Source organism: Eptesicus fuscus, chromosome 14, assembly GCF_027574615.1.
Source record: "Eptesicus fuscus isolate TK198812 chromosome 14, DD_ASM_mEF_20220401, whole genome shotgun sequence".
NCBI classification, from domain to species: Eukaryota; Metazoa; Chordata; class Mammalia; order Chiroptera; family Vespertilionidae; genus Eptesicus; species Eptesicus fuscus.
The window spans coordinates 36,521,839-36,666,017 of NC_072486.1; the positions used below are offsets into that span (position 1 = coordinate 36,521,839).

At 38.8% G+C, this 144,179-nt stretch overlaps 1 protein-coding gene across 2 annotated transcripts; it reads right to left on the bottom strand.

The window, feature by feature from the left end:
* Positions 1-15,572: 15,572 nt before the first annotated feature.
* Positions 15,573-98,277, bottom strand: GNAI1 (G protein subunit alpha i1). Of its 2 annotated transcripts, XM_008149617.3 has the most exons (8): positions 97,894-98,277; positions 44,093-44,135; positions 43,854-43,995; positions 32,248-32,405; positions 29,117-29,245; positions 24,836-24,965; positions 23,570-23,723; positions 15,573-17,603 (listed from the first exon to the last, which is right to left on the bottom strand). In XM_008149617.3, the coding sequence occupies exons 1-8, from the start codon at positions 98,009-98,011 to the stop codon at positions 17,413-17,415; spliced, it is 1,065 nt and encodes a 354-aa protein (XP_008147839.1). In that variant the 5' UTR covers positions 98,012-98,277; the 3' UTR covers positions 15,573-17,412. The 2 variants fall into 2 exon arrangements, with proteins under 2 accessions (XP_008147839.1, XP_054582304.1); XM_054726329.1 differs by lacking the exons at positions 43,854-43,995; positions 44,093-44,135 and having other exon boundaries at positions 97,894-97,994.
* Positions 98,278-144,179: the final 45,902 nt, after the last annotated feature.

Sequence of the window (144,179 nt, forward strand, 5' to 3'; positions counted from 1 at the left end):
AAAACATAAAGAACACAAAGTACCTGTCTGAAGTTATATTTGATGTGACTGAACTATGCACAGTTAAAAAAAGTATATTTCATTTTAACAAGAACTTTGGAAAGATTTGTGTGCATTTGAGAAACATGTCAGGCTTGACTATAAAATCAAATTTTCTTGGTAATGTTTTGCTTGAAGAAAAGGGGTCTTGTGTAAACTAATCAAGGTTCCTAGAGAACGAAAAAAACAATAATGCCACATGAAGAATAACGAACTAGCATGGTCAGAGTAAGATGTACTTGATTCTGACTCAGTTATGAGACAGCCAGTCAACCCAGGTACTGGGGTTTGTCATAGTTGTGGACTCATTTCAGACAGACACATAGGTTGGACATACCACTGTGATGGTTATGGTGGACAACATTTTCTAAATCATGAACAGTAGTAAACCTTCAGGTTATTCTATACTGTCACATTGTATATGCCCTGTTCTAAAAACATAGGTGTCCTTTCTTATTTGAATCAGAATAACATTTTTAAAAAGCAGAAGAATCAGCATAGAAAGTATTTTGAGAATATTCTTCAAGTCTGTATTTACTTCTCACATCTATAATTTTTTAAAAAGCATACTGTAGTTTCTTAGTCATTGTTTTCATTTTGGTGTTTTTTCAGTACACAAGATGTGAAACTAAAAGGACTTCATATAGCTAAATTAATAAAAGAATAAAATGAGAGAAGTTAGTTACTCCAGGAAAAAAAAAAAAGTTTTTATTCTCATTTCCAAGATGATTCATTGCCTTAGACATTGGTGCTTAAAGTCTGGTCTTTGGACCAGAAGCAGCATCACCTTGGTACTTGTTAGAGATGAAAATCTCAGGTTTCACTCAGACCTACTGAATCAGAAACTCTGGGAGTGGAGCCCATCAATCCGAGTTTGACAAGCTCCCCATGCGATTCTAATGCCTAGTAAAGTTTGAGAACTATCTTAGACTATGGAACATAAATTAACCAAACTAAAGTATATGGGTCAAGTTGTAACCCACCAAGTTATGACTACTTGTTCCATAAGTCAACCACATGCTCCATCTTCTGTTGTCTTTGGTCCTGCCTTCTTCCTTTCCTGGTGACCCCATTAGCTGAAGCTGCAGAGAGCCAAAGAGAGCACGGATCCGCTGCCAGAGTATCTTATATGCGTTGCTCTAATTTGGGAAACTTCTGCATTCAATTTTAAAAAACATCCCTTGGGTTATTAAACAGATACCACTACTGATCTCCTTGCTCTGGTCTTATTGCCTTTTAATCCATTCTCCACATTGTAGTCAGCGTTATCTTTCTAAAGTGCATATCTGATCATATCCAAACTCTTAAAAATGGCTTGCAAGGCCTAATTGCTCCTGCTTCATCTATCCACATTTTTTATCTCCCCAAACTCCTTCTATGCCAGTGATTTTCAACCTTTTTCATCTCAAGGCACACATAAACTAATTACTAAAATCCTGCATTAAATGCATATAATATGCAACATGTAAGTATAAGATCTTGATCATTCTTAACTACATACTCCTGTTGATATTGCATAGATATTCTGAATTGTAGACCACAAATGAATAACAGTTCAGAGAAAGAGTGTACCAATGTTGGCTGACGTAGAACAAAGAAAAGATAACATACAGGAGGGACCTGAATGGGCCCTGAGGGAAAATAATATGGGACCTTTTGGTAATTTTAGAACTTGGGGTTCAGAATACATTTAATGAGGCACCATTCATTTCCAAAGTTAGACTTTGGGTGTCAGCGGTGGGGTTAGTGGGCACCTCTGCTCTATGTACACATTTGCATTAGGAACCTCCTAAGAGAAAAGGAACCAACATCTTAATCACTGTGACTTAGAGGCATAAAAGCCCATCTGATTGATCAGAGGGAAAGTGTGTGAGGGGAGCTTGCTGTTCTTAAGCTTGAGTTCCTCCAAAAGAAAGTCACCTCAACAGGGGAAGCTGAACCAGTGCCAAGGTCTAAGTTATCTGAGCAAAGTGACATTAGACATGTTGTGCCCTTAATTCAGAACCTCTTGAAGCAGACGTTTTGGCACTGAGGGAAAATTTAGAAAATGACGGTTTTAACAGGCTTGCTCCATAAGAAAGAACCTATTTGCCAGTGACATATCTGATAAGTGTTTAATTTCAAAAATATATAAAGAAATACAACTCAACACCAGGATGACAAAGAATCCAATTAAAAAATTGGCAGATAGATATTTCTCCAAAGAGGACATACAGATGGCCAATAGACATATAAAAAATGCTCAATGTCACTAATCATCAGAGAAATGCAAATTAAAACTACAATGAGTATCACCTCACGCCTGCCAGAATGGTTACTATCAATAAATCAAACAAGTGCTGGCGAGATGTAGAGAAAAGAGAAACTTAGTGCACTGCTGGTGGGAATGCAGACTGGTACAGCCACTGTGGAGTTGCCTAAAAAAAACTAAAAATGGAATTGTCTTTTGACTCATCAATCCCACTTCAGGGAATATATTCTAAGAATCCTGAAACACCAATCAGAAAGAATATATGCACCCCCATGTTCATAGCAGAATTATTTATAATAGCTAAGATCTGGAAACAGCTCAAGTGTCCAACAGTAGATGAGTAGATAAAAAAGATATGGTACATTTACACAATGGAATACTATGCAGCTATAAAAAATTAGGAGCTCTTTCCTTTTCAACAACAATAGATCGACCTGAAAATTATTATGCTAAATGAAATCAGCCAGTCAGAGAAAGACGAGTATCACATGAGCTCACTTATATATGGAATCTAATGAACAAAATAAAATGATGAACAAAATAGGTCCAGAGGCATGGATGTATGGAACAGACTGACAGATTTCAGAGGGGAAGTGGGGTAGGAGGGACAGGAGGACATTAGCCACAGGACATATATACATATATGCATAGCCCATGGACACAGACAATAATGTGGTGAATGCCTGCGATGGGGTGGGGACTATGTGGAGAAGGGCCAGCGAGGGGCAAAATGGGTGGACATGCAACCCAAGCAGACCTATCTTAGTCCTTTGTGAGATTAGGCTCTCTTTCTTTTGGTTCATAAGTTATGGAGAGATTGACCTGAGGTTGACATCAGTCATTTTTTCTACCATTTGGGAAAACTTGCATAAGAATGAAGTCATCACATAGAGGGAAGCAGAGCCCAGAGGTAGAGAAACTGAGCCTGACAACTTTGTTAGAGACCCATGGATCAAAATTTGCTCAAAGTCTTTGTCATACTTAGACTTCACAGTTGTTATGAGTCAATATTTATTTAGTTACCTTATTTGCTTAATTACTTAAGCCAGCCTCAATTTGTCTTGGACTTCTTTTAGAGAGAGCCTGTACTAATGAGTAGACAATCCTTATTTCACAGGAGAAGACAGGAATGGATGAGGCCACTGTCAGAAGTTTTCATTAGGATCTTGAGGAACATGGCACTAGGGATTTAGGAAGAGGTGATGCATGTTTACGTGAGCCACACACTTGAAGAGTTGTTAGTGCTTCCAGCAGAGTTAGTAGTGACATTTTTATGTCCAGTTGCACCACTGGGAAGAACAGCAATAAATCCCTGGCAATGCCACATGGGACATGGTCAACTGGTGGAAGAAAGGGGTTTGGAAATGGAGTTTGACCTGTACGAGCATTATCTAAGGTATTGCTTCCTTGGAGTCTGACAAATATTTTATAATTCACCACAAACAAATGTTGGAAATTTCTAGAAAAGGGAAGTCCTTATAAAACCTGGAATTTCTTCTAGCAAGGTTGGTATAGGTTGTAGCTAATGTGATTTAAAGTGCAGTTTTAAGTGTAATCTCAGATTACATATATTGAGAAAGAAGTGAAGAGAGGTCATTCCAGAGAAAGGGAAATAATGACAATGAAGTCCTCTCCTATTCAAAAGGCTTTGAGAACACCAGACTGACAAGATCGGATAAAATTTTGGAGGAGATTATAAAAACTAAGATTGGCTAGTTACAACAAAGCTGGGTTAGGGTGCAGATTGTCAGAGAAGTTAAAATTAGGTTTAATATGAAATAGGAGGCAGGAGGAGGGTTTTTATGTCACCAAATAATATGAATTTGGCATCACCTGTTTAACTTGCTTCTAACATAAATACAATCACAGGTCAGGTCTTATTTTCAGTTAGTTGTTTGAGTTTTCAAGTTTTCTTGCAGTACATAAGGCCCTCAATTTCCTTTTTCAGATATGCTGCTATCCTCCTGCCCCAGTGCCACACTGAATTGTCCCAGAATCAAGGGGCTTGCTTACTCAAGGAGTACAAGGAGATTAGTTCTGCCTCCAAACACCAGGCAGAAAGAGAGGACTGTAAAGTCAGATTAACCTCCGTCCTCCACTGGTTTGGTCAGGGCATCTCGCACAGTCAGAGGATGCCCGTCCCTCCTGCAGGACTAGAATGGAATGGTGAATAACTTTCCGCTTAAGGATAGAGATTTTAGGTAAATATTTATTTTCTCGGACATTATGTCCTGAAATAGGACACTATACCACAGTGGCTGGGTCTGAACTCATGCTGACTTACAAGGAAGCAAGAGCACAGAGATGTTCTTAGAGGGTAAACTCAAAATTCCACACGCTCTGCCTCCCAGCAGCTGATCATAGAGTAAACTTTGCTGCCCTGCTGCAAATTGCCTAAAAGTTTAACAAAACCAAGTGTTCTTGAGGATGTGAATAAACTGCAAGGTTTATAAAATGCTGTAGGAGTGCAAATAGTTACACCTTCCCTGAGAAACTATTTCACATCAAGATGTGAATATGCTTGTACTCAGTACTTCTACTCCTTAAGTATATGCTCAAGATGAGAGTATGCATGGCAGCATTGGCAAAAGAAAGGGAAATGATCGCCGAAACCGGTTTGGCTCAGTGGATAGAGCGTCAGCCTGCGGACTGAAAGGTCCCGGGTTCGATTCCGGTCAAGGGCATGTACCTTGGTTGCGGGCATATCCCCGGTAGGGGTTGTGCAAGAGGCAGCTGATCGATGTTTCTCTATCATTGATGTTTCTAACTCTCTATCCCTCTCTCTTCCTCTCTGTAAAAAATCAATAAAATATAAAAAAAAAAAAGGGAAATGATTGAGATGCTCAGCAATGGAGCATGACTACATAAATTATGTCATACAATGGATTAAAATTCATCAGTGAAAATAAATGAACAAGAACTACACATGTCAACATGAATAAATCTCATAATATTAAATAACAACAAAAGAAAGTCATAGAAAAACACAGTTTGAAGCTGTGACAGTAGGTAGGTATTAACAAAGAAAGGGAACAAGTGGAATTAGATATTAAGCCTCATTAAGTCGGGAAGCTTCCAGATACTCCGGGGATAGCCCCATTGCCCTGCTGAGGGGATTAACATCTTTCCCTCCCAAGTAGAGAGCAAGACTGGCTTCCCAATCTCCACAGGAAACAAGTGGCTCCTTCCCATAGACTACCAGGGGGAGGGAGGACCAATAAAGGGGAAATTCCTTTGCTGGGCACAAGCACAGTAGAAGTCAAGATGATGTAGGAGGACGTCCTTCTACTTTGAGGCACGAGCAGTAGGAGCCAAAATGGCAACACAAAGGGAGGAGTCTAGCCTGGGAAAATGTGGGAAAGAATCAGATAGGATAAGGGTACAAAAACCCAGAAGATCTAGGAAATGGATTGGTTTGGGGGAGGGCTCAGCACAAGCCCTTGAAGAATTAGAAGATTGGTTAGTTTGAAAGAAAGCTTAGCCCTTCCCAAACCCAAGGAGATAAAATCAAATTTTAACAAAGGCCTGGGGCTTGCTTGTTTACATGCTTACTCTCCCTATCAGCCACGCAGGCCCAAGCACCATTGGGCCTTCCGTAGACATACAGATGGGGAAATGAGATACAGAGAAGTGCTGTATCTCTGGGTGTTGGCCCTCCTGGACCTGACAAGCACAGGTGTGGGTCTGAGGCCCCAGTTGCTGGACTTCTTCTGCAGCAAGATGGAGCTGAGCCACCTGCTTGTGGATGAGACATCAGCACGTGGGGGCAGTCCTTTGTTTTTGCTCCAATAAATCTTGCCAGTATTGCTCACATTCTCCTATGTAAATTAACAAAGGATCCTGGTTAGCTATGGAGGGGAGGAGAGCTATGTGATCAGAGACAGGCATATTGGGGGGAGGGGTGCCCCAAAGATCTATATATATATAAAAGCCTAAGTGACAGTTCGCCTGTTCGACTGGTAGTGCACTGACCACCAGAGGGCAGATGCTCAATGCACAGGCATAGAAACATGGAACAGACTGATGAATCTCAGAGGGAAGTGGGGGCAGGTGGGAAGAGATTAACCAAAGATCTTATATACATACTAGAGGCCCGGTGCATGGATTCATGCACCAGTGGGGGTCCCTTGGCCTGGCCTGTGGGGATTGGGCCAAAACCCGAGGGGTCCCAGATTGTGAGAGGGTGCAGGCCAGGCTGAAGGACCCCATCGGTGCACAAATTTGTTTTGTTATATCGAAGATATATATTACAGAGAAACATGCTTGTTTTATTCTTTAAACCAGACATATGTTTTGTGCATACCCATCTACATTCTCACACACATATATTTTCATGATTAAATTACTTTAAAGAATCATTTAAGTGGGCTCTGTAGTTATATAAGAGCAAGTCTAGTCAGTAGATTATGACTCTCTCTTGCCTCTTAGAAAAATTCTAGAAAAATGAAGAATTATTTACATAACAATCTCAGGGGATTTCTGAGAGAGGATAGGCCAAAATACCAGCTCCTCCCTAGATTTTCACAGCCAACAATCAGAGACAATTGTGATTTTTAGTCCCAAATTATTTTTTCCCAAATTATTAAAATTTGTCATGGAGAATACAGGATTTAATGCAATTAGTAAAAATGATAAAAAATCCCATAAAGAAATGAAGATCTATCAGAATAAAATTGTTAATAAAATTGCCTTGGCCATTGTGGCTCAGTTGGCTATAGCATCCTCCTGTGTACCAGAAGGTCGCAGGTTCAAATTCCCAGTCAAGGCACAAACCTAGGTTGCCCTTTGATCCCCAGTCAGGGCGTATGGAAGGCAACTGATCTATGTATCTCTCTCACATTGACATATCTTTCTCTCCTCTCTCTCTCTCTCTCTCTCTCTCTCTCTCTCTCTCTCTCTCGTCTCCTTCCTCCCTCTCTAAAATCCTATCTAATAAAAGAGTAATATGCAAATTGACTGTACCTCCACTACACCCACAAGCCACGCCCACCAGCCAATCAGGAGCGAATATGCAAATTAATCAAACCAAGATGGCTGTGGCCACAGAGCGAACAGGAGGCTTGGGTTTCCCTGGAAATGAAGGAAGCCAAGCTTCCTGCACACCCTGGCCAGCCCAGGCCTCTGCTTAAGGCTACAAAGTTTCAATTATAGAAGATAAATAAATCCCAGATACCAGGACCTCTGCTTGGGTCGCCGGGGGCGTGGCTGGCCTGTAAACCACCACAGGCCCCTCGCCCAGGCTGCCGCATGCCCCAAGTGAACCCCCACCCTGATCTGGGACACTCTTCAGGGCAAACCAGCTGGCCCCCACCCATGCAGCAGGCCTCTATCCTATCTAATAAAAGAGTAATATGCAAATTGACCATCACTCCAACACACAAGATGGCTGCCCCGATGTGGACACAAGTTGGCTGTCACAAGATGGCCAGCAGGGGAGGGAAGTTGGGAGGGATCAGGCCAGCAGGGGAGGGCAGTTGGGAGGGACCAGGACTGCAAGGGAGGGCAGTTGGGGGGATCAAGACTGCAGGGGAGGGCAATTAGGGGCAATCAGGCTGGCAGGGGAGCAGTTAGGCATCAATCAGGCTGGCAGGGGAGTGGTTAGGGGGTGATCAGGCTGGCAGGCAGAAGCGGTTAGGGGCAATCAGGCAGGCAGGCAGGCGAGCAGTTGGGAGCCAGCAGTCCTGGATTGTGAGAGGGATGTCCGACTGCCTGTTTAGGCCCGATCCTACTGGGATCGGGCCTAAATGGGCAGTCGGACATCCCACGAGGAGTCCCAGATTGGAGAGGGTGCAGGCTGGGCTGAGGGGGAACCCCCCCATGCACGAATTTCATGCAATGGGCCTCTAGTAATATATATATATATATATATATATATATATATATATATATAAAAATAAAAAGTGTTAACAAATAAATATAAGAATGATAATAGAAAGGATTATTCAGAAGTAAATCATTAAAATTTAGTTAAGATGGCAGAGTAGCTGGAAAAGACAAGGAAACATATTCTACCCTAGAGCCTCAGGTATGAAGGCTAACAAGCTGGCATGCAGCCCTGCAGACCAATTTTAGACTTCTGACCTCCAGAATTGTAAGAGAATATACTTGTGTTGCTATAAGTCACTACTTTTGTGGTGATTTGCTACAGCAGCAAGAGGAAACCAATATAGTCTTGTTTGGATGTTTCTACTAGTATTTTCTGCTCTGCTGAAAACTAAAGGATAACTTGGCTTTCACCCTTCCAGTTCCGTTTCAGGAGGAACTCGGCCAGGAAGAGAGAAATGGCGTAACCTTTCTTACCATTCCTTTTCGGGGTCAGTTTAAAAGTCTTCTTTCATGAGGCCTTACGTTCATCCCGGCTTCTTAGATGAGGTTGCTCTTATTTACAGGGACCATAGGTCAGTTCTGAAGATGCAATGGGATGACGTTAATAGCTAAGCTAGGAAAATGGGTAAACAGTATCTGTACTAGGATAGGTGGCCACCCTACTTATACTATTCTCTCTGCAGTACTCATTTTGTTTTTCTTATCAATTATAAGTAAATCCTTACTTCTCTGTCTCCCATAAAGCCTTCCTCCTTCTGACAGAGGTAAGAGAATTTTTCCTCTGTCTCTAGTCTCCATAATATATTTATCATCATCATTACCATCATCATCATCTTTACCATCACTCTCATGATTGTTTACAATAGTTAATCCATCTTCCTATGTATTGGGTACATCGTGCACATTATGCGTAATAACTGATTTAATCCTTGCAACACCTGGAGGGAAATAGCACTAATGTTATCATTTTATAGAGAAATCACTGAAGCATGGAGGCTAAATAACCTGCTCTAGTTCACACAATGGGAGTTGGCAGGACCAGAATCCAGCTTTAGTCAGTCCTGCTTCATTGTCACTATTGCCTCCCCAAATAGGACTTTTCACAGAGAAGGTGTAATTGGTCTTTTGAAAAGTTAAGGACACCTAGGTTCACACACTTATACCCCTAATTCTAAATACTAATGGGAAAAAAAGCTTTTAGAAAACAAACAATAATCTCAACATAGTAATTTGTGTTCTACTTAGACCTTTGTCTATAAAGAGGGACTGGCAGCTCTGTTTTCGTTAAGAGGTCAAATGCTTGCCTTTTATAATAACTCTGTCTTTTATAATAACTAAACAGAAAGGGCATTTTTGTCATAGGCTTAAGGAAAAGAGGGATAACATTTAATTACAAAAATATGGAACATTTATGTGGCTTATGAGGTAAACTCTTTTGCCCAATTTGAGGTAAGTCATGTTGAGAAGTAGCCCTGGGCTCGGCTGCCAGCCAACTATGTAACGTCTCCTGCTGCTTAGTAAACAGAATAACTATTGATTTTGATTATCGGCACACTTTTGCCAAGAAAAACCACAGGCCTAAAAGATAAAGTTGGAGTTTAAGAAATTAGGTAGCGAGATTGCTGCTGCTGCTGCTTCTTTATGGAAAATGACTGGTCCAGTGTGACCATGATGTAGTTAAGTAAAGGTAAGTGCGTTCTACTGATCTAGTGACATGAGGGTTTCACATCACCAGAGTGAAGATAGGACTTGTATTACTATAAGCATGATGATTTCATTTTTGAAAAACCGATTCCTTCAAACATTAGATTATTTGATATAAAAATTATGGGTATAAGTTTATGTGAATCTTTATGCCTTTATTGGACAGATTGTCATTAAATCAAGTGATAATTAAGTTGATATAAAACCTAGCCTTTTCTTCTTCCTAATTGTCAGAGCAACTAATAATTTAGGCTCTTCCAAACTTAAAAAAAACACATTAGACATATTTCTAAAATGTGTCTGGATAATTTCAACTAATTGTAAATGAAATTATAAACATATTTCAATTTGGTTAACTTTTATTTGGTGCATATTGTGCCAAGTAGAAAATTGTCATATTTCTCATAGAAAAAAAATATATGTATACTCTCATGAGAAGTATAGCTAAAATATGTACATATATAATCCCTTTCTCAGATTGATAATATTAAACTAATGAACTCAAATCCTGAGGGAAGTTTGAGAATCTATAAAGCTTAAATTATATAGATAAACAGATGTGATTTTAGTGAACTTTAAAAACAGATGTGATTATATTGCTGCTTTCTTTATCAAAAGCCAGAACATGAATCTAAGGCTTTGGAATATTTGATACCCTGTGCTGAATCCAGTCCCACGGAATGTGAAATTCCTGTCCTCCTCCACAGTTCCAGGGAGCTGCTCTTCCTGAAAAAGTTTGGAAGCTTTTTAATGCCTGACTGTGCTCAGCCAGTCCTGTGGGAGGTATGGAGGAAGAAAGGAATCTGGCTGGGGGAATTGTAACATATTAAAAACACAACACAACACAATAACAACACAAAACAAACAAAACAGCAACAACTAATCTTGTACTTAGGCTAAACAACATTAAAGTGATGGGTTAGTAGTTTTGTAGTACCCTCATGGGTCTACTCTTACTCTGTGCATTGGAACTAGAAATAATGATACAGCTAATTTAACCCTCATTTTTAGAGTACGTATTTTAAAAAGTATATGGTTCTCTCTCATTACAGCTGACATATTTGAAGTGTGAATGAAACTCCTTATCCCCACAGTAAATACCATATTATATCAAAACAGTACAGCATTTTAGAACTGGGTAGTTTTCAAATATTAACTTTTTATTCATGGTATCTCCTTCTCTAAGACTTGGGAACTTTTCCATTAAATACAAATAGAGTTATGCAAGACAAAAAAGGTATTTGGTTTTCAAATCGAAAATATCATGCAAGACGTTTGAGTGTTTTATAAATTCTAGTATCCAAAATGTAAGAAGACACAGGTGGAATTTAATTTATTTTATTATTTTTTATCTCCTCACCCAAGGCGGCGATGTTTATTGATTTTATAGAGCAGAGGGAAGGGGGGGGGGGATAGATAGAGAGAGAGAGAGAGAGAGAGAGAGAGAGAGAGAGAGAGAGAGAGAGAGAGACATTGATGTGAGAAACACAACCAGTTGCATTCCAAACACACCCTTTGTTGTTTCATGGGAAAGTAACCGAGGATAGAAGCAACCTAGGTATGTGCCCTGACTAGGAATTGAACCCACCACCTTTTGTTGTACCAGACAATGCTCCAACCAACTGAGCAGCCCAGCCAGGGTGACACAGGTGGAATTTAACAGATATATTTAGTTGAACCCACTATATCCAAAATATTAGTTTACCATGCACCTTCTTTGTATGTCTTTGAATTCCTGTGTGCATTTCACACTAGCAGTTCATCTCTATTTGGACTGGCTACATTTCAAGAGCTCCATAGTCACATGTAGGCCGTGGCTGCTGTGTCAGAGCAGTTCTAGTGTGTGTGAGGCCGTAGATGAACACATGCAGGCTTCTTGACTGCAGGGCTTTTCATAGCCATTGGCATGCCGATATACACCAGGCACACTCACCAACTTGGGCTTAGGCAATGCCATTTGGGACCTGCTGAGCTACACCATGTGGCACTTGGGCAAAACTTGTGTAAGCCACTGGATTTTGAAGACAGAGCTAACAAATGACTTACAGCCCTCGCTTTTACTCCCGTCTCTGCCACTAGTTGGTAGTAAACATTATTCCAGATATTTAGTGTTTCTTAATTTGTCGCCTCCTCTGAAAAATAAAACTTCTACTGATGTCTAAATGAGAGCATTAATAAAACACCATGAGGAGGGCCTGCACACAGTAGGCACTTAATAAGTGTATTACATATGCATTTTTCCACATATTTATGATATTAGAAGGGACATTATCTGTAATATATTTGAAACTATATGCGAGTTTATAGTTTTGAATGAAAAATTTCAGTAGGATTTTTCAAGGGACATATTTCTAAAATGTTTCAAGAGCACGTACCTGGTTTGCAGGCTAGATCCCCAGCCCTAGTTCGGACTCATGCAGGAGGAAACTGATAGATGTGTCTCAGATGTAGGTCTTAAAAGTTGGGGTGTCTGATGTGGAACTCAAATCCTTTGTTCCTCAGCAGATGCTCAGGGTTTGAGTTCTCTTGGGATTGTGGATCACTGGGTTTGGGGTGTGTTATGGTAAGATTGTGTCTCAGTTTCTCCTGCCCATGTCTATGTGGGTGCTCTTGTTCTTTCCTTATCCACTTGATGCGTAGAAGGCACTAAGCTAGTTTTAGGAGTTTTTACCAAAGAAATTGTTCCATATGCAGTTGTACCTGGGGTGCATGGGAAGAGGTGAGGTCAGAATCTTCCTACATTGCCATCTTAAACTGGAACCCAGCACTATTTACTAAAAATAAAGCCAGTGTTGTGGAAGTAACTTTGACTTCACTCGTTTTTTATCTTCAAAAGTAAGAAAAGGGTCAAAGGTGAAATTACTGTTACCGAACAGAAACAATTCATTTCCCTGGCACTAGTGGAGTCAAACACTAACCACAGGGAATGGCAGTGGAGAAATATTGGCTATTTTACTATGAATGGCACTGTTCAGGAGAATGGGAAGCTAATGCTCAAAAGCCTGAACTCCCCCATGGTGGGTAGATTACAGATTCTTCACGGCAAAATCACAGGGCACTGGGGCAGGGGTTTTGGGGTTGTGCTGGGAACTGATTGGTCTGAGGCGAGGTAAGGGTAAGAAAGCATTTCTTTAGGTCTCGAGGCCAGTTCAGACGTCGGTCCCAGGTCCCTCTGTCATTTCACGGGCAAGTAGCCAGGGGATCATTTATCTTAGAACTCAGGAGCTTAAACGTAACTTAGGTGAAGATGTTATGTTTAGCCTGCTAGAAGTCGAGATCTGGTGATCATTAGTCAGGTCTCTGCTACTGTCTTCTGCTGGCTCCAGGCTTGCTAATGGGTTATCAGTGAGAAAGACTAGGTATCTCAGGGGTTCAGACAGAAAAAGAGATGATTTCTAGAGTAGGATTTAAAGCTAAATTTAATTAAAAGCATAAGGACCTTTGGTTTCATTACTGTAAAGTTTTCACAGGAAATAATTAAAATTCAAGAATGCATAACAGAAAATTCCAGGTAATAGCCAATGTTTCAAGACCAACTTTACACTGAATTGTAAAAAACATCTGTCAATTTTTTTAAAATATATTTTTATTGATTTTAGAGAGCAAGGGAGAGGGAGCGAGAGAGAGAGAGAGAGAGAGAGAGAGAGGGGGGAGAGAGAGAGAGAGAGAGATAAGCATCAATGAGAGAGAATCACTGCTCGGCTGCCTCCTGCACAAACTCCACTGGGGATCAAGCCCACTACCCAGGCACGTGCCCTTGACCGGAACCGAACCCGGGACCCTTCAGTCCGCAGGTCGACACTCTATCCACTGAGCCAAATCAGCTAGAGCAACATCTGTCAATTTAGTAACAATAACTGCAAAATCGTAGATCAAAATTAATTTTTAAAATCCTAGTAAGGTAGAGAATACATATACAGCGTGTGCAGGAATAAAAAGAATTTTAAGAATCCCTTCATGAATACTGCAGTGCAAAAGGAATTTCTTTGGTCTTGATTCTTAGGTTCTCAAGAGTCCTTCTTCAGGTACTTCCTTTAGACGAAGCACTACGCAATTCAGGAGGAAACAGCACCTTCTTTTACTAACAGTGGCACTCTATCTATCACCTGCTAAAATAGTAGTGAAAACCTGCTTTGGTCTTCTATGCATGTTTTGCCCATCATATATTTTTTTTTTATCAATTACAATGCACTCTTTGTTTAAAGAACTACTTTGCAATGGCAGTGTCCAGTTCACTTTGTTGGTATGGAGAACCAGGGAGATGGCCAGTAAACAAAAAAGCTGGAAACATTTGAACTATTTATGGTGCTTGAGAAGGTTTATCCGATGGTAACTGTCCCAAGGCAGACCTCCTCAGCCCTCGTCTGCATGACTGCAGCACATTCATACTTGTGCATATTTGGGTGTTTCTGGACTTGTTGAAATGTGTTTCATAACTATTAAAGTAACTAGAAAATTGAAGTAAATAATAGAAATCACAACAGACACCAAAGCCAGGGGTTACGGGTTAAGAGAAAATCCCTGGGAAATAGGCCAATGGAGTTGTGAAATATAAAACTCTTCATATAAAGGCATTTTAACTAGGAAGATAGGATTTTAAAAAGAAACCACAAGAGAACTTCCAAAACAAGCTTGAAAATGACATAAACCTCCCATTCTCAGGTTCTTGATCCATATCCTTGTCAACACTTATTTCTTTTCATTTTTGTAATAGTCATTCTAACAAGTATGAGGTGATAGTTCACTGTGGTTTTCATTTACATTCCCCGGATGATTAGTGATGTTGAGTGTTGAGTACCTTCTCATGAACCTGTTGGCCTTTAGTATGTCTTTGAAAAAATGTCTATTCAGAACCTCTAACCATTTTAAAATCTCATTGTGTTTTCTTGCTATTGAATTTTATGAGTTCTTTACATATCTTATATATTAACCCCTTAGCAGATATATGGTTTGCAAATATTTTTTCCATTCTGTACGTTGCCTTTTCATTTAGTTGAAGATTTTTTTTTTTTTTTGTGCAGAAATCTTTGTTTGATGTAGTCCTGTTTATTTCTGCTTTTGTTGCCTTTTGGTGTCATTCTAAAAAAATCATCATGAAGACTGATGTCAAGGAGCTTATGACCTATGTTTTGTTCTAGTTTTATGGTTTCAGGTCTTATGTTTAAACTTTTAATTCATCTAAGTAAATTTTAAATCCTTTGAATTAATTTTTGTGTATGATGTAAGATAGTGGTCAAGTTTTTCCAACATTTATTGAAGAGGAATTCCTTCCCCTATTTTATATTGTTGGCTCCTTTGTCATAAATTAATTGACCATATACGGTATATGTCAGTTTATTTCTGGGTTATCTATTCTGTTCCATTGATTTATATGCCTGATTTTATGCCACTATCAGACTCTCTTGATTATTATAGCCTTGCAGTATAATTTGAAATTAGGGAGTTTGATACCTTCAGCTTCATTCTATCTTATTTTTACAGTTGACACTAAATAACATAATATGGGGGTTAGGGATATTGATCACCCACACTCTGTGCAGTCAAATGTCCACATATACATTTTCATCCTAAAAAAAAACTTTACTAAAATCCTACTGATGACCAGAAGTCTCATGAGAAAACTTGGGGCAGGGAAAAATCAATCTTCTGGGATAGATGAGATGATAAAAAGCTGGCAAAGATGAAGAAGAAATGAACATACTATCAACTGATACTTAAATCCTAATGCAAAAACATGTGTTTAGTCAATAGATTTATAAAATTTTAAAAATTTAAATTTATTAGGATTTATTAATAACAGTTACACAGAATAAAGTTCAGAAATTCATCAACTATGATCACCAATATGTGCTTCTTTGTGGCTTTTTAAACTATTTGTCATGATTCAAATTTATTCATTATAGTTGAAATTCATACATAGCTTCACAATATGGATATTACAGGTCTCCCATCAGTAAAATTAATGAAAACATATCTTTCATGATAAAGGCACATAAAGAATCTAAACTAACACATTTAAGAAATTTTGATAATTTTGAATTTCTTCACATTACAAAGAAGAAAAACAAATCCCCAAGATGAAACAGATATAAATGCAGTTTGTGGTTACCCACCCCCTCACACACATATTTCAACAAATATACTCCAACAAAATGACAGAAACAACTTACCCACAGCTTACTGAAAGGCTAACTCGTTCAAGATGAGAGAAAAAGACAAGTAGGGTGGGGAATGCTGTTCATTTTGATGAAACAAGGTCACAAGATACATCATGAGTAATCAAAAGAAAAATGACTATTGACATTCAACATCTAGCTGATATGTAACACTTGTTTGAACAGACATACAATCACTGACTTTATTAAATACTATTACTCATTTTCTAAGTGTAATTGCCTGCTTCATTCTCAGAAATAATAGTACAATTTAAAAAATAATATAGACTTAAGCAAGTGGAGGAAATTTGAATAATCTAAGGGAAAAAAGTAATTTTAGTCAAGTGTGATAATTAAATTTGAAACTAGTTACATATATGAATTAAAAGCTTGCATTATACCAGCAGCAGAATATTTAAAGATCTTTCTTGTTATCTTCCAAACAAGGAGCTATCAATATATGCTAGGTACAAGGGATTTCCCAAAGGAAATACACAAATGAATGTCACAAATTCATTATGCTGATATATTTTTTACCCAAAAATGCTCTCATCATCCACCTAAACTTAGTTATAAATAAAAAGGTAATTATTTAAAGTGTATAAAAATTAATTTGGCATCATCTTTAAGTCAATGCCTGAATATCATCCAAATATTAAAATTCAAAGTGAAAACAAACCAACTGAATAAAAATTAAGTATTTATAAGTCTAAGAATAGTAAAATATGCAATTTTAGTTCTTCAAACCAAATCTACTGTAGAAGATCAGCATGAAATCTTAAAAGAAAAAAAATGTGTACGATGTTTAAATAATTAATCCAAAGGAAGTTATATTCATCCTCTTTAAGAACATTTCAATAAAGCATTAAATTTAAAGAACAAATCATGTTATTAAAATAGTCTGTGCAATGTTTATACAAATGACATTTTTAGGATCACAAGATAATCAAGATAAGGGCTGCAATGTTTCCTAATATGAATTGCTATACTTAAAATTTACAGGGCATGAATATAAATAAAGCTGTTCAAAACTGGTTAACGTGGCAATAGTCTGGCACTGAGTATACAAAGTACTTAATATTTCTGTTACTTCCAAAGCAATCACACTAGAATTGTAAGTGGCGACTCTTAAAACCTAAAAGTAATGTGGAAAACTAAAGTTATAAATACATGTATACATACATTTGCATATTTACACTTACACAGAAATCATCACTACACTAGAGCCCAGCTTTAACACTGCCCTTAGGTTCACAATGCAGGACCACCTTTCACATTTTTACTCAGGTTATAAAACAGAACAGAACAACTTCGGTCAGGTCCAGATGTGTTTGCCGTATACTACATTCTGTGTTGCTGCAAGACCCTAGTCTAGAGAGATCCACATATAAGTACTCATTTGGTTTGAGAATGCATTTTAACCATTCACGGCAAAACTTAGAAGAGACCACAATCTTTTAGATTATTTTTTATGATGACATCTGTTACGGCATCAAAAACAAACTGCACATTCTTAGTATCTGTGGCACATGTGAAGTGGGTGTATATTTCCTTTGTGTCCTTTCTCTTATTGAGGTCTTCAAACTGACACTGAATGTATGCAGCTGCTTCTTCATATGTGTTCGAGCCTGAGATGGGAAAGGAAAAAGCATAAGGAGAAAAGTTAAAATGTGTATACAGCTAAGAAAATGGGCCTTAAATACTGAAATCAGTTATTTAAAACAGTTGGACTCCATAATTGTATTTTTTCCTTATAGAATAAGAGAAACTATTTATTCTAAATGAAAAACACCCCATGTTAACTATCTTTTAACGACTATGTTACCCTTTAAGGAAAACCCTGAAACAAAAAGCATTCCACATGATTTTTGTTCCTGCTTCAATCTCCAAATACCAGATCCCTCCTTTTTCTTATTCCTTATACTCTATAAATCCCAACACAGAACCACTCAGTTCCATGATGGTGGCATGTATGTCAGTTACAGCCTAGTGGCTGATCAAGAAATGGTGGCTGAATGCTGATGAATATTTTTATTCCCTTTCCTTATTAAAAACCTGTACAAGGGTCTACAATGTGGTTTATGTCTATCAGGTTAAAAAAAGGGAATGACACACTCCACCTTTCAGGTAACTGACTGACTAAAGACTTGTGAGTACAAACATGCCAGAAATTGTTTGGCAGTATCTAAAGATGGTCACATGCATAGTTTGTGACCCAATAATTCAGTTTCTAAATGTGCCCTTGACATAATTATATTCATATGTTCACCAGAAAACATATAAAGACTCTTAATAGCAGAACTTCTAGATTAAGAAACAACCCAGCTGCCGAAACCGGTTTGGCTCAGTGGATAGAGCGTCGGCCTGCGGACTGAAGGGTCCCAGGTTCGATTCCGGTCAAGGGCATGTACCTTGGTTGCGGGCACATCCCCAGTAGGGGTTGTGCAAGAGGCAGCTGATCGATGTTTCTCTCTCATCGATGTTTCTAACTCTCTATCCCTCTCTCTTCCTCTCTGTAAAAAATCAATAAAATATATTAAAAAAAAGAAAAAAGAAAAAAAAGAAACAACCCAGCTAATTCTGGTATATTCATAAAACAAGTTGCCATACAGAAATGAGAATGAAAGTACTACTGCTATCCACAATAACATGGATGCGTTTCATAAACATACTATTGATCAAGTAAGCCAGATACAAAAAGACTATATACTGTATGATTCAATTATGTTTAGAAAACAGTTAAAGAAGGTTGATACCTATTAAAATTAAGCAATGAGGATAAGTCATAATAATAGTTACTCTGTGTGTGTGTGTGTTGGCGGGGCGGGGCGAGCATGATGGGTCTTCTGGGAACCTGGAAATATTCTACCCCTTGACCTGAGTGATAAAACATCAGTATTTCTACTTTTAAAAATTCAATGAACTTCTCATTAAATGCTGAGTATTTGTGTATGTATATATTTTTACATGTACATAGTTAATACTTCAATCAAATGCTCATTTGAAAATAATTATTAAATCTCTCTCTTGCAGTAATAACACAACACTATTTGCCTGGCTTTCAAGGTCCTTTATACCCAGCCTGCTCTCTCCCACATTTGAGGTTCACTTCATGGCATAAGAACACAATATACAAACACCATCTGTGTTACTGCAGCTTTCACTGAGTGCCAAGCTCAATTTCCTGTATATATTCTGGGTAGCTAGTTATATTACTCAATCTGATTTTAGGTCTTACTAGTAAGAAAAGAATGGCTAGTGACTCTGAGCATGTTTTCATATGTCTCTGGGCCTTCTGTATGTCCTCTTTCGAAAAGTGTCTATTTAGATCCTTTGACCATTTTTTGATTGGATTGTTTATCTTCCTTTTGTTAAGTTGTATGAGTTCTCTGTAAATTTTGGAGATTAAACCCTTATCGGAAATATCATTGGCAAATATGTTCTCCCATGCAGTGGGCTTTCTTGTTATTTTGTTGATGGTTTCTTTTGCTGTGCAGAAGCTTTTTATTTTGATACTAGAGGCCCAGTGCATTATTGAATCATGCACGTGTAGGGTCCCCTACACGCTTTCGCTCCGGCGCAGCGGAGGCTTCTGAAAGGCCTGGTGCCTGAGCGGACAGGCACCCAGCTCCCACACTTTTGATGGTCCGCGGTGGGACGTGAGCTTGCTGCCCCAGAGGCCCCTTCTGTGCCGCAGCACAGCCATGGTGCAGACGCTGAGCTTGAGCTGCCGCTGGCGACGCGAGCTCAGCATCCTGCCGGCCCAATCGGCCACCCCGAGTCCCGCCCCCCACGCCTCCTGGCCAATCGCAGGCATAGCGAAGGTATGGTCAATTTGCATATTTGTCTATTATTAGGTAGGATAGTCCCATTTGTTTATTTTCTCTTTAGTCTCCATTACCCTAGGATCTGTTTCTATAAAGATATTGCACTGACATATGTCTGCTATTTTGCTGCCTATGGAGTCTTGTAGGATTTTTATGGTTTCCCATCTTACATGTAAGTTCTTTAGCCATTTTGAGTTTGTTTTTGTGTATGGTGTAAGTTGGTGATCTAGTTTCATTTTTTTTGCATGTATCTGGCCAAATTTCCCAACACCATTTATTAAAGAGACTGTTTTGACTCTATTGTATGCTCTTGCCTCCTTTGTCAAATATTAATTGAGCATAATGGCTTGGGTAAATTTCTGGGTTCTCTGTTCTGTTCCATTGGTCTATATGTCTGTTCTTGTGCCAGTACCAGGCAGTTTTGAGAACCGTGGCTTGGTAATATAGCTTAATATCTGGTAATGTGATCCCTCCAACTTTGTTCTTCTTTCTCAGGATTGCTGTGGCTATTCAGGGTCTTTTTTTATTCCAGATGAATTTTTGGAGAGTTTGTTCTAGATCTTTGAAATATGCCATTGGTATTTTAATAGGGATTGCATTGAATCTGTAGATTGCTTTGGGTAGTATGGACATTTTAATGATGTTGATTCTACCAATCCATGAACATGGTATGTTCTTTTATTTGTTTATGTCCTCCTCTATCTCTTTTTTCAAAGTATGGAGTTTCCTCAAAAAGTTGAAAATGGAACTCCCATTTGACCCAGCAATCCCACTTCTAGGACTATATCTCAAGAAACCAGAAACACCAATCAGAAAGGATATATGCACCCCTATGTTCATAGCAGCACAATTTACAATAGCTAAGATTTGGAAACAGCCTAAGTGCCCATCAGCAGATGAGTGGATTAAAAAACTGGGGTACATATACACAATGGAATACTATGCCGCTATAAAAAAGAAGGAACTTTCATCATTTGCAACAACATGGATGGAACTGGAGAGCATTATGCTAAGCGAAATAAGCCATTTGGAGAAAGATAAATATCACATGATCTCACTCATATGTGGGATGTAATGATCAACATAATTTGATGAACAAGAATAGATCGATCTAGAGACAAATGGTAGGGGAGAGGGGTTAGAGAGCAACCAAATGACTTGTATGCATGAATATTAGCATAACCAATGGACACAGACACTGGGGCAGTGGGGGCTTGCCTGGGGGGGGAATGGCTGAGGGGGGCGGTCAATTGGGGAAAAAGGAGACATATGTAAAACTTCAGACAATAAGAAAAATAATAATAAAATAAAATAAATTAAAAAAAAAAAAAAAAAAAAAAGAAAGAAAAGAATGGCAAGTATGGGGGTAGGAGAGAATGTGTTAGATATTTTCTAACATGTGATAGAAGTGTCCTAAACAAAGCTAAGTATAGATGATAACCTGGTTCAAAAATGGAGAATTGGGCCCTAGCTGGTTTGGCTCAGTGGATAGAGCACTGGCCTGCAAATTGAAGGGTCCCAGGTTCCAATTCCAGTCAAATGTATGTACCTCAGTTGCAGGCTCCTCCCCGGCCTGGGCCCTGGTCGGGGTGAGTGCAGGAGGCAACCAATCGATGCTCCTCTCAAATCGATATTTCTCTCTGTCTTTCCCTCTCTCTTAAAATCAATGGAAAAAATATCCTCAGGTGAGGATTAAAAAAAAAAATGAAGAATTGGGAGGTTTATGATATAATTCAAAGGGAGATAGAAATCTGAGAAAAACAAAATACACTGAGTTTAGTTTGAGTTTCAGGTGCTAAAAAACAAGACTGTGCTCAACAAGTAGTTGGAAATGCAAGCCCAAGGCTCCAGAGAGAAATTACAGTTGACAACAGAATTTCACCTGAGAATAAATAGGACCATGAAAGGATGGAGCGCTAAAAGATTAAAGGATGGCAGCTAGAATGTGGTGAACTGACAACATGTAGATTGAAAAGCAGAGGGGAAGATAGAAGCAACTGGAGATAGACATGAACTGAGTAGTTGAAGTCTACATAGGTTTCTTCTATAAAAAGCAATAGCCACAGGAATTGAGAGTTGAGGCTGAAGCAAGAGGCACCTAAGTCAATAATTAGGGCATGCAGTGAAGATTAAATTATTATATTAGCACTAGGAATGATAAAAAATTCTGAGATTAGGGATTCTTATTAACTTGACAACCTAAGGGAAATTCTTGTACATACTGTATACCTGGCAAAGAAAGAGCTAACAAGCATATTCCTTGTTGCTCTGAAATCCCTGTAGGTATGTGATTTCTATCAATGCATTTGGGTACTCTGGTAATATTAGTACAACATGGCTACTTCACAGTAGAAAATGACAAAAATAATCTAAAACACAGATGAAAGTAAGGGCAAAACTAAGCCACCTTGATTCTAGATAACTTCAATCTTGGAATTAGTACTATAAATAATTTTATTCATAATAAACACTAGAAGTGTTTCGTTATAAGGTGACTTAGGATACTATAACTTTCAAAAAGAAAATAAAAGTTTTAAAATAAGAAAATGTGTGAAATTATTTTGAATTGAAGTATAACTTTGCAGTATACAAAAAAGGGCTATAATAATTAGATGTGCTTATATGTACTAAAACACCCTCTGCCCCCGACCCCTGGTTCCAATGAGAATTTAATTAATGTTAGTCTGGTGGTTAATGATGCTGTAGACTTAGGTCTGGATTTGGACTCTGTTACTTCATTTAAGTCCTGGGAAGTAAGAGCACTGATACCACAGGGTTGTTTTAACATCACCTGTGAAAAGGCCGTGAATACTTACCATACAATTTCCTCAATACAAGACCAACTAAAGTTTTGTTTATAACCAAACAAATTCTTGAGACTTATTTTAAAACAGGAAGAATGGGGTGAAGGTAACTTGTATAAATTAGCTACCTTAACCAAACTCTTCAGAAATTTTAGATTTAGAGACCCTATAAACCAGTGATAGTCAAACTGTTTTTAAGGCACAGAATTCTCTTCATTAAAATATTATTCAGATGAAAGCCAAGTTACTCTGCTTTATTTCCCTTCCTTGCACCCACCCACTTTCAATAGCAGGAGTCCAGGTGTTCCAAAAATCAAACTAAACCATAACCAATGCTTTAGCCCACTTCTGATTGTAAAGACGGGGACTGAGAGCCAGCTACATTAACTGCTTTGTTCAAGATCAAAGAGCTCATTATGGAAAAGCCAGGACTGTCTCCCAGTCGCCTTTTCTCACTGCAGATCATTTTCTTGAGTCGTAAAAGTAAAATGCCATTGATTACCTCATTACCCAAGTTTTGGGTTGCACATGAAACCTTCCCTGACTCCTGCGTTGTTAACTCACAAATTCCTTCTTCATTTTTACCCCTTACATTTATTGTTCGTGTGCGTGGCCGCGTGCTGCACTGCTATTGTTTGTCTATCGTACATCTGTCTTTGAGATGAGACAAGAAGCAAGACATGTCAACTAGATGAAGAAATCCTTACTGTAAATGTATGAAGAACTGAAGTCAACACAAAAAAATGATTATACAGCTTTTCCATAAAATGAATATGTTAGTTTCAATAATCTAATCCACATCCCAAATAACTACTCGTGCTTGAATGTAGCATGGTAAGTAATTTCTTTTAAAGGAAAGAATTACTAAGCCAAGGGATTAAATCAACAATTGAAATCTTGTCTTAGGGGAACTTTCACTTGGATCTGTATGACTTGACAAGTTATTCACAGAAAGTAAAATACCTGCATATTCTGGGTAGCATATAGTGAGAGGGCTCTTTTTGATTTTTTCTTCGAAGAGATCCTTCTTGTTTAGAAAAAGTATAATGGATGTTTCTGTAAACCATTTGTTGTTACATATGGAATCGAACAACTTCATGCTTTCATGCATTCGATTCTGTAGTAAAAAGGATACAATCAGTTTGTCATAATGGCAAGAATTTTGAGAAATACTACTTTAAAAAAAATGACAGATGTTGTAACAAGATAGAACTTAGCTATAAAATAGATAACATACTCCAAAAATATTTTTCTGGCATTTAAGAACAAGCACTCTTTGATTTGGGGCGAGATGAGTATCTACCTCAGTCGTTAATTACTTTTGCATTCAACAGTACTCACTGGGTACCCGCCATGTGTCCCTGTGCCTGGGAACGCCCTGCCCCCCGGGGGGCCTTGCTATCTAGGGATGCCAAGTGCAAACATGTGAAAAGATCTGATAATTACAGAGTTAACTGAACTTTCCATTAAGAGATAAGTAAAGTCTTTGAAAGATTAGTAAATTAAACTGAATAAGCTGAACCACAATTAGCCTAATACCCTGACGATAAAGGTATGGTAGGGGAAGGAAACCTCATTCCCGTTTCCTGCCTCCCGGTATGTGCAGTTCCTAAAAGGGCACTGGTGTGTTTCATAGTGCCGCCGGAAAGAGGGAACTGCCTGTATGAGGCGCCCTGCACCCACTGCACTGTGACTGCGTACCCCTGATTTCAAACAACAGAAAACTGACATTTCTACCTTCTTTTTCCCAGTTTGTACTAAACTTAACTCTTTCGTTTAAAATTAAGTTTCTACTTGAGTTGATACTTAAAAAACACTTTCCCCAGATTAACAGTATACTGAAATACATCTGAAAATTACACAAAATATAACATGGATCAAAGATTACTGAGCTAGAACTGGCAGAGGTAATACGTTAAGGAAACTAAGCCTTGACTATTATGAAACAAAGTTTATTTTCATTCAGTGTGTACATACTGCCAGACAGAGGAAATGCAGGTAAGCACGGAGGGTTAAGGGAAGAGAAACTCTGTCTTTTCCTTTTTCTCATGGTCCACCTGTGTTTCTTTATTATAGTTCCCATTTAGGATGGAAACAGAAAAATTAGAGAAAGGAGCCCAAACTTTCAAATAATTCAGACATTCACAAGAATTTTTCTTAGAGAAATTCCTGCCAACGTCTTCAGCCTTTCCTATTTCATGCTCAATCTCCAACAGGGGTTGTACTTGCCATTTCTTCGTCTTCAGCTAGAACCAGGTCGTAGTCACTCAGTGCCACACAGAAAATGATGGCGGTCACTCCTTCAAAGCAGTGAATCCACTTCTTCCGCTCGGACCTCTGTCCTCCCACATCAAACATTCTGGAAGAGGAAAACAATGAGTTAGACATCACATTAAGTGTCCAAAAGCTCTGAGTTCTACAGTATCCACAAAGACTGCAGGGAGAACGTGGGATGGGGAGAAAGGAGGAAAGGACTTTATGGGAGGAAAAGAATGTCAGAAATGAAAAAAAGTATGATTTTTAAAAATTTTTGAGTCAAGAGAAACAAAACAACTCAACATACCTTCAAAATCAACATATTAACATATAAGAACACTTAGAAGAGAACATTAAAACAAATCCATATGAATGGGCTGCACTATGTGTAAACACTAAAAATTCATATGAAGCAACGAGGAAATGCAGAGAGAACAGAGTATATTCAATGTCACGAAAGATTAGAGGCAGAGGACACGGTCCCCTCCTCCCACCACAAAATGCTGTTTTCTCTCAGAGGCAAGAAGCAGCACTTTGACGTGAAGGAGAAACCATTCCAGGTAAGAAAAAGCTGAGCAAGCAAGTCATATTTAGAGTGGGGCCAACAGGTTGCCTCAATTAAAAAGTAAAATCAGGGGATAAAAGAAAAGGTGAGATGCAATCTGCAATAAATGGGCGGCCCTAATGAATAGTCCTAAAAATTGGAGTAAAAAAAAAAAATACACCATTTTTACATAATATATGACAGCAGACCATTGTAGGTTAGTGTACAGGGTAGCAACATAATTAAATAGTATAAAGACAGTGATTCTTTCCTCTTTTCCTTGTAGGAGTTTATTAAGTTAAGCAAAAGTTGAAATGCACATAGGGTATGTTATGCAACATAGCAATGACCACTTATATAATGGAAACACTATGCAAAATGGTACATTTCTAAAGCCTCCATTTATCTAGATGGTGAACTAATTAAAATGGTCCCTATTTAAATCTCAGGCAGCAAAAAGAATTTTCCCTGCAGAGCAGTATTGGCCTATAAACCAAATCTGAGTACATCAACCAGTCTTGTTTCTTTTATCATCATTTAAGGGGCCTGCATTCTATTGGTTTAGCTAATAAATTGTTGAGTTTAAGAATACTATATAAATATTATTCTATGATAAATGAAAATGAGTAAGATACAAAAAGAACAGCTGGTAATAAAGATCAAACAAGAACAAAATAAAATTAAGTAAAATGATTACACATTTGTTAAATTGCCAAGAAACACAATCTGAAAAGAACTTTACCAAAAAGTTAATATATTTTTAAAAACTTCTCTGATCAAATGTCACACATTTCCTGACCACTCAATACATACTAACAATCACTTATGTAATGGAAACACTATGCAAAACGGTACATTTTCACTATAGTAATTACCATCCCCTGAATATTAAGTATTTATATCACCTCCCCTAACAATGTAATTTTATTTTAAACTCTTTATATCCCCTACACTGAACACAGACAAGTACTTATTTGTTGAATAAATAAGTGAACTGTGTCTACAGAATATTTTTAAATGCTTTCAAATAATAATAGACTAGCTTTACCATGTTAAAGATCCAGATCTTCCAGTTATGCTGTGGGAATGTTCAATAAAAAAAAAGCTGTAACACGATAATTAGGACATGTCACAAGAAATATCTTCAATTTGTTTAAAGTAGAAGTGAATGAGGGTCACTCATATGCTGGTCATAAACAAAGATCCTTTACTCTAAGCCAGTGCTTCTCAAACTTCAGTGCTCAAATCGCCTGCTGTTGATCCCAGGACCCTGCTTTGAAAGCCACTTGCCTAATTCTCAAGCCAAGGAGAAAAATGACTAAAAGCTGATACTATAAGCGATAGGATGATGCAGAGAGCATTAGTCATTGTTTCACACATACATTAGAATTACCTTCAAATTCTAAACTTCTGTTATAAAAAATGTATAATACGTTCTTCATATGAAAAGATGAGGCCTCTGACAAGCATCAAATAGGGATGGAATCTGAATTTTCTTCCATGTGTTTTAGGAGAGGGGAGAGAGGGAAGGACCCTGGAGATCCTGAGAGGTGCCTGCCGGACTCCCTCAGACTCATCAGATACCATTATGACCGAGACTGGGTGCAGAGCTAGTGGGCCATACATGGATAGCAACCCTATAAATAGGACACTGCACTCCCAAAACCTATTACACATTCATATTACTATAAAAAATAGAAATTTGTCATATTATGATCATTTTATAATAGAAGGGATGCTTTAGTTCTATATTTGGCAAAAATATCCTTATATAATTAACAGTTAATATGCAAATTGACCCTCACAACCTCACATCACAAGATGGCTGCCCCCACTTTGTCTCAAGATGGCTGCCCCCATGTAATCACAAGATGGCCGCCCCACATCATCACAAGATTGCCACTCCCATATCATTACAAGATGGGCGTTCCACATCACAGGATGGGTGCCCCCATGTTGTTACAAGATGGGCGCCCCACATCGTCACAATATGGCCACCATCACATCATCACAAGATGGCTGCCACCATTTCATCACAAGATGGCCACCCCCACATTGTCACAAGATGGCTGGCAGGGGAGGGCAGTTGGGGGGGACCAGGCCTGCAGGGGAATGGTTAGGCATCAATCAGGCCAGCAGGGGAATGGTTAGGGGCAATCAGGCAGGCAGGCAAGTGGTTAGGAGCCAGCAGTCTCAAATTGTGAAAGGGATGTCCCAGAGTGAAGAGGGTGCAGGCTGGGCTGAGGGACACCCCCTGCCCCCCAGTGCATGAATTTCATGCACCGGGCCTCTAGTAGTAAAATAAACCTGTTGATTCCTTCAAACAAAATAATCCACGTATGCCTGCCTCATCACAGAGGTGGTAAGATAAATTCTTAAAGAATTATGTCTTAGTGCTTCATTTTTAAATTTAATTCCAATCATACCACAAAATAAGTGAAATTTAAATTTTACAACAGCTGTTAAAATCAGACAATGAATTACAACACAAACACACCCCACTCCCAGCCAGGTATCGAGCCTGCAACTGAGGTACGTGCCCTTGATTGGAATGAAACCTGGTTCCATTCAACCTGTGGGCCGACACTCTAGCCACTGAGCCAAACTGGACAGGGCAGATGCCCTAGTTTCCGTACCATGTGTTAAAGCACAAAGTTACATGATCAGATAAGCTAATTAGGATCTGTATCTTGGTTTAAGAAGCAGGGCAATGTTTGTTTTTTTGGAGGGAAGCTGCTATGGAAAGTTGAAATTAAATTTTAGTTTTCTGGAAAACTCAATTATGTGAACCACTGAATGTGGGATAAATTAGTGACAAATGATAATAACAAATGTATCTGAAATACTGAAGGAGGGACTCAAAGGTATAGCTGCAATATTAACTGTGCTGCCCACAGCTGCCAATGTCAGCTTCTTCAGGAGGTGAGCGGATGTTTATTTTTCTTTGACTTGGAACCCTCTAATAAGATGCTTTCAGAAATTCTGCTTTATCGTCATTACTGTTTCAGATCATTATAGTCACCTGAGGCAAAGTGCAGCAGTTTTTGACATTTTGAAAACTGTTACTGGAAAAAGAAAAACATAATTCTGTAAATCTGAATGTAATGTTTACCTGAACTTCCCTGAGCCTGTTTCATTATAAAATGAGAAAACTGGACAAAATGAATTTCAAGATCCCTCTATTTCCAAAAGCCACTGCAATTCAGTGCTTCCCTGCTCAGACCGCGGGACACTCTAAGTTAAATAAACATTTTTCATCACATCAGTTTGCATGAATAAAAACGTTCATGAAAATTTTTAAAAATGTACTCTTCTTTTGTAATATTTCCACAAATAAACATATATCCTACCAATAAAACTCTCTCTTTTCCTACCTAAAACTGGATGGCAGAACTTGCTCAAAATATACAGTATTAGAAAATATCTTCTATTCAGAAATAAGTGCCAAAAACTATTTTTATTTAAATCCCCGTGGAAAATATAGGCAAAAGGAATTTGCACAGCTATTTGTTCTCAAATAAATATATAAATATTCCTAAGAAGTTTTTTTGCCCTCTTTCACCCAAACATTCTTTTGTCCATTATCTGAGAACATTTTTTTTATAATTTCCAACTCTAAGTTTTTAAAAATTTTTATAATTATACTTTTTCCCCCTAAACAATGGGATTTATCTCTTAATTTATAAAACATATGCTTTGAAGCTACTCACTTAAAGTGAAGATCTTTGAAAGTAAAATGGGTTTCAACAATTCCTGTAGTTTTCACTCGAGTTCTGAGGACATCTTGTTGAGTTGGAATGTAATTTGGCTGTGCTATTCTGTCCAGGTCATTCAAGTAGCTGAAAACAAACAATAAAACAACATGCTAATAGTTAACATGGCCAATACAGATGTTTAAGTTTCTATCTTACACAACTCCCACTGAAATCGAAGTGTTTATACTTTTCCAGCCACAAAACTCTTCTACCGTTTTTTAAATGTCATATACTTTGTTTCTGAAGGACAGTACTTAGTAATTCTTGTTGAGAAAGAAACAGACTAATAATAACTTCTTAAAAATCATCCAGAATAACTGCACACCGTGTGTTTGTTTCTTAAAATTCTTTATTTCACTTTTTTTTTTTTTTTTGAGGCAGCAATGTTTAAGTTCCAGATGTTATTCTTTTGTTGAGATTTAGGAAGTTAGTTTTTAAGACGATAGTGAGAAAACCTGTGGCCAAAGGTGGAATTCGATGTTGTTCCCTTTCAACTAGCCTTCAGTTACACATAGGAAAACACTACATGTGACACTTTACTCTGAATTTTACTGGCTTTCTAAGTCAATTTTCACATCTTATTTCTTGCTGATTTTAACCACTCATTCAACACTCTTGGTCAATAATGCCAAATACATTGTGATATCAAAATGTGGTGGTGTCATACAATGCAATTATTTTGTATAATTTGTGTCAAATTATATGGTATAGTCCATGATGTTACAGAAAGTCCGTGTATGCAGACATTAATGTGATCCTGAGTAGTTAAAGAAGGATTCAAGGATAGTGAGGCATGTAGCTAGAAATCTGAACGATGGGACAGAAAAAAGGAAATGTCATTCACATCAGGACAAGCAGTACAACAGTATGGAGGCAGGATCCGGTTTCTCAGAAAGTAAGGTTGCTAATAGGCCATGCACAACCTAAATTGAGAATCTGGAATTAATCCTTCAGTCAGCTGAACGTGAGAGTGTCCCTGCAGTGCTCGGCAATAATTAGGGCACAATGTGAAGGATAATTTAGAAAATAAGTTCAGGTACAGGAGGCACCAACTATTTCAACTTTGATGCTATCCTCTGAAACTGTTCCTTAGCTATTGAGAATGGGTCTTGCAAACAAAAGAACTCAATAAATACTTGACTTGTTGCAGAATAAGCTGGAAAACAATCCAAACACTGAATTAGTGACCAAAAATGTTTTAGACATTTAGGTACATGTAGCTAGTGTTGACATACAAGAATACACAGAGATATAACAGCTTGAGTTATCTGTATTGTACTTACTTAAATTTAAAAGAATCTTGTTATCTATAATTACCCAGTACTTTATCTGTTTTTAATTTCACATACATAATGTTATACCTTATTGTAAATAATTGATTCAATAAACAAATCAAGCAGGCCATGGCAAAATTTTACTGTGCCTATAAAATACAAAGCTACTCTTATTTAAAATGTGCTCTGATGACTCATAAATACATTTCTTTGCTTAAAACTGCTATAATTCTAATAGTCAAAAAATAATGCACATTTATATTTCAACAAGATAATGAAGATAGAATGCAGGGCAAAAACAGACTTTGCTGCATTGCCAGTGTAGTGACAGAGAGAGAAAATAATCAAATACTCTCAATACAAGTAGAAATTAAATGAATTCAAAATAAATGTAAATCTGTGAGTGCTAGGAAAGAAAATATATCATAATATGACTACATAAAACAGGGAGGCAAGCTACTCACAGAGTCAAGGAATATTTATTTCCTAGTAGAAGTGATACCAGTTGGAGAGATGGGCTACATATTCAGTAAGAAATGTCATATATATATATATATGTATATATTTGTATATATACATATACATATACATATACATATACATATACATATACATATACATATAAGCTACATATGTAATAATATATATGGTTTACATACTTGCAAAATATTTAAAATACAGAGTAAGAAATACAGTGTTATAAAAATGCTAAGGGTTACACAGTAACATGTATCATTTATTCATTCACACTAAATCATTTGTGTAACACACACTGAATACTCTGAAGTGCAATAAATGACATGCTATACAATAAGCCTAGCCATGCTTTTCACTGTGGCAAAATGTATTCATCTAGACCAGCGGTCGGCAACCGGTGGTCCACGGACCACAGGCGATCCGTGAGGTCCTAAAGGTTGGCGACCGCTGATCTAGACTCTGGTTAGATTGCCAGTCACCTTCAATCTAACCTCACTTGTGTCCCTCAGAGCCCCTAGCTCTGTCAAAAAAAAATGGAACCAACTTGGAAAGTAAAGAAGGTGCACAGCACACAGTTTTAAGGCCAATTAATGTTACTCATATCATATCTGGCATTGCTGAGTATGTGTGCCAATTATGGAAACAAATACTTGACTTTTTATTCTCTGTAGATCACCAAGCAGAATGCTCCCCGATTAGCTCTTATCACAACTTGCTTTACAAACTTTCTGGGACACCATCTGGAAAATTAGGGCAGACTTTTCTTAAAAAAACGGACTTAGATATATGTAAGCAATGTCCAATGCAACAGGGCACATACAAGGACAATTTTCAAGCGCAGAGCGATGTTACTCAGAGAGAAGCTATCTTGGAATCACCATGCGCCCCTTCAAAGGGTGCATGTCATTCAGCTGTCTGACACTGGACAAGTCACTGTTGTCAGGCACTATTAGTATAATGGGAAAAACCCAAATAAGTCACCCTCCCCTTTGGCTAGTCTCAGGCAAACTAGAGAGACACCCACAATGAGAACAAGCTTCGGGAAGTTCCAATTACTTTCTTGGAAATATATTGGAAACCGTCCCATTTTACATGTTTCAATTTGAGTTACATAAGCATGAGTCTCTTGAAACACTTTTAAACACAAAGGAAATAACAATATTGCTATCTACAAACACACACAAAAGACAGAAAGTTTTCACACATTGTCATTCTGAGTATCCTGAGTTTTACACGAATGTGTTAGCCAATTCTGCAATAAAACTGACTTGGAGGTATACTTAATTTGCAAGTATTTACTCATGATAGTTTACTCCGGAAGTTATGATTACTTACTATGCTGCAGAATCGTTCAGCTGGTACTCTCGGGATCTGTTGAAACAGGCTTGCACACCACTATCTTTCCACAATCTCTTTATAACTCCGGCAAGTTCTGCAGTCATGAAACCTTCTTCAGCGGCTCCAGCAAGCACAAAGAGTTGGCGTGCATCATCCTGAACATTCAAAGACCGTATTTTTTTTAAAAAAGGAAAAAGAACACTTTGCAAATAAAAAGTACAAAGGGAACATCGTAGATGACTAAAAGTGCAACAGTGAATTTCCTTTCTGTTTTTTATTGGTTATAATAACTTTTATCTCTCTAAAGCACCACTTTAAAAAGTTGGTTCACTCAAAAGAGCATAATCTTGACTCATATGTCTATGTTTTGGGGGCTTTTTTTGTGATAGCTATCAAGGCACGAGGGAGCTGGAAGAAAGACTACACTCACAGCTCCTGAGGGGACATGGTAATCAACCTTCCACTGACAGTCTGTTGTACACCGAAGATTATCCATTTTGAGGAAACAAAGGGAGAATGTATGCCTTGCCACTTCTTCCCCAAAATGTGTCTAATCTAAGAAACACATGAACACTGCTAGAGATCATTTTAAAATAGAATTTAATTAAATGTTAGCTTTCTGATGTTCTATGTAGAAGCACATGAAGTTCAGAGAAGAGAGAAATCAATGTGGAAATAAGCAAGAATAATTTCACAGAATGATCTGAGACTTTCAGAAGATTTTGAGGGTGTATACAGTAGCCCCCCTTATCTGCAGTTATTTCTCTGCAGTTTCAGTTACCCAGGGTCAACTGAGACCCAAAAATATTAAACTTCTCCGTACACTGACACAGTGATTACTCCATGATCCAGGATCACCTGAAGCAGATGATCCTCCTTCTGAAATATCACCAGAAGGTCAGTAGTAGCCTAGCGCTAGATCACAGCGTCTACGCAATTCACCTCCCTCCATCTCAGCACATAGGCATTTTATCATCTCACGGCATCACAAGAAGGATGAGTGCAGTACCATCAGATTTTTGAGAGGCAGAGAGAGAGACACCACATTCACACAATTTTTACTATAGCATATTGTTATAATTGTTCTGTTTTATTATTAATTATTGCGTCAATCACTTACTGTGCCTAAATTCTAAGTTAAACTTCATCTCAGGTATGTGTACAGGAAAAACACAGAATGTAAATATATAAATACATGTAAATGATTCAATACTATTCCTGATTGCAGGTATCCACTGGGGGTCTTGGAACATAACCCCACAGATAAGGGGAGACCACTGCACATTAAAATCAATGGGTCAGGAGGCAGGGGCAGGTGTTTGCTAATGCAGCTATAGGAAACAAAATAAGGACAGCTTTGGAATAGAAAAAATCATGATGCATATAGAAGACAACATGGAAAAAATTTAAATAAAGGAATACTGTATGTAAACTTAATTAAATTTCCTTAGGTTCTAAGATTATAAATGTGTACCGTTATTTTTATCCACAGGTAATCAAGCACCATAGGCCAGTGCAATCCAAAAAAAAACCAAAAAAACTAACTTGAGCTGCTCATAAAATTCTAAGATTTCAAAATGTGATAAAGGTGAAATTAACTTGTCAATATATTTTATTTAACCTACATATAAAATATCACTTCAACATGCTGTCAAGACATTTCACAGTTTTTTTAAATATATGTCTAGTCTTCAAAATCTGTTTATTTTATACAGACAGCGCATCTCAATTCAGACTAGACACTTTTCAGATACTCAATAGCCACATGTGGGTTGTAGTTACAGTGCTGGATAACACAACACTAGTCTTTAGGTTTTAACACAGTTCACCAAAAATGGGGGAGATGGGAAGCTGCTATCTTCACAGAGATTCTCCTTAGCCTGAGACTTGTAGCTTGATGTTAGCTGGGTGGATAATCCCTACTTGTCTCAATGGGCATTTTTTTCAAAGTACTGTAGTAGATGTTTATAAAGTGATGGTACACATTATGACAAGGTGTACAGAAGAGAAGCGTTTGGTGACACAGACTAGCAGAGAGTACTAGCTATCAATATAAATTCATTCTGCTGCCAATTTGTGAAGCATTTTCAGATGGAGCCATCATGAAAAATAATTAAGTCTCTCAGCATGGGAACATATTAGTCAGCATATGTTTCCCTTTTTAGTAAATCACAAGAGAAATGCATGCAAGCAAGTAACACATGTACCATATCCTTAATACACCCCAACATAACATGGTTTCAAGTAATTCTTAGCACTAATTCTAGTAAATAATTATTCACTTTTCCTAATAATAACCTACATATATATGAGAAATTTCTAAATTTTGTCACTTTTATTAAACATCAAACAATGTTCACCATCCATTTTAGAAAAAGTACTTTTTACTTAGTGAGTTTTTTAAATGAGTTTTCATTATGACATATTTATTAAATTGCAATAAAATGTCTTAAGAGAAAAGACCAATATCTTTTAATATGGGTTATAAAATCACATTCTCTTCACACTTTCTAGGAAGAAGACTGAAGAAAAGACATGAGAAAATTTGGAAGCTATATTTATGAACTGTACTCTCTGTGACATTCAAAAATGTCTCTTCCTCATCAAATGTAAAATAGTCTCTTTCCCTTGAAAAAATAATTGGAATTATTCATTTCCATGTCATTAGCAGGGCATTCAGCTATCTGGAGATGAGGTGATAAATTTAAGCAGGAAGGTACTTTAGAAATTATTCTACATATTTTTTGGTTTTGTATAAAAAGAACTCAAGACATAGAGAGGTTAAACAACTTATTTAAAGTTCCACAGATAATTAGTCACCCAATTACACATATTAGTCAGTCAACAATGAGTAAATAGCCATGGCCTAAGACAGGATAAATTAAAAATAGCAAAATAATGACAATGATCCTATGTTTCTCAAGATTCGGGTAATGTTACTCAGAAATATTTATAAACAAGAGTAGCATGTACCCAAACAGTGTGACATAGGGTGGAAAAGGATAGTGACTATTGAAGTAAAGACTGGAATTTAGTCAGAAGGGCTACAGGTTGGTAGAGCTTTTAACAGGAACTCATTTGTGATGTTAAAAAGAAGTGTTATTTGCCAGGCAACTGTAAGTAGCAAGACAATTCTTTGGATTATAGCCAAGTTACTGTTTTCAGAACTAAATGAAAATAAGATGGTTTAGAAACTGTAAGTTCCAGTTCATGTAACTGCATGCTTTGATAACTCAGCAAAAGAACTAAAATGCTAGTGTGTCAAGAGACATGACATGGCCCCATTCCCCACTGGTGGTCAGGGAACACTTGACATGCTGCATTTATTGAGTGAGAGCACATTTTATTTGAAGCTGGCAGCCACTCTATGAGAACTCAGAAGAATCTATCCAGGATGGGGAAGGGAGATTTTGAGGGATCATGGTGGCTGTCCTCTGACATATTAAGTAAGGGTCATTAAAGGTAAGAAAGAGCCAATTTTGTATTTGGAAACAGTGCAGAAAAAGGAGAATTCTTAGGGTAGAAGATAACCAGATTTCAATTCCATAAGAAGAACACTTTTTATAATCAAAACTACCTAAAACAAAGACGAGGAATGAGATTGCAATTTTTATACACAGGCTAAATGATTCTTTACTGTGATAGAGCAGACAGATTTATTAATGAGATTAAGAGTTTAAGTAGAAAATACCAGAAAGCACTTCTACAATACAAACTAAAAAATATGATAAAGTCTTACAATATACTGATGTAATGATTGATATACGTATGTATGGAAATCTTTAGATTTAATGGTTGAACTCAATCATTTCATTAATAACTTTGCCAACAATCCTGGACAGCACATCTGAAAACTATTCATATATTTAATCCACCACAACTCTATAACACATAACAACTCCTGCAATTTGAAGATGGCTATGCGGCTTCCATCAGAGTTAGTGTGCCCCTAAGGAAATCCTGAGAACTTGAATGGGGTCACCATTTCATGGTAGCAATCCCAGACTTTAAAGAATTGCTCTGAATAAGAAAAACATAAATGTAAAACATTTTTCTCTAAAAATGCAAATGTAATCAAAGTAAAAATGACAGGAAAGGAGAAACCAAGATGGCGGCATAAGGTATACACACCTGTATGTGCTGCCTCTCACAACCACACCAAAACTAAAATTAAAAGACAAAACCATTATCACCCAGAACCATGGGAAAGCTGACTGAGTGGAAGTTCTACAACTAGAAGAAAAAAGCGCATTGAGACTGTGTAGGACGTGCAGAGCCATGGAAAAGCAAAGGTACAGAGGCGCGTGCAGAGAGGGCTGGCAACTGAGGACGCGGTTGTCTTTTTCAAGCAGGAGGGAGACACAAGCTCCCGACTGCTCTGAACTCCAGTTTCCGGCGAGACTCTGGGGACCCAGACTCCTACAAGGAGAAGCAGGACTGTCTGGCATGGGGTCAGAAAGTGAGAGTAGCTTTCTCGCAGAGATGCACGCAGGAATCGTTGCTTACTGCGCTGGGGTGTGGGACGCAGGGACTCGGAAACGTGGGGATGAAGAGAGGGCTGACTGGCAGCCATTGCTGTTTGCCACGCCCTAGTGATTCCCTAGACCCCACCCCACCCAATTTACAAACCCACCCAAACTCTGTGCAGCGGCTTTTGCATATGAATGGCCTGCCTTATAGCAGCTTAACCTAACAAACTGCAGCTGGGTCAGCTCCCAATTTTCCAAACCCCAAGCAAAGAGGAGAAATCTGCAGATCTTGCTGTAGCTCCCGCTGGGTGGTCTCAGACAGGAGCTGACTTGCACCTCCTTGGAGATCCAGGAGCCAGCATACCTAGTGGTCAGTGTGAGATGACATCAGATTTCAACTCTTCACATCCATAAGCGACACACTCAACAGGCAGACTCAGTGAGCACCAAAGCCCCACTGAAGCAAGTCCTGCCCCATAAGGGTGTCTCCAGCACAGCAGTTCTTCCATTATAGACACAGCTGATCCTCACAGCCAATTGGCCTGAAGGTCAATTCCTCCCAGTGTACCAACAGCAATCAAGGCTTAACTACATACAACAAGACTGTGCACCCAGCCCACAAAGGGATGCATCAAGAATGTCTACCTCAGGTGATTGGGAGGCTGAGCCACTGGGCCCTATAGATCACCTACCACACAAAGCCACTCCATCAACACAGTGAAGCAGCCAAAATGCGGAGACAAAGAAACATGTCACAAATGAAAGGAATGGAGGAAAACAAACTACTGGATATAGAGTTCAAAACCACAGTTAGAAGATTACACAAGAATCTTCAAGAAACTTAGTGAGACCTCCGAGGAACTTGTGAGACTTTCAATGATCTTAATGAGAATGCCAAATAAATGGAAAAGGACCAGTCAGAAATTAAGTATACACTGTCTGAATTAAAGAATAATATACAGAAATCCAACAGTAGACTAGAGGACCCCAAGAATCAAACCAAAGATTTGAAATATGATGAAGCAAAAAACACCCAACCAGAAAAACAAAAAGAAAAAATAATCAAAAAATATGAAGATAGCGTTAGGTGCCTCTGGAACAACTTCAAGCATATCAATATCAGAATTATGGGGTTACCAGAGAAGAGAGAGAGTAAGATATTGAAAACCTATTTGAAGAAATAATGACAGAAAACTTTCCCCACCTGGTGAAAGAAATAGACTTACAAGTCCAGGAAGCACAGAGAACCCCAAACAAAAGGAATCCAAAGAGGACCACACCAAGACACATCATAATTAAAATACCAAGGGCAAAAGACAAAGAGAGAATCTTGAAAGCAGCAAGAGAAAAACAGTTAGTTACCTACAAGGGAGTACCCCTACGACTGTCAGCTGATTTCTCAACAGAAGCTATGCAGGCCAGAAGGGAGTGGCAAGAAATATTCAAAGTGATGAATTGCAAGAACCTACAACCAAGATTACTCTACTCAACAAAGCTATCATTCAGAATTGAAGGACAGATAAAGAGCTTCACAGACAAGAAAAAGCTAAAAGAGTTCATCACCACCAAACCAGGATTATATGAAATGCTGAAGATTATTCTTTAAGAAGAGGAAGAAGAAGAAAAAGGTAAATACAAAAATTATGAACAACAAAGTGACAACAAATACATATCTATCAACAAGTGAATCTAAAAATCAAGTCAATAAAAAAAATCTGAGGAACAGAATAAACTGGTAAATATAATAGAATCAGGGGCATAGAAAGAAAGTGGACTGACAATTCTTGGGGGAAAGGGGGCATGAGGGGTACAGGAAGAGATTGGACAAAAACTTACACCTATGGATGAGGACAGTGGTGGGGGGGAGAGGGCATGGTGGGGGGGAATCAGGTGGAGGGGAGCTATGGGGAGAAAAAAGAGGAACATCTGTAATAATCTGAACAATAAATATTTATTTAAAAATAAAAATAAAAAAATCAAGGGAAATAAAAAAAATGACAGAAAAGGAAGTAATTTTTCTTTTTTTCCTAGAGCACTGCTTAAAAGGGGTAAAAAGCCTAAAATTAAAATAATCTAAGTTAATTTTAACTAAACAGCAATGGCAAAAATTCTTACTCAACTGAAGTGAGCATGCGCTTCATTGTGTCAGAAAGGGAGATTACAATAAATGTGTTATTCAAATACAACTTCTATGCATCTTATAAATTTTTATTTTCAAGTTAATAAAATAAAAAATGTTGAAGTGTTCTTTATATGGACAATAGAACCTTTTGCTAAAAGAGATATGGAAATATGATAATCGATCCATGAATTGGGGGAAATAGAAAAAGAGTGTGCTGGAGGCACATATTACATTTCCAATGAAGGTTAACATCCCTTTGCTATATACATCAATCAATATTTCTCAAAATCAAAAACAATATAATCCTATATAATCTAAGTTCTCAAACATAAGCCAGAATACAAAACCAAAGACTCCCTTGGAAAAATAACAAGTAAAAATAACTAGGAACATTTTGAAAAATACTGGGGAGAGTGGGCTAAAATGATCAGATATGAAAAGCCTGCAATGTGTATAACAATGGTGTTAATGTAGTTCAACAGGATAAAGAATCCTAAATCTGAACTTACTATATGATAGCTGGCAAGGTAAATTAGTAGGAAAGAATATGACTTTTCAAAAAAATTAATAAATAATTAAGATAGCCATCTGAAGAAAATAGTAATGTCAACCCTTACTCCATACATATGACCAAGTGAGTTTCAGAGGCATTAAAGAACAAACACAAGAAGCAAAGTTAAAATTGACTCCCCTAAAATACTTTTAAAATAGCATGAAAATCTATTTGGTTTAAAGATTTTTCTAAATGTAAACATAATGGAAGAAATAATAAGGAAAGATTTAAAAAAATAAAAACCATAGATTAAGGCAAGCAAAATGGGAGAGAATATACTATATATTAGTGGGCAAAGGGTTAATACAAATGTACAATACAAACAAGCAGATAACGGAAACACCAAGACTGCAATAAGTAAATGAATAAGGGATAAAATAGACCACTAACAGAGAAACAAATCAGTAATACTTTCAACAATAAGGATTTTTTAAAAATTAAATGCTTTAAGCCCTTAAAAAAAGTCAATAAAGATAATAAAACTATAAAATTGTACTAAAAATTGAAACTGTAAATGAAATTGAAAGAAAATTTAATAAATTACCCAGTAATTTTTCAGTGTAACACTCATAAATTTTTACTACTTAGAGTGCTAAGAAAAGGTCTTGTCCTAAACTGCTGCTAGGAAGGCAAATTGGTACAACCTTTCTTAAAAGCAATCTGCAAAACCTGGCAACCTGGCAGACAGACATAAATTAACTAAAGAAATGATTTACAAATGAGAGGAACGGAGAAGTAGCCATTGTGCAAGAGCGAGCTGAGGCATTAGGGAGAATGGGAGCTTGTTTAAGTCAACTCAAGGCAAGGTTTTCAGCTCCTTACAGCCCAAGTCATTCTGACTTAAGTACTTGTCAAACTATCTGTGATGAAGGCCGGTCTGTGTTTTGATTTGTTTTTATTTCCAAACTATTTCAGAACTAACACTATTAGAAAAATAAAATTTAAATGACAAAGTACTATATAAACCCATTTTCTTAAACTATCAGAGTTAATATATAAGTTAGTTACTCTACCAATGCTTAGAAATCTGTCTGAATGCTGACTCTTAATTCTGTACTCATCCTGTGCTTGTGGACAGAAACTGGTCCATGGGCCACTTAGAGCCACACTGTTTTAAGCAATGCAGTGTCTTGGACATGCTAATATGCCCATACATAATGCTTCCCTAGCTTCACACTACTAGAAGAATCTAATTTATCAATACATTATCATCCAGAGACTGAATACACGAATTCTGAGAGAGTTTTGAAAGGATATTAGGTACAAAATTTGATTGCTCTAAGTCACCCTTAAAAACAATTTTGTTTCCTCTCATTTTAAATAACTAATGTGTAATATGCTTTGCAAATCTAGTAGTTGCCAAAAATGAAGCAAACCACAGCAAATAAGTCAGCATCTCTTAAAATGTTCATTCTTCTTAGGCAATTTTCACCCAATTAACCTACATATTAAGATGTAATTCTAAACAAGATACCAACAGGCTTTTTGTTTCTTTTGTCTCAACAAGGATGTGGGGAAGCAGATTCTCAAGTTCAGAGACACATAATAACCTTGGTATTTTGGTAAAAGAACAACAATGGGATGCATGCTCTTAACCTACCAAATACCAATCCTATGAAGCAACAGAGACTAAAATAATGTGATTCTGACACGAATAATAATAGTGGTATAATAATTATAAATAATCACAATAGCAGCAGCAAACATCTATTGAGTATCTATTATGACCAAAGCATGTGGTAAACACTTGATGTTCATTATGTCATTACTGTTCACTACCTTCCGAAGTAGATGTTATTATTATTTCCATCTTATTATAATGAAATAATCTCAGAGAGGTTAAAAAATTTAAAAAGTGACTGACCTAAGAAAGAAAACAATATATCAGTGGGGAAAAAAGAATGCAGCCCAGAAACACAGATAATTTAATGCGAATGGTCACATTTTCAAGTCACTAAGAAATGGAGTATTTAATAAGTGGTTGTAAGGCAAGAGATGATCAGATTATAAAATACACTTAGATGGTACAATCTCACATTTCCAGGTGGGTGAAGATATAAATCTAAAGAAATAAAACTGAACATTCTAGAAAAATAAGAGTAGTTTTAAAGTAATTTTAAGTTGAAGAATATTTGTCTAACAAGACACAACATAGAAGTCAGAATCAATTGCAAAAACAAAATTAAGAGTTCTGTAATAAGAAAAATACTATTTAAAAAAAGGAAAATAAACATATTGAGAAAAATATCTGCAAAATATAAAAAGGGTTAATATCCTTGATATTTCAAGAGACACAATGTGAGTAGAACAAGTAATTTAACAGAATTGAGTGAAGAACATTAAGAGGAGTGCATGAAAGAAAAAAAGTAAGTTTCCTCACCTCACTAAAAATCAGGAAAACAAAAACTAAAAAAGAAAAAGAGAAATACTTTTCACTCATGAGATACTAAAAATTAAAATGCTTATAATATCTAAATTGGCCAGACTGTGGTAGACACTGATGCACAATTTCTAGAAAAGACTATTCACGTTGCTTTTCTACTAAAAGCAAATCTGTGGTACTTATCAAAATTAAAAATCTAGTTATCCTTCAACTCAACGATAATACTTCCAGGAATTAATTCTTTAGAAATAGAAATATATTCACCCTTTGAATATATTGTTTTATTTTATAAAATGCTCTTTCCCTATTTTTGTCTAGAAAATTTTCACACGTTTCATTACCAAGCTCCAAGGTCTCTTCCTCATGCCCAGACCATGTTTAATTCATCTCTGTATTTCTTAGCACACTTCCAAAAGCCTCGCAGTTATGTGTAAGCTTGTGTTGAAGCAAAGTCAACAGAAGACAGAGTGAACTGATCAAAACAAAGTGGAAGAATGAACACATTTGCATGAAGTGGTTAACAATAGTTATCGTAAACAGAGCAGGCTGAAGGTGAACAGTGACGACTAGGGTACAACTAGAGTCCAAAAGGAGTGGTGAGAGCAGTTACTCTCAGTCAGTCCTGAAACAAAGTCCAAGTTATATTGTTTTTTCTTCTAAAAAGGCAGAAAATGGCAACATTCTTTGAGAGAAAAATAAGAAATAAAAAGACTTCATAACTGCTTGCATTGAACTTTCATTACTTCCTGGAGGCCACAAAACCTTGCTCTCTAATCACATGTAAGATATGAATGCAGAATACTCTATATGAGAATTTGATAAAAGTTTTAAATTACCATAATCAGAATTAGTGTAAAGTACAATATATATAAATTCTTGACTTTTATCTAAGGGTAGTTCCCTTCTGTGTAAGACTAAGAGCTCAAAAAGCATTTGTTAAAAGTTACAGACTCAATGGACAGTAGATAAAGCAAAAAATGTCTGGATATGATCAAATCTTGTTTCAGAAATGACAATTTAGAAGAAAGTTATGAATTATTATTAAAAACAATCTTGAAAATATTAATTCATTACACTAAGCTTTTAAATTTTTGTTTAAAAGATGATTAGAAAATTAATATGGCCTAGTAACCTATAAAGAAATGTTAGGGTAACAAAAAAAACACAACACCGATTTTATAGATTTATCTAATGTATATTTTCTAAGGTTGCCTTCATTTTATAGATTTATCTAATGTATATTTTCTAAGGTTGCCTTCATTTTTCCCTATTAAGTATGAATAGCCTCTATACAAAAAAAATCTTCATACTATTTATTAGTAAAGAGGTGGCATACACACATTTGAATACATAAAAATACAAAGGAATTATAAAACTGTAGTCACAGCAATAATAATACATCTACTTTATACAAAAAAATTAAAAAATTAAGCTGAAGATTCAATTTATGTTTTCTAGGTAGGTCAAGTTGTATACCAGTTATTAAAAATATATATCAATGAAGAAAAAAACTATACTCAAAAAATGAAACTTGTCTCCTAAGGTCCTTGTCTGTAGCTCTGACATTCTGATATATGTTTCCTCATAGCCAGTTATTTTCCTATTCTAAAGACATGCAAGCTTTTATTCTGTTTTCATTATAAGAGATTAGATTGCTTTTTAGTCTGGGCATGAATACAAATAATTAGATCATTTCAGCATTCCAAATTATAAAAACAAATTTAGAAGAATGCCAGTGTAGGCAGTTTACTAAACTCAGCAGTAATGACTAAAATTTGTTATGGAGATAGGGAGGAACCCAATATCACATGATATATAGAAAACATTGCAACAGTTATTAAATTGTCCAAATCTTCTGATGGATAAGGAGAATATTCTAGCTATACAGGGAAGATTACACACTCTGTGTATTCTTATTTCATTCACTTCTAAGGCTTCTGACTTCACTCACCATCCTTTGATTGCTTTTATAAAATGGTCCTGAGATACCTGATAAATCTGTTTTGTGGTATGGTATTATGCAAGTTATTATTCTTTATACTCATCAGGCCTGCTCCGAAGAATTTAATAACTTACCGCCCGAGCTGAGTCACCGAAGTCTATCTTCAACCTCCCCATGGCTCTGATGATAGCAATGATGGACTGAATGGTGTTACTGTAGACCACCGCTTTGTACTGTTTACATTCTTCCTCCGAATAGCCAGCCTCATGGATAATTCTAATGAGACAAAGGGAGAAAGAAAACACTTACTTCCTCTGATGGAAGGGTACATTTTAACAGAAAAATACTAATTTAATGTTTTAAATCTACTTACTTCATTTGCTTCACAATTGTACTTTTCCCAGATTCACCAGCACCTAAAAAAGGTAAAATTATACAGAATAAGGCATTTCTAACTTCATCAGCTGTATATCCAACTTCCAACAGACACACCTTGTTTTTCTTTCTCCTTCTGTCTCTTACGGTGGAATTTTATTTTATATCAAAACTATCTTTGTTATTTTCCAAACACATAGACAAGTTCCCAAAAATAAGTCCCATCTGTTTATTACTTCATAATACTTAAATTCAATAAATAAAACTTAACTGGAAAAAAAATGCTTTTATTGTTGTCCACATATATTCTCCAAAGCATTAAAAATTTCTATCTATAAATTAAAATAAGTTTTATTCGAGATTTTGAGCTCCCCATTAAAACATGTTTTAACTGCCTGGCCAATAATCATAATTTAACCCTTGACTTTTGGGGTGTAGATGGCAGTGATGCCAAGAAGTCACATAAAAGTAATTTTAAAATATTATACATTAAAATAGCCACGTCTCATGCAACGTATGTTCCACCACCATTATCATCGCCAACATGATTTGCTGCACCAGGAGGCAATGGCTTATGCAGGACTGAAAGGTCTCCCCCTGTTTTTCTATCTTCCTTGTCATCCAAATGACAAGGGCTCCTTAGCCCATTCTAAACCTCTCCTTCACTCTCTACTAATGTAGGGTCTTCACACAATCTGAGTCCCTGCCAGTATACCATCGTAACGTGAAAATGTTACTAATGAAATGGCCTTATAAAGTAGAGCTCTCTTATCCTTCACACTTAACAGTAGCTGCTATCTTTACATAAATTAGATCAGTTACTTGTCAGGTTCATCCTGATTGGTAGATACTGAGAACATCTGCATATAGAACATAAATAATATATTACAATTCTATTGTTTAGCGCTGTGATTTTAAACTGGTGTGCCCCAGCACACTGGTGAACTGCAAGAATTTTTAAATTTAGTCAGAGGCCCGGATCTCTTTCTCCTTAAATTGTCAAAAAAAAAAAAAAAAAAAAGGACAACAGCTAACACAATAGCTGTCCAGTATGAATAAATCAAAATTATACCCATTTTTTGTCAGATTGGCAAAAATACATATTTTTTGTTGTGCCGCAGAATTTTAGAAATCAGTTTGTGTGCGCCATGAGATGAAAAGGGCTGAAAGTTGCTGGTTTAGCTGCACATTGTCTTTGGCCACAGCTACATATCATGAACATATTTACTGCCATTTGAGATAGGGCTCAGGATTTTCATTATCTGGGCTATATTCCCATTTTTCCTAGCCATTCCTCCAGTGCTTTATGCTCCCAGCATTACTGAATACAACTTATAGTTCCAAGAACACTTACTGCTGATCATGCCACAAATCTTCAAACAGTTTCCCTTAACAAAATATGATTTGCTCTACTTCCTCTTGCCACCCTGGTGATCCTCTATCAACCATCACACTTATCTCCATCAACCTTTCCTGACCCACTCCCCATGTGATCCCTGTTGCCTCTGACTTTGCACTTATTTCTATTTGAATTCTCAGCAGCTATCTTGTGTTAGACACACAATCAACCAGAAATGCAGTTGAATTTATTTAAGCTATTTATGACTGATACAATTAGATGGCACATTTCTAGGCTTCCTTCTCTTTACCCCCTCCCCCCTCCAGCCACACACACACACACACACACACACTAAATTATCAGAGGAATCTGAGAACAGGCCACAGTTAAATGTCTTATTTGAAATTCTGTGGAGGAAATATTGCTTAAATTTTACTTGTGATTTGATATTCAAATTATTTTCCCAAGATATCAGTACATTAAATAGAAAAGCAAGAGCTGAATAAAGAATGAGGGCATTCTTCATTTCCAGACAGCTTTGAATCTTTCTGGGCATCTGCCAATAAAAATAATTCCAAGATAAACAACCCATTATTTATTAATTAACAACAGTGTACTTGGTTCTGTGAAAAAGCACAATTGTAAGCATATGGCTCACACATTTCTCTAATGCGAGAGGTCCACCCAAGTATCACACCTAGGCAGTTCCCCGCAGGGCTATCTTCAAGAAGGCCTTGTGGGTTCCTAGGGCACTGTAATCTGAGTCAGCAGGAGCCACGCTATAATGGAACCATCTAGATCCCAGTATCCATACACAAAAGGGATTCCATAGGCACAGTGAGCTTCACTGAACAGCCAGCCACCCATGGTCCATTCTGTCAGTGAAACAACTCAACAATTCAAACGGCTAGAGAAGGGCTTACTACCTGAGATAGGCTAGTCGGGTCTGACAGCCACTCAAGGAGAAACATCAGAAATAGTAGACAACGTAATCATTACCAGTCAAACTACATATAACACAGATAAAATTTTTTAAAATCTTAATGAGAAAAGAAACAAAAATTTCCTGGTGTTAGACATTATCTTAATTTCTAATTCACTGCGTATCTCTTAAAATAACTGGTGGCATGAGACACTTAGCTTACTTTGCAAGAGCATCTAGTCAAAGGCTTGTGGCTCAGAAAAATGCTGATATCTATTTAACATTAAAGTAGGGGGATGAATTTCTTGTTAATTGAATTTCTACTTAATTTCTTGCTAGTCCCAAGTACTCTTTGTGGAATACATGTCCTAGAGGCAGAAGTGCCGGAAAAAAAAAAAATAGCTTTCAAAGCTTAGCAATTTATGTAACTAGTTTCCAATTCTCACTTCTATGCAGAGCCCTAGTAGGAACATTACAAATGCTACACAGTTATGGTTCCAACATCCTAAATACTGGCATTCTTTCAACCTAGCAGAGAGGGAAGAGCTAGTTAAAGGTTGTTCTCAAGTCCACACAGTCATGTTTGAGAAACTGGCAGAAAGCAATATGTGAGAACCAAAAAACCCTCCAAGGTAGTGGAGGGGCAGGGAAGAAAGAAAAAGGGTAAATTTTCCTAACAATACTCAGCTAGGCGGCTAATGCTTTTCATCTAAACCCAGAGGTGGGTTTCAAAGGTTGGGAGCACCCTTCCTTTAAGAGGAACCAAGGACTACATAACATGCACTGGTCAGGAAAGGTCGAAGTGCGTGACCACCGCAGTCACTAGGTCAGGCCGGTCAAGGTAACCATGTAAAACCGCACCTCTGAGAGCAAATACTGAGCACAGCAGGTGCACAAAGTGGAGCTCAGCATCTGATGCTAAGGGATCACAGCGATGGTGAAAGGACGAAGGAGCATCCCCCAGTCACACAGACGGAACTCCTCTGCAGTCAGGGGGGCGCGAGGCAGCTATTAAAATGCTAATCTACTGTTTGAGAAATCCTACGTTTTCATGTAGAATGAACAAATTAAAAATTTTACATTCAATTAAAACTAAATTGCAATTACATCCAAATTATAAATGCATTTGAAGTCACCTCTATTTATCTATTAATCCTGCTACTATAGGATTAATAAAATCAAGGTCCTAATATTTAAGATAGAAGCAAAGAAAGTGAGAGTAAGGGCAAATATAAATTAAAAACAAGAGGCTTAATTATCCCTACTTAAAGAAAAATATTTTCCTCCCCTCCTTTTTCTTAGAGCATTTATTTTGGAAACATTTATATGTACGTATACTTTTGAAAACTAAATAGGGCGTTCTTAAAATCAGATTTACAATCCAGAATGTCTTTCGCTAGGACCGGGGAGCCATTTCTTTGAAATGTAAACATAACAGAGGGGATGGTGCCCCATCTTCTGGTTTACGTGGGAAGATAGGATCCTAATTTGGGTGGGTACCCCCTCCAAGCTGCAAAACTGTCATAAAGTAATGAGAAGTTTATTTCTCCTCTGGATAAGGCCAATTATCTAACACAGATGGTCTCCCCAGTTAACAGGTAAAGTTAGGATGAACTATAAGGCGTGGCAAAGGGTGTGGCCAAGCCTCTTATTTAAGGACTAGTTACTGTTTATTTTGAAAACATGTATGCAATCGGTTGCATCACCTTGGATATATAAGGGGATGAGATTCTTTTGTCCCTGAAATCTTTAGTGACTGCCTGAGATGCACACCGCACTCGGGGCAATGCGTATTCAATAATAAAAGTGTTTTCTTTCTCTACTACTTTTGTGAAAAGAATTCTTGGGTTGGGAGATTTTGTTTCTATTCTAATTCCCTAACAGGGGTAAGAATCTAAAAACATATATTGTTTTAAATTTAAGTATAAGAAGCTCTGAACTTATAGTTAAATGAATATACAGGGTGGGGCAAAAATAGGTTTATAGTTGTGAGTAGGTGAAACAGAGCTTATTCTTGTATTATTTATTATTGTATTTTCCATATAAACAACTGTAAACCTACTTTTGCCCCATCCTGTATTAATTATTTACTAGTCATAAGTCATAAATAACTGAGCAAAAGACATGAGAACAAATAAACTTGAGCTTTAGACAAAGCAATGTATGGTTCCTTAAGGGAGGAGAACATTCTCCGCCTGAAATTATTTTCATAAATTCATGTAACTATCATTGGGAGCAAAATTCCTCATGTTTATAGGATCTATGTAAACTATAAAACAAAACATTTTTATAAATTTACATGTACATATTTATAAGACATTTCTGACATTCTGGAATATAACAATAAGCTGATGACTAAATATCAGAATCTATATCGTCCACATTCCCCACTCTCTCCAATCTTAATTTCTCATAAAACAACTACCGCCTGAGTCATTTATGCCTGAGATAGGTACCATGCTATCAGACAGAGCAAAAATGGATGCACACTCAAGGCTACTCTAGAAAGACCGGACAAAACAATGAACTGTGGGCTCTTTCCTGGCAGCCCAAAGAGACCACGCCCATCAGCTAACTGAACTGAGAAATCAGTGTGTCTACAAGTCAAGATTCCCAAGGTGAGGGTGAGGATGGAGGACTGAATGCCACAAGCATATTATTGGAGGTATACAAGTTTTCTACAATTTTTAATTCATTGTTTTCATTTGTATAATGATAAATAATTTACGAAATTCTGAGTCACTTAAATGAATCCATATGGCTGAACAAAGCCATATAATTTCAGGATCTGAAACTGAACAGAGCCATACAATTCCAGGCTCTATATCTGAATTGGTGTTTATAGGTGCCTAAGGCACAAAGTACTAGATATTGTACCTCACTTAGGGCCCCATCCATCCACCACTCTATCTGGTTTGGGTGTCAATCACTAGACCCCTAACCACCAAGGAAGGGGTCATGTGTTTGTTTCTGGCCAATCAGAGTTTGTACGTCATAGGAACTAAAATTCTTTATGCTTACAGATGTTATATAAAGCAACATTTTCCATATATATATATATATATATATATGTATATATGTATATATGTATATGTATATATGTATGTATAAAAATATATAAAACTTACAAAGTAATCACTTTGGATACAGTGATTTCCCACCCCCACCCACCTCACCCAAAAAATGAGATCTAGGCACCAATCAGGTACCTTCCCTGGCCTTTTGTGTGAAAGCTATCGAGAAAAATCACAGCACTGAAAGGATGATGTATAATGTGGGCTGCAGAAGCCATTTTCCACAATCGCATCACAGAGTACACCATTTGAGGAAGGAGCCCAAACAGGGAAGCAGCACCGAGACGGAGAGAACCCTAGGATGAGAGCAGCCTGACACCCTGAACCTTTGATGAAGTCATACTTAGGGAGAGCATTCCAGTGTACCACCCAGAATGGAACCCTTTGGAGCGTTGGAGGGGGCACAAGCATACACCAGGATTGGCTTGGGCAAAGCAGGAAATATATCTCACTCTTCATAACTGAAGACAATTTCACCCTCATTTCCAAGCTATGAGAGCCAGTTATAAGTTTGCTTTCTGTGACATGGATCCAAAAAGTTTGGATTAACTCCGTGCCAAGTATATTACTTTAATTATCTTGAGCTAATGAGGGAAAAACAAAAGTTAATGATGCATTTGGGCCAAGTGATGGTCAAATGATAATCACTGAAGGCTTTACAAAAGAAAGTTAGAGAAGTTTAGATAGAGAAAAAAGGTGGAAAATTACTCGTTACACAGCCCACTGTAAAAGAGGTATGCTAAATCCAAAAAAATCATATTGCAAGTATAATTTATTGTAGTTAATGTATCACTACCATATTAAATTAATAATAATTTTACTTTTAAATTTATATATTTTATATATTTGTATATACATGGTGGGGCAAAAGTAGATTTACAGTTGTGAGTATGGAAAACAGTTTATTCTTGTATTGTTATTCATTAATTATTGTATTATTCATTAATTATTATATTATTTTCCATAGAAACAACTGTAAATCTACTTTTGCCCACCCTGTAAATTTATAAAATTGTTTAGTTTTATAGTTTACATCAGGGGTCCTCAAACTTTTTAAACAGGGGGCCAGTTCACTGTCCCTCAGACCGTTGGAGGGCCGAACTATAGTTAAAAAAAAAAACTATGAACAAATTCCTATGCACACTGCACATATCTTAATTTGAAGTAAAACAACAAAACGGCAAAAACACCCGCATGTGGCCCGCGGGCCGCAGTTTGAGGATGCCTGGTTTACATAGATCCTATAAACATGAGGAATTTTTCTCCCAGTGATAGTTACACGCATTTGTGAAAATAACTTGGAGCCACACAGGCAGAGAATGGTTTCCTTCACTAGGGAACCATATATTGCTTTGTCTAAGACTCAAGTTCATTCTCATGGCTTTTGCTCAGTTATTTATAATTTATGACCAGTAAGTAATTAATACATATGCAAACTTTTACAACTTTTCCCATGTCAACTGACAATGTTCCCTGGGTCTCTCTCACGTTTCTGAACATGTGTGGGCAGAGGCACTGCCTCTTGTTCCCATCATCTTTTCAAGGATGTTTCGCTGGAGAACAAACAGTCCTGGAAGACAATGTCTCCTCTCCCTCTGGAGCACAGGGCAGGTCTGTTTACTGTCCAGTACAGTAAAGAGAATGTGTCCTCTGGGACAGAGGTCAGGCGGGCTTACTGCACATTATGAAAACATACATTGGGGATCCCTAAGTTCAGGGTTCCTCTACTGCCACATTACCCACTGCTTGTCTAGCCATCACCTGGCTCTCCTTCTCTTGTCCTTAGGGAATTGGGCTTGGTAAATCACCGTAATAAATGCTGATTCTCTAGCAACTGCAATTGTTGTAATAAAATCCCTTTTGTCTCTGAACCAGAAGTCTCTTATCCTCTGCTAGCAACCATGAAACTGTTACAGGCTAACTTGTTAGCTTGTAAGCAGGGTAAAGTCTCAGACACTGAACATGCTGTTCTGCTCAATTTATAAATAATTCCCAAATTTCTGGTGACTAAGGGCACTTCCAGCCATTGTCTCTATACCTGTACCCAGTCTTTTTGTTGTTGGTAATCCTCACCCGAGGATATTTTTTCCACTGATTTTTAGAGAGAGTGGAAAGGAGGGAGGAGGAGGAGGAAAGGGCAGAGGAAGAGAGGGAGGAAGAGAGAGAAGAGAGAGGAAGAGAGAGAGGAGAGAGAGAGAGAGAGAGAGAGAGAGAGAGAGAGAGAGAGAGAGAGAGAGAGAGAGAGAAGAAACATTGATATGAGAGAGACACATCAATTGGTTGCCCCTCTGTACGTGCCCGACCGGGACGGGGATCAAACCTGCAACCCAGGTACGTGCCCTTGACCTGGAATCAAACCCGCAATCCTTCGGTCTACCAGCTCACACTCTAACCCAGTGATGGGCAACCTTCTGAGCTTGGTGTGCCAAACTTCGCCAAAAAACTGAGCATAACTCGGGTAGTGTGTCACTTTGAGGAAAAAACATTATTTCGCAAATGTTTCATCCTCAGGAGCAGCAAATGTTTCATCCTCGGCATGCGGCCGCCTCAGCGGCCACGTGTCATCAGAAATGGCTACGCGTGTCCGTGCTGACACGCGTGTCATAGGTTCGCCATCACTGCCTAACCACTAAGTAAAACCACCAGTGCTGTACCCAATCTTTTTATTTCTTCCCACAAATGTCAACTCAAATAGGTTTGTCCAGTAAATCCAAAGAAAAAGAACAGTGGTTCTCAAGGTATGATCTAAGGATCAACTTATCAGCAACACTTAAGAAATGTACATTATCAGGCCCCACCCAGAATTCACTGAGTAAGAAACACTGGGAGTGGGCCCAGCAATCTGCGCTTTAACAATCCCTCCAGAGGATTCTGATGCAAGCCAGAGAACAAGGACCACTGAGGTAGAAGAAAACTCAAATAATCATAGTCACTTAGCTGTTGATTAGCTATAAAAACAACATATTACTTTAATAATTTTCCTCTTCTCTCAAAAAAGTAAGACAAGGAACATTGTTTTCCATTACAACAAACAGCTTATTAAAAGGCAGCTGGGCCCTAGCTGGTTTGGCTCAGTGGATAGAGCGTCAGCCCGCGGACTGAAGGGTCCTGGGTTCGATTCTGGTCAAGAGCACATGCCCAGGTTGTGGGCTCGATCCCCAGTGGGGGTGTGCAGGAGGCAGCCGATCAATGATTCTCATCATTGATGTTTCTCTCTCTCTCTCTCCCTCTTCCTTCCTCTCTGAAATAATAAAAAAAAAAAGGCAGCTGGATTCTCATATCTACTTCCCCATTTAATGTGGTGCAATATATTACTTTGGCTGAAGTATATAAAGAAAATCCATTTTCATATAATTATGTAGTTAGGATAAGAAAGACCATATCATTAGCATTTACAGATAACTGTGGATAGCCTACACCAAAATTTTAAAAGGATCAAGTTTGGTTATAATGCATTTCTATGAACTTTTCATACTCTGACACTGTAAAATCCCTTGGTCTATTCTGTACTTGGAATGGATCTTTCACCCATGTATGATATGGAAATTAGTTTACTGAGTTATACAGAATTGAATGTTGATGAATTTCAATATACAACCCCCCCCCCCAAAAAAAAAAAACACAAAAAAAAAACAACAACCCTGTTTTTTAATATTACCCATAATTTCACCAGGAAAGGCCTTAAGTCTTGGGAGATGTCAAGCTCCCAGTGGTAGGGACAAGTTTTTTAAACTTTCCTTCATTTATTCATTTTTTTGTGTGTGCAAAAGCTCACATTTTATTATTAGCGACAAATACTGTTAGCTGTTTTCCTTGACGTGACAGACTAACTCTGCCAAATTCACAAGTTCAACTAACCATAATTTATCTATCAGTCATTCTTTCAAGTAAATATGGCATTCCAGGAAAAGGGCAACCAGCTCAATTCACAACGCAATCACACAGCTTTGCCTCAGATAGGCAGCATACTTCGACATACAGAGGTACTTAGGATGTGCTTCTCATTTGGTCACACGGAATATTAAAGAGTTGTGTACCTAATGATCCAGATTTAATGAAAATAATGCCCTTTAGGACTTCATCATTTTTTTTTTTTTTAATCGTAAGTGCATAGAAGCAAAGAATACCATGAGTACTAGAACAATTGGGTGCTACTGACCTGACCCATTATTACTTTGGTACCATTAGAGGGCATAACAACAGGATGGAAAAGCCAAACATCTCTCTAATATGAAAATGGTCTCGGGGCCTCCAGGGTCTATGGGTCACTCCCAGAACAACTGAGCTCACATCTTTCTCACCCACTGGACTACAAGCTATGAGAGAAGAGAGCCCTTGATTTTTGTCACCATGATATCCCCAAAGCTTACTCCTGGCACATAGCAGGAGAGCGAGCAATAAATATTTATTCACTGGCTGGGAGACAGAAAGGCAGGAAAGGGAGGAAGGGAGGAACAGGGGGCCATGAAGAAAGTAGAAGAAAATATAAGTGAATATTTATATGAACTGTTAGAAGACCATGAGAAATAAGAAAAAGTGTGGTGACCGCCCACAAAACAGGTTCTCTCCTTCTTCTATTATCATACGAGCAGTGCCTGGGAATACGGTAACTAGTGACTGTATTTCTTATCCTCCCTTGCTGCTAACTGTCAGCCACGTCACCACATTTCTCATCAAGCCGTGTGTGTGTAAAAAGAAAAAGCAGCCTTGGATTCTCTCTCTCCCGATCCTTCGTATGAACTGGGAATCAGGTGTGCCTAAGGCCCTGTTCCATCGGGGCCCGGGGGGGTGGGACACTGCGAAGGCAGCACGCCCACACCAGGCAGAGCACCCAGCACTGTGGCATTTCGCCTTAGATGTGTGCATGGGAGAAATAAGCAGCTGTCTGCTTTAGGCCACGGTCAGGTTCAGTTTCTTTGACACAGAGCTTGGCTTTATGCTGACATTTTTAAATGTCATCTAGGGAGGCCACGTGCCCCTTAGTCTGGGTGAAGCCGTGCCCCTGGGTCCGGCCGAGACCAAACCAGAGGGAGTCGGACCTCCGTTACCACCATTTGTCCACTATCCAGAGCTGAGGGGTCAGTGCTGACATGTACACATAAGGAACTGGTGGACATTGAAATTGGGTCTCAAAGGAACTGTTGGTCCAGAAAGAAACTCACTACAGACTGATTCATTTGCCTGTCAGCATAACTATTATTGCTCGTCTCACATTCAGTTCTTATAAGTATATATCTAGTGACATATGATCTCGCTCATCTAGGGGAAATGATGAACAACATAGACTGATGAACAAGAACAGAACCAGAAACAAGGAGGCATCGATCGGACTATCGGGCCTCAGAGGGAGGATAGGGGAGGGTGGGGGGAGGGGGGAGAGATCAACCAAAGGACTTGTGTGCATGCATATGAGCCTAACCAACGGTTAAGTTCAACTGGGGGTTGGGGCATCCGTGGGGAGGGGTGTGGGATGGGAATGGGGGGATGAGGACAAATATGTGACACCTTAATCAATAAAGAAATTAAAAAAACAAACAAACAAAAAAAAAAAGCAAAACATAAATAAATAAATAAATGTCATCTAGGTTTACATATACAAATACATAGATATATAAAGAAAACAAACAAAAACCGCCAAAAACTACATATGTTTTTTTTTAAAATCACCATACATAAAGTGGAAAGGCAAACTACAGAAGAGGGAAAAATATTAGTAATGAATGAGTATCAAAGTGTAGATTTCCTTAACTCATCATGAATTAACATTAACTGACAAGAAAAATACCAATATTCTAAACAGCAAGACACAGAGGTAATTTATAGAGAAAAGGTAAACATATATAGTATTTTTAAACTGCACATATAAATACAGTTGTTGCTCCGTATCCACGGAGGACTGGTTCCAGAACCCCACCTCAGACACCAACATCCGAGGATGCTTAAGTCTCCTATATAAAATGGCATAGTATTTCCATATGGCCTATATTTGCACACATGTGCCTGCACATCACTTCCTTCACATGGATTCAGCACAGTGCTCAGGGCATACATGGCAAATTCAAGTGTTGCTCTCTAGAACTTTCTGGAATTTTTTTAAATTTTCAAATATATGATCCACAGTTGGCTGAATTCATCAATGTGAAACCTGAAGATATTAAAAACTGACTATCCTATATAATAAAGAGCTAATATGTAAATGATCATCACGTCCTCACGCTGCCACACTGCAGTAACTTCTCAGACACTCAACACTGGGGAGAGAGAGGAATGGGAACCAGCCAGGCACAAATGAGCTCGTGAGAGAGGAATGGGGACCAGCCAGGCTGCGGTCTGGGAGACAAGCCGCCCACCCAGAGGTCCCGGGCATCTGTGGCTGCGGCCAGGGCGAAGCCAGCCCGGGTCCTGTGTGCCTGCGGCCGGTCAGAAGGAAGGAAGCCCGGGTCCCAGATGCGGGGCGAGGCAGAGGCAGTTAGGGGTGATCAGGCAGGCAGGCAGGCAGGCGAGTGTTTAGGAGTCAGCGGTCCCGGATTGCGAGAGGCAGTTGGACATCCCCTGAGAGGTCCCAGATTGGAGAGGGTGCAGGCCGGGCTGAGGGACCCTGTCCCTGTGCACAAATTTCTTGCACCAGGTCTCTAGTATACATATATGCAAAAGAAGGAAATATGAAATATATTGGGGGAAAAGTGTTTACATCTGAATAATGCCATTTTGTTCCTCAAACATTTCTGTAATTTCCAACTTTTTAAATTCTATATAAGTTTTATTCAAAATTGTACAATTTATTTAGAAACCTTTGGTCAGCTCTCTCCCATGATTAAAGTTAAACAAAATCATCTTCTTTAATCTTGTTTGCTTCAACCCATGTTCCCATCTCATTACTCATGCACATAAATCTCCTATTCTACTCACAGCAAATTTCTTTTACTCCCCAAAGTTTCATGGTCATTCTTGCCTCGTTCCTTCTCCTTACTTTCTCCCAAGTGGAGCCCATTATCAACATGGGCACTAAAAAGGATCATGCCATGTTTAGGCAGGAGAGCTTCTGGGGTTCAGCTTTCCTACCAAGGCACCTCCAGTTGTCAGTACAGAAACTGACTTGACAAACACTGGGTCTGCCACGTGGCCCAATATAGCAGGTGGGAAAACCACCAAGGCCATGAGCTTACAGAGAGATGGGCAGTAAGAGATTCCAAAGTCTGCACGTAGCAGCAGCTCACGCAGGCTGGCTCTAAGCAAGGCGGGAGTTGTAGAACCACAGACATCGACTGTGATGCCAGGAGCACCTGGGGGAGAGCCATCACCTCCAGACCTTAGGAGGCAGGGCACATCAAATCCAAGGCTCTAGACTTTGTCATGGCTACAATGAGTTCAAGTCTTTCTTCCATCCTTTCTACTCGACCCCTGTCTACTGCACCAAGGAGGGGGAACAGCAGTAGAAAAGGATGGCAAATGAAAACATTTTTCTCTGAATACTACATAAATGGACTGTTTACATGATGATACTGGACTAAGGCTTTAGCAATGGATGTTTTTAAATTTAGAACATTTTGTAATTTTCCCTACTACCTCAGCAGGTAGGGGCTCAGCAGGAGGTAGGTTAATTTTAGGCTAAATTAAAATAAAAATAGTGTAAATTAACTCTTGTAATCCTCACGGTTAATACACAAGCAATGATTTCTCAGCATATTTTGAAAGAGGTGTGGATATTATTCTTTCCCTATCAAGCATCCCAAATTTTACTTACTATTTCCATCGCCTGCTCTGAGGAATTATCAAACCAAACTTGGATGACCACGTGTTTCACAGGTGATGTCAGCTAATGTTACTCTCTCACCACTTTCAATATTTCCCTTCAGTAAGTAACCCAATGCACATACAAGAAATCTCACTTCAACATCAACAATTGATTCTGTGGCTTTAAATGAAAGGACGTACAATAAAACCAATTTGACCACTGGCTGATATCCTATCTAGTAAAAGAGTAATACGCAAATTGACCATCACTCCAACACATAAGATGACTGCCCCCATGTGGTCAAAGATGGCTGCCCCCATGTGGACACAAGATGGCCACCACAAGATGGCCAGCAGGGGAGGGCAGTTGGGAGAGACCAGGCCTGCAAGGGAGGGTAGTTGGGGGTGATCAAGCCTGTAGGGGAGGGCAGTTAGGGGCAAACAGGCTGGCAGGGGAGCAGTTAGGCATCAATCAGGCTGGCAGGGGAGTGGTTAGGGGGTGATCAGGCTGGCAGGCAGAAGAGGTTAGGGGCAATCAGGAAGGCAGACAGGCGAGCAGTTGGGAGCCAGGAGTCCTGGATTGTGAGAGGGATGTCCCAGATTGGAGAGGGTGCAGGCTGGGCTGAGGGACACACACACCCCCGTGCACGAATTTTGTGCACCAGGCCTCTAGTATACACACACACACACACACACACACACACACACACACACACACACGAGTTAAGTTCCTATAGCATCTCATCAATGTCATAACAAATGATGCTGAAGGGAAATGACGTTATCTGAGGGCCTGCTGCACTACTACCTCCTTTGTCTACTTTCACCAATTCATATTAAATCAATTCTGTGTGATGCCTTGCTTTTGGCATGTACACACACACCTTAAAGTTGTAATTAGGATTCTGGTTCAAGCAACAGAAGTGATTTAAACAAGAGAGAATAAATGCCATCTCTCTCACACAGCAGTCCAAGAGTGAGCAGTTCAGGGCTCAGGGTCAGCGTGATAACAATAGACCCTTTTTCCAAGTCCCCTGTATCTTGTTGCTCTGCCATCTTCATGACATGGCTTCCAACTCAGGTGAGATATCTGTTCGTGATCCCACCTGTCCGTGACCCTTACAGTCACTGGGAAAGGATAAGTCGGGAAGTGGAGGAATGTGCTTTCCCTTCAAGGGTACACCCCAAAAGTTGTGACCATCATTTCCACTCATATCCCCATGACCAGAATCTAGCCTCCTGGCCTCACGTGGCTACCAGTAAAGCGCGGAAATATAGTTACCACCTGCGCGGCTACGTGTCCAGAAAATAGATGTCAAGAGACACTGGGGTATAACCAGAAGTCACAGCCTATTCTTTTCTTTCTTTTGCTGTCTATTCCACCTCTACATTTAATTTTTTTTTAAATAAAATATGCCAGTCAACAGAGACAAAATAAGAGTTGTTTTGTGTTTTGTTATTTATTTATTTATTTATTTATTTATTTATTTATTTATTTTTTTCTTTCTTTCTCCCCAAAACTAAGTTGGATGCCTTGGAAAAACTGAATAAAGCAATCTGCTAAAAAAAAAAAAAAAAAAAAAAGGCTATGGAATTAGATAAGTGTGAGACATTGTTTAGAGAGAGGGAAATTTTTAACATTTGGAAGAATCCTTCATTCATAATTCATTTACAGGTTTTTTTAAATTCTCTCTTGAACAAAAGAGAAACTGGAAACAAGGGACCCATTTTGAACATGCAAAAAGGGCAACTATGAACTGGTGAGTCAAACTAAAAAAAATAAAAGGCCATAATCCTATATCAAAAGATTGCTGAATAAAAGTATTCTTATATATGACAGATAAATTCTGATCCCATCAGTACAGAGGAAACTTCCCCCTCCACGTGAGTATCTTCAAAACATATTCAATCTCCCAATTTTTACACTCCTTCCAAAACTATTTTCCAAAATGCTTCAATGTGTCAACTCTTTATTGCAAACTTTTTAGCATGGCATTCCAAGGATTCTAGGATTTGGACCCAACTGCCTTTTATCTCTTTTACATATCTGCAACCACTCTCTAGCCACATAAGTCTTCAAAATTATCTATCAAACCCATACAGCCAGAATTCCAGCATTTTCGTGTCAACAATTATGTTAGGCAATCAGATCAAAGTTAAGTGCGGCATGGGTCCTGATTCTGGGAAGCAGTAGCCAAAAATATGAGGAGACAGTCAAGGAAATGAACAATCACAGCATTTTTTTTTCTTTCATACAAAAAATATGTATGAAGTAGCCACTGTATGGAAAGCACAACACTACACATTGAGGACGAGTGAATGGGAGTAAGAGCTGTGCTTCCCGGTCTCCTGAGAGGGAGGAATAGGTGGCAGGAGACACTTCAGATTGGGTAGTAAGAAAGTAATTAATACATGCAAGATCTGCTACTTAAAATAGCAACACCTGCTACTACTGTATGTTAAAAAATCTTCAAGAACTACAGCCCCATTATACTTTCAATTGGTCCACTAACAGTCTGAAAATCCCTCTTGAATCACTCTTCTAGGAAGGACGCTGATCAATGGGATTATGTCCAGAAAGGTGGCACCGAGGACTATTAACTACCATACTTCGTTTGAAGAAAGGCTGAGGAAGGGAGGAATGTTAATGAAAGAAAAGACTACGAGAAAAAAGGATGTCTAATAAGTAGCTGAAGAGTCCTCACAGGGGAAGAAAGGTTATACTGTGTGACACTCAAGGTTGAATTAAGATCAATAACAATTACACAGAAGCAAATGTGGCTCAAGTAAGAGGAAAAATCTGTTAATAATATGATACCAACATCTATAAAACATTATCATCTGTCAATAGGATGTTATTCCTCCAGTCCTCAATTGTAGCAGGCATATAGTTTCATTTTACATCAATATATTAGTTAAAAAGAAATGGGACAAATCCCAATTTCCCATAGTTAACAATATTTTACATACAATTAACATTTTGTTAAGGTTAGATTTCATGTTAGGTGTTCTGACAAATAATAAATGGCGGGGGGCGGTGAAGGGGGGAGGGGAAAAAAGGAAGGGAGAGAGGAAATGGAGCAATTACAGAACTCTGGATTATGCTACTAAAAATCATTAAACGTATTTGTACTATCCTCATGCATGCAGTTGTGTTAAACAATAATAAAAAAATGACATTGAATTCATACATTCTGCCCACAGGCAGTTTCTGCAGAGGGACAAAGTCCCATGGAGACCAGTGCAAGATAGGCCTTCACTGTTTTTCTCATCAGCTCTGTTCATCAAAGAAGAGTGAGTCCAAAAATGATAAATAATGGAGCAGCTTTATCTAACACAGAAGTCCAAAGAGTTTATACCTAGCAGATAGGTGGTGTTATGAGACAATAATATATTTCTACTACTTTAGTGGGATTCTAGTACCAGTAAAATATTCCCTCAGGAGAAACTGAGAGCCTGTAGGTCTTTCGACTTACAAAAGTTAAAAGCTTCTCGGCCATTTTAGACTTCATAAAAGAGCCAGGAGAGCGACTGCTGTGGCACGTGGATGGAAAAGCCATCCCAGGTGCCAGGTACAGGACGTGGTATCTTCCTAACACTGTCATCTCTCAGGTCATGATTCTTGCTCCCTATTTTAAATCCAGGATTATTTTAAAAAGAAAAAATGTTATTTTTAAATTCTGACAAATAGTGAAAATAAAAATTTTAAAAACCAGGCAAAGAACTATGAAGATAATGAGAAAACTATTACTTAAAATATTTAAAATAGGTAAGATGAAACCAACAAGCTATATAGATAAGATAGAACAGCAACAATAAGGATAGAATAAGGATAAAACAGCAACAATAAAGAAACAAAAATAGAGTGCAAGAACTGGCAATAGCAGAAATACACAAGCCTGTAAACATAAAAATATAGCAAATCTCACTAATTATTTTTTTAAAAATAAAATAGTTTCAGCCAAACCAGTATGGTAAATTGTAAGAGTGGTGTGGGAGTGTGAGTTCACTGGCATGCGGTTACTGAGAGCAGAACTGTTACAGCCTCTCAGAGGGCAACAGAAGATATACTTCAAAAGCCTTGAACAATGCCTTAAATCCCAAAGCCATGATTTTTAAAGAGATCTGTCCTAAAACATTTATGCATTTAACAATACAAAAAACAAATTATGATATTGCCATATGAATACACTTTAAATGAACATTAAAACTGTGATGATTCTGCATGAAATGACGTAGAAAATGCACAGTATACATTATGTGGGGGAAAAAAGCAGGCTAGAAAAGCGTATGGACAGATTACATCCTATATAATAAAAGGCTAATATGCAAATCGACCGAACGGCAGAATGACCAGTTGCTATGACGTGCACTGGGGGCAGAGCTGCCTCCTGGTGGTCAGTGTGATCCCACAGGGGGAGTGCCACTCAGCCAGACACCAGGCTCATGGCTGGCGAGCACAGCGGTGGTGGCAGGAGCCTCTCCTGCCTCCATGGCAGCGCTAAGGATGTCCGACTGTCGGACATCCCCCGAAGGCTCCCGAACTGTGAGAGGGTACAGGCCAGGCTGAGGGACACCCCGCCCCCCCCCCCCGCCCCGAGTGCACGAATTTTGTGCACCGGGCATCTAGTATGAATATACACATATACAATCAACCAGTATCTGGAAGGATATATACCAAATTGTTACTGTTCCTTGAAGCTAGGATTATGAGTGTTTTTCATTTTCTAATTATATATATTTTTGATAAATTATTTTTATAATAATCAAATATTTTATAATAAAAATAGTCTTACAATGGAAACCAAGTAAATAAAATGTCAAGTGGGCAAGTGCAAAAAGAGATAAGCTATATGATGATTAAAAAATAAGAAAGATTTAAAAGAGGACAAAGCTAAAATAATTGCAAAATATCGTAAAAAACAAAATGTACACATATTTAAGAATGCTGTAAAAAGACAAATTAGAAAATAAATATTTTAAAAAGAAAAAAAAACTAGTAAATTAGATATCCACATGCAAAAGAAAGACATTGGACCCTTACCTTATACCATATATAGAAATTAACTCAAAATGCATCCAAGGCCTAAACCTAAGGGATAAAGCTATGAAAAAGAAAACACAGGGGGAAGCACTTTGCAGCAGGCTGCAGCCTAGATGGAGGCTACGTGTCCTTGCTCCTCGCCAGGGAACGGATTAACAGCTGAACTACAGCGCAATCAACTTGGAAAACCAAGTGAAGTGTAGCTGATTGGAAATATTACATCTGGGGAGCACTGAAGAAGCCACGGGAGGCTGGTCAGTGGAGCGGAGGAGAGGAAAGGGAGAACACCCCTGGAGCGGGTGAGGCCGCTCAGAGGCCTGAGGGCTATCCCAGTCCAAATCTCTCTCCCTCTGGGAGTGTGGGTCCCCACCCCACACAGGGATCCCAGACCCAGAGCAGCAGAGACAGGAGGAAGAGCCCAGGTGGCATCGGGCAGAGGGAACCGGTGGGATTCTGTCTGTCTGGGAAGCTGGGACCACGTCTTTCCAGCCCGGTTAGTTCATTTTGGTCTCCAACTGCTGGAGAGGCTGCGCGGCTGTGTTTGGGTCCAGCGGAGGAGTCTGCGGGCTGCACCCAGCAGTGACTCTGAGGGACCCTCTATTTTCCTGAAAGATACTGTGCAGAGCCCCAGTCAGTGATTGAACCGTTGGGCTTGAGGAAAGAGGAAAAGCGGCACCTACACTGAGTGCACAGCTGGAACCCCTCGCCCACCTGTGGAGCCGCCTGGCCTGCCTCCTCCTGCAGGGTGGGCAGCACGGGGGAGTGGCGCAGGTCTGGGATTTCTGGCTCCCAATGCAGAGTTCAGAGCTTGAGTGGAGCTGGGAATTTCGGCCCCCACTTTGCTGAGACCCACTGCATGGAGAGATCAGAGTCCTGTGCAGGGCTGACTTTCTACCCCTTCCTGCTTGGTTTGGTGGCACAGCACACTGATGCCAGGCACAGCTGGCATTTTCAACTGAATCCCCCTAGGAGGCCTCTGGTGGGGAAACAAGCAGGCGAGAGCTGAGCTCTGTGACTGCATTGTGGGGAGGCTAAGCTGAGCAGCCCCAGGTAGGGGCAGTAGAGCCTCTTCCCCTCTCCTAAAGGCTGCAGGCACCCTCACTCCCCTAACAAGAGACTGTTTGGATCATTCTTGTAAGTCCCAGATTACCCTGCCGGGTGCAGTTCTGTTGAGGATGCCAGAGCAGCTCAGAGCGGGGCATTCAAAGTGTGAGGCCCTCAGAGGCTCTTGTCTGGGGCAGGGAAGTACTTAGCCTCCTGCTGCAAGCAACATCCTCAACTGGAGCTGTTTGATCTATCCTCCTGAGCCCAGGGCGACTGAACCAGCTCCAGCAGAGGAGACTGTGGGCTGTACCCAACCTGAACCTGCAGCCCCCATAAGGGGAGACAAAGAAACAGGCCCCAAATGAAAGAACAGGAGGAATCTCCATAAAAAAAAAACAAAAAACTAAATGAAATGGAGGAAGGCAATTTATCAGATAGAGTTCAAAGTAATGGCTATAAGGATGCTTAAAGAACTTAGTGAGAACAACAGCAGCATGAAGAAGGATATAGAAACCACGAAAAATAATCAGTCTGAAATGAAGAATGCTATATCTGAACTATAGAATACACTGGAAAGAACAGCCCGTAGGCCTGACAAAGCAAAGGATTGAATCAGTAAATTGGAAGACAAGTTAGGAAAAAAAAAAAATCACTCAGAGCAGCAAAAAGAAAATAATAATTAAAAACCCTAGCTGGTTTGGCTCAGTGGATAGAGCATCAGACCCGGGCCTGAAGGGTCCGGGTTCGATTCCAGTCAAGGGCACATGCCTGGGTTGCGGGCTCAATCCCCAGCAGGGGGCGTGCAAGAGGCAGCCGATTCATGATTCTCTCTCATTGTGATGTTTCTCTCTCTCTCTCTCTCTCTCTCTCTCTCTCTCTCTCTCTCTCTCTCTCTCTCTTCATGTCTCTCTGAAATCAGTAAAAATGTTTTAAAAAATAAATAAATAAATAAATAAATAAATAAAATGAAAAGCAGGAGGACTGTTTAAGGGGACTCTGGGACAACATGAATCATAATAACATTGGCATCATAGAAAAGAAAGTGAGCAAGGGATAGAGAGCCTGTTTCAAGAAATAATAACAGAAAACCTCCCTAGCCTGATGAAGGAAAATGTTACATGAGTTCAGGAAGCACAGAGAGTCCCAAAGACACAAGGAGACCCACACGAATACACAGCATAATTAAAATGGCCAAGATTAAAGACAAAGAGAGAATCTTAAAGGCAGCAAGAGAGAAATAGTCAGTTATCTACAAGGGAGTTCCCTTAAGGCTGTCAGCTGATTTCTCAACAGAAAGACTTGATGCCAAAGGGGTTGGCATGAAGTATTCAAAGTACAGAAAAGCAAGAACCTGCAACGGAAACTGCTCTATCCTGCAAGGGTTTCATGTCACAGCAAAGGCAAAATAAAGAGCTTCCCAGACAAAAGAAGACTAAACGAGTTCATTACCATCAAACCAGCATTGCAAGAAATGCTAAAGGGATTGCTTTAAGAAGAAGAAATAGGGAGAGAGAGAGAGGAACATAAGCATAAAGGGGAAAAAAGGCAATAAACAAGTAGCTATCAATAACAATCTTTTTAAAAAATATTTTTTATTGATTTTAGAGAGGAAGTGAGAAGGAGAGAGTGATAGAAACATCAATGGTGAGAGAGTCATTGATTGGCTGCCTCCTGCACACTCCCTACTGGGGATCAAGCCAGCAACCTGGGCATGTGCCCTGACTGGGAATCGAACCTATGACCTCTTGGTTCATAGATTGATGCTCAACCACTGAGCCACACTGGCTGGGCCCTATCAATAACAATCTTAAATGTAAATGGATTAAATGCTCCCATCAAAAGTCATAGGCTAGCCAAATGGATAAGAAAATATGACCCATATATTTGCTGTCTACCAGAGATGCATCTCAGAACAAAATATACACACAGGCTGAAAGTGAAGGAATGGAAAGAAAATATTCCATGCAAATGGAAACTAAAAACAAGCTGGGATAGCAATACTTATTTATATCTGACAAAACAGACTTCAAAATAAAGACCATAACTGGCAAAGAAGATCACTACATAATAACAGAGGAATTGATCCAACAAGAGGATATAACCCCTATAACATATGCACCCAACATAGGAGCACCCAAATACATTTAAAAAACGTGTGGTGGACTTTAAGGGAGAGATTGACAGCAATACAGTCACAGTAGGGGACTTTTACATCCCACTATCATCAATGGATAGATCTTCCAGACAAAAAATTAACAAGGAAATGGCAACCTTAAATGACATACTAGACCAGATGGATTTAACTGATATTTACAGAAGATTTCATCCCAAAGCAGCAGAATATACATTCTTCTCAAGTGCACATGGAACATTCTCAAAGACAGACCACATGTTAGGACACAAAATAAGTCTTTACAAATTCAAGACAATTAAAATGATATCACACATCTCTTCAGATTACAATGACATGAAACTAAAAGTCAAACATGACAAAAAAGCTCAAAAATATTCAGACACATGGAAGCTAAAAAGCATGTTATTAAACAATAAATGGGTTACAAAGGAAATCAAGGAAGAAATCAAAAGTTACCCAGAAACAAATGAAAATGAACACACAACCCAGGAATACAGGGGAAGCAGTCCTGAGAGGGAAGTTCATAGCATTACAGACCTACTTCAAGAAGCAAGAATAATCTCTAGTAAACAATCTAACCCTACAACCAAAAGAATTAGAAAGAGTACAGAGTAAGCAGAAGGAAGAAAATAATAAGTACCACAGTGGAAATAAATGACATCGAGCCTAAAAATAAAACAACAAAAACAATACAAAAGATCAATGAAACCAAGAGTTGGTTCTTTGAAAAGATGAACAGGATTGACGAACCTTCAGCTACACTCACCAAGAAACAAAGAGAATGGACCAATATAAATAAAATCAGAAATGAAAGAGGCAAAGTTGCAACTGATATCACAGAAATGCAAATGATTGTAAGAAAATACTATGAACAACTATATGCCAACAAATTAGACAACCCGGGAAAAATAGTCAAATTCCTAGAAATATATAATCTTTCAAAAGTGAATCAGGAAGAAGCAAAACAACTTAATAGACCAAGAAAAATGAATGAAATAGAAACAGTAATAAAAAACACTTCCAGCAAACAAAAGCCATGGACCAATGGCTTCACAGGAGAATTTTACCAAACATTCAAGGAAGAACTAACACCTATCCTCCTCAAACTATTCCAAAAAATTCAAGAGAAGGGAAGAGTTCCAAGCTCTTTTTACGAGACCAGCTAAAGACACAATTAATAAAGTAAGTTATAGGCCATTACCCCTGGTGAACACAGATGTTAAAATCCTAAAGAAGATATTAGCAAACAGGATCCAGCAAAATATTTTTAAAAATAATACACAATAATCAAGTGGGATTTATTCCGGGGATGCAAGGTTGGTAAAATATTTGCAAATCAATAAATGTGATCCATCACATAAACAAAAGATAAAAATCACATGATCATATCGATAGATGAAGAAAGCATTCAATCTAGCATCCATTTATGATAAAAACTCTTAGCAAAGTGGGAATAGAAGGATCATACCTCAACATAATAAAGGCCATATCTGAAAAACCTACAGCCAACATCATACCCAGTGGTGTTTCCCTTAAGATGGGGCACAAGACAGGGATGTCTGCTTTTAGCACTCTTAGTCAACCTAGTACTAGAAGTCCTAGCCACAGCAATCAGATAAAAAGAAGAAATAAAAGGCATCCAAATTGGAAAGAAGTAAAACTGTCATTATTGTAAATTACATGATACTTTATAGAGAGAACCCTATAAGACTCCACCAAAAAATTTACTAGATCTAATAAATGAATTCCACAAAGCTGCAGGATACAAAATCAATATCCAGAAATCAATGGCATTTTCTATACCAATAATGAGCTATCAGAAAGAGAAACTAAGAAAACAACCCAATTTACTACTGCAACAAAAACAAAATAAGGTACCTAGGAATAAATTTAACTAAGGAGATAAAAAGATCTGTACTCAGAAAATGATAGGACATTGAAAAAAGAAATTAAGGAGCATATAAATAAGTGGTAGCATATACCATGTTCATTGATAGGGAAGAATTAACATTATTAAAATGTCCCTATTACCAAAAGCAATCTATAGATTCAACAAAATTCCTATTAAAATACTAATGGCATATTTCACAGATCTAGAACAAATACTCCAAAACTTTATATGGAACCAAAAACAAAAAAACAAAAAACACGCAAATAGCCTCAACAATCTTGAGAAAAAAGAACAAAGTTGAAGGGATCACAATACCAAATATCAAATTATATTTCAAGGCCATTATAATCAAAACAACCTGGTACTGCATAAAAACAGGCAAATAGACCAATGGAACAGAACAGAGAACCCAGAACACAACCCACGCTTTTATGGACCACTAGTATCTGACAAAGGAGGCAAGAACATACAATGAAGTAAAGATAGTCCCTTCAATAAATGGTGTTGGGAAAATTGGACAGAAGTACATGCAAAAAAAAAGGAAAGAAACTAGACCATCAATGTACACCATACATAAGAATAAACTCAAAATGGATAAAAGATTTCAATATAAGTCATGAAATCATAAAAATTATGCAAGGAAACATAAGCAGTAAAATCTCAGACATCTCTCGTAGGAATATTTTTGCCTATACGTCTCTAAGAGCAAGGGAAACTCAGGAAAAGGTAAACAAATGGGACTCCAGCAAGCTAAAAATCTGCTGCACAACAAAGAAACCATCCTCAAAATGAAAAGAGAGCCCACTGTTTGGGAGAAGATATTTGCCAACGATATATCCAATAAGGAGTTAATTTCAAAATTATATAAACAACTTCTACAACTCAACCTCAGGAAGACAAACAATCCTATTAAAAATTGGCAAAGGACTTGAATAGACACTTCTTCAAAGAGGACATATACATGGCCAATAGACATATGAAAAAATGCTCAAGGTCACTAATCATCAGAGGAATACAAATTAAAACTACTTTGAGGTATCACTTTATACCTGTCAGAATGGCTACTATCAATAAAAACAAACAAACAAACAAACAAACAAAAAACAAGTGCTGGTGAAGATGTGAAGAAAAGGAAACCCTAGTGCACTGCTAGTGGGACTGCAGATGGTGCAGCTACTACTGTGGAAACAGTATGGAGTTTCCTCAAAAAATTAAAAATGGAATTGCCTTTTGACCCAGTGATATCACTTCTGGGACTGTATCGTAAGAATCCTGAAACACTAATCAGAAAGAATATATGCACTCCTATGTTCACAGCAGAGTTATTTACAATATCCAAGATCTGGAAACAGCCCAAGTGCCCATCAGCAAATGAGTGTATAAAAAAGCTGTGGTACATTTACAGCCTGGAACACTTCATGGCTGTAAAAAAGAAGGAGCTCTTACCCTATGCGCCATCTTGGATGGACCTGGAGATTTTTATGCTAAGTGAAATATGCCAGTCAGAGAAAGGCAAATACCATATGATCTCACTAATATGTGGAATCTAATGAACAAAATAAACTGAAGAACAAAATGGAACCAGAAGCATAGAACCAAGGCACAGACTGGTGGGTGCCGGAAGGGAGTGGGGGGACGGTGACTAGATAAAGAAGGTGAAGGGAATCGGTGAAGAACACATATGCATATCGCATGGACACGGACAATAGTGTGGTGAAGGCCAAGGGAGGGGTGAGTAGAGGTGGGTGGAGGTCGGCAAAGGGGGAGGAAATAGGGGACACCTGCAATACTGTCAACATTAAAAAAATTTTAATGATAAAAAGAAAAGCTTTGTGGCATTGATTTGGCAATGATTTCTTGTATATGACACTAAAAGCAGAAGCAACAACAAAAAAAGCTTAATGGGACTTCATCAAAATTTAAAATTTGTGTATCAAAAGACATGAAAAAGGAAATGAAAGGCAACCCATAGAATGGAGAAAATATTTTACAATTATGTACCTGATAAGACATTAATATCCAGACTGTATGTAGAATTCCTACAACTCAACAAATAACCCAATTAAAATTGGACAAAGGACTTGAATAGACATTTCTCAAAAGAATATATACAAATGACCAATAAGCACCTGAAAACATGTTGAACATCAGTAATTATTAGTGAAATGCAAATCAAAACTTCCATGAGTTACCACCTCTCACCCTTTAAGATGGTTACATGGCTATTATGAAAACACACACACACACACACACACTAACAATTGCTGGGAAAGGTGTGGAAAAATTGATACCCTGTGCACTGTTACAGGAATGTGAAATGGTACAGCCCCTATGGAAAACAGAACAGCAATTTAAAATTTTAAAAATTAGAATTTTTTATTCTAAAAAATTAAATTAAAAAATAGAATTACTATATGATCCAGCAATTCCACTTCTGGGTATATACCCAAAGGGATCATTTCAAAAATATATTTTGTGGAATGTGCAAACAGCTGACCAAAGGAACTGAAAGCAAAGTCTCAAAGAGATATTTATACACCCATGTTCATAGCAGCATTATTAACAGTAGCCAAAAGAGGGAAACAACTGAAAAGTATATCAATTGGTGAATGGATAAACAACTGTGGTATATACATACAATGGAATATTATTTAGCTTTAAAAAGGAAGGAAATTCTGATACATGCAATAATATGAATGAATCCTGAAGATGAACTAACGAACAAAATGGAACCAGAAGCATGCTAAGCAAAATAAGCCAGACCCAAAAGACAAATACTGTATCATTCCACTTATATGGGGTATACAGAATAGTCAAGTTCATAGAGGCAGAAAGTAGAATGGTGGTTGCAGGGGCTGGAAATAAGGAGTTATTGTTTAATGGTACAGAGTTACAGTTTGGGAAGACATGAAAGTACCAATGATAGATAGTGGTGATGGTTGAACAACAATGTGAATGTATTTAATGCCACTGAATTGTATACTTAAAATTGGTTAAAATGGTAAATTCTATGTTAAGTATATTTTACCACCAGTCAAAGGGAATAACACTGTTCAAATGGTGCAGAAACTGTTATGGAGATATTTTACATATTTAATTTAATAGTTTGATTATACCAATGATTTATTTTATTTCCAAATCAGAAAAAAAATAGGAAATATAGGCATGAAATTCTCAAATAGCATTTGTTCTTCTGGGATAGATAATATGACCTGCTTAACGGTACTCTAGTTTTCAAAAAGTACTATAGTGAAAAATACCTGCAGTTATAGAATAATTTAGCTATAAAAACTAACTAGTAATGAAATATTTGAAAGAGAAAGTAAAAATAAATACATGGCATATTCAATTTCACAATAAACAGTAAAAAAACAACTGTCAAAACAAACTAAAAAATGATTGTCATTAAGAATAATTTATCAAGTATCTCCTGCCATTAAAATCACTGACATATTATATGAACAATTTACGTTTTATACAGACAGAGTTTTATTTTTGTACAGACTAGCACACTAAATTGCATAGTCACTTTTCCATTAGCAGATTCATGATGTTAACAGCACTTTAAATGAAGAAAAGAAATAATAGGAGTGGCTCTAATGCAACAGATCTGTGGATGTGAGGTGAGATGTGTGAAAAGACCGAAGCACTCAGCGAGAGAGGACTTCTAAAAGTCATCTAGCACCTCTGCGAGCCTTTGGGAGCACTAAAACACACACATCACTGCTGACAGATGAAAATCTGTTATTTTTAGATTTTAGAGGGGAGGGAAAAAAAATCCAACTTCCTTTAAAAAGTCATTCCAGAGACAAACAATATTTAGAATCATAAAATTCCTATTTATACTCAATACAAACCCTCAAATAGTCCAGCTTAAATCTTCTTCCTCTTGTTTGGTCTTTGTGGAATGTGCAAAACAGCTGACCATTACAATACAGCCTCACCTATAAAGTCTTCAGCTTTCTCTTTTGAGGGGACAAATATGCCACCTTTAGCTTTTCTCATAGGCTTTATATTCTACCCATTATCTGATGTACCTCCATTACTGTTATAAGGCCAAGGGAAGAAGTAGGTGGTATTCTCATGCTCTGAACTGTCAACCAGCTGGCATTGTCTTTATTCTTGCTTCTCCGATTGCTGGTATCTTTGTAAAGCCATCCAATGAAAGCTGAGAAATCATGGAGAAGGTTAGAAGAAGAGATGGCCAAGGAAAAGTGGGAAAATTAGATAAGCATAAAATCAATTTCTGACAATTCTGAATACAGCTCATTAAAAGGTAAATTGTGAGCATTCAGAAAAGAAATCACTGGCATGAGGAAGTAGCATACATATGTTCACTAATAAAGGTCAGCCTGGTTTTGAAAAGACTATCAGAAAAAAAGGCATGACTATACCTGAGACCTAAAGTAGCTTAATTTCAGCAAGCCTTTAAAAATATGTCCAATAACATTATTCCATGCTCAATATGAGAATAATGCTAGTCTCTAGTTCATTTAGATGGGTATGTATCTGGAATCTATTTAAAGAATGTTGATTAATGAATTACTATCAGTGTGTGAATAATGTGCTACAAAATACATATTTTAATCATGAAGTGGGCAAAACAACTACCTCTAAATATCTCAAAATTCAGTAATAATGGGCAAGAACAAATTATCTTTACATATGTTAAAATGGATATAAAAAAAGTAACACATCTTTGAGATCCATATGTATTGGTTTGCACTAAGTAGTTATACAATGAGTTCCAGTGAAACAGAATTAAAGTGCCAACAGTGAAGCGTTTGCTAAACACAAAACTGAGTGATGGAGAATCTACCTTAAACAGACCCTAATACTGGAGGACATGTAGAGTTCAATCAAGTTCTAAGTACTGGCTCATGCAGAGTTCAAATGAGGTCTAAGTTCTGGCTACTGTGAAAATATATCTGGATTTTGCGAACAGGTATTGGCCCACCCACAGAAGGGCTACTAGGACACTAAGGTATCTGGGGGTAATGTGATAAAGATGATTACAGAACTGAAATTATTTAGCTTAAATAAGAGTGAGAGATTCTAGGATAGGGACGATTCCTTACTTTAAATACCTAAAACCCTTTCCTACGGCTCTCTAAAAGGGAACTGACACACACACAGCCTAGAGGGAAATGAATACAGGGACCACTGAGACAAATACAGCTGAGTGTCAGCCTCCCTTGGGTGGTCCCAGCAAGTCAGCTCTGAGTCTCCCTCGAAGCTAAGTCAGTCCTCTGTCACGATCTCTAAAATAAACCCAGCTTCACAAAATTATCTTTTTTACAGTCTAATATCTTGTGGGAAGACAAGAAGTCTTACATCACTCCATGCAGACTAGAAACCAAGAAGATTACGCACACACATCCATTCTTCTTCCCCTGAATGCCGTCCCAACGGTCCTCCATTCTCCTCCCACACGGTGTCTCAGAAACCACCAGCCATGCTCAGCCACACTAACCCCTCGGATGTAGCTGAATGAGGGCCATTTATTATTTCTCCCAGGTGTCCTGAACATTCCTCCCACAACCTCTGGGAGCTGTTCAAGTATCCCTTCAACCCAAGAAGGGTTCCTTTCTGGGTGGAGAGACTCCCCACTGCTAGCTCCAAGAGGAAACGTTCTTTGAAAACATGAAACTGAAGAGAATTCTGCGGATTTTGCATCGCCAACTCTGGAAGACATCACCTCATTCTTCTCCTGCTGTTACACCGCATTAACCTGAGCATTCAGGTGTGTGCCCTCGGTTTGAGTCCTGTAAGAAGAGTTATCTGTTTCCTCATGTAGAAAACGAGTATAATAACACAGAAACTTCCTCAGCGAGTTGCTGGAGGATTTAATAAAATACCTTAGGGAGCCAGCCAAACTACCTGGCACATTCGTTTATATTGCAGAGCCATAATGTACTTCTAAAAACATATGACATTTTAAAGAAATTCATTCTCGTTGGCACAAACATAATTAAGGAGCGGAAAATTTTCACTAGCATGCCCAGTGGTAAATAGTTGACATTCTTATACTCTCATTCTCTAAATCAAGGTCTTCTAACAGATTTCTCTTTTTATCGCCAACGCTGTACTCAATTAACTTCTCAAATACTTCTCAAAACATACTGTGGCTGGTTTAAGATCTAATTTCCCTCTCAACATAAACTAATCTCCAACTAGGTAATAAACATGTGCCTTCATAATACAGCCAGTGTCTCCCAACACTCTTGTATCTGACCAATAAGACAATACCTAACTAGGTGGTGAGAATCAAATAAAGTAATAATGCAACAGTACTTTATAAACTGCAATGTACTACATATGAATGAAAATCTTTGAAGGCCACAACCAAAAGGAGCTGGGAGTTGTCTGATCAATTTCCAAACTCTGACTTGTACTGAGTTTCTCCTGGACACATACTTATGCCATGATGGGGATACCAGAATAAATCCTACTTATATGCAAACCACCTGTCTAAAATACAAAGTTGAGCACAGTAGATATTGTCTTATAGAATAAGACTTTTTTAAAAAATATATTTTATTGGTTTTTCACAGGAAGGGAGAGGGATAGAGAGCTAGAAACATCGATGAGAGAGAAACATCGACCAGCTGCCTCCTGCACGCCCCCTACTGGGGATGTGCCCGCAACCAATGTACATGCCCTCGATCGGAATCGAACCCGGGACCTTCCAGTCCGCAGGCCGACGCTCTATCCACTGAGCCAAACCATTTTCGGCAGAATAAGACTTTTTTAACCTGAAAAGTTCTTAAAAGATCAGCTAGTTCATTCCTCTCATTTTTCTTAATAATCAAACTGAGGTCCAGACAACTACAGAGCGGTTGGGCTCTGTGCACTGTTGTATTTTAATCTACACCCTGATGACTATCACATGCGCACATCATGTGCAAACAGTTCTTTCCCCCTCACCCCCCCACACAACATTTTAAGAAAAATTGTCTGCAGTCAGCTAATCTAAAAGAGGGGCTCCCTATTATTTGTAAAAGTCACTTGTGAGGTGTTGGTGGAATCATTTAAAAGAGAAGCAATCATCTCCCAGAGAGGCCTGCAGGGAAATGACCCTGCCTCTAAGCACAGATCCATGAAGCAAAGTAATAGAAGGGACTCATTTATTTACTCAGGGTTAATGAGTGATCCAACCAACTTAGGGAGGTCAACACTAGCTGTCACACAAGGAGCATCTAGCATGTGCCCAGCACTTGACACATATCTAACTCTCACGACAATCCCTATGAGACAGAGGTTGTCTGCCAACTTCACAGAGGAGGAGATTCGGTTCCCCAGAAATTTAGAAATGTGCCATGGTCATCCCTCCAGTTAAAGTGTTGAAGTGAGATTCAAACTGAATTCTGCCTGCTGGAAGACCAAAGTCTTTCAGCATAGAAAAGTGAACCAGAGAAATATCTACCCCGAGGTAACCATAACTAAAGATTCCTGGCCTTCCAAATAGGAAACCAAGCATATTTCGAAATGTTAGCAGTTAGCTGAGAAAGAAGACAGTAAACAGAAATGTCTCAAGTGTCTGCTATGGACTACCTACTGAGTGTTACTGCCTGAGCTTGAGCTGCGGTCACCTAGAACTTAGGTTTTTCTAGACATTAGAAGACAACATTTCAAAAGAAATAGGGGGGGTGAGGAGGAGTCAGTCCACATAGCCTGGCTCAAAAACAACGGACCAGCCACAGAGCGGTGGTTCTTAGCGTGGTGTCACTCAGCCAAGCCCATCTGGACTTGTGCCGAAATAGGGCACAAGGGCACTGCAATAAGCAAGCAAATTAAACCTGAAAAGAACTGTTTCTCAAAAGTCTCTGTGGACCGTGAGAGCACAAGGCACGGGAGACTTGGGGAGGCCATGAGACGGAACACACCAAATGCAGATAGGTGCACCGGCAGTCCCGGCGTATCTGGGGTGCTCGGTGAGAGGTGGCAGAAGCCAGGCCACCTGACTTCAACCGCTCTGGACGACACCACCCCCGTGAGCCACAGCAAGAGTGGAGGATAAGGATGGAGTCCAGGTGGAAGCCAAGAGCAAGGACAGCGGAGAGATTCTTCCTGGCAAACCCCATGATGGACTGACTGGGGGGAAAAATGTGAAAGAGATGGGTTTCCTGAGGCTGGCAAGAGCAGCTCGATGCGCACTGAGAAAATAGTCTTTCGCCGTTTGCCATGTGACTTCATGTAAAGCTCACATTCTTTGGTAAAGAAAAAACGTAATTAAATATCTAGAAACAGTCTTAAATATGAACATACTGATTTAGGACGCCAACACTTCACTAAGAACTTTAGAAATAGGAAAAAATATGATTTCGTTTCAGTACTTCAAAAGCCCTCCTTCAGAATAAGTGTTCTTATATATTTTGGGGGTTCGTTTCCCCTTACGGAAGGATATCTTACATCTGTCACCACTACATCTGGGGTACAAGGACCTTCTCTTTCCTTTTCTTTCACTTCTTCCATGATAAGCACACAGTAAATGCTTACTGACTACAATACATTTATTTAAGAGAGGGGAAAAGTGTTTGGGAGAATTATGCAAATGCACATGGCATCTTCCGCCACAAATGCCTGCTCCAACAGCTTTCTTTTCAATGTCACCAGGAAGACAGGCATACTTGCCTGCTCGGATGTACATTAGCTTTCTAATAGCCTGATCAGTGACACGCTGAATTTTTTTCTTAAACATCTACCTGCATAGCTCTGTTACCATTCTTACGGAATGCCATCGCTACTTAAAATTTCAAAACCTCAATTATAATCACTGATCTTTAATAATAAAGACATCAGCCTACTCACTGACTTTGACACCTTAATGACTAAGAGAGCAAAGTCTTTAAAACTAGACTACATAAAACATATTTAAAGAAGGTAAGCACATAGGAGTTTTTGTTTAAGCACGATGAAATTGTTTGACTTAAGAATAAAAGCAACACCTCTAGAACCAAATTCTGAAATCACTAAAGCCTTACAGACCGGGCACATATCCCAAAAAATCATTTCTATGTTTTATACATGTATTATTTGATAGAAATACAGAATTAGAAATGCTCTGAGATGGATAATACTATAAAATAAAATGTTGTTTCCTTTTTTAAGAAAAAATCATGATTAAAATATCCAAAAAAACTAAACAAAATAATTCATGTGTTTGATTAATGTCAACTCTAAATGGTTTGTACTTATTCATGTAAGGAGACTATTAAAAGCATTAAACTTTTCCTTTTACCAAGAAAAGCTCAATAATTTTAAGAGTTACATAATCTTACTTAGAGAGTCAATAATTTTGAAAATTCTCTGCACTTTAGTTGAAATACAACCTTTATAGACAATCCTCTTAAAAATGAATGCAAGGCAAAAATGGAAGAATAACCAATGTATTATTTCATTTTTCCATAACATGTAAAATGAATTTTTGCTGCAGTGATAGTTCTCATTAAAGGTGAAACTCTATTTAAAAAATTGTATCTGTAACCTAGTAAACTGCAAATGCAAGTCTGTCATAATTAGACCCCACATATAATTATGGAGCACAGCCCAGAAAGCTATTCCTGAGGCCAAAAGCTCTAGTTACAATCGTCGAAATCTTTCTCAGTCCTTGCAACTTGGAGAAAATACCATTTTCAAGAGATATTTATAGTTTTCTCTTAATGTAAATAGGACCATCATTTGCTTGAACTATAAATAAAGCAAACCTAAAAGTGATCTAATAATTGAGCTGCGTGATATGTCAACCATGAACCTAAATAAAGTTACTCCAGTAAAGAATATAAATTATGGTAAAAGCTTGTCTATCTAATTATCCAAATAAAAAACAAAAGCCAAACATAATTCCAGTCTGGAATTAATGTATACACAAGAGTTCACAGCATCGAGTTCTGTCATCCTATCCCTGCCATTCTTTCTAGGGCAAACTCCCAAAGGTTTGGGGAAGATTCGGGCTTTCTTTCAAAGTCCCTGTGCACCGAGTTCAATCCTAGCTTATCATAACTGTACCAAATACAGAATTCACCATATTGGCACAGAGGCTTAAAAATACACCCTTAACAAAACATTAGCAACCCAAACACAAGACATTATAACTATAAAGATAACAAAATAAAGGTGTGTCCCTCTACTTTTTTACAAAAAAATAAATAAATAAAAATCCGTCTAGTGAGAATAGAAACCTGATTTCTATAGAGACTTGCACAAGTTGACTACCTAAAACATTTCTAGAAATTATACTAAAGGAAATAAAACAAAATAGAAGTCACAAAAGATTAAGAAAGCTATACAATCTTCTAAATGCAAGAAAAGAAATGTATTACTTTCAGTTCGCTAGTTTTTTTTTTTCCTCTCCTTCTTGGTCATGGCACAAAGGAGGTGTCATTTTTAGATGGCTCCTGAGTAAAATACCTAGGGCCCTATTTCAGAATGTTGGGAGCATTGACCAATATGAACCCTCCAAATACCTGACCAGACACATTTCTTTGGATAGTCTCAGTATTTCAGCATCTTAGATAGAGCAGGCACCCTATGGCAGGCACCCAGCACCTCTGACTTGTATATAAACCATCTGGCTGTTTTTCTCGTACAGTCTCAGGGCAAAATAACCCCCAAAATATGTGTACTTGTCCTGTAGAAATGGAAATGGTTTCAATTTCAATTCAATATCTAGACATCAGTGTTCAAATATATGTATAACGTTATTAAAAAATACAAACATTAACTACAGCTTACCAATTTTTAAGATATACATTTTAGCCCTAACTGGTTTGGCTCAGTGGATAGAGTCAGCCTGTGGACTGAAGGGTCCCAGGTTCGATTCCGGTCAAGGGCATGTACCTTGGTTGCGGGCACATCCCCAATAGGGAGTGTGCAGGAGGCAGCTGATCGATGTTTCTCTCTCATCGATGTTTCTAACTCTCTATCCTCTCCCTTCCTCTCTGTAAAAAAATCAATAAAAAAATGTATTTTTTAAAAAAGATATACGTTTTATAACCAACACTTTAATCCATAGCTGTAAAACCGTGCATTCTACCCACATAAAAATAAATTCTACATGAAAATGAAAACTGTTGTTTTTCTTGAAGAGCACATTAGACATGACAGGCTTGACTAATCTGCCCTCGTTATCGGGTCAGGCCAGCTGGCTATCATCATGCAGGGCCAGCTTGTCAGCGACAGGGACATTTTTACATGGTGGCATATTCTTAAAAACTTATTATTTTAATTACCTTGGCTAATGAGAAAGTCATCGATGCAGACTACAGTCTCTCTAAAATGTAACAGTCCACATTTTTTTCTTTGGTAAATACAGTCTAGCAAGTATAATTAACTCTTTCTTCAAAGATTCAGGGCATTTAATTACATCAGTTTTTTCTTGAAATCATGAATTCTTTTTTCATTTGATATACGTCAGCCCTAGATATCAAAGATCTGATTTGAGAATGAATATAGCAATACTAAGCCCAGGTTATATATATATCCTGAAGTTGGTTTCTCCTACTCATTTTTTAAAAACAAAACACTATTTTAATGTATATGTATGATTTTTGTCTCTGCTTAAAAAAATCTAGTTAAAATACTTGATTATGTATATCAGGTAACATTGGTGTTTTAAGTTATAATTATTAATTCTTTCAACGTAAGACATAATTATTAATTTAGTCAACTAATATTTACTGAATGTCCACTGATTATCTGGCCCTGTCACCTTAATAGGGGAAAATACCCTTTAATTTCACATGAAATAACACAAGGATAGATGCTTATTTTAGATCCAAGCATAAGAAAGTACTGACAGGCAGTATACCGCAGGGGTTAACAAGCTGGAATTAGGAGAGGAGTATAAAAAATCCAGCCTGGCCACTTACTAGTTGTATATCCTTGGGCAAATTACTTAGTATTTCCTACTTGGTAACCTAAGGTTAATATTGTCTACCTTAGTTCTAGAAAATTTATGGAAATGGGGCCCATGAAAAAGAAATGGAAGAGATAATGAAAGGAGAAAGAACATCATAAACAAAAAAGGGGAGAAATCAACTCAAACAGATCGACCTAATATTCTTGCTTGTGCTCATGTGTAGGCCACAGGGCTGAACAGTTAACAGCTCTGAATTGGAAACGGCCTCCCTGTGTAAATTTCAAATTCCACCCCCAGCATTTGTCCTTCCCATAAAAGACATTTCCTTTTGCATTATTTTGTCACTAAAATTCTTGAGGGCAGTATCCATGGTGATGCATGTTGGATCCACACACTTGGCATAGCCTGTAGCAGATAGTAGCTGATTTAATGGGCATTGAATGATATCTGAATTTGCTAGTAGGTCCAGAAATATTTTTTCCACATATAAACTCAGGCTACTTGGTGGAAGTATTATTGAGCCTTATGATTCATGATATCACAGATGACGCCTCAATGACACACTTACGCCAATGAAGGTGGGAACACCACAGGAATGAGGGTTTTGCAATAATTCAATTAGAGAGAAGGGAGGAGAGAATTGAGACATCTATGGCATTTGGTGGTATAGGCATGCCAAATGCAGAAGCAGTCTATATCTGATGCATATTATAATCAGCACAGAGTAAGTAATGTTAATGAGAACTGCATAGTGTGTAATATTTTGGGGCTCTGTGGTTGCTTAGAAGTAAGAAATGTGATTTCTATACCTAAATATCTGTTTGCATAATTGTATACATTTAAGTGATATTGTAATATATTTGTATCAATAGCAGGAATCTATAAAAAAATGTTTCCACTTTGTTAAGGATCCATATATTACTCAATTTTGATAAAAATTCTCCCATGGGCAGAACTGGGAGTAAGTGAGAAGGGCAGGGTATTCCTGCAGAGAGAAACAACACGAGCAAGGGTATCAAATGGAAAAGCGCGCAAGTACTCAGAGGCACAAGGGTCAGCCATGAAAACTAGGGGAAGGAAGGGCGAAAGCCAAACCCCAGAGGCTCTTGCATACCATGGTAACAAACAGTGTGATACTCTGTAAACAATGGGAACTACCAAGGTCTCTGAGCTGTTATGGATAAGATCAAAGCTGTCATTCAAAGGATTAATTTAGAACGAAGAGCACCAAGTGTGTAGGTTGGAAGACTAGGGAGGAGGGCATTACAACAGACTGACTATGTGAAAGCTGAAGAAAGAGGATGATTGACAAGGCAAGGGAAATGAGAGTAAACAAGGCTTGGAAATAACCGGATGTGAGAGCACAGCAAAAGGAGATCCCGAAATGACATGAATTAGCCTACAATAACAGCCATAAAAAAATATCCGGCAAGTGAGAGAATAAACATCTGCTTGTCTAGCACCCTGGTAAAGAATGAAAAAAGTATGCACCCTGATACCCCTCCCCCTCATCCACTTCTCTCTCCCTTCTCAGAAATAACCAGCACTTTAATTTTGATGTTTATCCTCTCCATGCATTTCTTTCTATTTTGCTATCTATGTGTGTACCTATAAACATCTGGTATAGTTTTGAAGATTTTGTAATTTAGATGGCTGTGTCACAGAGCATATCGTTCTGCAGAATGAAAATTTAACATTGTTAGTGAGATTTAGCATACATTCATCTTCTCTATATAATTATTTCACTTGTAGAGTTGTATATAGCATTTCATTTTTAATATATACTCTCATTTATTTATTCATTCCTGTTCACTTATTTATTAACTACTGATGATAAATGATTTCGGTATTTCCAAATTTTTCTATTTAGCAATATTGCAGGAAACATTTTTCTTGGTATGAGAGCAACACTTTCTCTGGACTTGGCACCGATGAGTGGGACTATGGGGTCCAAGGGACGTGTATCTTTACTAGATACGGACAAAACGTTATCCACAATGGTTCCACCAACTGATGCTCCCACCAGTACTGAATTAAAGTTGTCCAAGTCAAAATTTCAACTGTCTAATTCTGATAGGTGAGAAATTATAACTCATTTTAATTTGCACTTCCATGATAATAGGTGGTATGTGGTACATATGCAATGTTAACATGAATGAATTAATCAATCTTGTCTATTATAGTTTGCATTTTTTTGTTTGTTTCTGGTTTAAGAAAGTGTCAACTTCTGATGAAAAAGTTCTTAGGTTGTATATCCTGAAGGCATATTAAGTCAATATAAAACTATCATTTGTTAAAAATCACTGAAAGCATAGTTATAAGGCTAACAATTTAAACAATTCTAAATATTATTATTTAACTTGAAGTAAAGCAAGTGATCTTTGTCAAAAAGTAGTAAGACCAAGAAACACACAGTGCAGAAAATACAATACAAGTAGGCAAAGTATTACAGGACAGGTTCTGTAATGGACCAGACTGACTATTTTTAGAAGAGAGTCTTTATATTACCCCTTAAATCCAATATTGCAGATTAGAGTAACAATGTGAAGTCATTTTCATCCGTAAGTTTAGCACATGTAATTACAAAAACTCTCATACCACCTGTCCCAGTGGAAAACGTACATTTGGGGAAAGCAATCTACCTGTACGTGTCATAAGCCTTAAAACATCTCAAACCTTTTAACTCAGTAATTTCAGAAAATAATGGAATACAGGCAGTGATAAATGCATAATATATGACCATCACAGCATTATTTCAGATTATAAAACTGGAAGATCTCAATTTTCTTTCTTTCTTTTCTTTTTTATAAATATTTTTATTGATTTCAGAGAGGAAAGAGAGGGAGAGAGATAAACATCAATGATGAGAAAGAATCATTGACTGGCTGCCTCCTGCACTCCCTCTACTGGGGATCGAGTCCACAACCTGGGCATGTGCCCTTGAGCGGAATAGAACCAGAGACCCAGTCTGCAGGCCTGTGCTCTATCCACTGAGCCAAAATGGCTAGGGCTCAATTTTCAACATCAGTGTGATTAAATAAATTGCAACAGATCTACAAAATGGATTATTATATAGGCACTAAACAAGATTTACTGAAAATGTTTAATGATAGGTAAACATTTAAGCCAAAAAGGGTGCAGTTACAGTCATAGACAGTTATCATGTTAACTATTCAAAATGCAGAGAAAAGAAACTTACTCAAAGATTTATTTTTTCAAATGTGCAAAGTGTACACCTGTAACATTTGAAAATAATGAAATACTAGAACAAAAGAGAGCAATGCCTATATTGTATTCCTATAACAAAATAATGCTGCATATAACTGAGGATTTTCAAGTCACACGGAGTCATTAGTAATATACTGTGTCAGACTCGAGACTGAACAACACAAAATATATGAGACAATGTACAAATATGTATATGTCATCACTGATGGAATAGTTTCATAAGAAGCTGTTTCTTTGTTGTTTGAAAGCCAATAAAACTATTTTCTGATACTGTATATATAAAGGATTTGGAAGTAGCATTACATATTTTTTCTTTTTCTTTTTTTTAACAGTCTCACAGCCTTTTCCCTGGCTTTTCCGAGGAGCAAGTTCAGTGACCCTGAATCAGAGAGGAGTACCTGATCAAAAGGTAGCCCAACCCTTCATCTGCCAAAGGCCCAGGCCTCCATAGCTTGAGATGGGAAGATCAGATTTATCTAACTCTGGAAGACTAATTAAGTATTTGAGGCAGTGAGAGGTGTGAACTGAGCTTAAATCTAATGAAGCAAGGACACCAGAAAGCTAGAAGGAAGTCACTGCAGCCCGGAGCCAAGGACACCACGCTGGGTGCTGGGCCCACCGCTTCATGGACAGTGTCGCCTCAGGTTTCCTCTGAACTTTCTCTGTAACACTGCCCTTGGCTAGAGCTAAGCTTGAGGAGTATCTCTTCTTCGTAGGGAAAGAGCCCTCCCTAAAAACAAAGTGTTCTTCACACACTTAACATTATTTACTGTATCTAACAGCAGAGATGACAATTTATTTTTTATAAGAGAATGATATATAAAAAATTAAATGTGAAAGTAGAGAAACAGATACCTAGAATGGGAGAAAAAAATTGTTTGTATTTTATGCCCAAGAAAGTTGCAAAAAAAATGTGTTATTTATAAAGTTTCTATTGTGAAGTTGTAACAGGAGATTGTATTAAATGTTGAAACAATCTTGGCTCTCTATTACATAATCCATTATTAGAAGGAATGTATTCGGAAGATTACTATAATAACGGAAATGCTCTGATTGAACGCCTTCAACTTAGGGCACATACATATCAGGTTTTGGAAATTTAATTATAGTAAACTAAACCTTGAAAATGCAACAAATGTAAATGATATATAACATTAGTAGAAACTAACCTTTCCTGGCCTGGCCAGCCTGCCTCAGTGATTGAGCAGCGACCTATGAACCAGGAGGTCATGGTTCGATTCCCGGTCAGGGCACATGACCAGGTTGTGGGCTCGATCCCCAGTGCAGGGCGTGTAGGAGGCAGCTGATCAATGATTCTCTCTCATCATTGATGCTTCTCTCTCTCCCTCTCCCTTCCTCTCTGAAGTCAATAAAAATACATTTAAAAAAACTAACCTTTCCTCAATCACAGACTACTGTATGGAGAAAATGACAAGTAAGTTACACTTCTATATTTTTACTCAAAAAGTTCTATCAAATAAGATGATGATCTTGGCTGTGAACTTGCCCACATAATATTTATTGATAAAACCTATCATAAATCTAAATAGCTAATTTTAACTTCCAGAAATCTGGACACACCATTATGACAAATAAATTCTATACTATTACATAATTCTAAAAATATTAAAGTTCAACTCTCAACTTATTCCCCCATTGGATCCTTTGTAGAAGTTCCTTATGGCATTTCCTACCTTTATTAAAAAACTAGAGGCCCTGTACATGAAAATTCATGCACTGGAGCGGGGGGGGGTCCCTCAGCCCGGCCTGCCCCCTCTCACAGTCCAGGAGCCCTCAGGGGCGGGAAGCGACCTGGCGATCATGGGAAGGCGATGCCCCATCACACCTCTGCTGCTGCCACTGCCGGCAGCGCAAGCCTCAGGCGGCCCTGGTTACCTGAGTCTCAGGCAGCTCTGGGCAGCTGGGCAGCCGCCATCCGAGGCTTGCCTGCACCTCAGGCCAGCCCTGGGCGGCTGGGGGGCTAGGGGACTGGGGGACTCTGGAGGCACACGCAGTGGATGGACCTGCCTGGGGGCTGGCCTGGCCTTGCTGTGCCTGGCGGGGCTGAGGGGACTGGATGCCGCCATCTTGTAGCTGTGGGTGCTACCATCTTTGAGGCCAGGGCAGTCAATTAGCATATCACCTCTTTATTAGATAGGATATAAGTTGCTTATCTGACAAACTCATTCTAATGCTTGAATTTTCTAACGTGTTTTGTTTTTTATTTAAATAACATTTGCTCACTGATGAACAAAAACATCCAGACACATAAATATATAATTCAAAATCTACACAATTCTATGAATTATAAAAGCATCAGTCTTGTTGACTGAGTCTCCAAAGGTAGTCACTATTAAGAGTCTGTTAAAAGTTTCATATTTTTCAGAATCACTGTTTTTATACTAGTTACTTTTATATTAGAGCTTAAGTTATTTCAGATGTGACTGCTAAAACTACAATGGACCACATTTTTTGGTTAAGTTTTCAGGATATTAGTTCTGAACTACTAGACATCACCATGAACACAGTATAAATTACTGTGCAGCTCATTACTTATTTTTTGCTCTGAAAGTTTTTGAATAGCTTTTAGCAAAAAGCAATAAAATTCAACCTGATGTATAAAATGCAATCATCCAAAACAAAGTTAAAATGATATACTACAAAGGCATACTAAGACAAATGGGAGAGAGGAGAAACCCAGAACTCATTTTTTTATACTTAAACTTACAACTAAACAGGCCAAGAAAGTTGCAAAAAAAATGTGTTATTGGTTAAATATGGTTAAATAACCATATTGTTTTTATCTAATGCTTATATTCTTAAAGAAATTTTTTTCTACTTTAATTAACATCAGCTTCCCAAAAGTTATTCCATTCCCAGATACCTAGATAATGCAGACCATAGAAATGGCATTCTACAAATATTTGTTGAATGAATTTACGCATGTTTCATAAGAACCAGATGTTATAACTACCTTAAAGTAAACCCAAGCAGCAAATAATACTACAATAAAAGCAGAAGTTACAGAACATTTATGCTATATTTAATCACAAAATATTTCGTATTTTGTGGGTACTTGTCAGTAAATATTATTGTGAAGGACAGTTTTCTAAGATGGGAATTCTCTTTAAAGGCAATGGAAATTCTGTTGTATGTGCATACAGATTAGGAGAACTGAAATTATACAGAAATAGCATGATCAATTATTTCAAGTCCAATGACTATAAACTTTCTCAGAATTTGAAGTCATTTTTACTTACTTCTCACAAAGGAATTTCATCATGAACATTATCAGAGGAAAATGTTCATAAAGTCATTATTATAAGGTCACAGTCAACCTAACCTGAATAATTATGTCATCAAAAGAAGAAATTCACTTTAAAAAATCTTGCTTAAATACACAGAAGATTCATTATCACTAATTACAGTTTTCGATCACTCTCCAGGAAGCACATGTTTCCATGCAAGATAATATCAAATAGTTTTTCTCAAAATGCACTCTAAAACAAGGCTCCAGATTAACATTAGAAGTTTAACTATATAATAAGTATAATAGGCATTATATATGTATATGCACCTAAATGTGAATGCATGAAACATAATGAATGCTTACTTAGTACAAGACACTGTTTTAAACAGCTGATTGATAGGCTTAGGGGAGGCTTCATGATGTAGCAAAGATGGGATAAATCTAGAAAAAAGGTCATGAGAGGGATACACGGAAAAGATCCAGGAAGATGGCTAGGACTCCAGGGCTTAGCTTCTCGAAGTATGATCTGGACTGTGGGTCATCAGCAAAGGCATCCCCTGAGAGCTTGTGAGAAAGGCAGAACCTCAGGCCCCACCCCAGACCTACTGAATGAGAACCTGCATTTTATAAGATTCTGACCTATTTCTATGCATATTAAAGCTTCATAAGAGCTGCTTTATGAAAGTAAGATGAGCACACATAAAACATCAAGAATATACAATAAGGATAATTGTGACAAAAACCTAACTTCAGAGCAAGAATGTAGACAACAGAGAATGTAACGCAAGGGATACTTTGAAAATATATTAATGTGCTTTTTATCTTTTACATAAACATGAAAAGTGGGAGAAGAGGCAGACAGGGTGAATTAGTGCTGTCCAGATGGAAATGGATAAGTACAGGTGGCTTACTTTCCACCAGGTATCCCAAGGTAGAGACCATAACCCTGGCAACCACAGGGTAATCAGTTCCCTACTTGAAACTGCAGAAGGCAGATGAGGATAAGGGGGCAGGGAGTCACCACCATCTTCTCCTCTTTGTTTCAGGGGTGAATGGTAGTCAGAGAAGGTGAAGAGATTGCTAAGAGCAGAGAGGCCTCTTTGGGGTCCTGGGAGGAGAAAGTCACCTTGGCAGCAGCACATCTAAGCAGCCTGGGAGAGAAGTGTGGGGAAGCAGAGGGAACACTGAGCCCATCTCTCCCCAGCACCTGGGCATCACTGCAGAATAGATGCAACATATAATTTTCCACATGCTTGAGTTGAGAGGAAAAGGCAGAACACTCAAGATAGCTCAGAGCTTAGCTACACGTACTGGTTCTGCAGCAAAGGGCTGCCCAGGAAAGAAAGAGATTGGGAGGTGCGCAGCATCCGTGAGAGACAAGGAGAGTCGAGATGGTAAGAGAGATGACTCTTGACTGTAAATGAGATACAATGGACCAAGAAGGATATTCACACTTAAGCGGTAGGTGCCAGCAGACAAGAAACAAGCTGGCTACCAGGGACAAGGGCACAATGGCAGTCAATGAGGATGCCCGGGACAGTACTGGGAGACCGCCCCCACCCACCGCTCTACGCCCCCCGCCCCCCCCACACACACACACCTCTCAGTCACCTCTCATCCTAAGCAGAGACCATATTTAAGGAGGGTATGAGCAGTTTTGCTTGGGTTTTATTAGTTTTCTTTTGTTTTGTTTGTTTGTTTCATTGCACAGCAGGTTTTTTAATTTAAATAGCAAGTTTGGGATTAAAAGAAAGAGCAGGTCATTATCGGGACTAGTTGCAGTGAGAGTTCAGATATCCAGGCATACCTGCATTCTTATGTAAGTGGTTTCAGTGGAAAGTGAATTTCTTACTATGAATTGTACATTTTTAACTGGAAGATAACCTACATAGGGTAAAATGCACACATCTTAAGTGTACAGGTTAACTAGTTTTCCACACGTTTACATCTGTGTAAGCATCCCCCATAGCAAGACACATAACACTGGCTTCATCTTAGAAGGTTCCCCTGTGCCCTCGCTCAGTCCACGAGCACCTGGAAGGCCACCACTGCTCTGATTCCTCCAGCCTGTCCTAGGCCCTCCTGTAAATGGAACTACAGAGTGTGTACTGGGTTTTATTGGTTTTAATGCTGGGCACGAGGGGAGAATGTTTATGAAGCAGGACACAGGAGTCGTTAGAGAAGGGTGAAGACGGCAGAGAGAATCGGGATAGATGGAAAGGTCCCGGAGGCGAGAGAGATGAATGAGGGAGCAGGCGCAGAGTGCTGGCCTTGAGTTAGGGGAGCACCCCTGCATCAGTTCTGACAACCTGACTGACCAGCATGAGGACTTCTTACAAACACAACAAATCTCTTAATGCATTTCCTGATCTGGCTGCTGGTGACACTGAGGTGCTCAGTTTGTGAAAACTCCGTAGATCAATTTTAAATTGAATATAAATAAATGTAATTATTGAAATTAGATCACCTTAGAAATACCAGTAAGAAGGCAGTTTTCTTCTAACTCCAATTATAGTATATTGATCTTAAGTGCAGTTTCCTTACAGGTTCCATGCCTCTTAAATACCATGAAAGGCTGTCAAATAAAAGGCATGTGCCCAACCAAGAAAAAATATGTAGATTATATAAGTAAAATCTGAACTGTTTCCTTAGAAAAGCAAGGTACACAGAAGGAATTCTAGGTAATTCAAGGCTAAGTCTTAGGGACTCCTTTGAGAAATCATTAAAAGTCATAAATACTATCACAGATTCAGTCTTTCCTTGTTTGTATATCAAGGTTACTGCCATTTTTCAAGAGATATTGTTTCTCTTGTAAAAACAAATTCACGGTAATTCTGTAGTTTTATTGGAAATCTCTTTGAGTCATCAGTACAGGGAATTTCAAAAAGGTTTTGAAATTTGTAGAAAGTAATCATAAACCCCACTGAGAAATGGCACATTCATTTCAATCAACTCAATGTTTCATAATTTACACCAACAGCTTTGTTTTATTTTCAAGAAGAAAAAAAAAGTCTGTAGAAATTTATTGCATTTGTTTTAAAGTTGGTCATAAAACATATAGAAAACTACTTTTAAATGTGCAGTTACTTAAAATTCACTTCCTACAGAATTCTTAACATAGCACAGATATGTACCTGGTCTATTCCCAGTGGGCATTCTGCTAACAGAAATCCAAGTCCCATGAGGAAGTTTTGGTGGGATCAGGAACTAGGAATTAAGACTTATTTTATATTTATTGAAGCCTTTGGTATGGAACACACTCTTTGCTAAGAAGAGCCAGCAAAAGAATGTCTATGCCCATAAATGGATCAAACTGCAAGGAGGCAGAAAAGGAGGGCTGACCCCAAAGAGTCTCTAAAGTATTTGAAACAGCTGGTATTTATAAGAACTTATGTGCCATGTCCTTCTTGTTCCTAAGTACGTTAGACGGATGGGCTTACTTTCCCCCCAGCACTACCAGATAGGCATACTGCCTGACATTTATAGAAGAGAAAACTGAGGCTTAAAGAACTGGGGTAACTTGCTCAAAGTCTCAAGGAAAACATTTTACTGCCAGAGTTCTGGGTCAACCACCTTTCCCTATCTGGAGAGTCTCCTTACAGAGCTAAATAAATTTTGGAAGGGTAAAATTCCTTATACATAGAGAGTGTAAGAAAGCTAGCTTCAGAGATGACATGTATAACTCCTAAACTGTAAATGACCATACAATACAGACCCTAAGGCCAATCAGGATCAAAAAATAAGCTCAGAAATACATGAAGGAAATGGACAGATGTATAACCATAGTAATTTCTGAGAGACATGCTACCTATACCCTCATTCCACAAGATCAACAACTAAGACCTCAATCTTAAAGCTCACCTCCCTAGTTTCTGTTGTAATACCATTCCTTTCCTATTTGCCATTTTGAGGAATTGTTTTTATGTATATACTAGAGGCCTGGTGCACGAATTCATGCACGGGTGGTGTCTGGCCAACCTACCCTGATGGGGGCCATCGGGGCCGGGCCAGCAGAGGGGAGGGGGATACAAGAGGTTGACTGGCCAGCCCCGCCTCCAATCGGGGTGAGGGGGTCCTATCAGGGCTGGGCTGGTGGGGGTAGGGGGGGACTGCAGGAGGTCGGCCGGCCCTATTACCGATATGGGGGGCAGTCAGGGTCAGGGCCAGCCTGGGGAAAGGGCCCTGTCCCCAATTGTGGGGGTGATCATGGGCGGGGACAGCCAGGGGGAAGGGCTGTGGGCGGCTGGCTGGCCGGCCCCGCCTCCGATTGGGGTGGAGGGACTGATCAGGGCCCTGATCCGGCAGGATGGCCGCCACAGTGCATGCCATAGGGACAGGTCGTTCAGTCATTCTGTCATTCTGGTCACTTGGCTTTTATATATATAGATTTTATGTCCCTAAGTATATTATAAATTCTCTTAAGGATCTGGTAAACTAAGATATAACTTGACACCAAGGACACAGAACAATCTTTACAAATTCCACCAATGGTAACTCTTACCAACTAAAGATAAGCAAGACATAAAGAATCGACTGTGGTAAGCTTGTGAGCACCACATCATCCCATTTGACAGAAATGACTGTGAGAATATATTTAATGTCTCATGGAATGCATTTTATGAAAGCATTCCATGAGAAGGCTGGTGTGACTCAGTTGGTTGGAACGTTGTCCCATATACCAAAAGGTGGCAGGTTCAATCCCAATCAGGGAACATACCCAGGTTACAGGCAACCAATCTATGTTTCTCTCTCACATCCATGCTTCTCTCTTTCCCTTCCTCTCTCTAAAATAAATTAAAAATATTTAAAATTAAAAAAAGAAAGCAATCAAATAACATGTGAAGTAGCAATGCAACAATCTTGTTGAAAACAAAATGTCCCGAATATTCAAATATAAAAATCACATTTCACTTTACCACTTAATATACCAAGAATCACAATATTTTTCTGATCATGCAGTAAGAATTTGGTCCTCCCAGTTAATTTCATTTCTTAGAACTGTGTTAGGAATAATGCTGTAAGCTTTCATTCCACTAACCAGCAAAATATAAAAAAAGATACTAGTGGATATACTCGGTCAAGATTCACTAAAATTACCCAAGGCACAAGGCTTTTCACTTTAAAGAACTACTAGTCAAAATTAATATTCAGTCATTGAACTAGTCATTCGTTTAGTCAACATTTATGCAAGGACTACGTACCACTCCATTAGGTGATAAACAAGTTGGACAGATTCACGCTCTGATGGTGCCAACCCCACAGACAATAAAAATGTAAATGCACAAGGGGATTTCAAAATGGTGTAATTATGAAGGGAGAGGTGGGAAGACGGATTTAGACTGGATGGTCAGGAAAAACTTCATTGAAGAGGAAGCAAACAAAGAAAAGTCTTCTTCTTTCACACTAGGTCTCAAGTGAAATAGCATCTGAAGCACCAGCAACTGGTAGTTCTGCTCTGACTGTGACTGGCACACACATTACAAAGGACTGAAGAGTCTAAAATTACAGTCATTATGCATTCCCTGAAGTTACACATGAGACGTCGGTAAGGATATCTGGAAGTGCAGTGCTTCTGCCACAAATAGAAAAACGTGAAAATGGCTTTGGGATGAGGCCTTAGACAGAGGCCGCTGAGGAGCACAATGGGAAAGCCTAGCGGGCCTGGCCACACTCAGAGATACAGACGTTAACATCACTCCCAGCGAGGGCTCAGGAGGAGGTGAGGACCACGGCAGAGAAAACGTATTTGCTCTTAGAAAACGCCCACGTTGTCATGAGCAGACCGACTGCGGATCGATTCATAAACTCTAAATGTGCTACTGGTGAGAACTGGGATGGAAAGGAGGATCATGTGATTGGAGACTGGAGGAAAGAGGGTCCTTGTATTCAGTGGCAGCAATCTTAAGTGAATGATGTCCTGCAGTTTTGTGGAGCAGAACTTCTAAGCTATGGACTTGGATATTTAAATGAGATTTCCAGGAAACTTGTAGAAGGTGCAGCCTGTTGTTGTTGTTTTTTTCTTGCTGGTTACAGCACAATGAATGGGAAGGAAAAAGGTTAACTAAGAGAGAACAAAACGCAAGAATGCTGTCAGATCACCATAATTCTTCAGGCAAGAAACAGGCCGATAAAATGACTCAGCTGCAAACATGTACTAACTTTCTTTATAAAGAAAGAATGACTCCCAGGGCGGAGTCCAGGGCCCAGAAAGCTGAGAAGAGTCACCGAGGATTATCCTGAGGCCTTGAAACCTGAGGTACTTTGGAGAGTGTGTGGGACTGATGACTCCTTTTTTAATTTCCACTTTCTCCTCTTTTGAACAGGAAGGCCTACAACTGGTGTCCTCTTCCTGTCCCACCATTACATTCTAGAAGCAGACATTGTGTTTTCTAGTTTCACAGTGTCCCAGATGAAAAGGAGTTTTGTCCCAGTGTGATTATACCCAGAATCTCACGCAGACCTGAGTGCGGCGATCATGAAGTCTGGGTGAGATACTGGACACTGACATGATGCTGTAGTGGGTTGAGATTTACGGAGAGGTTGAGACAGGGTAAACGCATTTTGCATGCAGGATAGACATGAATCTTTGGGAACTACAAGGGCAGACTGTGGTAGGCAGAAGAACAGCTCTCAAAGATTCCCAGGTGCCAGTCCCTGGAACCTGTTACCCTAACGGCAAAGGGAACTTTGCAGATGTGACAAGACATAAGGATCCTGAGATGAGACTATTATCCTGGATTATCTGGGTGGGCCCAATGTTATCTCAGGGTCCTTATAAGTGAATGAGGAAGACTCCATCAGCCATTGTTGGCTTTGACATGGAGAAAGGTGCCATGAGCCAATGAAACCTGGTAGCCTCTAGACAGAGGTCGGAAAAGGCAAAAGAATGGATTCTCCTCTAGGAACTCCAGACGAAAGAAACCCTGCTGACGTCCTGATTTTGACCCTGTGAAGCCTATTTTGGACTTCTGGCCTCCAGAAATGTAAAATGAATAAATGTGGCATTGTTTTAAGCCACTAGGTTTATGGTAATGAACATTCATTTTTAAATTACTTTTGCCCTATTTCTGGTAAGGTTCTTAATTAGTATTTAATAAGTTATGACAGAAAGCAGCCTAACCGCTACAAAATTAGGTACAACTGACGATATTTCATATGGCTCAAATGCCATCTGGGATCTGAGCTTCACCAACATCACACTCTGGGAAGTCACACATTGGGTAACTGCATTCCAGAACATGTGACCAAGAAATATGTGACCTAGAAATGTAACAAATTCATTCAGGTCCTCCCATGTGAAGCTGTGGTATCTTGAATTTTCCAAAGCAGAGAGATGTATAACAAAGTAAAAATTAAGACAGTGATTGAAAATTCAATTTTTCTTTAAAAAATTTATAGCAATCTTTTTCAGGTTTAAATGATATCGCCCACTAAATCCTGTAAGACAGGCATTATATTTCCTAATATCTTCCACTAAAACCTCTAACATAGGCATTATATTTCCCATCACTGATAAATTTTGCAAGACTCATGCTCTTTATTATGTTTAAAAGAGGCCAAAAAGTAGAGATTAGAAAATGATATTTATCATAACAAAAAAATGTTTTTAAAGACTAGCACTCGAAGTGCAACAAAGTAGACCTTCCAACCAAGGAATATCCACTGTTGTTTTCTTTAATTTATCAAATAATGTAATGGCAGTTAAAGGTCTTATAAATATGGATAAAAATTCTTAAACCAAACAATTTGCTTTTAGATAACATGCATTATTTTGTTCTTCAAATACTATTACTACTCCTTTGTTGTTTACATTGTTTGTCTGGGTAGTTATTTATTCCAAAGGACACTGAAAATGGAAAAGTATCAAGTTTATAATCTAGGTAAATCCTAATCCCACACAAGATACCAGCTTAAAACAATTAAGAAATAATTATGACAAAGCAAATGGGTTGTTAGGGACACAGGATGACTTACTAAGATTCTGCTCCTAAAGTGCTCACACTAGTGAGAGAAACAGGCAGAGCATAAGGCTAACCAACACCAGAAACCGGAGTGCCAATATGCTTTACCATATGCCAACTGTTTCTGATTGGAGGGGGAGAGTGCCCTGAAGAAAAGAGTATAAGAACCGAAGGAAGCTAGGTGTAAAAGAAAGTTTTTATTCTGCAGGCAACACAGATTTCTGAGCAAGGAATGTGCATGGTAACTATGGTCGGAAGAAGAGCTAGAAGCAAAGACCAGAAGCAGGAAAGCCAACTTGGAATTAATTAGGCTGCCAGAGGCAGAGGAGAACTTGAATTAAAAACGTGAGAATGAAAAACAGAAGATACAAAAAAAATCAACCCTTTTAAAACACACTTTAATACCACCTGTGGCTTCTGTCAAAGTAATGCTAACACAAGGCAGGTAAATGAGCAAGAAGCACATAGCCCATGTTGAAATACCAGGCTCATTTATTCAAGGAAACGCCTTCTGACATCTCAGATCCTGAGCCAATTCTAAGGAAATAGCTAAAGCAATGAAAAATCCAAAAGTTCTGCAATCCCAGAATTTCTCAACTAAAGAAGCCATAGGGCAAGTTTAAAGGGAGCAAAAAGGATTAATGATGTAGCTTCTCAAACAGCTGGTTGATGGTAGCAATGGAAAAATATTCACCAAGCAGAAGAAATCTAACCCCTCCTCTCATTTTTACTCCCACCTATAATATTTAAACCAAGCCAAAAAAAGAGGTAAGGGTGTGGATTTTTATTTGGGTTTTTGAATAAAAACTCAGGGTATTAAAGTGAAATAACCTATGAAGAATTAACAAATGTAAACTTTACACTTATATAATCTAATCCTTGATAGCTTTAAAAACTATAAACTAATATTCAGTAAGTGTTCATATGTACAATACAGTTTTACTGAAACAACAGTCTTGGCCTAGTGATATTGCCCTTGGATGCATAATAAGTTATCCTCAAAGACATAACAATAAAAAAAAGTTTTCCCTGAGACAATAAGCCACATATAATGGAAGGAAAACTGTCCTTATTTTAAATAAATTTATCTATTTTTATTTATTTATTTATTTTTTTAAATATATTTTATTGATTTTTTACAGAGAGGAAGAGAGAGGGATAGAGAGTTAGAAACATCGATGAGAGAGAAACATCGATCAGCTGCCTCTTGCACACCCCCTACTGGGGATGTGCCCGCAACCAAGGTACATGCCCTTGACCGGAATCGAACCTGGGACCCTTGAGTCCGCAGGCCAACGCTCTATCCACTGAGCCAAACCGGTCTCGGCCATAAATTTATCTATTTAGTAGTGCTATTCTCATAATAAAATCTGAAAACTAAACCTAGAGACTGGAAACGCCTAACCCTGACTTAATTTCCTTTAGGTCAATTGGTTAGACTAGTCCTCTCTTTTTAAATGCCTAAGTCATTGCTCCTAGGAAGGATAGTGAAATACCACCGATTAAAAAAAATTACAATAGACACTCAGTTCCAAAATCTTTTTACTACTATTGTGCATCTCATACCTGAAACTCTCAACCCAGATGTCTAAAAACATAAGGCATGTCTTAAGAAAAAAAATGCAACATAGTGAACTATTTATTTAATATACTGTTTTATTATTTTAAATACACTGTTTTTAAATGTACATCGGAGGCTTTCTGCTTTAAATTTAAAAAAAACCATTTGATGAGAAAAAACAAATTAATTGAAGAGGAAGAAGACCTAATGTAAATGGAATTGACACTGGTTATAGGTTCCCTAGAAACCATTTTATATTTTTAGTTGATTCAGTTGCTGTGCTTTATAGGGAATGATTTCACTGAGCTGCTTACACGCCTTAAACATCCCAAGAACCAAAGGTCAACACTTCACGGCTGAAGTCAAATTAGGGGGGGGAATATTTTCAAAGATTCCAAGAATTAATATTTATGAAATAAGCAAGCCAGCATTCTGTTTACAGGAAGCAGGGTGCTGGAATTCTGGGGGGAAATGGTAGAGTGGGAGTAAGATAAGGAAGGAAGGAGGAGCACTGGGCCAACAAGACAGAATTTCTACAGAGAGATGTAGGGAAAAGCAAAAGATCAAAGCTAGAAAAGACAGCTAAAGGGATCTAGTCACTGAAGATTTTTAAAAACCATTCTGAAATCTTCCTAACATTCCTGGTACGAAGAAAACAAATTCCATCATTTCTTCTGAAAACTGTGACTCTGCTACACCTTACTCATAATTCTCACTACAGTTGGCTGTGGAGATGCAACTTTTGGTTCCACATTACACATTCAACTATATTTAATTGTTAATCTAGAACAGCGCAGATGTCTGCCAGAGGTTAATTTTTGCCCAGAGGGGACATTTGGAGACATCTGGAGACACTGTCGAGGGTCACAGGTTGAGGGAGCTAACGCTGGCATCGAATGGGGCAGAGGCCAAAGATGCTGCTAAACAAACTACAACTCACAAGGCAGCTTGCAAAACAAAGCATTATCCTGCACAAAATGCCAATCGTGCGGAGGTGGCGAATCACTGATCTCTTCTGAATGCAAGCAAAAACCAACTCCCTGGACCTTTAACCTAGGCATCTTTCTCTAACAGACATCTAATTAAAGCATGAAACCACACCAGGGGGCTCATTGTTCAATTGCTTTAAACATGGTGGATGGCTGGCTCCCACGAAGAGTCACCCTACAATACACTGAAACAATATGATCGGAGCAGGAGTGCAGAAATACGGGGAAAGAACTTTTTTTGTTCCACTTTTGAGTCAAGCACATTTAATTCATAAAAGAAGAACCTCCATGTTCCCATATCAAGGTGTTTCTCTTCTTGCTCAATTCACTAAAAATACGCTGACCTTGGCAAAAATCAATTATTTCCCATTAGCGTAAAAACTTTGGTAAACAGCATTAACCGAGATTTATGTTGGGGGGGGAGGCGAGTGTAAAGAAAGACACCCAGGTCTTTAAAATGCAAAGTTATTTCACAGTTTGCTTGCAAAATGACTCAGGTCATTATTACTTTTAGTCATGCCAAGTTTGCTGCCTCTAAGACTACAAGGAATGGAGAGAGAGAAGAAGAAGAAAAAAAAAAAAAAAAACCCACCATTTTTCCTGCAGTCATTAAACCAATGAAATAGAAGCTTACTGAACACAGGCTTGTGCAATAGTTCTTTTTTTTTATATTATAACATAAAAATAAAAGCAATCTCTGGGAGTACAAATGATTCTGAGAAATCTATCAAGCTACCTAAAAACTATTGGTTGTGTGTGGGTGTTGGGGGGGGACGGGGACAAAAGAGAACCCTAACGCAGAAACCTACAAATCGTATGCTGTGAATATTTTCCTAATGTATCCCTCAGTCAAAACCCTAGCTTACTCTTTGTGTGTCATCTCCCTTGAAACAGCCGGAAAAGACCCCCACACAGCGTTTCCCCAGGAGAACAAGGCTAAGAGCAAATGAAAGCCTCGGCGCTGTACCTGGCGAATCCCATTCATCAGAAACCCTGGCAGCGGAGAGAGAGAGAATCCAGTTGTCCAGCCAGACAGACCCTTGGGTCCCTTCACAGGGGTTTTCATCGCTCGAGCATCTTATTGGAGCAAATGTGACCCAACTTTAGTGGTTTCCATGTCCCCCCCGCCCCCCCCCCAACCATCATAAAAACGAAGCCTCCAGCGTAGCCTACACATTTCCGTAGGCAAATACCATCAGGTAAACCTAATCAGTGCTGCTTTAACGCGTTCTGAGTCGCCACAGGAAGTTAAAAGGAAAGGTACCTCTCAATCCCACCGAGGCCCCACAAAGGGTGCACTCCGTTCACAAAAACGTGGCGCCCTGGACGTGGGAAAAAAAATCACAACCGCGACACCGACGCCGCGTAAGAAGGGTTTCGGGGTGGAGGGCGTAAGGGCTTTTCTGCTCCTGCCACCCATTCATTCCCTTTCATCTTCACAAAGCTGAGCTAACTTCAAAGAAGGGGGGCAACTCCCGACCCGCTCCCGGGCTCCCCGCGGGGTCCACACCGGGGCACGCGAGGGAAGTGCGGCTCCCGCCCCACCCGCCGGCGAGTTCTCACCCGCCAGGAGGAGGGAGGGCGAGGACCGGGAGAGGGGCGCCCGCCCGGGGCTCTGCCAAGACACCCGACCAGCTCGGGCACCCTCCCGGGCGCTACCGGGCGCGCCCTCCGCCGCTCGGCACGTCCCCTTCGGGTTTCTGGGCACCGCGGCCCGACCCCCCGGCTCCCGGGGCGCCCCCGCCCGCCCCCGCGCCCGGCCGCTCACCGAGCAGCAGCAGCTTGACCTCGCGCGCCGCCTTCTCGCCATCCTCGCGGAGGTTCCGGTCGATCATCTTACTCCGCTCCACCGCCGCCTTGTCCTCGGCGCTCAGCGTGCAGCCCATTGTGCCCGGCGCGAGAGCTCACCGCTCCCTCCAAGTCCCACGCGCTGGCTCGCAGCACAGGTGAGCTGTGTCCCCGGGCGCCGACCCGCGCCACCCCCACCCGCCTCCGGAACGGGAAGAGGGAGGCGAAGGAGCCAGCAGCCCCGCGCGGCTCTTCCCCCACGGCCGGGCTCCGCTCCCGCGCGCCCGAGCGCCCACAAGTCCCAGGTTTCGCGGCTCCGATTCAGCGACTGCCGCCCTCCCGCCCGCGGCCGCGCAGCAGCCTGGAGAAGCCCGGCGGAGCTGGCGTCCGCGCCGCCGCGGCCCCGCCCCTGCCCGCCCCGCCCCGCCCGCCGCGGGGCCACGCCCAGGCGCGCGCCCGCGCACGTGCCCTCGGACAGCTCCCCTCGGACGGGCGCGCGCCCCGCGCGGCCGCGGACCCCGGAGCCGAGCCTCCGGCGAGGGCCCCCCCCACCCTTGGCAGCGCCCCCGGAACCCCGAACTGGCCTGCGATCTCCCCTTCCTGGCTCCCTGGGCGGGAGTAGGGTCATGTCCCCGCGTTTGCTCGCACCCAGGGATGTGTGCGGACCTGCCTGCCTGCCGGGTGCGGGTGGGAGCGCAGCCAAAGTTGGAAGCCTAAAGAGCCGGTTCTGGGCGTTCGAACATGCCCAGTTCCGGGAGCCTCCCAAAGGTTTTGGGAAATGTAAAACCCCTGTCCGCTGGCCTTGGGGGCTGGAGGAAATAAGAGGGAGCTGGGGAAAAAATGCAGCCTTGTCAAAAGCAAAGATAGGATTTGTGGGGAACAGAAAAGTCTGGAGGGGGGTATAGGAAGTCAACTTTCTTCCTTCCTTTTTTCCTTCCATCCATCCATCCATCCATCCATCCATCCATCCATGCCCTTCTTCCATCCTCGCATTTCTTTTCACAAGCAGAGAACATTTTGAGGGATGTTCTCATAGCCGAAGAAAATGTGAGACAAAGAATCGAAGAGGATGTTATAAAATGACAAGAGGAATAAAACACACCCACACAAACACATCTACTCCACGCCATAACCGCCCTCCTCTGGGGCCGCGTGTAAGCTTCCAAGCCCAGTTTGGAACCAATATTTATGACCATGTTAGTAAATCACAAGCCACTGAGCATGTCATGCCTTTTTGCAGGCCTTAGCTTCCGTGCCCATAAAATGAGATGGAGTTGATCCACACGATCCTCCATCCTTCCAGCTCTAACTGATCTGGGGGAGGTAAGCTCCTGGGGCTGCAGACCTACTTCACCCAACAGCAAATGAATGTGCTCTTTCTTCCCCTTCCCCTTGCAGTCATCGCAGGAAACGATTGTTGAAGATGGGGCTGGTAGTAAAGAAAAACATTTTCCTTGATTTATTAAAAATTAGCAAATTGCTCTTTGGCTTACACGTCTCATTTTCTAAAATCTATAAAAACTGTGCTTGAGTTTTCCATGAAGGTACATAAGGCTGAGCTGATGCTGCAGGCAGAGTAGCGTTAGAATGGGTCACTTAAACCAGGCTTGTGGGCTAGCAGAGATTGTAAGCTTCCTCCTTATTGGCTATTTCCTTTCCTGTTCTCCTACATTAGCCAAACCTGCTGGGCTCTAGACATGCAATTTCAAAAACAACCACAACTTTTTCTGTGCAATTTTGTATTATAACAACAGAAAAGAGCAAGCCTGAAATAGTATGCAATCACCTTGGGCTTGGACATGTGATTTTGGTTGGAGACGCAAACAAGCAGTCCATAGCGGGGTATATTTTGTTTATTTGAGAGGAAAACCCAGCTACAAGAGTTAATATTCACAGTACATAATGGAGGCAAATGTTTTATAACTGAAACAAACCTAGTTTGTGAAGAATGACAGAAAGTGTAGGACAATGTTGGAAGATAGCTTTAAATATTAAGGGGGAGAGTTGAACTTTATACAATATGTACTAAATGTCCCTTGCATTCTCCAGAGTAGGATTTAAAAAAGAAAAATCTCTTACCCAACAAAACAAATGAGTTGCTAGTGGATTATGCTAGCAGCCCAGATATGAGGTAGTAAGAGTCACTTGAATTAATAATTTACATAATTATGATGTTGTAAAATGTGACTCAACAACCCTGTCAAGAAGGTGGAGCAGGTATTATTCACTCATCTGTTTTGTAGAGAGTGAAATTGAAATATAGAGGTTAAAGAAAATCTACTTCACATTAGTGTTTGATTTCCTTCTGGACATCGTATTTTTTTAAACAACTATATTGAGATAAAATTCACATACCATATAATTTATTTCTTTAAAGGGTACAATTCAATCGCATTTAGTATGTTTACAGAGTGGTGCAACCATCGTGACAATCAATTCCAGAACATTTTCATCACCCCCAAAAGAAAACCCGTACCTCATAGCCATTATCCCTCAATCTTTCCACCCCTCCCCCCCCTGAGTTCTAAGCAACCACTAAGCTACCTTGTGTCTGTGTAGATATGCTCATTCTAGACTTTCTATAGTATGTGGTCTTTTGTGGCTGGCTTCTTTCACTTAGCGTATGTTTTCAAGGTTCATTCATGTGCACATGTATCAGTATTTAATTTCCCTTTAATGCTCAATAATACTGAGCATCATAATGAGGCAGCATAGTAAGAAGCTAGGAGAATTCCCAGGCAAGTGGAATGGGGAAACTGAAACGAGATAATTAAACAAGGCCAAACAATTTGAACAACTTACAGACAGCTAGTGAATCGCCAGACCTTATCTTCCCTAACCAAGGACACTTGAGAGCAAATGGTTTATACCCCCACCCCTGACCAGAGAAGAGAGAGCTTAAATCACATTGGTCTGGGAGATAGAGAACAGAGACCCAATTAATACCATTTGTTTCAGCTAAACCCAAGGATGAGTGAAGTCACTCATCCTTTTGTTCGGAGAACAAATAACAAAAACCTGAGTAGAGCCAGACAGCCCCAAGATAAAAATAAAACAGTAACACAGTCATCCCAAACTCTCCTATATGCTCATTTTGATGCATCAGCATATTTAAAAGGTGTGAATATAAAAGCTGATGAATATTCTGCTGAAAACCTTCCCTAAGATTTTCACCCCCAGAAGAGAGATAAAACCCTCAAGACTAAGGATATCACTATGGATCTGCTTTAGAGCATACTCAGACCCCTTCTCAGATGTGAACTTTTTGCTTCCTCCTAAACTCTAAGCGTCCCCAGGAGACTTACAACCAGGGGAGCAGCGGGCAGCAGCAGCTCCTCCCGGGCTTACCCTCTGATCCTGTCTCCAAGGCCTCTTTTTTCCTCTGACTTTCCAGTGAGCTAACAGCAGCCCCACCTTGGCTCACTTTTTTCCTATCATGTTTCTAGGGAGCATCGCCCAGGCTCTCTCCTGTTGCTTCTTCTACCCAAAGAGTCCTTCTTTTGTTTCACTGTCCCCAGCGTTAATACACGTACTCTTAAAATCACCTGGACCCAGTCCCTGACCGGTAACAGTAAGTCAGAGAGTTAGGGACATATGTTAAAAGATAAATTGGGACACATTCAGCTGAGAGTATCTAAGTCCTAAAGTAACTCCAGTGTCATAAGGAATAACTGAGCCTTTGGGGTTATTTAATACAGGAATAAGAGAAGATACAAAGTGACATGATAGCTATTTCCAAGTGACTGAAGAGATATCATAAATCAGAGGGAATATACATTTTCTGTCTGGATTCAAGGTGGCAGATTCAGAAGTATTGGAAGAAACCTAGTGCAAACAAATTTTACCTTGCTGTGAGGAAAAATGATGTACAACTCCCCCCAAAGAGAATGGGGAATCTCAGAAATGCATTCATTCTTGGCTCAGATATAAAAATCTAGACTGGATGATCACATATTGGGGGGAAATCCAGAGATAGGTGAACTTTCAGAATCCCCTTCAACCTTGAGATTCTATATTATTCAGAAGTCATTGGGATTAGTGTCAGAACTGAGATTAAAATTCAGAAATTCCTCTGGCCTTCAAATGTATCCCTACTCGTCCTTCATCAGATAAACAAGCAAACAAGCGCAAGTAGGAAAGGAGAGTGTATCTGAGATATGTTGGCTTAGTGTGTTGATGGGTTAGTGTGGCATCAGGAGGAACCATGGAAGAAGATAAAATCGGGACAACCAGATGCGCGCGCGCACACACATATACACACACATGCGCGACATCAGAAGGATAGTGTGTATATTGGGCTGGATAAGTTGGAGGCAGATGTGGCAGGCATATGGATACCTCTCCGTGGTCTACATTGAGGGTTTTGCTTTCTAAATAAGAAGGAGAGGGTTTGGTTTGGGGAGAGGCTAGGAATAATTAGGAGAATAGAGGGCCTCGCGTGGCATCTGTACCATTCTATATTTATAGATATGAGGGCCCAAACCAAAACCATTTTGTGAGATTCTGGAAGAAGATTGAAAACCCAAAATCCATTGAATTATTACTGAGAGACTTTATAAGACAAGCAGCACTCTGAGTGTGCAGCACTCTTTGAGTGGGACAGAGATCATGTAGAGGCCATCGTCCCTGCATGGAACGTACCACCACTCAGCACCAAAGCACTGATGGACTGAACGCACCCAGAGACAGAACTTTGGGTATGGACATCTGTATCTTCCTGATGGGCACTGAGCCATTGGCAATAGGCTCCTTCAAGTAGCTTCATAGACTGTGACCATGACAAAAGGGAACTGGAAAAGAAGTAGAAAAACATGGAGGATATTAGGCAGTGACTTCAACCCACAGACTGGTTTGCGAGCGCCTGTGAATGTGATGCCATGTTGATGGACTCTCAGAAGCATTTGGAGAACATTTCTGAGATGCTTGATTTCCTGCTTCAGCAGGTAGTTCTTGAAGTTTTTGTGGATGAGGCCAGGGGTTATTGAGGAATATAATAGTGTGCTCCCCCTGTGGCAAATCTCCTGGGACCCTTAGAGTTTGGGAGAAAGGAAGTAAAAAGTTCATGCCTGAGAAGGGGCATGGGTGTGTTCTACACGGAGCCCACACCAGGTCTTTGTCTTGAGGGTTTTATTTCTCTTCTACGGGTGAGAATCTTAGGGGAGGATTTCAGCAGAATATTTATCGGCTTTCCAAGTATGTTTTTAATATGCTAGTGAATCATAATGAGTGCATAGGGGAGTTTAGGATTATTCTTTGGTCTGCATTACTACCACTTTTATCTTGGGTCTGTCTGGCTCTAATCAGGTTTTTGTTATTTGTTTCCCTGACTTCATTCATCCTTGGGTTTAGCTGGCACAAAGAGCATTCATTGGGTCTATGTTCTCTATCTCCCTGACCAGGGTGATTTAACCCAAGTAATTTCTGGTTAGGGAGGAGAAGTATAAACCATTTGCTCTCAAGTGTCCTTGGACGAATGGACTGCAACTCCCCTGATGCTGTACTAGACCTGTCTCCTGCATGGAGAGGAATTTCTGGATACCGGCTTTGCTTCTAGCTTCACAGAAACCCCAGTTACACGTCTGTGACTGGACTAAGGGAAATGAGACTTTACAAACACAGATATTTAATTCCATGCAAATAAAAATCACTGGTTCTCCCATGCGAGTCTCAGAAAATTCTTTTCCTCAGGATGTCGTAAGAACTCCACCCCTAGCAGTACCCAGTGGGGAGGAGGACCCCGCATTTTCTCTGGTAACAGTAGGAGATGAGAGGGATGAGGGCTGCAAGGTAGTCAGGAGCTAGATCCCATAGAGCTATGCAGGCCATGCTATGGTAATCAACATTTAATCTAAATTGGAATGTGCAGGCTTCAGTTTATTCCTGAAAACTGGATATATCAGCAGAAGGGTTGTGATAATTAAATAACATTATGCATAACCCAGTGCCTGGTGTATCATGTGCTCATAATATATTTTTGTGACTTCTATCTGCCTTGTCTTTTCATGGTTCTCAAATTTCCTACTTTTCTTTTGGAGAATAAGCCAAAGAATGAGGGCATACCTTTCTTTTCCTCTCCCATTTTTGTCAGGCTACCAACATTTCAGAAATGCTGTTCGAATAAATGATCAAGCAGACCTTGGGCCAAGCCTCGAGTGTAGGCTAGTTTCTCAAGGAAAGAGCTACCTGGCTTTATTAGTGTCTATGTGTTGTTGTTTTTTTCTTTTACTACATTGGATTAAAAAATAGCTATCTTGACACCTCCCCCTCAGTGTGTGCTTCCTGCTGGCTCAGCTGCTTTTCTTTCACTGTAGCTCTCTGTTTAAGCTGTGAAACTGACATTTGTGTCTCTTGTTCAGCTCAGCAGGATCTGCAACAGCAGGATTGATTGATCCAGGACTGGGGTGGCAGCCAGGCCAGAGGGACTCAGAGAAGCACTGAGTGCTTTCCTGTGTTAATTACAGTTATTGGCAATAGTATTCTAAAGAATGATAGTAATGAGTTTAGCAAGCGTGTGTTGACTATCAAGACTTTATTAGGCTATGTATGGATTAGGGGCTAAAAGGGACAACATATGTTTTATATTAGTTCTTAAGAACTCTTTGTAAGAGTTCAAGGTTAGCAAATGGGAAGAAAAAATAAAGTCACATATGAGGAGCTTTAAGACATGAAATGATCTGGATTTTCCACATACCCAACCACAGCAGCACACAAAATGGAGAGTCAAATGCTGCAGATCAGATCCTTAATATCCTGTGAGGAAAGTGATTGGGGCAAAATGTATGTACTGGCGGAAAATCTTTGGTCACCTTTCCTTGTGCCTGGCCTGTCCCTGCCCCCTTATTCCAAGCTTATTGGTACTCTCCCCCTAATACACAGAGATATACATTAAATAATTCATAGGCCAGCGACCTAGACACGAAATGGGTTCCAGTACATTGATTTCCTCTTCAGGGCAGGCTCCTGAGTCCATGATCCCCTTGCATATCCTGCTTCTAATCTCGGTGGGATAGGCAGCTGCAGGCAGGGCCTCTGCAGAGTTTCTCTCTACCATTTGCTGCCCCAGGGTGGGTAAATGGGCTCCAGGCCCGCCTAAGGCAGGAACACTGTTTTCATCAGCAAGCCTGAGCATGTTGGCCCACCAGTTTTTAATACGTGCTCACTGAGAGGTGCTGCTTACCGCTCACACATCAGCCACAAGTTCGCCCTCATCCTTTTATCAGGCTCTCCTTGGGATGTGGGGATGCATAGCTACTGGCAGAGGGGCGCTTTGATTGCCAAGGCACTCCTGTCTCTTTCTCAACAGGTCTGTGGGAACTCCCGGATGAGAAGAGCACTTCGATTGGCAGGACACTTTCCAAGCATTTCTTGGTCCTGGAAAGTAAAATTTAAAATACTTATAATACAATCAAAGCTTTGTCCTTATCTTCTAACATTTCTCAAAGCAGAGATGGACAATTGATCTATACTGCGAAGTAGAGCCATTAACAGTTGTTTTTTCAGCAACAACAGAAAGTTTATTCTGAGAAAAGTAGCTGAACAGTCCAGCTTCTGCAAGATTATTGAGACTCCTTCATATCATAAAGTGGCTGACTCAAGGACATTTTGGATAGCCCAGGAAAACGCTGAAAGGGAAAATGTAGCAACGGAAGAACTGTGATTGCAATGGGGTCAGTGTTTATTTTGATAGTGATTTCATTGTCCAGAATTTATACACAAGTATAAGTGTAATGTGGGTAGGTTTTTTAAAATGGGAATATAATTCACGTATAAAATTCACCCTTTTAAAGTGTATAATTCAGTGCTTTTTAATACATTTGCAAGATTGTACAACCATCACCAACAATTCCTAGACATTTTTTTTTTTAACTCCAAAAAAGAAACCTCATACCCTTGAGCAGTCATTTCCAATTCCCCACTCACCCCAGCCTTTGGTGACTACTAATCTACTTTCTGTCTTTATGGACTTGCCTTTTCTAGACATTTCATATAAATGGGAAAATACAATATATGGCTTTTTGTGTCTGCCTTCTTTAATTTAACCTTATGTTTTCAAGTTTCATCCATGTTGTAGCCTATATCAGTACTTCTTAAATTGCTGAATAATATTATCCCATTGTATGTGTATGCCAAACTTTGTCTTTCCATTCATCAGTTGGTGACATTTGGATTGTTTCCACTTTGGGACTATGTGAATAGTGCTGATATGAACATTCATATGCAAGTATTTTTATGAATACCTGTTTTTATTTATTTTGGGTGGGCATACACCTAGGAATACAATTGCTGGGTCCAATGGTAACTCTATGTGTAACTTTTTGGAGGAACTGCCAAGCTGTTTTCAAAAAAGGCTGCAGCATTACATTCCCACCAGTTGTCTGAGGGTTGATGTGGTTAGTTCTAGATTAACTACTCAGTTTCACTGCTGAAACTGACTTGTGTGACATTGCAATTTCAAAGAGTACAGGAAAAAAAAATCAAGAACAATGTGAACTGCATGGTCCTCCATTATAATTTAGTCTTTTCCTCTCGCAATTTTAAGACTTACTTTGATGAAACTATTCTTACTCATTAGCAAAGGGCTGTTACCTATCATACCGTCGGTCACAATGTAGGAATTCAACTACTCCAAAGGTGGGTAAAAGTAGGTTATAGTTGTGAGTATGCAAAATACAAAGTTTATTCTTGTATTATTATTTATATACTAGAGGCTTGGTGCATGAAATTCGTGCACTGGAGGGGTGTCCCTCAGCCCAGCCTGCACCCTCTCCAATCTCGGACACCTTGGGGGATGTCCGACTTCCGGTTTAGGCCCGATCCCGCAGGGACATCCCTCTCACAGTCCAGGACTGCTGGCTCCTAACAACTCACTTGCCTGCTTGCCTGCCTGATTGCCCCTAACTGCTTCTGCCTGCCAGCCTGAGAGCCTCCTAACCGCTCCTCTGCCATGCTGATTGACACCTAACTGCTCCCCTGCTGGTCCGATCACCCCCAACTGCCCTTCCCTGCCAGCCATCTTGTGACAATGTGGGGGTGGCCATCTTGTGACAACGTGGGGGTGGCCATCTTGTGATGACATGGGGGGTGGCCATCTTGTGATGCAAGGGCATGAGGGTCAATTTGCATATTACCTCTTTATTATATAGGATTATTTTTCCACATGAACAACTGTAAGCTTACTTTTGCCCACCCCTGTCTATAGCAAATGAATAGATACATGAATAAAAGGTAATCTTAATGGTTTCAGTAAAGACATTTTATTAACAGAAATATTTTGATTCTTGCCACAAGCTATGTTACCACTGTTCTGTTATTGTTAACAGTTGAAGGAAATAAAGTAAATTCGATGCAGTAACATGATCCCAGGAGGGAGGAGACATATAGGCTTTCATTCTGCTCTGAGACTAATTTGCTGTAAGACCTTGGGTAGATGATTGTCTTCACTTTCCTCATCTGTCAAACGGTAATGATATCTGTTTTAATTACATGACGGGCTGTTGGGCAGCTCACAGAAAATAATGCATTTATAACTGAGTCAGCTGCTGCCTCCCTGCCCTTGAAATCCTGGGTGGAGTATGCTCTGCCTCTGCTACTGCTTTCATACACAATTCCTTTGTTCTGTGCTGAATCAGTCCAGACATACTCAATTTACTCGCTCTCCCTCTCTCACTTGCAATGTCCGCAGAGTGGACTTATAACCCAAATTACTCAGAAACAACTAAGAATCACATATTGTTATTTTATTTTTCTTCTTAAAGTTTTTTTTTTTTTTTTTTTTTTTGAGGGGGAAGAGGGCTTTGTGGGGTATCCTACCACCAGGGAGATTTTTACCAGTTCTTTGCTCCATGCAGTTACTATGCACAGCATTTCTTGGTCTCTGCCTTCCAGGCTTCTTTATTTCTTTTTCCTCTCCAATCCTCGTAGGAGCAAAATCCAATGCCTTTCATGTCCTGAACCAGAGCACCCTTAAGCACTCTCTTGTTTGTGGCCCCCACAGCCTCAAGATCTAACTTCTCTTTCAGACAGCTTGTCAAGGTGTTTTCCCCCCTCAATTACAACAGTTCCATCCCTCAGAGACATTCTGTTTCTACCTGTTAAGATAATACTTTATTTTATTTTTTTTATTTTTTGTTACTCACGTGTGAAAGTGCTTTGGAAAGTTGAGGAGAGTAACAGATATTTAAGGGATGTTATATTCAACAATCCCTTTTCTTGGGAGGAAAAAATGGTATCTCTTTCCAATCTATTGAGAATAGCAGTTTTCACCAAACAGCCTTTTTGTTGATCTTATCCTTGATCATTCATCACAATACAAGACTATGGGGAGGCACATAATTCAACATAACCAGATTCCCTGTGGATTAGTAGTTGGAAATGAAAGAGAGATTAGTGCCTTTAAGTGGCTGGATCTGTACAATATATGCTCTAGATCCATGGGGTAGCTACATTTTCATTTAAGAAGCAGAAGAAATTGATCTCTAGATGTTTTTTTAAATGCTTCAGACAAACAGAGAACAAATGGAAAAAAAAAGAGGAGAATTACTGGTTGTAGCCTTTTCTAAGAACTTGATAGGCTTATGGTTTAACATACCAGGAGATATTTTTATATTCTTATAATGCAATCCTTTCTTCACTTTTTGCGCCCCCCTCACCCCCACCCCTTAAGCTACTTGGAGTTGATTTCTATTGCTAATAAAAGAAATATTTACATAATGAGGGCTTGTTGTTATTTTTACTATTAAAATTTTTCTAGGTTTTAAGAAATATCTTTTTGTTTTCAAAATGTATTTATGATTTAATTTGATTCTCATGACAACCCTGTGACGTAGGTGGTATAAGATTTATTGTTCCCATATCACATATGAGGAAATAGACTTTCAGAGAGATTAATTGACATACCCTCAGCAAAATATCCAGGAACTGGCAGAGCCAGAAAGAGACACAGAGCTTCTAGAGCTGCTTATATGTTTCTGCAGAAATGAAGTAGGGAGAAGTGGCTTCTAACTGAATTTCCAACATCTATGTACAAATGGTGTAACTTAGAAATTTAACAATGCTTAGATCTACTTATTACCCACTTAAATTGTTTGAAATTGCAATAAAACTTTAATGTGGAACAAAGAAGGCAAAACCCATGGTAATGAAACGAACAAGCAAAGGGAAAGGACTCAACTGGACTGCTCTTAACTAAGGGGTGAGGGTATGTGCCAGGCGGTAGGGGAGGCTGGGGGAAGGTCAATTGGGAAATAAAAAAAAAAAGGAGACATATTTACTACTATTTGTAATACTTTAAACAATAAAAAAAGAAAAATAAATAAAATAAATAAATATAAAAAAGAAAAAAAAGAAAGTCATACGATTTTATTTGTAAAGTAGCACAACTAACTCAAATTTTAAAAGGCCTTTTTCTAGCAATACTGTATATGGTATTTATATTTTATTTCCATAAAATATTTCCTCTTCTGTATTTGTAATTTCCTCCATATTAAACTTGATCCTTTGTCTGTCTAGGAGAACTTAACAGTGGCCTGAGAACACTGGTATGTGTAATTCACACAACACTGAAACACTGAGCATATAATGTACCCAAAACATTTGGAAAAGCCAGATAAGATAGTCTTACTCTGTTCATTTCACCTAATCTTGGGTATATTGGGAATTTTCTGGAGACAACATTGTTATAGATCCTGGTCATCTGGAGCAGATCTAACAGGTTGTAGCAGAGAGGGTAAAGGCCTCCTCGAACTGTTCCAGGAACAAATTCATCTCACATTCCCTTGCAGATCCCTGGGGCTGGCCTAGATGGATAAATATCGGAACAGAGATGACACACATTTTCTCAGGAGGGCTGGGCCTGGTTACCTGTCTATATAGGCTCTTTTTCTCCTGACGGTGTACTCAGGGCATCTTCTCAGAGACAGGCAAAAATGACAGATATAGGCCAGAGCTTTGAGCCCTTATACCCTCGACTTTGTATTCTTTTTTAAATAGCAGAATTTCATTTATAAAATTATAAAGTGTTCTCAGAGAAGTGAAATCATCATATATTTTTTCAGGAAATTAGAACTGCCCTAAATATAATTTTTAAAAAATATTTAGTTGGTGATATAATCTTTATAATCTAATGTTATTTACTTTCTCTCTTAATAAACAGAAAGAATGTAACATTAGATCTCCTGTGTATTATCCTGGAAACATTCTTCCTTTACAACATTATGTGTGGAAGTTGGATCGGGTTATTTGGAACAAATGTCTTTAGACATGGTGATGTCCCTGACTTTTAGCCACTTCTGTTCATCACTGCTCCCATTGTTATTGAAAACTCGTCTTTCCACTACTGTGACTGAATCTCCATCCAATTATTTTACACACAATAATCCACTATTGCTTTTGCTTTCCATTATTCTTATTACTTAAATTATTTTCTAAAAATTTCCTTAGGCTTTCTCTAATTCTTTTAAAATTTAGCCTAGAATTGCCTTTATACCTATCCCTTACGAATAAAAATATCCCTTAATGTGTTTGCCCTAGCATTTCACGTAAAAGAGAAACTTTATAAACCATCTACATGTTCAGTAATAAAGGATATATCTAATATTCTTCACAGTAAAATAGTGATCATCTTTTAGATAAATTCAAGAATATTTTAAAACAAGATTTGATAATCAATTGGATGTTAGGGATGATGGAGTAGAACCATCATCCCTAAAAACTGAGTATGATTTTTGGTTGTTTTTTAGTTTGTGTGTTTTTCGTTTGTTTTGCTTTTTTCAGTAACAGGTATAGTCATTGCATGAGATAGGAAAACAGGGAGAGAAGTGGGTTAGTGGAAAGAATCATCAGCTATCTTTTGAACATTTCCACTCAGATAAGCAGGTGAATGAATATGAGTTTGAATTCAAGAGTTAGAATTCAGACCTAGGAAATAGGTCTGATATAGAGAAACAGATTTGGGGTGTGAGAGCATAGGATTGGTACCTAAAACTATCAGAAAGAAAAGATAACCTAGGAAGATGTGGATAATAAAGAGGAGGAGACAAACAAATCTTGGGACAGAAGTAGCAGGATGAACTAAATCGAAGATGAGTTTGAGGAGATAGTGAGGTAGGAGGAAAAGCCCAAACTATTAGTTAGGTCAAGGAATCCAGGTGGGAAGATTTCCAGATCAGCATTGCCAACATGTTGAATACTGTCAAGAGGCCAAGTAGGTTAAACAGAAAATTCCTATTGGAATTGGCAACTCTGAGGTAGTTGGTGATCTTCGAAAGGACAGTCAGTAGAAAGGAAAATGAAGTCAAATAGGTGTGGTTTGATGGATGAATTGGAGAAATTAAGTTAAATAAAGAACATTTGCTAAGAAGAAGAGCAGTAACTAGAGGAGATGACAGGTTAGGGAAAGGATTTAAAAATGGAAATACTGTAGTAGAGAATATCTGTATGCTGATAGAATTATTCCAGTAGACAGGAAGAGACTGATGATAAAGAGATGAGGACATTGAGGAGGTAGGTGAGAGGAGGCATGACTGAGGAAGTGAAGTCCTTGAAAAGGCAAGAAGGGATGCAATCCAGTGCATATAAGAATAGATTTGAACAAGTGGGAGTGCAGAGAAAATAAATAGATTTGCTGCTGGGAATGTGAGGGAATTCTGCTGTAGTCACTTTTCTCAGTGAACAATGAGCTGGGATGTCTGTAGGCTGAGCATTAAAGACTCAGGGAGAGGGAGATGAGTATAAAGCAAAAGAACAAGTTGGGCCACAGTTAATTTGGCTGGAAGGGGGAAGTGGACCTTCTAAACAGAAGCAGTATGGGATATTTTCATTGTATTTTAGTGTACCAAATGGGCTACTTTTCAGGACATGAAAATGAGTGCTTCAAGTAAAAAGACTGACATTTTATAAAGTTCAGGAAAGTAAGGCCCCATGTAAATTTTAGAATTAGCTTTCTAATAATGGTTAGAATCTAACTCATTTTTTTCCATTTATTTTCTGTTCAATTTTTAATGATCTGCCAGGCCTTGAAGTGGCTGTGAAAAGATACACAAACACTTTGGAGCAGTTGGCTCCTAATTGAGTTGACCCTCCCTCAACCAGTCCTTCCTTCCATTTCAAGCATTTCTCCGAAAGAAAGAAAAGAAGAAAAGGAAGGTGAGAATGACAAACAGCAATAATATGTCTCTTGTGCTGATCAGATAAAAATTTGCTCTGGACCTGGCCAGGTAGCTCAGTTGGTTGGAGTGTACCCCCTATACACCAAAGTTGTGGGTTTGATCCCCAGTCAGGGCGCATACAGAGCCAACCAATGAATGCATAAATAAGTGCAACAACAAATCTCTTCTCTCTCTCTCTCTCTCTCTCTCTCTCTCTCTCTCTCTCTCTCTCTCTTTCTCTCTCTCTCTCTTTCTCTCTCTCTCTCTTTCTCTCTCTCTCTTACTCTCTCTCTCTCTCTCTCTCTCTCTCTTTCTCTCTCTCTCTTACTCTCTCTCTCTCTTTCTTTCTCTCTCTCTCTCTCTCTCTCTCTCTCTCTCTCTCTCTCTCTTTCTTTCCCTCTGTCTCTAAAAATCAATAAATTGTTATTTTTTTAATTTGCTCTGAACCCAGAAAATCACATATCTATTCTGTGGGTTTAGTATATTCTAATAGTAAAAAGCTACGTGTTAGTTTTTCAGGCTTGATAGCAGCAGCCATTAGAATCATCCATCTAATGTCTGTAGCTCACAATAGCTTTCTGATTATAATATTGCTTCCCACAAATATTTGCCCCAGGAAGAGAATGTGCTGATCAGCAAACAGGAGTATCCTTTCTTTTTGATAATATAATTTTTTATTTTAAAATAGCAAATTGCTTTTCTGGTTCCATATACAGTCAAACAAAAACACTTTATATCTTCCTTTTGTATATTACCCTATATACAGGGTGTCCCCCTAAAAAATAATGTATGCACACTTTGAATAATTATAAAGGCAGTGTTTATTAAAATACATTTCATTTCTAAGATGTAATAGAATCAGCTGTTAAAGTGTTTTGGGACATCCTGTATTTTTCTGTCACAGTCTATTCTAGAGAAAACAGTCTTTGTCTCTAATTTAACCTCAATTCATTCATTCAACAAATCTTTGTAGTGGACTCAATAGATAAAAGGAGGAAACCTAGCAATACAATTAGTCATTTGTCAAAATAGAACCAGGTCCTGTGTACTTTTTACACTATTATAGGTTCTTTCGATTTTGAAATCATTTCAAGTCATGCAAAGAAAGTGAATAGCATGCTCAATCACTCTAATACTTAAAGATTTTTACATGTTGTTTAGTGACATATTGAATATTATTGAAATTATGATTTTAAATGATAAAGAAATTAACCAGAAAAATATATCACTAATAATCACTTGATAGATTTTTCTATTTTCTTTTATATTTTCATCCTAGAGTATTATGCAAATAAAATTTCTTATTTCCACCAAATTCTGGACTATGCCTATTTGTTTAAAATGACTCACTCAACCTGTCTGGCATGGCTCAGTGGTTGAGGGTCAATTACGAACCAGGAGGTCACAGTTTGATTCCCAGTCAGGGCACATGCTGGGGTGTGGGCTCAATCCCCAGTGTGGGGTGTGCAGGAGGCAGCCAATCAATGATTCTCTCTCATCATTGATGTTTCTATCTCTCTCTCCCTTTCCCTTCCTCTCTGAAATCAATAAAAATATATTTAAAGAAATAAAATGGCTCACTCAATAGCCAATTGTAACATTGATGCTAAAAGAAAACTCAAGATATGAAAAAGTAAAGTTGAATATAATCTATATTTTTTTGGAATTTATTTTTGTTTCCACACCACCTAGGACTTTTAAAGCTTCCAGCATACTAAGATCAAAAACCTTGAGTATTTTTGTTCAAATTCTAATGTGGATATCAATCACATGAGGATCTTGTGAAATGAAATCATGATTCAGTAAATCTGAGGTGGCGGCTGAGATTCTCCATTTCTGACAAGCTTCCTGGCAATGTGAATAGTGCTGATACAGGGACTACATTTGAGTAACAAGGCCCTATACGTCAGCCCAAGATACTAATAACCTGTAATGTTTTATAAAGAGAATTCTTACAAATAAAAACATGCAAATTGTGATAAATTGTCTTGATAATATAGGTTGACGTGTCCTTAAGATCTAAGCATCTGAGCCAAACATTGTGCGGGAGGCAGACCATGGAAATTAGGTATTTTTTTGTGTGTGTAAAAACTGAGTGTAGCTAAAATTACTGCAAACTGGTAAGTTAATCATGCTGTATATGATAAGAAATGTAGGTATGTACAACTGTGCTAATCAGTATAAGAGATACAATTATAACTTATCTAGGTTTCTTAGCTGCGTACACAGAACTCAGTTTGCCTACCACGGTTGTGGAATTTTTTTGAACATGAAAAATAGTCAAGGTTCTAGGACAATAGCATTATTAATCTCCTATGTGTGTGCTCTTGTTCTATTACAAACTAGTTAACACATTACTATAATACTTATTACTTTTCCCTTTCGTTCAACTATTATATTTTTAAAAGAAAATTTCTATTTCTATTGTGCATCATAAATGCTTGAAAAGGTTTCCTGTTTTTAAAGAAAAATAACAAATCTAATTTAATAATAGACAAATATGCAAATTGACCATACCTCCGACACACAAGCCACACCCACAAGCCACGCCCACCATCCAATCAGAGCGAGCATGCAAATTAACCCAAACCAAGATGGCTACAGCCACAGAGAGCAAGGTTTCCTAGGTAACAGAGGAAGCCAAGCTTTCCGCCTGCCCTGGCCAGGCCTAAGCCTCCACTCAAGCTACAAAGTTTCAATTATAGAAGGTAAACAAATTCAAACAAATGGCAGCAGAATGGAGCTTGAGAGAGCAGGCCAGGGTTGCCGCCAGCAACAGGGGAAGCAAAGCTTTCCACACACCCTGGCTGGGCCCACCCGCTTAAGGCAACAAAGTTTAAATTATAACCCCAACACAAATGGCTGCGGGCCTCAGAGGGAGCCCCAGGCTTGGCTCTGTTCCAGGCTACAAAGTTTCAATTGTAGAAGGAAAATAAATTCCAGATACCAGGGCCTCCGCTTGGGTTGCCAGGGGGCGTGGCAGGCCTGCAAACCGCCACAGGCCCCTCGCTCAGGCCGCCCCACGCCCCAAGGGAACCCCACCCTGATCAGGGACACCCTTCAGGGCAAACCAGCTGGCCCCCACCCCTGTACCAGGCCTCTTTCCTATCTAATAAAAGAGTAATCTGCAGATTGATCATCACTGCAACACACAATATAGCTGCCCCCATGTGGTCAAAGATCCTGCCCACATGTGGACACAAGATGGCCACCACAAGATGGCCAGCAGGAGAGGGCAGTTGGGAGGCACCCGGCCTGCAAGGGAGGGCAGTTGAGAGGGACCAAGCCTGCAAGGGAGGGCAGTTGGAGGTGATCAACCCTGTAGGAGAGGGCAGTTAGGGGTGACCAGGCTGGCAGAGGAGGGAAGTTGGGGGCAAACAGGCTGGCAGCAGAGTGGTTAGGGGGTGATGAGGCTGGCAGGCAGAAGCGGTTAGGGGCAATCAGGAAGGCAGGCAGGCAAGCAGTTGGGAGCCAGCAGTCCTGGATTGTGAGAGGGATGTCCGACTGCCCGTTTAGGCCCGATCCCACCGGGCAGTCGAACATCCCTTGAGGGGTCCCATATTGGAGAGGGTACAGGCTGGGCTGAGGCACAACCCCCCTCCATGCACGAATTTCGTGCACTGGGCCTCTAGTCTAATATAAAAGTACAAAATATAAAATATCATGAATATAAAGTTTTATTATCAATTAATTATGTTGAGTAAAGTATGTACGATCTATCATACCACATACCGCTTCTACCTCTCAATAAACCTTGAAATGCCTTGGTAGTGCCTTGCTGTATTAAGAAAAGGGGCATTTAAAAAAATGTTGTTATTCTATTTCTATGGTAATCAGAAACCTCAATTTCTATCAGAGTTTTGAGTTAAAGCAGTGTTATTTACATGCTCACAATAAACATGTTGAAGTGTGGCTGAGATCATTTCTATAATTCTCTATTTTTTTATCTTTCTTAGTCTTTTAACCTGATGTTGTGCTATAATTTGTAAAATAAAAATTCATTCAAAAATAAAAATTCTTGGGAGAAAATGTAAAGACCAAAAAGTCAGGCACCACATTTAACGTAGCTTTGCTCTTTCATTGTTAACCCCACCATAAGGGCAGGAATGATTAATCTGCTAGAAATGGACATTGTTTGATTCAGGTTCAGATTGGCTCATACCAAGTACTGTGGGATTTCACTGGAAATGGAACCAGCTCTGAACCTGAGCTGACTGTAGAAATTACACCTGTACCATTACTCTTCCTTTTAGCCTAGAATACTCCTCTGAACATAATGATAAAAGCAGAGAGAAATGTCACAAATACTAACAGCCGTACTAAAACACAATATTTTAAATTTTCTCTCTTGAATTTATTTGCTTCACAATGTCTCTATGTAATTTTTTTCCCCCCGCAAACAAGAGTCTTATTCTGTGTCTCTTGGCATTCTAGCAAACATTGGTGTCATGCTCAATTATGAATGTGTTCACTTAATTGAGAGGGTGGAATAAATTATATGTTGAGCTGAGGAAAGCACTGTCTTTTCCAAATAAGCAGATTGACATAAGTCACTTCATTAAGTCACTTATCTATATTTTACTGATTTTGACATTTGTATCAGGAACTTTCAGCTTATGTACAATAGCTACATACTTAACTATTTATCAGTCGCGCCCCACCCCCCTCCCCCCCCCCCCCCCCGCAAAATAAGGCAATGTTACCAGATGAAGTACAATAAAATTTCCATGCAGCTTTTTCTTACACCCTGAAAAGCAAGCACTTAGGCAAAGAAAGTGAAAGTGGCCTCATAAAGCCACATCCTCAGTGGATGTCTCTTAGAGGAAGCACTTTTTTTTTTTTTTTTTTTTTAATCGAAACAGGATACTTAGAGCCTTCGGAGATAAAATTGAACCTACTGGTCTCTTAGGATCTGAAACCACAGTCTGTACCTGTCATTTATTGTTTTGTAAAGAACTAAAAATAAAAGATTGATGAGCTGTGTGAAATCCATAATTTCTGTTAATGGCCTACTAAGAAGCCATGTGTTTAGGACACTTGATGTTACTCAATGATTTTCTCTCCAGGTTGTTTCCAAAAGAGGTCTTAGGGCACTTGTTCATTTGGTCCCTCCTCCTCACCCCCCTGCCCACCCCCTACTTATTTTGATTTTGAAGTAACATACTTTTAGCTTATAAAATTTAGTTTCTTTCTATAAATACACTCAGCACATGATTTTGCTTTCTAACTTCACAAAAAGATAAAATGAAGAGTTCTCAGTTTTCTTTGCCTCCCCATTTAACTTGCTGAAAACAAAGCTTCATCTACGTCAGTTATTTTTCTTTTCTAGTCTCAGGAGCTGTGTTTATGTCCTATCACTAATTTGTATTGTTGTCTGAATATTAGTGCCCCCTCGTGCTCAAGAAAATACCTTCACTAATTATCTTCCTTCTATCTATCTATCTATCTATCTATCTATCTATCTATCTATCTATCTATCTATCTATCTATCTATCATCTCCCTATCTGTAACTCTAGGGAAGAGTCCTTCCTATCTCGTCTAGCTTCTGGTAGTTGCCAGCCATCTTTGGTAGTCCCTGGCTCTTACACGTAGTGCTCCAAGACTTGTCTGTCTCCTCTCTATACTTCCCTCTCACCTGCTCTTCCCTTTCAGGCTTTTTTCTTTCTGAATATAAACACTTCTAATCTTTTGTTCTAAAAATAATATCCTGTAACTGCCATCTCTTTCCTTCCTTTCAAAACCAAACTTCTTGATAGAGCAGAGCACTCTCCACTCTATTTCCTCACCTCTCATTCATTCATGAGCTACTGCAGTTTGCTTTCTGCTCACAGAACTCCATGAGGTACTAAAGATATCAAGAACTCCCTCCACACAAAACAGTTTTGAGCCAGTATCTTACTCGGAGTCTGTGGCATTTGATATAGTTGACTCTTCCCTTATTGAACACATTCCTTTCTTGATTTACCTTCTTTGTTTCTACATTTCCTCCTATCTCTCCCTATTCTTAAACAAACAAAAAAAATTTTTTTTTAACCCTTTGCACTCGCTTGCTTTTTTCTCGATTCCTTTATTCTAATGCTAACCGTGTCGAGTCGCACTCGACATCCGAGTGCAAAAGGTTAATATATTTTTATTGACTTCGGAGAGGAAGGGAAAGGGAGAGAGAGATAGAAATATCAATGATGAGAGGGAATCATTGATTGGCCACCTCCTGCACGCCCCCTACTGTAGATTGAGCATGTGCCCTTGACTGGAATCGAACCTGGGACCCTTCAGTCCACAGGCCAACACTCTATCCACTGAGCCAAACTGGCTAGGGCAAACCAAGAATATTTAAATAGAGATATATGCAAAGTTGAACAAATTCTTAGGTATAAAAGAAAATGAATGCCAATCTGATTGTATAGAAAAAAAGGCATCAAAATGCCCAGACCCCAAAATTATATATGAAAAGTAGGTATTCTCTATAGTTCTAATTAACTAAATATATAAAACTATAATTGTATGTTCAGTTATCAGCATAGGAGAAACTGTTTTGTTCTCTGCACTTACCATTGGGTGATGGAACGACCTGGCCCAGAAAAACCACTGAGTAGGAAGGAACAACCCTGCCTTCGTCAACATTGTGTGATTACAGGGAATAGATTCTGCACTGTCTGGGTTTTCTGCTTCTCAAAAAGGAAGGTTTAAAGGATACTAATCTGAGACAAGCCTTTAAAAAACTATTTAAACTTTCTGCTTCTGCTAAATTCTACATTCATCCTCATGGGGAAAGATGTATTAATTTCTTAGGGCTGCTGTAACCAAGCACCAAAAACTTGGGACTTAAAAGAACACATTTATTCTTTCACAGTTCTGAAGGGTAGATATTTGAAATCCGGGGGTCAGCAGGGTATAGTCCCTCGGAAGACTCTAGGGAAGAGTCCTTCCTATCTCGTCTAGCTTCTGGTAGTTGCCAGCCATCTTTGGTAGTCCCTGGCTCTTACACATAGTGCTCCAATTTCTGTCCCTGACTTTACATCCCTTCTTTCTGTGTATGTGACTCTGAGAAAAAAATTTCCTCTTCTTATAAGACACCAGCCATATTAGGTTTCGGGCCCACCCTAATCCAGTATGACCTCACCTTAAATTGATCACATCAGCAAAGACCCTGTCTCTAAATCAGGCCACATTCACAGATTCTAAAAGGACATAAAATGACTGAGTTGTTTGTGGGTGTGTTTTCAAGAACCACCCTTGATATTGCTAAGTGTGATTTAAAAAATAATAATTATATTAGGTTGTTCTGCGGCTTTTTTTTTTTTTTTAAGCGGATATAGTCAGTTTACCTGCCAAAGTAAAATAATTTGGCCTTTCAGGATCTTTACCTGCAGTGAATACTACCAAGATTTTTTTCCTAATTGTTCCTAAGAAGGGGAGATAATTTCAGGAGAGCCAGGGAAGGAAGGTGGACATCTGCCAGTCCTTGAAATGACTGTGAAAGGACACAAAAGCTCTACCTCCTTCCCAAAAGAATGGTAGCCCTGCGCTAGCCGGTATGGCTCAGTGGATAGAGCATGGGCATGAGGACTGAAGGGTCCCAGGTTCGAGTCCAGTCAAGGGCACATACCTCGGTTGCAAGCTTGATCCCCTGAAGTATCTCACATCGATTGTTTCTCCCTCTGTCTCTTCCCCTCCCTTCCACTCTCTCTCTAAAAAAATCAACAGAAAAATGTCCTAGGGTGAGGATTAACAACAACAACAAAAAGAATGGTAGCCCTCTTTGCATGGTTGTTTGTATGTGTTTCTTGTGTATCATTACATCTGGTCTGAACCTGCTTGGACTTTGCTAACTTTGGGTACAAATTTGCTGTAACTGGTTTAGACACAGGAGGCAAGGACCAGAACACTGCTGTTCTTTCTCACCCTTGCCCAACTTAGTTCCTGTGACGTTTATAACTACTCGGAGGTATTTACAACATCCAGGAGGTAGGGGCAAATGTTATCCCTTTCAGCCTATGCCCTTCCAGCTTTCCCTAGTTTTGTGAGGTCATAAAAAAACCCATATTCATATTGTGTGGTAGAGGAGCTGCTGGGATATCCAGACGTTTATATAGGAAGATATACTTTGAAACTATAGCAACTATCAAACAAACAAAAGTCATAGAGGATGTTTTCAAAAGAATGTTTGTTAAAGGTCCTTTAAAAGAAAGGGAAGCAAATGTATGCGTGGTCAAATTGGTCCTCAGGTTTGCATGTTTAGTCATTCCACAGAGTTATTGTGTATCTGTTATATGACGAAGTCATAACTGTATCAGTTTCCTTAGAGATTATTAGGACTTGGGAAATTATTTCATATGAATCACCAGAGATAAATAAAATACAATGTAAAAGTTTTAATTTGCCCTTTCTGGAAATATTATCTCCTTCAATCCAGGTCACAGCTTGAGGAGGCAATATCCAAAGGCTACAACAGTCCAATCAGTGGAACTGATTATGGGAAAATAGATAACACAGCCAGATCTCCCTCATTCTAGTTTAAGAAATAAAGCTGTTAAATGCTCAATTTAAGAGGGTTCATTGGGAATTTTCATGCTATTCAGATAAAATACAAATACATAGATAGCACTGCAATGGACCATCACTTTGCCAAGATTTTATTGTTTGACAATATGTAATATATAGAGTCATGGTAAAGAGTGACCAGCGATTTCAGGAAACAATGTCATCAAATTAATATATCCTAATTCAGCTATTTACTTCTGTTAGTCGTGGAACCTGTGTGGATAATACGAAGATACAATGACAAAATCAACTCACAGTTGTTGTTTTTTAATATATATGTTATTGATTTCAGAGAGGGAAGGAGAGGGAAAGAGAGATAGAAGCATCAATGATGAGAATCATTGACTGACTGCCTCCTGTACACCCCACACTGGGGATCAAACTCACAACCCGTGCATATGCCCCGACCAGGTTCATAGGTCCCTGTTCAACCACTGAGCCATGCCGGCTGGGCTCACTGTTTCTTTTTTAAAGACTCCATGAAATTAGTACCCTTATGCTATGACATTATTTTGAATATTTAAAAATTAAATTAGCTGTCAAATAATCAGATGACAGCTTCATAGTTAATATCAGTTTTGGAAAGCCTTTTAGTCACTTTAAGAGGTACTTGATAGGTATTTTAGATTTGGGTGTCAGTTGATGCCACAGGCAGCTTGCAAGGTGAATGCCAATGATCTCTGCCTCCTGGTATTTGTGCCACTGTGCAACCGCCTCCCCTTGATTGTGGGCTGGACGTAATGACCCACATCTAATGATTAAAATATGAAAGAAATAATGATATCTTGTTTCTGGGACTTGGTTATAAATAGACCGTGACTTCTTCTTAGGGTGCCCAATCTCTCTTATATCACTCACTCTCAGGGAAGCAAGTTACCTACCATATTATGAGCAATACTATGGGGAGGCCTATGTCCTGAGAAACGAAAGTCTCTGGCCAACAGGCAGAAAAAAACCTGCAGCTTGCAAACAACATGTAAATGAACATGGACATGGACATGGACCCTTCTTTCCCAGTTGAGTCTTGAGATGACTGCAGCCCTGGCTGACAGATTAACTAGAACCTGTGCCAGGCCCACTAGCTACACTGCTGGATTCCTCAGAAACCGAGATAATAGTAAATATTTGTTATTTTTAACCTGCTAAATTTTGTGGTAAAATGTTGCTAGCAATAGATAAATAAAGGGTACCTTGTGATATGACATTATCTTGAATATTTAAAAAATTAATTAGATGACAGCTTATTAGACAATTGTTTAATAAGATTATAACTTATTAGGTGCTGTAATGACCTTGTTAGATATGGAAAACCCTTAGTCTGTTTAAAGGAATATTTTCCCAATAACTCTGGACTTCAGAGTTATTGGGAAAATATCAAACTCATCTATTTACAACTTTCCACTGAGCTTTCATAGGTATTGAAATACTATGTTAGAAACCTTGGGGAACAAATAGTCAGCCCTTAGAACTCAGAATAAGGAAAGGGTCTTCTATGTCTGGATATCAATGGGTTGGCATGTTCTGAAGTTAATCTCACCCTCTTTAGTTTCGATGCTGGTCCATTTATATCCAAGTTTGGGTCAATGCCAATTGATGGATTAAAGAGAGTTGCTTTAAACAAATTTTCTTACATTAATTTATATATGATCTCATTCCTAACTTCCTGTAAGCAATCATGTTGGAAAAGAAAGTATTTTTGAACCAAGCCATATGCCACAGTATAAATACGCTTGTGCAACTTACTACATGTATTACAATTACTTAAGTTTCCAGTTCATAAATCCCCTGATGATTGATTAATGATGGTTCAATTCTAATAGCCAAAAGAAGAAACACAAATTTAAATTTAAGGAAATCATGCTTAATCTTACTGGTAAGCAAAATATTGTAAAGTAAACTCTGAGTTTCCCTTTGTTGACAAACAAAAATAACCCAACATTGGGATGCAAGTTAGTCTAACTTTCCTGAGGGGCTGTTGGGGAATATGTATGGTAATGTAAATTTCCAAATGTAAATTGTTTACATTGATTCATATGTTTAATTTTTAGGAATTTTATTTTATTTTATTCCACTTTGTATACTTTTTTCTTTTTTTAATTTCTTTATTGATTAAGGTGTTACATATGTGCCCTTATCCCTCCATTACCCCCCCCATTACCCCCACTTATGCCCTCACCCCCCCCCCCCCCCGTTGTCTGTGTCCATTGGTTAGGCTTATATGCATGCATACAAGTCCTTTGGTTGTAAACATATGCACATAGATATGAATAAATATCTAGATGTGAACAAATATTTAGCTATGAGATCTTAGCTATTGGATGCTATTTATATTACCAAAACTGTTATAATTACAATGTGACTTTTAATGCTAATAATGATGGTTATTAATGCTAATAAATTATTGCTGATTTGTAGTGCTCATACATTAATGGATCTAGGCATTGATTGGCAATGGCTGCTAGCATCAGAAAAAGACAGACAATCCAATATTATGTACACCTGAGGACTGCACAACTATCCTAGCCTTGAAATATTATTGCCAAAACATGGAAACTGAATCTGAGCAAAATTCTAGCTCTAAGAAATGATTTCTAGGAAATACAGTTTATAGAGGAAAATGTTAAGTGGCACCATGATGACACAATCAGCAAAATGCAGGACATGAGAAATACTGTAGGTTCACTGACCTATTTTTTTCATTTTATTTTTCCAACAATTAAATGCAAGGGTATAAAGAGAGAGATGCAGAGTAATCTATTGAATAAAGAAGACGTTTTGTCCATTTGCAGTGTATGGATCTTATTTGGATGCTGAGTTGAACAATTTGGAGAGGAAAAGAAAAAAGAGAATATTAAAAAATTTTAAGTACTGGTTGAGTATTTGGTATTTGATGTTCAGACAGAATTATTTTAATTTTTTGAGGTGTGATAATGGTATTGTGGTTGTATTTTAAAGAGTACTTATCTCTCAAAGGTAGAGTGGGGAATGGGTAAGGGGAGAGATGAAGTAAGACTGACCATGATAATTGTTAAAATTTGGGTCATGGGTGATTCATTATACCAATCTTTCTTAAAAACAACAACAACCTTTAATGTTTAACAATTTGCTTAAATAATTGATGGTATAGCTATGAGATAAAACAATATTCAGCCATTAAAATGTTCTTTATATTATATATTATGTAGAATGTTTAAAAATACTCAGGCATTTGAAATGTTCATAAAATATTAATAAATGTAAAAAGGTTACAAAGCAGCATGCACAGAATTATCCCATTTAAATTAATAGAATGAAAAATAAAGACTCCCTAATTAGCATTAATTAACTCTGGGAGGGAAATGCTTGATTGTGAAAGGAATGTCATATAGAGGAAAATATAGGGTCATGGGACATTTCATGTTTAGATAAGAAAACTTCAAATATTACTTTAGTTAATTTTTATTTTGCACTCTTACTATTTATCAGACATTATGCTAGCACTTTACAAACTTATGAAACATCTATGAGATGACTATTTTTATTTTTAAAAGAACCTAAGTAAAGAACAGAAATTTTAAGACAATTGCCTAAATTAACTAGCTAAAAAGCAAGCCAGTATTCAAACCCGGGAAGTTTGACTCAAGAGCCTTCAAGCCTAACCAATTCCTCTTCAGAAAAAGTCAGAAAAGTCTTAGAGAGAAAAATAAAAATAGATGGAGCGCCAGGCCAGTGTTGCTCAGTGGTTGAGCATCGACCCATAAGCCGGGAGGTCACAGTTTAATTCCCACAACATGCCTGAGGTTGTGGGCTCGATCCCCAGTAGGGGGCGGGCAGGAGGCAGCCAATCAATGATGTTTCTATCTATCCCTCTCCCTTCCTCTCTCTCTAAAAATCAATAAAATAAAAAAAAGAAGGAGTAAAAGCCCCGAGTACACAGAAATGGAGGAGCCCAACTCAGAGCAGAAGTCGCGAGTCATTTCTGCAGTTAAGGAAAGGGAGCGTTAGTTCAATGGCAGATGTTTGTCAAGTAGGGCTTTCTATCTAACTAGAAAAAAACTTATTTGCACATAAAAGGTTTAATATAAATATATAGTTTTTTTAAAAAATTAATTTTTTTCAGTTAAATAAGCTATTTTTTTCCTTTTGCAGAAACTATATTTCTATATTCTAAATATTGACAAATCTTACAGAGCTCCTGCATTTTCTTTCTTTTTTTGTTTTCATTAATCCTCATTAGAGTATATTTTTTCCATTGATTTTCTTTTTTAGAAAGAGTGGAAGGGAGGAAGGCAGAGAGGGGGCAGGGAGTGAAAGAGTGTGTGAGGGAGAGCAAGAGACATCAATGTGAGAGAGACACATCAATTAGTTGCCTTCTGCAGGAGCTACAACTGAGCTGGGGATTGAATCTGCAACCCAGGTATGTGCCCTTGACCAGGAATTGAATCAGTGACCTTTCGGTATGCGGGCCGATGCTCTAACCACTTAGCAACATCAGCTAGGACAGAGCTGCATTTTCTATTCTGAAAATAGAAATCATTTGATTGATCTGTCTTTTCATGTGCAATACCATACTTTATTAGTTACTGTGGTTTTATTTTTTACTCTACTATCCATACACCAAATATTAAGCATCTATTCTATGCTTGGCATAATGTTTAAATATTCATGGTGGACAAGATATATAGACAGAGCATCCCCAGCCCTCATGAAGCTCATGAAGTAAAGGGATCAGCAAATTTTTTTCATAAATAGACAGTATATATTTTGTGATTTGCAAGCCACATCACTGTTGAAAGTATGCAACTCTGCTTTTGTAGGTGAAATCAGCCAAATAATATATAAAGGAAGAGCTTGGCTGTGTTCTGCTACAAATTTATTTACCAAAACAGGCAGTGGGCTGGATATCACCTGATAGCTGTCATTGCCAACCCCAGTTCTAGGCTGGTGATGCAGTCATCTGGGTGATAAATTATTAAGTAATAATGGAAAAAAATATTTTGGAAGTGACAATGGAATTTAAGCAACTACATTTTGTTCTTACACTGCTCTAGTCCCATGTTATTTGGAGTTGAGGTAGAGTAACAGGCATTCTTGTTTGCCCAGAAAGTTCAAGTTTATGTCTGTTTTGCTGGTATAGTAAACAGAGCCGCTGCCCCTCTTTTTAAACTCCCCGAAGTATTCCAGTTAGGACAGAAAACTGTATGGTTATCCTAAGTTCAAGAGCTAAAACAATGATCTCCCTCAGTAGAAAAAAGGAATCAGATCTCAGGGCAAAACTATAGAAGGAAGATATAAAGAAGTTTCTTTTTCTGGAGGAGGCTTTCCAAAGGGCGTATTTGAAAGGGTTGGGAAGGAGGAATAGAGCCATTCTTATTTAATGATGTCTTAGTCCAGTGGTTGGCAAACTCACTAGTCAACAGAGCCAAATATCAACGGTACAACGATTGAAATTTCTTTTGAGCCAAATTTTTTAAACTTAAACTTCTTCTAATACCACTTCTTCAAAATAGACTTGCCCAGGTCGTGGTACTTTGTGGAAGAGCCACACTCTAGGGGCCAAAGAGCTGCATGTGGCTCTCGAGCCGCAGTTTGCCAACCACAGTCTTAGTCCATTTGGGCTACTGTAAGGAGTACCAGAGACTGGGTGGCTTATAAATAACAGAAATTTATTTCTCATAGCTCTAGAGGCTGGAAGTTCAAGATCAGAGGGCCAGCATGGTCAGGTTCTGGTGAGAGCTCTCTTTTGGGCTGCAGACTGCTGACTTCCCACTGGGACCTCACGTGGAGGAAAGATCCAGAGCTACCTCTAGGGCTTCTTCTTACAAGGGCACTAATTTCACTCCTGAGGGCTCCACCCTCATGACCTAGTTACCTCCCAAAAGCCTCACCTCCGTGGACATCACATTGAGGATTTGAATTCGAGGGAGGACACAAACATTCAGTCCATAACAAAGAGTGCTTATTAGAAAGGAAGAAAATAGGTGGAGGACAGGAAGGAAAGACACTAGAACAGTAAAACAACAAGAAATAAATGGAAAATATACTGATTTATTTGATTCATATAACAAATGGCATTGATAACGTGTGTCTTCTTTAAAAAAAAAAAAATCTAGCCTAGAAATACTTAGGTTCTTTCTTACTATGAAGCAAGGCAAGTATTCCTCAGGCAAAATTTCATAGAGGAGGTAATAATCTAATGAAAGAATCTAGTCTCAGAATATTTACGTTTGTATTTTCAGAAAACAGCTAGAGTTGAGATAAACATTCAAATTCAGAATGTTTATCCACACCAGATATTTAAAGATGCATCCATTATAAGTGTTTCCTGTTGCTTTTTAAGACCATTATTTTCTCTCTACCTGCTGCCTCCTCTTTGCTGAAAGATCAAATATCTCCTTGGTAAAGTATGTCTCCTATTCCCTCAGGCAGGATTAGTCACTCTATCTTCTGTACTCCCTTATGACACCACATTCATACATATACTTGGAAACAGATTGGCTGTGAGGGGAATGATGAGTTTAAGTTTCAAGATGAGCCCCTACAAAGCCATAGGGAAGGACCCTCCCTACCACATGTTCATGTGGTTATATGTTTTTGTCATATTGGCAAATATAAGATTTTTTTAAAACTGCAGTTGGATAAAATCACATCTCTTTTTACTCCAACTTCTCCTTTGCACTTTCTAATGGTTTGGGGGAAGCTGTAGGCAGTTCTGGGACCTGGGTGAGGAGAAACGTTGAGTCTGGAATTAGCAGGCTATATGTATGTGCTTCACAGTCATTTTCAAGTGCAGTTGTGTTATTGTCAGCCTAGTAGTTCCAGGTAGAAATAGCTTCCAGCTGCCTCTTGTGTAGGCTCACCCAACCTTGTGAAACACCCTAAGAGTGCAGACCAGAAGTTAGACGGTGGTATATAGGTGTCTTCTGGTCAAGTCTATGTATGTGGAAGAGGAAGAAGGATCCATGTAGGGTCTCCACCGTGGCAGAGAGCTCCCTCAGTTGATACCTCCCTCAGCACAGCCTGCATCCAGTGATTGAGGCAGCGGGAGGTAAGTGGCCAGCCAGTGTAGGACTCTTTAGAGGGCTAACCACCAGGTTGGTAGAGGCAAAATGGTAAAATCATGACTGATACAGATATAAAAGTGAACATATTTTAAATAACGTATTTGACTCATGGTGAGGCAGAGGCTATGACTGATTCAAAGTAAAAGTCAAAACAGTACAAATTAAAGTGTGGAATAAAAGTTTGTCAAATGAATTGCAAATGAAGACAAAACTAGCTTTTCCACATGGCAGAGAAAACCGATTAAATCACTTCTGGAGGAGACACAATGTACAATTATCAGTACCTACAATTTATATAAAGAATTGCAAAATAGCTCAAAGACGATCAACAGGGTTGGAATCTGATAACCTGGAAGAGGATACCACAGAAGATGCATAGTTTTCCATTTTCTTGTTTATCTCTTATTTGTAAAAGTGCTTTTCATCCTGCCTCCTTTTACTTTCAAAAGAAATAACAAGTGAAGGTTAGTTGCCAAATTCTGTTGGGCTTTCAGCATACACATAGATAAAAATGAGTTTTTCAATATAAACGGTTAACAGTTATAAATTAAATAATAAGAAAAATTCAACAACCTTAAACGACTATAAATAACTCTCTATAATTAAAAATCAAACACAATCATTATTTAGTCTAGTATTTGATTTTTATTCAAACATAAGCTTTCGACTAACACAAATAAAACCGAAGCAGGCTCACTGAACAATTAAATAGAAAAAATATTATGAACATGTTTTGTGTCTTGTAAAGATAAATACTGAATTACATACGGACAGGAGTAGAAAATATGAAATATAAATGCATAATCTATAATAATATTATCAATATTCTGTTGACCTAGAAAGGAGGTTTATACATTTATAAAATTATGTTCAATTAGACATCACTTCAGGCCCCACTTCATTTGTTTCTTGGAAGAGTGTTACAAATTCACAAATGAGACCAGGTTCTAATGAGTCTTCTATTTTCAAGTTTCATTTTAAGTATAAATTCTGCCATAATTAAAACTTTTTTTTAAATGTAAAGCTTTCTGGAAATATTGGACTTTATAAAATTATAGTTTTAAGGTGGGAAATTGTTCATACTGGATATTTTATTAATATTTTACAATGTTAATGCTTAAATTTTCCAATTCAAATGTTTGAAGTGTGACAATAGATTTTAAATGACTGATGTGAGTAATTTTAAATGATGTGTTTGATATTTTAAGAGTGCTATTTATTCTTCACAATCCAGTGATGTGTATGGGTGGTTATTTGTACAATTCCTTCTCATTGAATGGAAGAATAGAGTTCTTTGTGTTCAAGAAGTATTTGGAATCCTGTTCTAAAGACACAAAATTGCCCTCGGAAAACACTAAGAGAAAACAGGATGTTTCTCAGAGTATAAAAGGCAACCAAACAAGTGTACTAGAATATGGTAATTATTGAGAATGTCGATGGTACACTTAAAAGGATTAAGCCACGGAAGAGAAATGTTTTTCTGGGGATGAATTTTTGGAGAAATCTATTGGGTGGGTGGGTGGGAGGCATATGTCTGCTTCTCTCTCACACAAAACAATCCATTTGTGTAATCTACCAAATCACATTTCTTGATTTAGTTTATAGAACATGGAAGGCATAATCAATCACTGGAGAGATAATAAATAAACACAAGGAAAAGAAAAAAAAAAAGATAGGTAACATGAAGATAATAAAGGTATTATTTCCAGAAGAGTTCTGCATGTCAGAATTTGAAGAAGTGGGAACCTATATATTTTTTTTAGCTTACAAGGCAGCCTCCAACAATGCAGGTGAATTACTCAGGAAACAAATGTCCTTGGTGTTAATTCCCTTGCAGTTATCTTTCCCTCAGAAATACCTTGGAGATCAGATGGATAAGACCTAATCTTTATATGCATGTTTTTGTAACTTTAAAATGAATTTTTCTCTCTCTGCTATTTCTTAGACACTGATAACTAAATCCATAATATAAATACTCAGAATGCTGGATTTTGAAAGAAATAAAGTAACAAAGCAAAAACCTTCATTCTAGGTTTATTAAAAAATAGGTTTATATGTATATTAATCAGTAATTGTAATGGTTAAATAATCACATTCGAATTTACAATTGTAGTTTTACTGTAGGGAACAACTTGCTGGCATGTGAAGTACCCTTGTGTTGGCCTCAAGTGATACATTTTTATTGACTATTATTAATTAAAACATCAATGTGGCTCTTCAGTAGGTTGTAAAATATTGTGACAATTTTAAATTCCCATGATTCTTTTTACTTTTCCAGCCCTCCAAAACCAAGTGCCATGGTGGGAATGTCTGTGGAAGGGTGGGTGGGGGGCTGAGGTGGATGGATTAGTGGGTTGTTCAATGGTCAACTGTAGTCTCGTAAGTCACCTAGTTCTTACCATTTACTAATTATAAATATTAACATAGCCCATGACTTAAAAATAAGTATGAAATATGAGGAATAAAAATTTTTTAGCCTCAAACATATGTGTATTGATCATAAGCACAGTGAATTGTCGCTATTTCATGCAATGTAATCACAAAGCAACGTTATTATTTGTACTCCCACCACCCCTTTAAATTTATTCAGTAGGACTATGTCCTCCCTTGCGCATGGATGCAACTTTATACTGAACTACGACTTAATTTCTGTTTGTTTTTTTGGTATTTGAAATCCCTGCTGGCATTTTCCCATTTTAATTCCAAAATTAAGCAAACTTTATTTCAGTCTGAAATTTTTTCTTTTCCTCCAGCTGTTTTCCTGTCGTCTTACTGCGACCTTGGCTATAATAACACCGCTTCACTCATTCAAGGAATTTTGGGGGCATCTCTTCTGTACTGGTCACTATTCCAGGCAAACCAGACTCAAATGATTCCTACTTTCAAGGCGCTTACAATCTCAGTCTGCTCAGGGGAGGAAGACAATAAAAAACTAAACACATAAATATAAAGTAATAAATAATTACCATGAAACACACAAATGAAAGAAACATGTAAAAAGCAGTGATTGATCTCTCTGGGGGGACAACCAAAATCTGATGGTAATCGCTGCAGATATTTCCATTCCAACTTCCTAGAGGTAGCAATGTTGCCTATTCACCATAGTACAGCTTAAATGAGGCTGTGATTTTTCTTGTTTCGCAGTAGGCTTAGGAACAGCCTGAGTGTATCACCTGGAATGTACAGCCTCCTGCAATAAGTGGTGAGTCATGGGCAAAAGCTGTGCGCAGAGTCTCTACCTACAAAGTGAGGGCCAGTTTCCACCAGTGTGAAGCAGCAGGCATTTCTACATTTAACAACCTAGGCCCAACTACTCTGTCTGAGATGCCAGACTGTAGGTCTATCCTCTTCCTTCTGGGAAATGTATTCTCACCATTGTGAATTGATCAAGACACACACAATTATTACTGGAGAGTCAGCTGAGTCCAAGTGGACTAAGCGCTTCCCTCCTTGGCTCTTGTCATACTCACAAAAAATAATTCAGATGAGTGACAGAAATCAGTATTGAAACAAAGCAAGCACATTTTTAAGGAAGCAAAGCAAGTGAGTTTATTAAGATACACTTGACATAAAGCACAAGCAGGCAACTCAACTGAGTGCCCTGCCTGGTGGAGGTTCAAGGGTTTTATATATATACTAGTAGCCTGTTTGCACGAAGATTCGTGCAATAGACCTTCATTCACCTGGCTGCCTGCACCAGTTTTCTGCCGGCACCGGGGACCCAGGCCTTGGCTGTGGCCACCGCCTTCTGCCTTCTTTCAGGGTCGGGGCTTGGCCCCGGGCGGTGGCCTTGGGCTCGGCCACACCCAACATCCCTGCTAAGGATCGCAGGAGCCGACCCGCAGTGGTTTCCTGCGATCGGCGCAGGCTCGATCGGCGCAGGCTCGAGCCGACCCGCAGGTTTCCTGCCTCGGGCAGCTTTCCCGGCCTTGGGCTCCGCCACACCCCAACGTCCCTGCAACGGTTTCCTGGTGGGTGTGGTTGGTGGGCGTGGCTTGGTTGGTGGGCATGGCTTGGGCGTAGCGAAGGTGCGGTCAATTTGCATATTTGTCTATTATAAGGTAAGATTTTCTCTTATAGGTTTCAAAGTTACCTTGAAAGATAGACTAGATTTCAAAGTCCCCCTTTTACATTATTGTGAATTTCCCCAGAATTTACTAGTATGAGAATGTCTGGCAATTTTATTTTGTCAAGTCCCAAATCTGTTGACTTCTTTGTTCACTGGGTGAGATAAACTCTCCCTTTTTTATTCCCTTCTCCTCCTCATGCCTTAGAAGTTATTTATTCTGCCACATTCCCCCTCAAGTGATACCATCCAAATGTTTTTGGGGGTTTTATTTCTCCCTGAAATGTTTGGGGTTAGCTGGTACAAATGGTATTAATTGGGTTTTTGTTCTCTATTTGCCCAGGCCAGGGTGATTTAAACTATGTATTCTCTGGTTAGGAAAGAGATATAAAAATGATTTGCTCTCAAGTGTCTTTGGTTGGGGAAGATATAGTCCAGCAATTCACAAGCAGGCTGCAAGCTGCCCAAACTGTTTGGCCTTATTAAATGTTCTTATCTCAGTTTCCCCATTCCACTCAACCAGGATTTTTTCTAGTTTCTTAACTATACTGCCACAATGTATTTGTGAAAGATGGATGTTTTTAAAAACACATGTTGACAAGGAGAATATTTCTTTATGTCAAATATAACTTTCTTTCTTTTTCCACCTTATTCTAGTGTCCCCTTAGACATGGCCCATAAACATTGTTGAGAAAAGATTCGTCCAAACCTGTAGACAATTTTTATGAGTTTATTTGAGCCAAACTGATGACAATTGTTGGGAGCAAAATCTCAACTGATTTGAGAAAATGTTCCTGAAAATGGCAGTTTTACCGCTTATTTTATACATCAGAATGAAAGGGGGAGACGTAGGTGGTTACTTAAAATCCATTAGTGATAGATTAGGGAAGCAGGAAAAAAACAAAGTTCTGAGATTGGATAAAAAGTGAAATGGATAGAGACATATTTCTTTAGTGGTACAGGATAGTCAACAATGAACATTTACAGAACATAGAGATGATAATGCCAGAGAACAAGATAACGAGGAGGGGTTCTGTGGTCTTATGCTGTGATGGGAGATTGTGCCCTGAAGGGTATGGCAAAGGGGATTACTCTGATATTTCAAAGGTATGTTATAAATAGAGGCAAAAAGACAACAGATAGGCTCAGTTAAGGTAAAGACTGACCTTTGTCAAGGAGGATACTGCCCTAGGACATGACTACCCACCTTGACTTGCTTTTAGTTAGAAAGTTTATTTTCAGACCACATAGTGTGGTTACTGTGGTCTCTGTTGTTTGTAAGTAATGCCTGCCATACAGGCTTTCCCTGAACCTGTCAGGCTTAGTATGTGGCCCTTTTTGTTCACAACACCTAGGATAAAAATGGATGACTGGGTGATGGTTGCGGAACAACCTTACTATGCTTAATGCTACTGAACTGTATACTCAAAAATGGTTGAAAGAGAGGCCCAGCCGGTGTGGCTCAGTGATTGGGCATCGACCCAGGAACCAGGAGGTCATAGTTTGATTCCTAGTTGGAGCACATGCCTGGGTTGCAGGCTTGATCCCCAGTGGGGAGCATGCAGGAGGCAGCCGATCAATGATTCTCTCTCATCATTAATCAGTTTCTATCTCTCTTTCCTCTCCCTTCCTCTCTGAAATCAATTTAAAAAATAAAATATATATTTTTAAAGAGAAAAAAAAGTTGAAATTGAAAATTTTATTCAATGTGTATTACCATAATTTGAAAAAATGGATTACTAAATATAGAAGTTATAGATTTCTGTATAAAGATGATTGTGCTAAATAATGAAGCCTGTATTTATTTTTATTTTTTAAATACTGGATTATTTCATGCGGCTGCAGAAAATGAGAAAACATCAGTATCTCCCTTCTCTCTCTTTCTCTGGACCAGCTCTCATTAGCTACCCACTGCCTACTCTTCTGAGTCCAATCTCACAAGCTAAGATTGTGGGCTTTTTAAAATATATATACTTAATCTGAGTCCCTTGAATTGCTGCCTGCCTCTGGCTGAGATGGAGGAGCAAGACCTTAGATGAAGGGTTCCTTTGAAGCACTATGAAATTTCTGGTTGGTATATGCTAAAATAACCCCAACAAATTTAAATGCCAATATTTTTGCTCATCAACAAGCTGTAGGTATCAGGCTAAGTTTACATTTTTCTAGGTAAACAAAAATTTATATTTTAGTGGGAAACTCAATTGTCTAGATCCTAAAGGATACCTCCTCTGTAGTTTATCTCATTCTGATTGCAACTGTGTAAACTATGCAGAGCTCATAACAATGCAAAATAATTCTTGTCTATAGACATACAGTTTTTTCCCTGTCTGGGTAGAAGTTCATTTGACTCCATTCTCTCTTTCTCTCCTTGTTGAAAAACCAGTTTTGCATCCATCTGCATATTTACTTCAACATTTCTGATCTATAAGTGTGTCTAAGCTTTGGATTCTTATCTGAATGAGTTATAACATCTCTCATTGATTACGAGTTAAATAACATCCTTAACATCTGTTCATTTTTATATCTTTATGATTCATGATTTTATCTTTTTTGAAAATTATCTATTAACAAGGACAAGTGAATCAATTTGTTTTTCTTTAGACACAAGAGAGAGAAAAAGAGTTAGTTTTTAAGTGTCATTTATAGAACCCTGTTTATCAGTTAGGAGAAGATTCACATCAAAAAGTTTATTCTGTAATAAGGATTATGTTGTTGACTGAAGTTTATATACAGAATGACTAGTTTTCTCAAATTTATGTTGCTTCTGGAGTCCTTCTTTAGTAAAAATTTAACCCTGTGGCTCATCTGTTACCAAAATTCCAAAGACTGTGCAAAACGAACCATAGGCAACGTTTTTTTATTATTTTTTTCTACATAAAAATGTAACTATATATATACTTATCTATTGATCTATCAGGTGCCAGGTGTTAGACCAGTGGGGTCAAACTAGACCTTGGTTCAGCAACCTTCATACTTGAGTTTAGACTAGGAAAGAATTCAGAGTCAAGACTGTAACTACAAGAGAAAGTTTATTTAGAAAGTCACAGAGGTAGAAGAAGTGAGTGGTAGAAATGAATTCAGGAAAAAAATTACAGAGGTGAAAGAATGGCTCTTGGAGTTTAGAAGAAAGCAAAAAGTAAGGGAAATTCTTCTGGAGGGGAAGAGGGAGAGGGGAAAGGCACTGGCATGCCATGGGTGGGAAAGGTGCTGGGTCCTCCAGTTCTCCATCCTAAGAGCTTTTAGGGGTAGAGACTGTAGGGGAGGTGGAAGGGAAGGATCTCGATAGAATATTCTATCCAGGTGTGTCTTTTCAGTGTTGTGGTCTCCACTGATTGGGCGGGGCCAGGGCAGGGGTCATTTAGTTAATGCAGCCATGGCTTTTCTTGTCTGGTTTTGCTGCTTTTTGGGGCATGGAGCAGAAACACTGAAACTGAGGCCTAGATGTGTTTGATGTGAATCAGAACCTCAATGTCCTGGGAGCTTAATGCTTAATGGCTATTATCCCAGCTCCCTTAGTTTTTCTCTCTCTAAGGCAGTCTAACCCGCATGACAAGTCAGGATATGGTCTAAAGAAACCATTGCTATGAAAGGTCAGGGCATCTAAACCACATGACCAGTGATATGCTAGGGAAGAAAGATTACACTGGGGGCAAGGTCCTTGTTTTCCCAGTTTTGCCCATTGCTAGGCACCTGGGGTTTTTTGCCTTGGTGACTTTCTGTACCTGGCCCATTGCCTTTGCTCTGCTCATATCGGTCTAACTGCCTACCACATATCTGTCTAGAATTTATTACAAGGAATTTGCTTATGCCATTATAGAGGCTGATAAGTCCCCAAATCTCCAGTTGGCAGGTTGGAGATCCAGTAAGAGCTGATATTTCAGTTTGAGTCTGAATGCAGGAAAGAATTGATGCCCCAGGTCATGGCAATCAGGCAAGAGAAGTTCCCTTTAGCTCAAGATAGGGTTAGCCTTTTTGTTCTATTCAGTCTCTGACTAGATGAGGCTGACCCACATTAAGGAGAGAAATCTCCTTTACTCAACTTACCAGTTCAAATGTTAACTTCATCCTCAGAGAGGCACTCAAGATAATGTTTAATCAAGTGTCTGGGCACCCTGTTACCCAGTCAGGTTGACACATAAAATCAACCATCACAGTAGGTTAGTGAGGATCAGAGCTTGAGAGACTTTGTGTTAACACATCATCTACAACAATGTGCTTGCAAAGTCTGCCTCTCAAGAAAAAAAAAAAAAAAGGCCTAGAATATTTACAAATATATTTATGATCTGGGCTTGAAGGCAGGTAGGATCAGCTGGTTGTATATTTATTTACATTTGATTTTGAATGTGGAAGGTGATGCTTGCTTTTCTGTTATACCAGAGTCTCTGGAATTTGCTACTTCAAAGATTTGAAAATATGTTGATAGATAAAATAATATTTCAGCTAGAAAATAATGTGAAGAGAATAAGAAATAAACATTTATTCATATAAATGGAAAATTGGGGAAAGGACATATAATATCTACATACATAAAAGCCTAAGCGACCTTTACAGCAGAACGACCAAACGACCAGAATGACTGGTCGCTATGACACACACTGACCACCCTGATCACCTGATCAGGGCCTGCCAGCCAACCTCCCAGTCTTTCCCCGCCAGCCGGCAGGCGCCGAGCACCTGATGGGGAACAGGGAACCGGGAACCACCGGGGGTGGGTGGCAGCAGATGTGGGCGGTGCCAGGCCAAGGCGGGTGCAGTCAGAGGGCTGGGCCGGCTGCTGGCTGCTGGAAGCTGGGGGAAGGAAGGCCCCAGCCGGCCAACCTCCTGGTCCCTGAAGGCTTTTGAAAAACCTCTTTCTGGGGAGGCTTTTCTTTTCCCCCCAGCAGCACGAAATTCAAAGGCACTAGCCACAGAGCCGCCCGCTGCAGAGCCGCCCAATCTCTCCCCACACCCAGTCGTGCACTGGGCCTTTAGTATTGATATAAACAAGGACATGAGAGTCAATATTTATATTATATCTCATCCTATATAATAAAGAGCTATTATACTAATTAGATCTAACAGCAGAACGACCGCCTGGACGATCCTCCAGATGACTGTCTGGACAACCTTCCAGACGAAGCCAGGGCTGCGAGGGCCAAGCCCCTTGCACGAATTTCATGCATCGGGCCTCTAGTAATATTATAGATAGCAATCTAGGAACTTTTAATAAATTGACTCATTTAATTGTCATAATAACTCTTCGGTAGTATTTGTTATTCCTGGTTCATAGATAAAGAAGCTTATAAGAAGCACAGGTGCATTGGTACCCTGGTCTGTTTGATTTCAAAAACACTATGTTCCCTTCCCACTTCATCATGTAGTCTCACTGTATCTACAGATTCTGTTTTCTCTCTCACTTCTTTTCTCTTTGTTAAAACATAATATAAACATCATGTAAAAGCTGAATATTAATAAATATTAATATACTTGAGGCCCGGTGCATGAAATTCATGCATGGGTAGGGTCTCTAGGCATGGCCAGAGATCAGGGCTGATCAGGTTCCCTGCCTCCCTGCCTTCTCCTTCCCTCACTCCCTCAGCACCCGCCTCCGCCGCTGGTCGCCCTCCATGTTCCGCACCGCCTCCTGGTGGTCAGCACACATCATAGCGAGTGATCAAACTCCCGGTCTCCTGGTCAAACTCCCAAGGGGACACTTTGCATATTAGCCTTTTATTTATTTATTTGTTTGTTTGTTTATTTATTTTATTGTCTAAAGTTTTACATACATCTCCTTTTCCCCCAATTGATTGCCTCCCCCATCCCTTCCCAGCCTGGGCAAGCCCCCACCACCCCAGTGTCTGTGTCCATTGTTTATGCTATGCATATTAGCCTTTTATATATACAGTGTGTATATATATATATATATATATATATATATATGTGTGTGTGTGTGTGTGTGTGTGTATATATGTGTGTATATATATATATATATATATAATTTTTTGTGTTTCATAATAATGCAAACTATTCTTCAATTTGGAATATTGAACACATAAATGTGTATCATCTTTAGAGTATGTATGTATATATGTGGTAGGCAGTTAGACAGACATGAGCAGAGCAAGGACAATGTACCAAGTATAAAAGGTCACCAGGGAAGAAAACCCTCGGTGCCTAGCAACAGGCAAAACTGAGAAAACAAAGACCTTGCCCCTAGAGTAACCTTTTGTCCCCTAGCATATCGTCATGCAGTTTGGAGTCTCCTGATCTATCCTCCCTACAGATAACATCTAGGCATCAGTTGTGTTTCACCTCCAAGCCCAGAAAAGCAGCAAAACTAGAGAAGCGATGTCATGGCTGACATTAGGATGACTTAATGATCCCCTGTCCTGGCACTGACCAATTAGTGGAAACCATAACCTTTAAAGGCCACACCTGGAAAGTTGGTGAATATTCTATTGAGATCCTCCCAATGGATCTTTCCTAAAATCCCACCGTTAAAAGCCCTTAGGATGGAGGACCCAGTGTGTTCTTTCCTTTCCCCTTCACTCCCCACTTTTTTTCCCCCTCAGGTACCTTGTCTTTGCCTCTCTCTCTTCTAAGATCCAAGGGCCTTTATTTTGTCCCTGTAACTTGTTTCCTGAGCCCATTTCTTCTACCACTCGAGTCTTCTACCTCTGTGCTATTCTAAATAAACTCTCTTATAGTTTGAGTCTTGGCTCTGAATTATTTCTTAGCCAGAACTTAAGTTCAAAGGTTGCTGAACCAAGGTCAGGTTTGACCCCAGAGGTCTAACACTTGGTGCTGTTTTTGTCACCTTTTTGGTAAACTTGGTTGCTGTGAATGGAACCTGGCCACCACTAGATTAACTGGTGAAATTAAGATCCTTGACTTAAAAATTGAGGAGCAGAACTTGTATCCATGGTGACTTCACAAATGTTCTAACACCTGGCAAAGCTCACTCAAGAACATTTTGTCAGCCTCTTTCAGAAATGCACATAAAAAGAGAAACAGGATAATGAGAAATCCATTGAAAAGCAACTCATGAGTAACAGGAAATTAAGTAAATAAAACGAAACACATATTTGTTTCCCATGTGCAAGTCATTGTGAATGCAAAGATGAACAAAATATGATCCTCACCCTCAGAGAGCTAATATTTTTATAGGGAGAATAAAAGTAAGTATAGAAATCACATTATACTTTAAAAGTATTAGTTGATGTAAAGAAAACACAAAGTGCGTAAGTTTATTTAGGGGGAAGAATTCGGACTAGGGTTTGAATGAAGGGAAACTGATAGGTAAGGGCAGTGAGAAATAATGTGATCAAGTGCCCTGAGGTGGAAGTGAGTCAGTCAGGAATGTCCCATAATATTGTTGGTATGGGGGACACCACCCCACCAACTGACTGGCTTTAAGAGGTTGAAGTAATTTATTCTCTAGGCACCAATGAATGACCTTCATATCGTTAATTCTAATGAATGGATGTCAGTTATTATTTTATCTGATGTATCAGCAGAAATTGGGGCTGTTAATCACTTCCTGCATCTAGAAAGTCTTCCTTCCTTAAGCTTCCTTGACTCCTTTAGTGACTAACAATTCTTATCTCTATAGCTGCCCTCAAATTTTTATGTCCATCACAGGTCTCCTCTGAACTCCACGTCACCACTCAGAGCTTCTATAGGGAAGAAAAATCATTTAACTGAAACGAAAATGAAGTTATGTTTTTTCCCCTCCTCCCCCATTGTAAGCCTGGGATCACGCTGGTGTTCTTTTGCAAAACAGTTAGCATAGTCATCTGACTAGTTGCTAAAATCAGAAATTCAGGAGTCATCCTTGATATCTCTTTCTCCCAACAGCACCAAATCCAGGGCATCCAGACTTATGTCAACATTCCCCCCAAGTATTTCTCGAATCCACATCTTACCTCCCCCTCTTGCACTATTCCTTAGCCATGCTGGCCTGAACTTACCTTGCTTCTTCCTGCTGTGATAATTTTGACAGTGAGAGACCTGGCTGTCATTATTCTTAACATATTCTTAACAGTTTAAATACAACCTTCTTGATGACGACATTTATAATCTTCCAGATTAGGTCATTTTTCTAGGTATATTTTCCCATAACTCCTCTAGTTTGCCTTTGTATCAGTTATCACAATATTACTGTAAAGGCCAATTTTGTAATTATTTATTAAATTAGTTCATTAATCACCATTAACATGTAATTTATATGAGAGCAGGGGCCATCTGTTAGGTGCTGATGCATAATAGAATTTAAATATATATTTGATGAATGAATGTCAGAATAAGTTAATGAATGAACTAGAGGAAGGGAGGCTGGAGAAGAGGCAGTAATCTAAGCTTGTACTAACAGAAATTGTTGGGCTGGAATATATAGTAAAGTTTTGAGAAATGGTAAAAAAATTAAATTAATGAACATGATTAATTTTTTATGTATGAGTTTAGGGAAAGGGAGAGTCAAGGAGGGCTTCTAAGTTTCAAAGTTGGTTGAGTGTGTTCATTGACTAGGTAGTGTAAGAAGTGCTCATGGCTGAGGATAGTGACCAGGAAATACCAACAGAAAGGTCAGTAGCAGAGGAAAAAATCTGAGCATAGAGAAAGTTTTTTATGATAAATAATATAAATGTCCTCTTTCTTACCAAAATTCAAATTAAGATGATTAATTAATATAGAATCATGGGTTCCTATTTTATTCAAAGGATTATAATACATTAATATAATTATTTATTTTGAGGCTCAACTGGTCTCAGAAGTGGTCAGTGGGTTTTATGCCCTTTTAACATGTCTCCATTATTGTTTGAGCTTTTAGTATTTTCTAACACAGTGATATATTCCAGGTTCCCTTTGTACTTTATTTCAGCTTGAAATCAGCCATTTTTTTAATACTTATTTATTTTTAATATTTTTATTGATTTCAAATAGGAAGGGGGAGAGAGAGAAAAAAATATCAATGATGAGAGAGAATCATCAATTGGCTGCTTCCTGCACATCCCCCACTGGAGACCAAGCCCACAACTCAGGCATGCGCCCTGACCAGGATCAAACCCGGGACCCCCCCAGTCGGATAGCTGACACTTTATCCACTGAGCCAAACCGGCCAGGGCAGCCAGCCATTTTTTTTTTTTTTTTAATGAAGAGTCCTGGTTCCTTTTAGTAGAGAATGGTACTAGAAATCAATATCTGGGTGCTAGGTACACACACACACATACACACACACACACACACACACCTACACACACTATGTGTATCTATATATATCTATAGCTATCATTTATATCTATAGTTATCCTATCTATTATGTATCTATTATCTATCTGTCTAGCTAGCTATCATCTATCCAAAACCATGTGTTAACATTGATATCTCTAGTTCCTGTCTAACACCATAAGATTTTCCCTAGTTTTCTCCTTTTTCACATTATTCTTAATGTATTTACTAATTTCATCAATTTTGCTCTATGCACTAATCTTCCACCATCATCATTGTCTCCTGTACAGAGAGCTGTTTTCCCACTTGGGATATGACACTCCTCACCAGGCTGATTCTTACATGGAAGCCCTCCCAATCCGTCTTGGGCTCTGACACCCTGAGTTGGACCACCTTCTTCTGCAAAAGCCTTTATCACCCTTCTTGGGTTCCCACATCCAGCGTTAGACCAACTTTCAGTACAGATGCTCTCCTCACTCCATAAGGATCCCCATACTCCACTGGCCCATTGCCCTCCGAACATATGCTCAAACCAAAGCATACATACCTCAAACTTCTCTAATACCTTGAGGGCAGTACTATAGGGAAAGGCAAACTACTCTTTGTAAATCTACTTTTTATGATATGTGATTAACATTTCCTGCATTATTAAATGCCTCTTCATTACATGATTTTTATGATATTCCATTTTATTAATGCGCCTATATTTTGTAGGATTTTTTTCTACAATGGGAATTACTGAGAATATCAGAGTAGGCAAATTTGATTTTATATAGACCATGTAATCCATGCATATTACATCTGATTTTTTTATACCTTTAGGAAGAGAAATATACTTTGAGTAAAGAAATGTTGGGTTGAGGTTAGCTTTCCTGTGTGATCTTCTAATCCTAGCACCTCTATTTCTCCCTAGTGTTGAATTTATTTTCACATTAGGGACTTGGTGCTAGTTGTTCCCTTTGTTTGGATCACCCTACCCTCCAATGTAAAATTTGTCATATCATCTAGGCCACCTAAAAATATTCAATGTATAGGTCTCCCCACAAGCCAATCCCAAAGAGACTTAGGGCTTAATATCTAAAGGTTTTCCTAAACCTCAAGTATGATGGATTAGAGAAATGATGAAAACACAGCTCTACCGCCTACTTCCTGCTTATTCGCATTCTTATATCTTATTCCTATTTGGAGTTTCTTTTTCCTCATAAACTTAATTCAGTGTGACCCTGATGACCCCAAATTTACTTCATGGCACTATTCTAGCTTTAGTTCTCACTGATATTGGCTTGATTTACCCCATAGGTTCCCAACTTAAATTTCTGTGAAGGATAATATGATTGCCCCAGCTATTTGGTAGAAAATGCTATAAGACCCTGTCACGTCTATCTGTGATCTTGGAAAAGTACCACTTGGTTTATGGTCAAGACAGGCACAAATTAATTTTTCTAGAATTAGAACAGCAATAACAACATTAACAACAACAACACAACCAAAAACAGAATTGCAAGGTAGAAGCACATTTATATTCAGGAGAATCTGACAGTCTTATTACTTTTTAAGAAATATAGTCAGTTATTGGAATTATGATGTTTGAATCTTCACTTATTTAATATGTAAGAATTATTTTAAAAGATTCCAAACATGGAAAACAGCTTACATTCTGTACAGCCATATTAATTTCAGGGACAAGCTTATCTTTCTGATTCATATTTCCAGATTCCATTTTTTATGTTTTATTAAAATAATTTCTGCTATACTTGGTTTATAATAATAATGTTGACCTACTGACTTTCCCTTAGAAAATATCTTTTACCTATTTGCAATAATGATTTATGTGTAAAATTAATAAAATTAATTAAGCACTATAAATTATAGAAGATAATAGACAGAATCCTGTCATGTGTTCTTTTTATGTGACAAGTATACCATTCAGATTTTCTAAGCTAGAGAGAGAGAGAGAGAGAGAGAGAGAGAATGAGAGAGGTGGGAGGAGAGAAAAAGAGAGAATACAGTGATAAAGTTCTGAGCTCAAATGAAAACAGCTGTTTTCAACATGCAGTTTAATAACAAATATTTCTTAAGGTTTTAAAATGTGCCTTAAGTCTTATTAAGCACAATTTAAAGCATATTGCATCAACTTGGTTCATAAAATCTTTAAATGTAAATCTAGTCAAATTAGATCAAATGACATATGTATGCCATGATGGTTGGAACAATTACTTATTTCCTAATTGTGTATTTACCATTTTCCTCCTACAGATATTGATGTCAGTATTCCAGAATGACCTCTGGCTTAGGCAACTGGAGATGTGGCAGACAGGTATTTGACTCTGGAACACAATATGGTAAGTCTTCACTTAATGTCAATGGTAGGTTATTGGAGACTGGAACTTTAAGTCAAATGATGTATAACAAGACCAATTTTACTAATTGATACAAATAAGAGTTAAGTTTCTATGGATAATGGTCACAAAAACATCACCAAACTTCTAAATAAGAACCCAAAACACTTGGAATACTAAACATGTATATACATGTTAACTATACATATATTTAAGAAAAATTAACAAAAATAAGAAAGATTCTTTTTCAACCAGCTTATAGCAGTTCAGGGTCACAGATGGTCTGAGCTGATCTGGCAGCTCAGGGCACAAGGCAGGAACCAAGCATGGACAGGAAGCCCTTCATTGCAGGGCCACTCATTCCCACACTCAAACTCAAACTGGGGCAATGGGCATACCAATTCACCTCGCATGCACATCACTGGATGTGGGAGGAAACCAGAGTCCCCTAAGGAAAGCCACCCAGATAAGGGAGGAGAATGTGCAAACTCCACACAGACAGTGGCCATGATCAGGAATAATTTTTTCTTCTTCTCATCAGTGTTAAAATGAAATGACCATGAACAGAATGATGTTATTCAAGGACCTGCTGTATCTGGTAAACATCAAAGACAACTTCCAGAAGACTGCTGGGAAGTCACATGAAATTTACACGCATGCCCTGCTTTGTGTATACTTTAATTAAGTCCTGGTTCAGATTATAGGGACACTAATTTGCCAGGGTAGTCACTGGCTCTTGATTGGGCTCCACTTTCTCTTTGCCCTGGTTTTGCTCTAGTATTTGCAAATAGTCAATCCATGTCCTTACGAAGCAAAGTGGGAGGGTTTCATCACCCAGTACAAAGGAGAATTCAACTGCTTTAAATGCTTCTTTAACTGCACTGTGGACTGTTCAAGTTAAATATTCTTAACATTTGATTCTTTA

Coding starts and splice junctions, on each gene's coding strand:
- GNAI1 (XM_008149617.3), bottom strand. CDS start 98,011: ATGGGCTGCACGCTGAGCGCCGAGGACAAGGCGGCGGTGGAGCGGAGT. Junction 44,136..97,893: donor GGTCAAGCTGCTGCTGCTCG/GTGAGCGGCCGG, acceptor TACCTTTTTTAG/GTGCTGGTGAATCTGGGAAA. Junction 43,996..44,092: donor ACAATTGTGAAGCAAATGAA/GTAAGTAGATTT, acceptor TTGTCTCATTAG/AATTATCCATGAGGCTGGCT.